This window comes from Cetorhinus maximus, chromosome 8 (assembly GCF_964194155.1).
Source record: "Cetorhinus maximus chromosome 8, sCetMax3.hap1.1, whole genome shotgun sequence".
Taxonomy (NCBI): domain Eukaryota; kingdom Metazoa; phylum Chordata; class Chondrichthyes; order Lamniformes; family Cetorhinidae; genus Cetorhinus; species Cetorhinus maximus.
In genome coordinates, this window is record NC_135886.1 from 5647950 (window position 1) to 5792128 (window position 144179).

The 144179-nt window shown below is 43.3% G+C and overlaps 3 protein-coding genes across 3 annotated transcripts; 1 reads left to right on the plus strand and 2 right to left on the minus strand.

Annotated features, from left to right (window-relative positions):
• The first annotated feature begins 9424 nt into the window (after positions 1 to 9424).
• On the plus strand, positions 9425 to 62884 carry LOC144683391 (guanine nucleotide-binding protein G(i) subunit alpha-3). Its single transcript, XM_078546351.1, has 9 exons — positions 9425 to 9862; positions 40669 to 40711; positions 42112 to 42253; positions 43203 to 43360; positions 50514 to 50642; positions 53656 to 53785; positions 61128 to 61281; positions 61765 to 61980; positions 62206 to 62884. Exons 1-8 carry the CDS (start codon positions 9745 to 9747, stop codon positions 61953 to 61955), a joined length of 1065 nt encoding a protein of 354 aa, XP_078402477.1. The 5' UTR covers positions 9425 to 9744; the 3' UTR covers positions 61956 to 61980; positions 62206 to 62884.
• Positions 62885 to 66352: 3468 nt separating this feature from the next.
• Positions 66353 to 112583, minus strand: LOC144683390 (guanine nucleotide-binding protein G(t) subunit alpha-2). The gene is made up of 9 exons (XM_078546349.1): positions 112301 to 112583; positions 89812 to 89854; positions 87843 to 87984; positions 86675 to 86832; positions 82910 to 83038; positions 80531 to 80660; positions 76325 to 76478; positions 71610 to 71825; positions 66353 to 68790 (listed from the first exon to the last, which is right to left on the minus strand). Exons 1-8 carry the CDS (start codon positions 112533 to 112535, stop codon positions 71635 to 71637), a joined length of 1182 nt encoding a protein of 393 aa, XP_078402475.1. The 5' UTR covers positions 112536 to 112583; the 3' UTR covers positions 66353 to 68790; positions 71610 to 71634.
• A 9323-nt stretch (positions 112584 to 121906) lies between these two features.
• On the minus strand, positions 121907 to 142432 carry LOC144683389 (EF-hand and coiled-coil domain-containing protein 1-like). The gene is made up of 7 exons (XM_078546348.1): positions 141396 to 142432; positions 134928 to 135124; positions 134496 to 134619; positions 129696 to 129864; positions 127212 to 127370; positions 125817 to 125886; positions 121907 to 125725 (listed from the first exon to the last, which is right to left on the minus strand). The coding sequence occupies exons 1-7, from the start codon at positions 142430 to 142432 to the stop codon at positions 125595 to 125597; spliced, it is 1887 nt and encodes a 628-aa protein (XP_078402474.1). The 3' UTR covers positions 121907 to 125594.
• Positions 142433 to 144179: the final 1747 nt, after the last annotated feature.

The window sequence follows — 144179 nt, forward strand, 5'->3', positions numbered from 1 at the left end:
GCAGGCACGGAAAATCCAGGCCAAAGTGGTGTGGGCTGAACAAGTAGGCTGGTTGAAGTGATTGCTTAAGTCATTCACAGTAACAAAAGTCAGATTAATTTCCTAGGGCAGTTCTAGTCACACATTAGCAATGGGGATTCTCTGGAAGCCAATCTAAGCTAACAGTCAGAGAAAGTGTCTAATCATAACTCATCAACACATAAATATGTATGTTTTTCTTATGATTTGAATTGTGACAGAACCCCTAATTATCACAGTGATGCTTTTATTAGATGATTCATGCCTCTGACATTACTGAAGATTTACAGGGAGTTCAACAGTTGGAAATGCTGTAATACCAGCCATATATGTGTGGAAAGCAAATTGAGAAAGGCACAAATAAAATTATTTTGAGAGTAGAAATAATTTCTAATGATATTCTAGTAGATTAAATTTTCAGATAATATTACATAAAATGGTCTGTGCTTCACTATCAATAAAGAAGGAAAGAATTATGGTATCCTTCATGATCTTGGGGCATTCAGACCATTTGACAGCCAATTAAGTAACTACGAATTGTAGTCATTACTGTAATGTTGGAAATGTGACAGTCAATTTGCACAAAACAATGTCAGCAAACAGCAACAGGTTATCTATTCTTAATGATGCTGGTTTATCCTGGGAGAGCTCCCCTACTCTCCTTCAAAGAGATCCATTGGGTCAATCACGCCCACCAGACAGGGCAGATGGGATCTTGGTTTAATGTCTCAACCATAAGATAGAATTCTCAGCATATATCAGTAAAGGACAAAAGCAGCGGACGCGTGGGAACACCACCACCCTGACTGGGAGACATATTGCCGTTCCTTCACTGTCGCTGGGTTAAAATCCTGGAACTCCCTCCCTAACAACACTGTGGGTGCACCTACACCACATGGACTGCAGCGGTTCAAGAAGGCAGCTCACCACCAAGGGCAACTGGGGATGGGCAACAAATGCTGGCCCAGCCAGTAATCTAAAGAATAGATTAAAAAAAAACTAGAGGTAGAATTTTTAGGTTGACATGAGGGCGCGTGTCCGAACTGATCGGACACGAAATCGCACATGATGACGTCGGCCGTGAGTCCCGACATCATCCTGCGCTCTCACGAATTTTCAGTAGGAAGCACGCCGCCGACAATTAAGAGGTCTATTAAGGTCTCTAAAGTTGTAATTTTCTCTGATTTTTCGTTGTCTGTCCACCCTTATGTTTGGCGGACGGGCCAATTGGCCAGGCGGATTTTGCATTTTTCATGAAACCTCATCCAAGGGCGGGATGAGGTCTCCGTTATTGAATTTAAAAAAAAAACCTGCGGACAGTATTTTTATCATGTATATGTTCAGGGGACGGATCGTGATGCGTGAACTGTTTTTTCATGAGTTTTAAAACTTTATTTATTGGTTTCAAAGTTTTCAGCTCCCTGAGGCAGCTCTCTGCATACAGGGAGCTTTCATTCAGCGCTCGCCCGTGCCCGCATTGACGTCAGTGCCCGCCCTCCTGCCCCCACCCCTGGCAGCGTTGATAACTTTGGCGCGCGCTTCACGCTGGCTGGCCGTTAATTATCCAGCCAGCGTGAAATCGCGGTCATGGGGCCGCTCACAGTTGCAGTCCCTTCTCCGGCTACTCCCGGGCCACAAATCGCGCCCGCACGCCGACTTAAAAATCCTGCCCTAGGGGACAGCAATTCTACCTCAAGCAAGGTAACTTCAAGTAAAGTTCCCTCTACACTGTCCCATTGAACATTTAAAGGAGTTGATAAATATGATACATCTGTTTAAAGCATTCTTCCAGAAGTAATAAGATACTTACTCACTGGTTCATTGGAATCTTTAAGAATTATACAAACAATTGATTTGAAATGGAAAAACTGTCTAGTAGTTTTTAAATATTACTGTAATGTCCTTCTTGCTAAATTAGAATTTTCCAGCGATAATCACACAACAGTACATAACTGTAATTCAATCCCCTTTTTGAAGTAATACATACTATCCTTTTCTAAAAAATCTATTATAAATTTTAGATGTCTACGCTTACAATGAAAACTCCCAATGTAAACTTAGCAGGCTTTTTCTCTCAACCAGCTTTCTCTCCCCTAACCACTGTCTCTTTTTCTCGCAGCCCAGGTAGGGCAGTATCTCCCTCTTTCTCTCCCACTCTTTGCTGTCTTAATACAGAGGTTCCCAAATTGGGGGTTCACTGAGATTACTGGGGAGCATGAGAAGCACTGGCTGGTCTGGAACTAGAACCACTAATGCACCCTTGCATTGCCAGAGGATCATGGGGCTTTCAAGCAAAGCGTCAAATGAAAGCGTTAAAAGACACAAACGATAATTCAATGACTAAGTTTAACCTCATTATTGTGAAACCTGTTTTTTCTTGGTTAAACCCTTGATGGAAGAACTTGAAACTTGAGTTCTTGAGAAATGGCAGGGGTAGAAAATGTGAAAACACTTTCAGAAAACATTTTGAAAGAATTGTTGGAACGCAGCAGTCATATTTCACAATCAGAGTGATAGGATTACATACGCACTTCCCATGATAAGTGCATGCTCAAAGGTTTAGAATAGAAACTGTTGACAAAAAAATATAAGCAGTCACATGATGCAGACAAGGAAGTGCACATACTGTAGAAATTAAGTTTTTATTACATATTACAGAGCGAGATTGTGTTAGAAAAATACGTCAATTGCATTGTATCTTAATTGATACGGCTCATCTGCACCCCAATCTGTTTTTAATTGGTAAAGAAATTGGTTGCCACATTTCCAACATTACAACAGTGACTGCACTCCAAAAGCACTTCATAGGCTGTAAAGCTCTTTGAGACATCCTGAGATCATGAAAAGTCTTCCATAAACATAAGCCTTTCCTTTTTATGATATTTTTTCAATGTGAGTTGCAACTACTGATCTGTGTTAATAGTAATACTATACGATTTGTAGTGGTTTGGGTTTTGAAAGTGTCTCTTTTTTAAACTTCCTAAAATAATGTTGAAGTGTGACAAAAATGGAGTTTGAAGAAGTTTGAAAAAAATATGTATGTTGCATGCACATTGGTTTTCATTTACTGTTCAATGTGGAACTGAATCATACAGACCAGAAATGTTCCCAAATACCATTCACGGCCTACGCTTTGCCTGCTGATCCTAGCTAGGCTGGTAGTATAGGGCAAAATAATTCTCCACAGCAACTCAAACCATCATTTCCTGCTCCTTATCTTGCCCATGTTGGAAAAATGCACATGTGTTGATATTGGTTGAGGTTAGGGTCGGACTGGTTTGTGATTTCCTCTACAGCTACCACTCAAATTTTAATCTGATACATGGGGGGAGGCCCAGACACCGGAGGGTGTGGTAGCACCAATGGAACTTAATCTCACCAAGGTTCACTGCCTTCATAAGAGGTTTGGCACAAGAAATAGGAGCAGGGATCACCTTACGGCCCCTCGAGTCTGCTCCACAATTCAATTACACCGTGGCTGACCTTCTGCCTCAATTCCAATTTCCCACCTGATTCCCATAACCTCGATTTCCTTACTGTCCAAAATCTAATAAGAACATCAGAAATAGGAGCAGGAGGGAATTGGGAGAGTAGCAAAGTAAGAGAAGGGGAATGAGGCTGGGATAATCTCACTCTGTTTGCTCCTCACATTTGACACTGAGGAAGTTGGTTGTCATTGAAAATATTTTGGGGTTTCATTCTTTATGGATTTAAAGAGCACACACATCCCCATGTCCCCAGTGCATAGTCTTCACACTTGACTCGTTCAATCGGTGACTTGACACACGATTGGCCTGGTGATTCACGGTCAGATCTGTCTCTCCACAAACAAACCCTCTTGCTAATCCTTGTATAATCCAGAGTTAAGGAAAACCCCAGAATATTTTCAATGACAAATAACTTCCACAGTGTCAGGTGTGAGGAGCGAACAGATTTTTTTTTCCTTTATTCTTCCATGAGATGTGGGCATTGCTGGCAAAGCCAGCATTTGTTGCCCATCCCTGATTGCTCTTGAACTGAGGGCAGTTAAGAGTCAACCACATTGCTGTGGGTCTTGAGTCACATGTAGGCCAGATCAGGTAAGGATGGCAGATTTCCTTCCCTAAAAAGTGAACCAGATGGGTTTTTACGACAACCGATGATAGTTGTCATGGTCACCATTACCGAGGTTATCTTTATATTCCGGATTTATTAATTTAATTTAAATTCCACCAGCTACCGTGGTGGGATTTGAACCCATGCCCCCAGAGCATTAGCTGGGTCGCTGGATTGCTAGTCAAATGACAATATCACGACGCCACCATCTCCCCCTGATTGAGATTGCCTCAGCCTCTTTGCCATTCTCTTATTCTCATCTCAGGCTCCCCTTTCCTTCTACCCCAAATTCATTTGGCTCTATAACTTCTCCTCTTGCCCTCACCAAGCTGTAATTTTGCATGTGTCCCACCCTATGTCATCTCAATTGCCTCCTAATCCAGCTCCTCATCACACAGAGTTCTCCACAGTCCCATTACCCAGTGTCAAAGGGCCTCTTCCATGAGCAGTAGTGTTTTCTCAGTTAATAATTTTACATTGAGATTTTTGCTAGCAAAGAATATTAAGAAATTATAGAACCAACACAAAGGAGTTAGGCTGCAGCTCAACATGATCTAATTAAATAGCAGAGCAGGTTCAAGGTGCTCACTGGCCTACTCCTGTTCTTAACTTGAATTCAACATTAAGTTCAAAATTTCTGATCATAACAACTGTTCCCGTTTTTTCCAGACAGCTGATGTTGATAATGACCATTGCCATTTACAGCTTCTCTAGACCCATCTTTTGTTGATTGACTTGTTCCATTACCACCCACTTTCACCGTCATCCTTTTTGTCATATAATCACTCACTAATATCATTTAATGATGTCATCCATCCTATCACACCATTTTCTCCTCCTCCAACCCCACCCTACTTCTGAAACGTTTCCCATCTCTGTACTTGCTTAACAACTGGTACATCTCTAACATTTTGCAATTCTGACGAGGTTATTGACCTGAAATGTCAACATAGGAAATGTAGAACATAGGAGAAGCCATTTCACCCATTGTGGCCCTGCTAGCTGAAAAGAGCTATCCAATCTGCATTCACTTCCTGGCCCTTGATTCGTAACTCTGAAAGTTACAGCATTTCAAATGCATTTTTAAAAATGAAATTAGGATTTCTGCATTAATTTTCTTTCTTTCCCTCTCTCTCTCTTCCCACAGATGCCGGCCTGACCTGCTTAGTGATCTCTCCATGGCCTCGCTCCCTCTATCTCAGTAACCTTCTCCTAACTCACAACCTTCCAAAATCTGTGCATTCCTCCAATTCTGTCCTCTCGAGCTTCCTGGGTTTCAATCAGTGCACCACTGGTGACCATACCTTCAGCTGTCTGGGCCCTAAGCTCTGAAATTCCCTCAAAAAACCTCTCAGTCTTTCTTTCTTCCCTTAAGATGCCCCTTAAAAACCTAGCTTTTTGACCAAGCTTTTGGTCATTGGCATTACATCCCTTTCAACAGTGCAAGGGCAGCAGACACATGGGAACACCATCACCTACACCCCCATCCCCTCCCTTCCAGAACCATCATAGTGTCCCCCTGGTCCTCACTTTCCACCTCACCAGCCTTCTTATTTAACAGATCATCCTCTGTCATTTCTGTCACCTCCAGCATGATTCCGCCACTAAACACATCTTTCTTTGACTAGCTTTTAGCATTCAAAGGGACCATTTCTTCCCTGACACCCTGGTCACTGCTCAGTCACTGCAACACCTCCTCCCTTTCCTACAGCACCTTTGCATACAAGTGCAAGAGATGCAACACCTGTCATTTTACTTCCTCCCTTCTCACATCCATGGCCCAACACTCCTTCTCAATGAAACAGTGATTTACTTGTGCTTCTTTCAAATTAGTACATTACGTTCGCTGCTCACGATGTACTCTCCTCTAGATTGGAAAGACCAACGCAGACTGGGTGGCCACTTTGCAGAACATCTCCATTCAGTCCATAAGCATGACCCTGAGCTTCCTGTCACTTGTCACTTCAATTTTCCACCTCACTCCCACACTGATCTTTCTGTCCTTGGCCTGCTACAATGTTCCAATGAAGCTCAATGCAAGCTCGAGAAACAGTACCTTATCTTTTGACTCTGCAACCTTCGAGACTCAATTATTTTAGAACATAACCTCTGTCTCCATTCTGTTTTGTGTTATTTTTTGATGGTTCTATCTTGTTTCTTTCTCTATTCCTATACTTTGCATTCGGAGAGCTGCTATCCAGTCATTCACATCTCATCTACACAGATGTTTTTGTTTCTTTATCCATTATCACTCCCTTTGACCTTTGTACCATCAAACCATTTTTCATTTAATCTCTCCTGTTCTCCACCCTATCACAGACCTTCCCTTTTGTGCTTCCTCCCTCTCCTCCCTTCACTTGCTCAAAACCTATTATCTTTCTACCTTTTCTCAGTTCTGACGAAGGTTCATCAACCTGAAACGTTAACTCTGTTTCTCTCCACAGATGCTGCCTGACCTGCTGAGTATTTCCAGCATTTTCTGTTTTTATTTCAGATTTCCAGCATGTGTGGTATTTTGCTTTTGTACCACCTACAAGTTCCCCCTCCAAGCCACACAGTGTCCTAATTTGGAACTATACCGCTGTTCTTTCACTTTTGCTTTGTCAAAAACCTGGAACCCCCCTCTCTAACAGCACGGTGAGTGTGCCAGCTAATGGGATCGCCACCACCTGCTCAAGAGCAATTAAAAAATGCTGGCCTTGCCAGTGACACCCACATCCCAAAAATAGAATAGAAAAGAAAGAGATGGACTGTAGCAGTTCAAAGAGGTGATGTTGTGTTATCAGTTCTCAACACAAACGTATCAAACACTAAGACAATGATTGGTATTCTAAAGAAAAGGTTCTTCATTGAAGAACAACAGAATTCCAGGAGAGCTCTTCATACACTGTAACCTGTTGATCAATACTGTTCCAAGTAATATGTCACTTGCTAGTTTGTTTCACTTCCTGTGATAATGTGTACCAAACCATTAACATATTCAGCAGTATGCACCTGTCATGAAGAGATTAATGTCTACAATGTTATTGTAAATTATTTTTAAATTCGAATTGTAGTGGGGTCTGTGTCTATGTGTGTGTCTTTGTGTGGTTTAATTAGATTAAAGCCAGCTAATCTGGGTGCTTTGATGCATAGTAGTTTGAGATGTTAATTAGATAAATGTAAGGGTAGAAGGTAAAGAGTACCTTTGCATTTGTTGAATAAACCATTCAAAAGAATGGGTAAAATCTTGCACCTAGCCGGGAGACGCCAGGCAATGTGTTTATATTACTAATAAAATTTGTGGAATGAAAGGATTATTGTTAGGAGAGGTAAAATTAAAAACCTAGTTATACAATGGAAAAATTACATTCAAAGGGAAAGCTAGGTATAAATTGAGAGGAATGTGCGTATCAGGGGCATGTAAGATCTAACCAGCCTGTAAGCCTACAACTGTCTGCAAAGGAACCAAATTGGAAGGAACCTCATTTTGGATTTGTAAGGTCCAATGTGCTTTGCCTGGTGTCTATTTAAAGTCCATGGGTTATTGTTGCCTTGGTGAAGATTTACTGAAGATTTAAAAAGATTTGGGGATTCCTTTAAAAGTTATTAGAGGAGTAATTTGTAGACATGCGTATGTGTTTAATTAATTGTTAAATTAATAAATGTTTAATTTAGTTTTATATAAAAAACCTCTTGAAGCTTGGTAGTTTTATTCCTGAATTCAGAGCTGCATCCCAATTGAAAATATAGGTTATGACAGTTGTTCAGGTTACCCTCTGGGATTTGTACAACTCAAAACAAAAAATAAAAAATACCTGGAAAAACTCAGCAGGTCTGGCAGCATCGGCGCAGAAGGGTACAGTTGATGTTTCGAGTCCTCTTGACCCTTCAACAGAACTCAACTCAACCTTTACCAACTGCTGTGTAATAACAGCATCACAAAGCAATATTACAACACCACTTTATCCAGGACAATTAGGGATGGGCAACAAATGATAGCCTTGCCAGCAACCTTCACAACTCAGGAATGAATACATGCTGAAAAAAGAGACATGTTGCTGAAGCTATTCGCCTTGCTCTCATCAGGACAAATGCAAGAATGCCAAATGCACCCTTTTCTCCACTAGTATAAATTGTTGTGACCATTTGATTGTGATCGTTTGAAATTTGGCATTTGTCCTGCTGAGTTAAGATAAAAATCTGTGCCAACATGTCTCTCTTTTCAGCAATTCTCAAGTTCTGTACCACCAAGCCAATTAATGAATAAAAGTAAAAGAAAATAGGTAGCTCGGTATAAAATTTTGCCCCTTGATGTATTTGGCTGGGGGGGATGTTAAAGTCTCCATACCAATGGAACATAGGAAATAGGAGGGGTAGGGCATTCTGCTCTTCAAACCTGCTCCACTATTCAACTAGATCATGGCTGATCTTCTACTTTAACGCCATTTTGCCACATTATCCCCATATCCCTGCCTTGATATATTTAATAACCATCACAAGTCAGGAGTGTGATGGAATACTCTCCATTGTCTGGATGGGTGCAGCTCCAACAATACTCAAGAACCTCAACACCATCCAGGACAAAGTAGCCTGCTTGGTTGGCACCCCATCCACCACCTTCAACGTTCAATCACCCCACCATCGATGTACATTGGCAGCAGGGTGTAACATCTATAAGATGCACTGCAGAAAATAACCCCAGCTCCTTTGACAGCACCTTCCAAACCCATGACCTCTGCCACCTAAAAGGACCAGGGCAGCAGGCACATGGGAACACCACCACCTGCAAGTTCCCCTCCGAGCCACACACCATCCTGACTCAGAAATATAATCACCATTCCTTCACTGTCGCTGGGTCAAAATCCTGGAACTCCCTTCCTAACAGCGCCGTGGGTGTACCTACACCACATGGACTGCAGCGGCACACGAAGGCGCCTCACCACCCCCTTTCCCAAGGTCAATTAAGGATATGAGGGCAATAAATGCTGGGGGTCAGCCAGCGAAGCCCAGATCCCGCGAACGGATGAAAAAAAAAATCTAGAAATCAATCCATCCCTGTCTTGAATATACCCGAAGACCCCCTGGGGTAGAGAATTCCAAAGGTTCACCGGCTTCTGAGTGAAGATGCAAGTGGTTCTTGTAGCGCCACCCAGCATCTCATCTCTCCTCTCCTCTCTTCCCCGCCCGCCCGCAGCTGTGCCCAGGTGTGTGTCTGCAGGTGGACTACAACTCCCACAGTGCTTTGCGCGGCGGGGGTTGACGGCTTCCGGTCGGCGTGGGAGGGTTTCCGGAGCTCGCGCCCCCCCCCCCGGAGGTTTGAATCGCTAACGGTTGGCGAGCGGCGGTTGAAAAAGAACTTCTTCCCCCGCCCCCCCCCCTCCTTTTATTTTCTTCCTCGCAAACTCTTTCGAAGCCTTTTATGTATTTTTAGGTGAATTAGCCGATAAGGAAGAAGAAGAAGAAATTTATATGTCTCTCGGTTAAACTCTCTCCTCGCACCGTTTGTGAGGGAGTTTTTTTTTTGGGTGTTTCCCCCCCCCGCCCCCCCCACCCGCCTCTCTCTCCTCAGGGCCTCGGGTCTGAGGGGATTTTCCTTCAACTCTCTCCCCGATCCCCAGCCCCGGGGCTCGGCTGTCCCCGGCTGCCGGCATGGGCTGCACCATGAGCGCCGAGGACAAGGCGGCGATGGCCCGGAGCAGAATGATCGACCGCAACCTGAAGGAAGACGGCGAGAAATCGTCCCGGGAGGTCAAACTTCTGCTACTGGGTAAAAAAAAAATAATTATAGATAATAATAGATAATAACTAAAAATAATAATAGATAACTGAACACCGAATTTTTATTTTTTTTATAAAAATCAGCAAGATCCAGAGCGGAGTTTCACTTCCCGCTGGTCAGGTTGGATAATGATGCACATCGCCTTTCACTGGGGGAGGAATTTAGCATCAACCCCCCCCCCCCCCCGGGAATAGGACCGGGGTGTTTTGGGGGGATGGGGGTGGGGGGGCAGCAGGGGCTCGGTTTAGAGATTCGGGGATGTCAGAGAGAGAGAGAGAGGAGGAGGGAAGGGAAGGGAGGGGAGATGGGGAGGGAAGGGAGGGGGGAGGAGGGGGAGGGGAGATGGGAAGGGAGGGGGGAGGAGGGGAGATGGGAAGGGAGGAGGGGGGAGGGGAGGGGAGATGGGAAGGGAGGGGAGATGGGGAGGGAGGGGAGATGGGGAGGGATGGGAGGGGAGATGGGAAGGGAGGGATGGGAGGGGAGATGGGAAGGGAGGGAGGGGAGGGGAGATGGGAAGGGAGGGAGGGGAGGGGAGATGGGAAGGGAGGGAGGGGAGGGGAGATGGGGAGGGGAGGGAGGGGAGGGGAGATGGGGAGGGGAGGGGAGATGGGAAGGGAGGGAGGGGAGGGGAGATGGGGAGGGGAGATGGGGAGGGAAGGGAGGGGGGAGGAGGGGGGAGGGGAGATGGGGAGGGAGGGGAGGGGGGAGGAGGGGGAGGGGAGATGGGAAGGGAGGGGGGAGGAGGGGGGAGGGGAGATGGGAAGGGAGGGAGGGGAGGGGAGATGGGAAGGGAGGGAGGGGAGGGGAGATGGGGAGGGGAGGGGAGATGGGAAGGGAGGGAGGGGAGGGGAGATGGGGAGGGGAGATGGGGAGGGAAGGGAGGGGGGAGGAGGGGGGAGGGGAGATGGGGAGGGAGGGGAGGGGGGAGGAGGGGGAGGGGAGATGGGAAGGGAGGGGGGAGGAGGGGGGAGGGGAGATGGGAAGGGGAGGGGGGGAGGGGAGGGGAGATGGGAAGGGAGGGGAGATGGGGAGGGAGGGGAGATGGGGAGGGATGGGAGGGGAGATGGGAAGGGAGGGATGGGAGGGGAGATGGGAAGGGAGGGAGGGGAGGGGAGATGGGAAGGGAGGGAGGGGAGGGGAGATGGGGAGGGGAGGGGAGATGGGAAGGGAGGGAGGGGAGGGGAGATGGGGAGGGGAGATGGGAAGGGAGGGGAGATGGGAAGGGAGGGAGGGGAGGGGAGATGGGAAGGGAGGGATGGGAGATGGGAAGGGGAGGGATGGGAGATGGGGAGGGGAGGGATGGGAGGGCAGATGGGAAGGGGAGGGAGGGGAGATGGGGAGGGAGGGGAGGGGAGATGGGAAGGGAGGAGGGGAGGGAGGGGAGATGGGAAGGGAGGAGGGGAGATGGGAAGGGAGGAGGGGAGGGAGGGGAGATGGGAAGGGAGGAGGGGGAGGGAGGGGAGATGGGAAGGGGTGGGAGGGGAGGAGGGGAGGGAGGAGGGAGGGGAGGGGAGATGGGAAGGGAGGAGGGAAGGGAGATGGGAAGTTGCTGGGTAGGGGGCAGATGATTGAGTGGGGGTGGCGTTCAGGGGCTTTGCCCCATCCACTGATATGGTGGAGGGGGGGTGGGGTTGCTCATCCACTGATATGGTGGGGGGGTTGCCCATCCTCTGATATGGTTGGGGGGTTGCCCATCCACTGATATGGTTGGGGGGGGTTGCCCATCCACTGATATGGTTGGGGGGGGTTGCCCATCCACTGATATGGTTGGGGGGGGCTTGCCCATCCACTGATGGGGGGGCTTTGCCCACCATATTGGTGTGTTTGATAAGGTCTACTCACCCACTGGGGTTTAAGGGGCTTCGCTCACCCACTGATGTGGGGAGTGAGGTGGTTTGGTTGCATTCTGGTGTGGGTGAGGAGGTTTGGATGCAAGGTGATGGGGAAAGTGCACATACCCAGATTTATAATTTGGAGGATGCAAACAGGCAAAGACTGTAAGTTGCCTGAGGCATAGCTGTAGCTGCCATTTGCAGTTGGAATTTCTTGTCTCATAACTGGGATGGACGTTAGCATATTTGGTCAGGTAATGTGCGCAGGAATTCCAAGATATAACTGGTCCCCGTTAGCCACCGAGCACAGTAACTTCCGCCCCAGTGTTTTGAGACAAGGTCCAGTTGTAAATCGCAACTACGTCCATGTCCCAGCCCACCTTTGTGATCTTTGCCAGTTTACCTCAATGGTGTGGATGAAACCTTAAATTGGATCTGATCAATAAATTGCAGTAATAGGGAAACTCATGGCTGAGGACACTGATTTAAGTGGAAGTCTTGCTGAGCAAATTTTAAATTAGGAGTTGGAGGTATTAAAAATACCTATTTAAAACCTTGAGGCAGTATGTCGTATTAGTTAGTTTTTTTGTGATGTGTTTGAACCAATCCTAACATATGCGTGGTGGTTAAAATAAAGTTTATCTAACCATTTATGTTTCTAGGACAATCTAGAAATAGTTCTTATTTTTGGATCTTGAAAGGGACTAGCTAGCATATTCCAATTTACAAAGTACTGACCAAACATCAAATAAAGCCTGACAGTGTGCTGTTTACTTAATTGAGACTTTGTGGCCTTCATGGGGCTTGGCTCAATATTACCAGAACTATAATGTGTCAGGCATTATATGATGTAGATTGTAATTTGAGGGGGAGGGAGGCGAAGTTGTTGAAGTTCCATTTGACCATCCAGATGGTGAGACTAGCAGATTTTAACCCCCGGCCTCATTTGAATACCTACCACAAAACTGTTTCCCGACCAAAGACATTTGCAGTGACATCATTGCCAGGGGCAGGAATTGATAATTGTTTCAGGACAAAAACAGAATTACCTGGAAAAACTCAGCAGGTCTGGCAGCATCGGCGGAGAAGAAATCAGTTAACGTTTCGAGCCTTCATGGCCCTTCGGCAGAACTGGAGCATAGTTAGAAGAAGGGAGAAATATAAATTGGTTTAAGGTGGGTGGGGGGTGGGGGGGGGTGGGTGGTGGGGAGAGACACATTGAGGGTGTGGTGTGGTGATTGTGGAGATGAGCAGATAATCAAAAGATGTCACAGACAAAAGGGTCAAAGAGGTGTTGAAGGTGGTGGTATTTGTCTGAGAAAAGTGCTAATTAAGAATGGAAGACAGGATATTCAAAGTACAGCTCTAGTGGGGGTGGGGTGGAAAGATTAAAGGTTTTAGTTTTAGATTTAAAAATAATGGAAATAGGTGGGGAAAGAAGAATCTATATAAATTATTGAAAAAGAAAAAAAAAAGCGGGGGGGGGGGGGAAAGAAACGGGGTGGGGATGGGGGGAGGGGGAGTTTAAGATCTAAAGTTGTTGAATTCAATATTCAGCCCGGAGGGCTGTAAAGTGCCTAGTCGGAAGATGAGGTGCTGTTCCTCCAGTTTGCGTTGGGCTTCACTGGAACAATGCAGCAAGCCAAGGACAGACATGTTGGCAAGAGAACAGGGTGGAGTGTTAAAATGGCAAGCGACAGGGAGGTTTGGGTCTTTCTTGCGGACAGACCGCAGGTGTTCCGCAAAACGGTCGCCCAGTTTGCGTTTGGTCTCTCCAATGTAGAGGAGACCGCATTGGGATCAACGAATGCAGTAGACTAAGTTAGGGGAAATGCAAGTGAAATGCTGCTTCACTTGAAAGGAGTGTTTGGGCCCTTGGATGGTGAGGAGAGAGGAAGTGAAGGGGCAGGTGTTGCATCTTCTGCGTGGGCATGGGGAGGTGCCATAAGTGGGGGTTGAGGAGTAGGGGGTGATGGAGGAGTGGACCAGGGTGTCCCGGAGGGAACGATCCCTATGGAATGCCGTCAAGGGGGGGGTGAAGGGAAGATGTGTTTGGTGGTGGCATCATGCTGGAGTTGGCGGAAATGGCGGAGGATGATCCTTTGAATGCGGAGGCTGGTGGGGTGATAAGTGAGGACAAGGGGGACCCTATCATGTTTCTGGGAAGGAGGAGAAGGCGTGAGGGAGGATGCGCGGGATATGGGCCGGACACGGTTGAGGGCCCTGTCAACGACCGTGGATGGAAAACCTCGGTTAAGGAAGAAGGAGGACATGTCCGAGGAGCTGTTTTTGAAGGTAGCGTCATCAGAACAGATGCGACGGAGGCGAAGGAACTGAGAGAATGGGATGGAGTCTTTACAGGAAGCGGGGTGTGAGGAGCTGTAGTCGAGGTAGCTGTGGGAGCCGGTAGGCTTGTAATGGATATTGGTGGACAGTCTATCACCAGAAATTGAGACAGAGAGGTCAAGGAAGGGAAGAGAAGTGTCAGAGATGGACCATGTGAAGATGATGGAGGGGTGGAGATTGGAAGCAAAATTAATAAATTTTTCCAGGTCCCGATGAGAGCATGAAGCAGCACCGAAGTAATCATCGATGTACCGGAGAAAGAGTTGTGGGAGGGGGCCGGAGTAGGACTGGAACAAGGAATGTTCCACATACCCCATAAAGAGACAGGCATAGCTGGGGCCCATGCGGGTACCCATAGCCACACCTTTTATTTGGAGGAAGTGAGAGGAGTTAAAGGAGAAATTGTTCAGTGTGAGAACAAGTTCAGCCGGACGGAGGAGAGTAGTGGTGGATGGGGATTGTTGGGGCCTCTGTTCAAGGAAGAAGCTAAGGGCCCTCAGACCATCCTGGTGGGGGATGGAGGTGTAGAGGGATTGGACATCCATGGTGAAGAGGAAGCGGTTGGGGCCAGGGAACTGGAAATTGTTGATGTGACGTAAGGTGTCAGAGGAATCACGGATGTAGGTGGGAAGGGACTGGACAAGGGGAGAGAGAAGGGAGTCAAGATAGTGAGAAATGAGTTCCATGGGGCAGGAACAGGCTGACACGATCGGTCTGCCAGGACAGTTCTGTTTGTGGATTTTGGGTAGGAGGTAGAAGCGGGCCGTCTGAGGTTGGGCGACTATCAAGTTGGAAGCTGTGGGAGGAAGATCTCCAGAGGAGATGAGGTCAGTGACAGTCCTGGAAACAATGGCTTGATGTTCTGTGGTGGGGTCATGGTCCAGGGAGAGGTAGGAGGAAGTGTCTGCGAGTTGACGCTCAGCCTCCGCGAGGTAGAGGTCAATGCGCCAGACAACAACAGTACCACCCTTGTCAGCGGGTTTGATGACAATGTTGGGGTTGGACCTGAGAGAACGGAGTGCAGTGAGTTCAGAGAGAGACAGATTAGAATGGGTGAGAGGAGCAGAGAAATTGAGACGGCTAATGTCACGCCGACAGTTCTCAATGAAAAGATCAAGAGAAGTTAAGAATCCAGAGGGAGGGGTCCAAGTGGAGGGAGAATATTGGAGGTGGGTAAAAGGATCCGTTGAACGGGGAGAGGACTCCTGCCCAAAGAAGTGAGCACGGAGACGAAGACGGCGGAAGAAGAGTTCAGCATCATGCCGAGCCCGAAATTCATTGAGATGAGGGCGTAAGGGTATGAAACTAAGTCCTTTGCTGAGCACTGAACGTTCAGCATCGGAGAGGGGAAGGTCAGGGGGTATAGTGAATACGCGGCTGGGGCTGGGATTGTTTCAGGAGGTCTGCTCACTCCTGGGGACCCACTGAAGCAGTATCCAGCAGAGTGAGTGAAAGTAAAATTTCATTGGCGGAGCAGGAACCAGAAGTGAAAATCCAAGTATCTTTTTAAGGCCATCAAGTGTACCGCTACTCCTCTTGGCCCACAAGTGTTCTACGTATAAGTTTATTTTCAAATTTACCATGTCGTCTTCTGGACCCTGGCAGACCTCTTGAATGCAGGAGTTAAAATGCCATTGTGGTACTGAAGACATCAGGCCTCAACTTTAAGATTTAAAATTGGGTCCCTTTCCCTTGCAGGAGTCTTTCAGCTTAAAAGTCAGTGTGGATAAATGTCACCAGATGGGAACGGTGTGGTCTCAAATTGATATATGGACTTGGACAATTTTACACCCTCTAGTGAGCTGTTCTGTTGACGGTGTGTGTGCATTAAAACTGACCCCAATCAAGCACTCCTTAGTGTTCATTGTGGGATCATGGAATATCCACATTAGACACAAGTTATATTGCTGATGTATGACATGTGGGGTTCAGTATAATTGGCAGTTAATGTGCATTAAACTAATGAGATCAAGTTTGCAACTGGTTGAACAACTCTGCAAGATTTGCTCAAAACAGACCAATTATGGATAATTGTTTATGCACTGTAATTTTCCTGAAAGTGGTGAAACAAAGAAGATATGTTATAGTAAAACCATCTTACAGGAGGAGTGGTAGGTTTTTTGGGGGAAGGTAATAAAAAATGTTAGAAATATACAGTAAACCTGCCAGCATATGAATATGTGAACAATTAACATTTTGCCTGGAGACTCTTCATAATTGATGGGTCTATGCATACCTTTGATCTATCTTTTTTTTGCTCTTTAGGTATTGACTGACTAGCTATGTGCTTTCAGTACTTATTTTTTAGTTCACATTTTGAGCACTTATTTACCCCTAACCATCTTCCATATGCTATGCAAAAATAAAAATACCTGGAAAAACTCGGCAGGTCTGGCAGCATCTGCGGAGAGGAACACAGTTAACGTTTCGAGTCCGTATGACTCTTCAACAGAACTAAGTAAAAATAGAAAAGAAGTGAAATATAAGCTGGTTTAAGGGGGGGAGGAGTAGAGCTGGATAGAGGGCCAGTGATAGGTGGAGATAGCCAAAAGATGTCATAGACAAAAGGACAAAGAGGTGTTGAAGGTGGTGATATTATCTAAGGAATCAAAATAGGCTAAAAGGTAGAGATAAAACAATGGATTTTTAAATACATTTAAAAATAATGGAAATAGTTGGGAAAAGAAAAATCTATATAAATTATTGGAAAAAAAGGGGGGGATCGGAAAGGTTGTGGGGATGGAGGAGAGAGTTCATGATCTAAAATTGTTGAACTCAATATTCAGTCCGGAAGGCTGTAAAGTGCCTAGTCGGAAGATGAGGTGCTGTTCCTCCAGTTTGCGTTGAGCTTCACTGGAGTGAAGCTTCACTAGGCACTTTACAGCCTATTTTGATCCCTTCCCTTCACCCCACCCCACCCCCACTAGGGCTATCTGTACCTTGCTTGTCCTGTTTTCTACCCTTAATTAGTACATTCCTCAGAGAATATCACCACCTTCAACACCTCTTTGTCCTTTTGTCTATGACATCTTTTGTTTATCTCCACCTATCACTGGCCCTCTATCCTGCTCCCCCCACCCCTGCCCTTAAACCAGCTTACATTTCACTTCTTTTCTATTTTTACTTAGTTCTGTTGAAGAGTCATATGGACTCGAAACATTAACTGTGTTCCTCTCCGCAGATGCTGCCAGACCTGCCGAGTTTTTCCAAGTATTTTTGTTTTGGATTTCCACCATCCGCAGTTTTTTGCTTTTATCCATATGCTATATGTTGTTTTATAAAATGGTGGGGTTACAGGGAACCGTTGGATTGTTGTGAATTTTTTTAATGGCAGAATAGGTGTGTTTGATAGCGAGGAAGAAAGTTGTATAATCCAGGAAAATATCATTGACTGGTCAGTTGGGAAGAAAAGTGGTAAATAGAATTTAATCTGGAGAAATGAGAGGTAATGCATTTGGGGAGGGAAACCAAGGCAAGGGGGATACACAGTAAATGACAAGATATTGAGAAGTTGAGGAGCAGAGGGATCAGCATATCCATGGATCTCTAGGTAGACAGGAAGATAAGGTGGTTACAAAGGCATATGTGACATTTTCCTTTATTAGCTGAGGCATAGAATATGATATCAGGGAAGTTATTCTATATAAAGCACTGCTTAGGCCAAAGCTAGGGTACTGCAGTTCTAGGTCACCCCATTACAGGAAAGATGTGATTACACTGGTGAGGACACAGAGGAAGTTTTCGATTATGTTGCCAGAAATGGAGAATTTCAGATAGGAAAAATTAGATAGGCAGGAGTTGCTCCCTTTGCAACAGAGAAGACTGAGGAGAGATTTAAATTAAGATGTATAAAACTTTGTGGACCCAAGTGGAGTGGAAAGGAAGCAGAGAGCAATAACTCGGGGACATTAGAGTGGAATTGAGAAATATTTTCTCCCAGGGAGTTCTGGAGCCGTCTGTCTGAAAGGCTGGTAGAACCATTCACTGCATTTAAAAACTGTTTGGATGTGCACTTGAAGTGCTGTAACCTGCGCAGTTATGGACTGAGCACTGGAAAGTAGGATTAGGCTAGATAGCCCTTTTTTGGCCAGCACAGATGTGATGGGCCAAATGGCTGACTTCTATACTGTAATGTTTTTTTCCTAAAGCAAGGTGCTTTAGTGTAAATGTATTTGACCCCACTGCTTAGAAATGTCCATCTCAGGACTGACTGGATTGTCACCAAGGACACACTGATGGTTACCTTAAATTTTTGTATATTGTTGAAGAGACATGTTGCTGAAGCTTTTCACCTTGCACTCATCAGGACAGATGCAAGAATGCCAAATTTCAAACGATCATAATTTATACTGCACAAGAGAAGCGTGCTGATTGGCCAAGGTGTTACATTGCACAAAGTAACAGGGAACCATGGAGTCCCCAAGTTGAAAAGCTTCAGCAGCATGTCTCTCTTTTCAGCAATACTAAAATTTTTGAGTAAAATGATTGCCTTCCCTTGGTTTTAATTATTGTAATCTGTTGACCTTTTGAATAAAATTAAACTTTGGGGGAGGTGTCATTGATGCATGAGCATGTTAATTAATGTTGCTAATGTATTCTGAAGTCTGATAATCTAATCATATTATTTTGAATAGGTGAAGGAAATTAATTATGTAGTGTTGTCATAGCAGTTATGACTATGCAAGAAAATTACTCTCAGATTCGGACTTAAGCAATACTGATTGAGGGAGTAGGATAGAATGTTGAGTGTTGGGCCAATAATTTGTAAAATGCTAATTTCATTTGCTGACATGGCCTTGCTGAAAGATTAAATTGCAGTGACTATACTATAGATAGAATCTGCTGTGGGAAGTAACTTGCACTGTTTTAATTATGTTCATTTGGCTTGCATTCTTCACATTTTCTTTTTGCTATCTGTATGATGAAACCAGCTTATAACTGGCATTTATGTAGCTTACATATCCTCTATTATATATCCTGCAAGAAAAATAGCTAATGTTTCATTGCAAAATTTCAGCCTGTTTCCTTTTTCGGGTTTTGGTAAGGTTTGCAACCATTTTAGGCTGTATCTGAGAGCCTCATTCATTCATTACAACATGTTTAGAATGTTCTCCTTTCTACTCACAAATAGGAAGTGCAGTGATGAATCACATGGCCAAATTCATGAGCTAGAGAATGAACCTCATAATGCAAACCCACAGGTGGAAATGAATAAATTATTTTTGGGCTGTCAAAGCTACAAATATGTCTCCCTTTAAATTAATCACCTGTGAGAGACTTAAAAGGGAAGGAAAGTACAGAAGTAAATTTGGTGTACAGCTCCATCTAATTCTCAAAAAAATCTTAATATGTGACACATTTGTGGAAGTGTTCATTTCCTCCCCCTTTAAGGTCAGCTATTTCAGTTCCCACTGGAACAGCATTGTTCTGGTGAGACGTATTATGATCTGGACTTAAAGCAACAATGCAAGCATTCACAGTTTGGACAGACCTAAATGCGAAATTAAATACATACAAGATGGTGTATTTTACCAAGTAAAAGCCTGGATAATACATTTTTAGTAAAACTGATGGAGCATATTTTGTGCAAATTATTGTCATCTTTTGTTTTCTACCTGCCTGCTTATTAACATGGTTTGCTGATTGAGCATAGGAATGTCTCTGTCTTCATTTGAGAGTTGGTTGTGTAGCTGCAACCTGTCTAAAAATGTCATGTTCGATTTTTCTAATGTATCGCATAATATTGTGATTAGTCGCCTGATGAAAATCACATAAGGGAAAAGCTTGCATAATAATTCTGTAGTTCAGTGAGTTTTATTGTATGTCTGTGTTGAGTTAGCTGATAGAAACAGAAACATAGAAAATAGGAGCAGGAGTAGGCGATTCGGCTCTTCGAGCCTGCTCCGCCATTCATTATGATCATGGTTGATCATCCAACTCAATAGCCTGCTCCAGTTTTCTCCCCATATCCTTTGACCCCTTTCGCCCCAAGAGCTATATCTAACTCCTTCTTGAAAACATATAATGTTTTGGCCTCAACTACTTTCTGTGGTAGCAAATTCCACAGTCTCACCACTCTCTGGGTGAAGAAATTTTTCCTCATCTCAGTCCTAAATGGTCTACCCCGTATCCTCAGACTGTGACCCCTGGTTTTGGACTCCCCCACCATCGGGAACATCCTTCCTGCATCTACCCTATCTAGCCCTGTTAGAATTTTATAGGTTTCTATGAGATCCTCCCTCATTCTTCTGAAATCCAGCGAATATGATCCTAACTGACTCAATCTCTCCTCATATGTCAGTCCCGCCAGCCCAGGAATCAGCTTGGTAAACCTTCGCTGCACTCCCTGTACAGCAAGAACATCCTTCCTCAGATAAGGAGACCAAACTTGCACACAATATTCCAGGTGTGGAATTGAAAAACGTACAGAAAACTATTAATAAGAAAATATGATAAAGAAGAGAAATGGCCATTTACCTACATAGTTCGCTGTGCCAGTACATATGAAATAGAAAGATAGTGATGTCAGCCAGGGTAGTGTTAAGCAATATTAGGGTCAGGAACTTATACATAGTCAACGTTTTCAGGAACGATGGAGAAATATTAAGAAATGGAGGGGTGTGGGGGAAGGAGGAAGTTTTTAGTTCTTTGTGTAATGTGTATTTAAACATGTAACTGAGGATCATGAGTCTTTAGGACACTCATCCTCAAAAGGCGGTGGAAGCAGAGTCTTTGAATATTATTAAGGCAGAGATAGATTCTCGCTAAGCAAGGGGTGAAAGGTTATCGGGATTGAATGGTTATTGGGGGCGTGTGGAACTAAGGTCAAATCAGCCATGATCTTATTGAATGGTGGAACAGGCTCGAGGGGGTGAGTGGCATAATCCTCCTACTTCAGATGTTTGTCTGTAACTACAGATTCCCTGCAATGAGAATTGAAAAATGTACAGAAAACTAATAATAAAATATGATAAAGAAGAGAAATGGCCATTTACCTACATAGTTCACCATGCCAGTACATATGAAATAGAAAGATAGTTGTAGAAAGCAAAATACTGCAGGTGCTGGAAATCTGAAATAAAACAGAAAATGCTGGAAATACTGAGCAGTCTAACGGCATCTGTGGAGAGGGAAAGAGTTAATGTTTCAGCTCTCTGACTTTTCTGATGACTGTAAAGCTAACTCCATTTTTCTCTCCAAAGATGCTGCCAAATGTACTGAGCATTTCTCTGGCATTTTCTGTTTTTATAAAAAGATGTGTCTTGCTGATGGTGTAGAACAATTGACTTCAATCTGCAGCAGTTGGACTGAAATTAGTGCAGTCTCTTGAGTTTAAAGGGAATACAGGGAAACCTGGTGAGGTACAGTTAAAGCTTTTCTAAAATACTAGGTAGAACCTGCAGCTTTGGCTGAGGTGAAACACAAGCAATAGCAGATCTTTTCCATTACTTCAGTGTAAAGGAAAATAAGTGGGATGTCTAACTGGTAACATCGATTGCCACCTTCTTATGTCTCTGCCAAAGTTTTTGAGTTCTGCTGAGGTTTAGATATTAAACTGGAATCAGAGACTGACTGTTTACTGAATTTAGTAAATAACTCTTGTTTTCTGCCTGATATAGAAGGTTCCTTCAAATATCTCACTGGAATTTATTTTTTTGATTTTGTCTGTTAAATCTGTTAATGACTTATTCTTGAATTGGATTTGGAAACATAGAGAAATACATCATACTTTATGGCAGACTCCTGGGGAATTGAATTTTTCAATTATCCAATATATTAAGAATTTCCCATTAATGCACAATCCACATAAGTGTCTTTTTTCCGCTGTGACACTTAACACTATTGCAATTTCCTCGACAGCTTAATTAGAAAACAGCCTAAGCCCACCCCCCGCCTTAAACCAGCTTATATTCCACCTCTTTTCTATTTTTCCTTAGTTCTGTTGAAGAGTCATTCGGACTCAAAACGTTAACTGTGTTCCTCTCCGCAGATGCTGTCAGACCTGCTGAGTTTTTCCAGGTATTTTAGTTTTTGTTAAGCACATACTTAATGTGAGCAACACAATGGGGGCTCTGCTAGTGGTAAATTAAGTATGCAGTAGTTTTCTATTCAGATTTCTCAATGTAAATCAACAATCAAAACTTATTACAGTATCCTTTTTAGTCTTTCTGTAAAATGAGAAACCAAGTTATCATTGGCCCTTTATTTATGGCTTTCAGCTTTCAATAGAAATATTTGCTCACAGGAAACAGGGAAAGGAAAGCCTAAGATTGTTTTGTATTCCAAGCATTTGCCTATTTTGTAGTGATAAACTTTTTTTTAAAAAAAGCTAAATGAACTTAAACTAACAATTGCTCAATTGTTGGGTCACACCAGCGATCACTCCAAAATCGTGAATCTCACTCCCTAATGAGCACTTTTTGGAGCACCTTCACCGCACAGACTGCAGCAGTACAAGAAGGTGATTCACCATCACCACCTTAAGGGCAATTATGGATGGGCAGTAAATGCTGGCCTTACCAGCGTTGCTCAGACTCTATGAATGAATAAAAGAAAATGCCATTACCAGGACCAATCAGAAGTGGCTTCATTACAGCAACAGGTTGGAGAGAGCATGCTACAGCTGGTGATGGAACTTTTCTCGTCCACACCGTAGCTTCTAGGTTGGTTGGAAAGCATGTGACTCAGTTGCAAAGAGAGGGGACATATAAATGTTCCTTCATAATTGCCATCACTTGGGCATCTTAGCAGAGAGAGTGACTTTCTCTGTGTCAGCAGGTACTTAGTTTTTCTTACAAAGGCAGAACTTTGAATTACAAAATCATCTTTAACCTTTCCTTCCCCTTTCTGTTGGATTAAAGCTCTTCAAAAAAAACTGTCATGGGACAGCCTCAACAATATAACTACTTTCTATATTACTGGTTTACATTTCCAGCTTCCTTGGGCACTGAAATACATTTCTGTTACATGGTATCACTGCTGGTAACTGGTATACTTCCTTTAGTTATACCCTGACCTGGATTTAACATAGAAGTATATTTATATTGAAATGTAATTCACAATAGAAATTTACACTGACCCTTTGACAAATTATTAATCCATATTGCATTTCAAATATTAATGGAACGCTCCAGAATCCGGAGCATGAAATTTTCCTTTGTCCATGTAGTTGAATAAATTCGCTCATCTGAGAGGCTCATGAGAAAGGTAACTGCATGATGTATGAAAGACTAGACATGATGAGTTTTTTTTCTGGGCTCAAGGTGCTATAATCTATGTGGTACTAGACCAAAATGTGTGTTCCAAACTTGTGAACTAAACTGCCTGTCAGGCCACAAATGAACAACTCTACAGTTCCTGAGGCCTTTATCGAGCTTTCTAGTGGCACCAGCTGCTGATGCCTGTGCCTCATTCAGCCAAGTGCAGTCTGAAAATAAATTTACCAGGAACTGCTTAAATCCCAATTTAAAATTATTTTTGCTGCCATTACAAGTTTACTTTCAAATTGCAGCTAGCTGTGCAAGACCAGTGTCAAGAGCCAGCACCAGGCCTTAGCGCAATGTAAAAAGTAGCTTCATGCAGTTGCAAGATAGCTCTTATGTATAGATTATTGAGGTTTACTGTAACTCTTAATACTAAAGAATCATAATTTATTTTGTCCCCTGCAGCTTTCACGTGGAAAAAATGGTTTGAAAGATCCTAGCAATCGAAGTTAATTTGGTGTGTGTGAGAAGACTGGGTTTCTATATTTTTTATATAAAGGGATAGTGATGAAGAAAGGACTTTGCTGTATTCATAACCAACAATGGGTCTGACAAAGTATTGAGATTTACTAAATCTCTTGGGGTTCAGTACAACTTACTTAACCAACTTCTGAAGCTTAGCACAAAGAAATTCCTTAAGTGCTGTATTTTAGTTTATATCTAAAACAAGATCTCATGTTGTGTTACTTACTATTTGTTGGAAGCAGAAGAAAAATCCTATGGATTCATGGGGTAATTGCAATCCATTAATTAAATGAGATCATTATCATGGACAAGTTACTGAAAACTACCTGGATATCAAGGCTAATTAAGATAACTTTCAAATGCACTAATATTTGCATTTTATCTATGAAAATGATCTAAAATATGAGAACTTAATCTGATAGAGAAAAACAATAAACACTTTTTTTAAAACAATATTGTGAAGAGTGACATTCTATTTTGTTTTTGGTCAAATTTAGCTTGCATCTTGAAAAGCACAGCATTACGATATGTTAGTATAGGTAGCAACATATTGTTAAACTGTGGAAACGGGCTACTCGTGGTCCTGTTACTTTTCATGTATTGATTCCTGTGCAGTGCCCAGAGTGATATGAATCCTATGCCTGCGATGTGACAACAAGAATAAACAAATAAGTAAATACATTCACGAATCAGAACATTCTGCAACTTAACTAGTATTTAATGCCGAAAGATTTGGTCCTCAGGTAACAAAAGAGAGTATGGCCGCCTATATTTATGTCGCACCCTGCTTTCTTGAATGTTAGAATATTGATTGCACTGCATATGTGAACACTGATGCAAATCACTTCCCTATACTTAGATGGCTTAAATCTTGACAAAGATATGTCCCATTATATCTTCCAGCAAAATGACTCATTATTTACCAAAATTTAGAGCTACACTAGAAGATTTTATACTAATTTCAGCCTGGTAGTACATGCACGTTCTTCAATCAGTTCATAATAGTCGTTATAGATGCAGCCTTATTATTAAAGCTTATGTGTGAACACTAATCAAAATAGCCATTTGATAGTACAGAACTTGAGTATTGCTGAAAAAAGAGACACGTCAAGCTTTTCATCTTGCACTCATCAGGACACTTTGCAAGAACACCAGTTTAATACTGTTTGAGAAGAGAGTGCTGATTGGTTGGCAGGTGGACTCTGGTAGAGGCATTACAGTGGAGAATGCACCAATTGATGATGACTGACAGTCACCATCAATTGGTGCATTTAGTCACCAGCAATTGGTGCATTCTCCATGGCAGCACCTCTACCATTCAGAGTGCACTTGCCAACCAATCAGCACTCCTCTCATACAGTATAAATTGCTGTTTTCCCCTTACATTGGTGTTATTGTGAAGTGTCCTGATGAGTGCAAGACAAAAAGCTTTGACATCTCTCTTTTTCAACAATACTAATCAAAATGTTTAAAAAAACCTCATTTCCAGGCTTTTTCTTTCTCGTAAGTTAACAGTTTGGATTTTTGTTGCATCTAAACTGATGTTTTGTCCTGCTTGGGAAAAGAAGACTTGAATGCTATCACCCGTGTTTCTGTTCTCATTAATTAAAAACAATATTCGTATGTCGGTAACAAAACTGCACTCAACTCAATATTTTAATCTGTAAGATTTTATGATACAGTTGTAATTTCTACAGTTTACCAAAGTTAAAAGAATTAAGTTTACTTTAAATTTTTTAATTTGATTTGCTGCAGACTAGAACAGAAGAGTTAGGGTAAGTAGGTGCTTTCTGGATTATGGAAAGGTTGGAAGTGGTGTACCGCGTCAGTCAGTGCTGAGTTCTACTTTTGTTCTGTGTATCTATCATGTTTTATTTTTGGACAATTATAGCTTACCTTTTTTTTAAAAAAAGCCAGGAGTTATAAAATGTCAATGTAAGTAATAGTATATTATTGAACTGTGAAACTGAGTTACTTATCCTGCTATTGATCACATAAGAACGTCAGAAATAGGACCAGGAGTAGACCATATGGTCCTTAGAGCCTGTTCTGGCATTCAACACAATTGTGGCCGACCTTCAGCCTCAACTCCACTATTCCGCTTTCTCCCTATATTCCTTCATTGCCCAAAAGTCAATCTATCTCGGGTCAGGCAGCATCTGTGGTGAGAGGAACATAGTTAACGTTTCAGATCAATGACCTTTCATTGAAAGGCCATTGATGTGAAACCTTAACACTGTTTCTCTCCCCCTAGGTGCTGCATGACTTGCTACGTATTTCCAGCATTTTCTGCTTTTAATTTCAGATTTCTGGCATCTACAGTATTTTCCTTTTGTATTTATGTCAGTCTTGAATATACTCAGCTTATTGCATACACAACCTTCTGGGTTAGGGAATTCCAAACATTCGCAATCCTGAGTGAAGAAATTTCTCCTTATCTCAGCCATGTTGCCATGTTCTAGATTCTCCAGCCAGGGTAAACAACCTTTCCATTCTAAAATTGGGGAATTTTGGAAAATCATATCAGTGCATCCATTATTTCTGCAGTTATCTCTTAAAAAACCCAAGAATGTAGACCATTAGATCCTGGGGATCCATTGGCTTTTAGCCTCTTAGGTTTCTCTGATACTTTTTCTCTGTGATATGAAATACTTTAAGTTCCTCACTTTTCAGCCCATTGGATACCCTCTAGTTATCGTATGTAACTTGTGTCTTCTATTGTGAAGACACTCAGGATAGTTGCTCAGTGTCCCTGTCACTTCCTCATTCCCCATGATAATTTCTCCAGTCTCTGCCTGTAAGGGATCAACATTTACTTTAGATACTCTCCTTTCTATATACCTGTAAAAGCTCTTGCAATCTGTTTTATAATCCTGGCTAGTTGGCTCATTTTATTTTTTCCTCTTTTTGGTTGTCCTTTGCTGGTTTCTAAAAGTCTCCCAATCCTCAGGATTACCCATATTCTTTGCAACGCTCTTAAGCCGCTTTTCATCAAATATGGTGCTCAATTTCGCTAGTAAGCCAGGGATGGATCACTCTGTGGAGCTTTTGACATTTAATAGAACAAATTTTTGTTGAACAATTTGAATCGTTTCTTTAAACATGATATTAGGTTTGCTGGGCAGTGCCCAGAGATATAATGACTATGAATCCTGCATTTATGGTTTAGCTGTAAGCATAAATAAATAATGTTATTTGCTAACATTGTGCACTGGTAAGAATGTTCTACAAATTATATGGTAAATAGTGCATCGGGCGTATAACTACATTCAGCGAAGTCAAAATTTGAAATGGTCAAATGGAAAAAAAACATAGGTTGTTGAGTTTGGGTGTGAAATTCAGTAGCGTAGAGCCATGTGTAGAGAAGTAGGTGACCTGTCCACAAAATGGCTGCAACTGGTTTAGAGGCAGCAGTACAATGTCTCTCAGTCTGCAGCATGGCAGGGAAATAGAGCAGAAGCTGCTGCAAAGAGGGCAAGCTCTGCACCACACCCTCTGCCAGCACTGAGCTAGACTTCTTAATGGTTACAGTAGGCTGATAGGCTATACAATGCACCCACCCAGTGTGCATACCCATCAGAACACTTCTGTATGCAGCCCAGTTGAAGGCCTTATCTGAGACTTCTCAAGTAGAACTCATTTACACCCCCACCCCCCTCCAATGAGCTGGAAAACAAACCATCCTTTTTTTAAAATTCATTCACGGGATGTGGGTGTCGCTGGCTAGGCTAGCGTTTATTGCCCATCCCAAATTACTCTTAAGAAGGTGGTGGTGAGCTGCTTTGAACCGCTACAGTCCATGTGGTGTAGGTACACCCACAGTGCTGTTAGGGAGGAAGTTCCATGATTTTGACCCAGTGACAGTGAAGGAACAGTGATATGTTTCCAAGTCACGATGGTGAGTGGCTTGCAGGGGAACTTACAGGTGGTGGCGTTCACATATGTCTGCAGCCCTTGTCCTTCTAGATGGTAATGGCCATCTGTTTGGAAGGTGCTGTCTAAGGAGATTTGGTGAGTTCCTGTAGTGCATCTTGTAGTTGGTACTCACTGCTGCCACTGTGCCTCAGTGGTGGAGGGAATGAATGTTTGTGGATGGGGTGTCAGTCAAGCTGACTGCTTTATCCTGGATGGTGTCAAGCTTGAGTGCTGTTGGTGCTGCACTCATTCAGGCAAGTGGAGAGTATTCTGTCACACTCCTGACTTGTGCTTTGTAGATGGTGGACAGGCTTTGGGGAGTCAGGAAGTGAGTTACTCGCCGCACGATTCCTAGCCTTTGTCCAGCTTTTGTAGCCATGGTATTTATAGATGAACATATGAACCAGGAGCAGGCGTTGGCCAGTCAGCCCTTGAACCTGCTCCACCATTCAATAAGATCATGGCTGATCTGATTGTAATCTCAACACCATATTCCTGCCTACCCCTGATAACCTTTCATCCTTTGTTAATAAAGAATCTATCTAGTTCTGCCTTAAAAATATTCAAAAGACTCTGCTTCCACTGCCTTTTGAGGAAGAGTTCCAAAGACACTCAACCCTCTGAGAGAAAAAAAATCTTCTCATCTCTGTCTTAAATGAGTGACCACTTATTTGTAAACAGTGACCCCTAGTTCTAGATTTCCCCACAAGAGGAAACATCCTCTCTGCATCCACCCTGTCAAGACACCTCAGGATCTTAAAGGTTTCGATCAAGTCGCTTCTTACTCCTCTAAACCTCAATGGATGCAAGCAGAGCCTGTCAAACCTTTCCTCATAAGGCAACCCGCCCATTCCTGGTATTAGCCTAGTAAACCTTCTCTGAACTGCTAACACATTTACATCTTTCCTTAAATAAGGAGACCAGTACTGTACACAGTAGCCCAGATGTGGTCTCATCAGTGCTCTGTACAATTGAAACATAACCTCCCTACTTTTGCGATCAATTCCCCTCACAATAAGCGATAACATTCTTTCAGCTTTTCTAACTACTTGCTGTACCTGCATCCTAGTCTTTTGTGATTCATGCACTAGGACACCCAGATCCCTATGAATCTCAGAGCTCTGCAATCTCTCACCATTTAGATAATAAGCTTTTTTATTCTTCCTACCAAAATGGTCAGTTTCATATTTCCTCACATTATAGTCCATTTGTCAGATCTTTGCCCACTCACTTAACCTATCTTTGTCCCTTTGTAGCCCTCTTATGTTCTCTTCACAATTTACTTTCCTACCTATCTTTGTATCGTCAGTGAATTTAGCAACCATACCTCCAAGTTGTTTATATAAATTGTAAAAATTTGAGGCCCCAGCACTGATCCCTGTGGCACACCACTCACCACATCCTGCCTGCTAACCAGAAAAAGACCCTTTTATGCCAGCTCTGCTTCCTGTTAGCTAGCCAATCTTCTATCCATGCCAGTATGTTATCCCCTACACCATGAGCTTCTATTTTCTACAATAACCTTTGATGTGGCACCTTATCGAATGCCTTCTAGAAATCTAAGTACAGTACATCCACCAGTTCCTTTTTATCCACAGCACATGCGACTCTTTCAAAGAACTCCAATAAATTAGTTCAACATGATTTCCCTTTCACAAAACCATGTTGCCTCTGCCTGATTGCCATGAATTTTTCTAATGGCCTTCTATAACATCTTTAGTAATAGCTTCTAACATTTTCCCTATTATAGATGTTAGGCTAACTGGCCTGTAGTTTCCTGCTTTCTGCCTCCCTCCCTTTTTGAATAAAGAAGTTTCATTTGCTATTTTCCAATCTAATGGAACTTTCCCTTAATCTAGGGAATTTTGGAAAATTAAAAGCAATGCATCAACAATCTCACTAGCCACTTCTTTCAAGACCTTAGGGTGAAGTCCATCTGGACCTGGGGATTTGTCAGCCACAGCCCCAACAATTTGTTCAATACCACTTCCCTAGTGATTGTAATTTCCCCGAGTTCCTCCTTCCCTTCCATTTCCTGATTTGTAGCTGCTTCTGGGATGTTACTTGTGTCCTCTATAGTGAAGACCAATGCGAAATATCTGTTTAATTCATCCGCCATCTCCCTACTTTCCATTATGTTATGACATGGCAGATGATGTGTGCCAGGCGGACCAAATCCACGAGGGAAACTTGGTCGTGCTATCACAACGGTTTTGCAATTTGCATTTATTACGAGATGTGTGCACTGAATTCAGAAGTAATAAGTCCACCAAGACTTTTAGAGATTTTAAAAATTAAATTAAAATATTTATTAACAAAATATAAAAGATTTTAAGCACATACATAAGACCACAAATTACTATCTAATTAACCTAAGCCCCAGTTTCACTCCCTTTAAGGCAACGGTCCCCAATAGATTTTAGATTTAAGACAAACTCAGCAAGTTAACACAATACCCTGAACAGTGGAATCCTGAAGGGCTTTTCTCCAGCTTCGGTTTCGTTAGATAGCAGACTTATGCACAAGCGCTGGAAGCTTCATTGCGGCTATTTCACACACTCCTGTTAGATTTTACATGGCCCTCTGAACATAACCTTTCATTCTCCTTTATATATGTTTCTCTTTTTAATATGTATATTTTATTGTTCCATATGTCTTTGAAACTGTATCTTCCTTGTAATATAACAACTTTCATGTTGCCAGTATGTATTGTCAGTAACCTTTAGGAAAAATAAATACACTCCTTAGCCTTGCTTATCTTGCTAGTTGTAAACAGACTAAGATCCCTTTGAAATCCAAACATTCCTTCATTTATCTAAAAATTTGAATTCCCTTTACACCTTGCGTGCTAAGCCGGCATCCATGTTTACTCATCAGCATGTCAAGCACCTAGCTGCTTTTGATGATTTCAAACTTGCAGTCTACTTGACTCCAAATGTAATTAACTCTCACAGACAGATCCAACTATACTTACTCCCATAAACCTACTTCGCAATAAACCAGAAAAATATTATGACAAAATGTTAGTTTCACAACAATTATCAATTCCCCAGAAGCACTTTCTATAGGACCAACGCTCACTTTGTTAACTCTTTTCTTATTTAAATATCTATAGAAACTCTTCCTAACTGTCTTTATATCACTAGCTAGCTTTCTCTCGTACTCTAATTTTTCCCTCCTTATTAATCTTTTTGTCATTCTTTGTTCTTTATATTCTTTCCAATCTTCTGACCTGCCACCTGCCTTTGTGCAATTATATGCTTTTCCTTTAAGTTTGATGCTGTCTTTAACTTTTCTTGTTAACCACGGATGGCTAGTCAAGTTCAATTTTTGGTCAATGGTAACCCAAAAAAATGTTGATAGTGGGGGATTCAGCAATGGTGCTGCCATTGAATGTCATGGAGTAATGGTTAGATTCTCTCTTGTTGGAGATAGTCATTGCCTGGCACTTATGTGGTGCGAATGTTGCATGCCACTTGTCAGCCGAAGCCTGGATATTGTCCAGGTCTTGCTGCATTTGGACATGGACTGCTTCAGTATTTGAGGAGTCGCGAATGGTGCTGAACATTGTGTAATCATCAGCAAACATCCCCACTTCTGACCTTATGTTGGAAGGAAGGCTATTGATGAAGCAGCTGAAGATGGTTCAGCCTAGGACGCTACCCTGAGGATCTCTATCGCTGGCCTAGCTGCAGCCCACTCGTGCCAGTGTGACTCACCAGGCGCTGATTCCAATTCTGTATTAACCTCCAAGGTATGTACTGTGCCAGTTTCTGAGCTGGTAGCTGCAGTTGCCAGATGCCAGATCAAGTAACAGGGACTCTTAAGTGCTCTGCTATGTCTCTGCTGTGAGTGGGTAGGTGGTAGTTCTTGAGTGTCTAAAGGCAAGAACTTGAGGGGAAGGTTGGTGTGAGAGAAAAAGGAAGCCAGAGGCCCATGGTCGCAGCAGCTTACCCATTCTGCCAGATAATAGGATGAGGGTGTGCTGGGAGTTGAGAAGGACATAAGGCAGGAGCATGCTGTCATCTTCAATGTTCTCAGCGCTGTTTGTCATGCACCCCGTCGCAGCTGGCCCCATGACAGTCAGCTCCTCCATAAGGCTCAGGTGTTGCAGACATCCTTGTCCCTTGGGGTTTTGCTTTTTTCCCTGCTGTTGTATGCCACCTTGTTCCTCAAGAGCAGAATGTCTTGTTTGTGTTACATCATTTCTGTAATGCGCCTTCCACTGCTGAACAGCTACTGGCATGTGGAGGCAGAGAGTTGTGGGTGTTGAAGTTGGTAGTATCAGAAGATGTGTAACGGTGAGATGAAGCATCTGGATGTTAGACGTGAGTCCTGAGTGCCAGGATCTGGTTCTGAGTGAGTGATGGAAGTATGGTGTCTTGAACAGCGTGTAGGTTGGCGATGTCATGAAGATGCGTTCACTGATCTTGACCGCCCATGTGAGTTTATTAGACCACCTTTGGCATTGCTGCTAGGTCCTCAGTTCCAGTCTCCTGGAGTTGAGCACTCTGGCCACCTGCTCCCACTTCATTCTTGAGGACCTTCTGGCACCCAATGAAACAATGGTGTCACTCCTGCTTACCTGCCCCCACCACTAGAAGTCTCCAGTGGTTTATCCATCACCCTGGAACCCCCTCTCTCCCCTGTTCACTTTGCCACCATTTAAATTGCAGCAATATTCTTTGGGGCAGCCTGCCTTTGAGGCAAAAAGGCTGACTGTACCATATGGTTCCTGAATAATGCTACTGGGCTCCAGTGCTGAGCACTGATGCAGCTGGCAGCATTAAGACAGCTGTACATTTGGCCAGATGCTACAATCGTGCATATGAGGTGGGCGCACCAAACTTGTGTGCTGCCCACCTTGATCTGAGTGAGAGTGGGCAGATCATGCATCGTGACCAATGCACTTGAAAATTGGAGTAACTCAATTTCTAGCACTTTTTGTCATTCTGAATGTTACCCCTCTATCATGTAACAAATTTGTAAAATGGCTTGGATTAATTATAAGGAATACAATCCTTTATGAAATTTATAAATAATGTAAAAGTAGATGTTTTGGAAAACAACGAGGAGGGCTGTAAAAGACTTCAGGGAGATATTATTTAGTGAAATGGATGGCTGATGCCATGCAGTCCAGTGTAACATTTTTGGAGAAGAAAAATACAATAGGCATATACTCAATGGGAAATGCTGAAAGATGTGGATGAACAGACTGAGGGGTTTAAATACCTGATTTAATGAAAGTGTAAGTGCAGGTGGATATAAAGTTGGAAAAAGGCATTTTAACATAGGAACAGGAGAAGGCCATTCAGCACGTTGAGCCTGCTCCGCTATTCAATACGATGGCTGATCGAACACTTCAATACCTTTTACCCACGCTATCCCCATAACTCTTTACGTTATTGTCAATCAGAAATCTATCAATCTCTACCTTAAACACACACAATGACTGAACTTCCACGGCCCTCTGGGGTAGAGAATTCCAAAGGTTCCTAACCCTCTAAGTAAAGAAATTTCTTCTCATCTCGGTCCTAAGTGGCTTTCCCCCTATTTTGGAATCGTGCCCCCGGTTCTAGACTCCCCAACCAGGGGAAACTTCTTACCTGCATCTACCCTGTCTATTCCTTTAAGTATTTTGTAGATTTCAATGAGATCACCTCTCATTCTTCGAAATTCTAGAGAATACAGGCCCAGCTTTCCCAATCTCTCTTCATAAGACAGTCCAGCCATCCCTGGGACAAGCCTGGTGAACCTTTGTTGCACTCCCTCTATGGCAATAATATCCTTTCTGAGGTAAGGGGACCAAAGCTGCACACACTACTCCAGGTGCGGTCTAATCAAGTTTCTATACAACTGAAGCAAGACTTCATTACTTCTGTACTCTGACCCTCTTGCGATAAAGACTAACGTTCCATTAGCCTTCCTAATTGCCTGCTGCACCTACATGTTAACTTTCAGTGACTTATGGACAAGGACACCCGGGTCCCTTTGTACATCTACACTTTCTAATCTCTTACCATTCAGGAAATACTCTGCACATCTGTTCCTTCTACCAAAGTGGATAACCTCACATTTTTACACATCATATGCCATCTGCCATGTTTTTGCCCACTCACTAAGTCTGTCCAAATCCTCCTGTAACCACTTTACATCTTCCTGACAACACACATTCCCACCTAGCTTTGTACCATCTGCGAACTTGGAAATATTACATTTGGCCCCCACATTGATATATATTGTGCACAGCTGGGGCCCCAAGTATTGATCCTTGCGGTATCCCATTAGTCACAGCCTGCCAATGTGAGAATGACCTGTTTATTCCTACTCTCTGCTTTTCTGCCCATTAGCCAATCCTTATTCCATGCCGGTGTATTGCCTCCTATCCCATGTGCTTTTATTTTGCTAATCAACCTCCTGTGGGGGACTATCAAAAGCCTTCTGGAAATATAAGAATACTACGTCCATCAACTCTCCTTTATCAATTTTGTTAGTAACATCCTCAAAAAAACTCCAAGTTCGTCAACATGATTTCCCATTCGGAAATTCATGCTGACTATGTCCAATCAGATCACGATTATCCAAGTATCCATTTATCACATCCTTTATAATAGATTCTAGCATTTTCCCTACTACTGATGTAAGGCTAACAGGCCTGCAGTTGCCTGTTTCTCTCTCCCTCCCTTCTTAAATAGTGGGGTGACATTTGCTATCTTCCAATCTTCAGGAACCATTCCAGAGTCTATAGCATTTTGGAAAATGACTGCCAATGACCCACTCTCTCTATAGCAACCTCTTTCAACACTAGGGTGCAGAATATCAGCTCCCAGAGACTTATCAACTTTCAGCCCCATTAGTTACTCCAATACAACCTTCTTTCTTGTACAAATTTCCTTCAACTGCTCATTCTCCCTAGTCCCTTGGATCTCTAAATCCAGGAGATTTCTTGTATCTTCCTCAGTGAAAACAGACACGCAGTAATCATTTAACTTCTCTGCCATTTCTCTTCCCTATTATGAATTCTCCTGACTACCTGTGATGGACCCACGTTTGTCTTAGCCAAACGCTTCTTTTTTGCACACCTATAGAAGCTTTCAAAGTACATTTTTGTTTTTTGCTAGTTTGCATTCATATTCTATTCTCCCCTTTACTAGTTTATGAATGAAAGCTTTGAGCGCACTTGTAAAGTATTTGTAAATTTATACAATACGTTGTATAGTTCACAGTCTGAATATTGTAGTTTTTGGTGCCTCGTTATAGATCATTTGACAGGATGTCTGAAATGGGTTGCTATAGTTGAAGAGAGGCTTGCGATACTATTATTTTCACTTCAGCGAAGCCTAAATGACAATTTTTAAAATTATGAATGGTTTGGATGATGAACATAGAGAGACTATTTCTTCTGTTTGTGCCCCTTCACAAGCCTAGAATACTCATAGAGGCAAATTTCCTTTCTGGACTATATGGTAGCTTCACCGGGTGGCAAACTACTGCACTATACATACACTTCCTATATTCAGATAGAGTTCATGGTCACTTTTAATAATACCAGATTTTTATTTCCAGTTTTAAAATAAAAAATCTCATCTTGCTATTTTTGGTTTGAACTCACATTCTCTGAATTATTAGTTCAGCCCTGTGAACTACTAGTTCAGTAACATAACCAGTACATTACCATACCTTGGCCTCCAATGCATTCTGCAGTTTTAAATTTCATGTAAATTTTCTCATGGTAAAAGATGCCTAAATACTGAGTGTTGAATTAAAGTTAAAATTGTTTTACACAGGATCTAAATATTAATATAATGTTTTAGATTCAGTGGCATTTTGTATGGCTGTACTTAAAAAAAAAGTGGTATTCAAAAACTGGAATAATGTCTACTAGGTTCCTGATTGTCAATGTGAATTTTTTTTTAAAAATACTCAATTAGTGAGCTAGTTTTTATTCACATTTGTCTGCTGCACAGTGACCTGAAAGTATTGTGATCTGTTCTTCACATCTTGATGTAATTTTGTATTTTTTGCCACATGCATCTTGGTATTTATGATTTTAACAAAAGAAAAATATCAAAGTCTTATGGTACCTATTACTTTGGATTTTACCGTCAATTTGGGTATAACTGAAAATCAGAGTTCCACCCTGTCATCATTGTGGACTTGTTCACATATTCTGAACTTTAAAATGGCAGCCATGTATAAAGTAAGCCAACATTTTTTTTTACATTCATAATATGGTTTTAATATGTTGAGACCGCAAACTTCAGCAGAAGGATTCAGTGAAAAGCTTAGCCAGAATATTCTCCAGCATCTAAATTTATTTTTGCAACAGGAATCACCAAATGTGGGATTTAGCTAAAGGCCTAGATGTTATTGTGAAGAATGCTTGATAGGATTATTTAGAGCTCTGATTTGAAAAGGGTGGACCCACCAATGTTAATAAAATTATAGTTTTAAAGTACTTTCTAAGCAGCTCTTTAAATATATTAAATTGTGGATTTTTAAAGTGATTTTAAACATGGAATCCTATCCATTTGGTTTATTCCAGCCTACTGAATTATTGCACAAATCTCTTTGAATTGACTTGTATCAAAAAGAAACTATTATTGATTGTGATTTCTGAATACTTCAGAAATGAGAATGTTCTGATGAGATGAAATTGGCTTTCTTTTGTAACTTATGAGGACTGGGTTTGTGTTTTAATCCACAGATATATTTATTTAGCAGTACAGGATTCATATTTAAATATAGCAGAAGGAAAGGTTTAGGAAGTCTGTACTGTAGATTAAAAATTGATTAAGTCACTGCATACATATGTAAACAAATGTCCAACTTTTAGACAAAAAAAACATTCAGCTGCTATTAAGTATTCTTAAACCAGATAGTGTCGAGATACGTTGCAGCATAAGTATGAAACGTGTTAGATAGAAGGTCAATTTTTAGAAAGTGTTCTCTACATGAAATTGGATGGGCAATTGTGTGACATGCAACAATTCTCACTGGCTGGGGAGACCCTACCCTTAAAAACCAATAGTGTTATTGCATAAGGAACTTGGTCATTTTTCTGCCAGTGCTGAGAAACTAGGTGGATTCCAGACCACCCAGAAGTCTTTCAAGTAAAATTGTTTTTCCCATCTATATGTTAAGGGGGTCATAGGTATTTTTTCCTGGAATAGAATACACTACCAATCCATTTGTAACCCTTTGGTCTTATATCAGCATTCCATATCCAAAAAGTGACATTTGGTCATAGCTGCGTGTTTATTGCTCTGATTTTTAGATTATTTGTATCATCCGAAGGAACTTTGATAGCTTTTTTCAGTTGGTGGCACTTTTTCCTCTAAGTTACATTCAAGTCTGACTACAGGTAGGAGCATACAGTCTCGACCGATATTTCAGTGCAGTGTTACATTGTTGAAGGTGCTGCCTCTCCGTTATAACATTAAACCAAGGCCCCCGTCTGCCTACTTTGGTTTATGTTAAAGATCTCAGCAATATTAGAAGAGCGAAAAACATTCTTCCCTGACCCAGCACCATTCATTAATTTGTTTGTGGTGTCCAAATTGGTTGACTGTGCTTTGGAAGTGACTTGTTTCTTATAAAGCATTTAGGAATATCCTGATGCACTATAAAAATGCAAGTTCATCTCGAAGTTGCTGATTTCCTGTTATATAAGTAGACCAGCTCCATCACAACAGTCAATAAAAGTGATAGCACAGGACGGCGGATCATAGTCTCCCATTTCCTAATCTTTGCCCTGGCATATGGTTGAGCCACAGGTTGGCTGAAGGCCATGCCGTAGGGGGATTTTCACCCAGTCCTCCTCCCCATTTGGATACACAGCTGCATAGACCCTCTTTCTCGCTACCCTCAATCACCCCTTGCTGAAGGGGGAACACAGCATAGAGGGGAAGCTTGAGGCATTACACTTTAAATTAGTCCAAATCCCTGCTGCTTAGCCGTGGCTCAGTAGTAGCATTCTTGTCTCTTGATTCAGAAGGTTGTGGGTTCATTTCCCATTCCAAGTAGTACTAGTACTGAGGGAATGCAGCACTGTTGGGGGGGTGCTGTTTTTCACGTGAGACTGTAAACTGACACCCTCTCTGCTCTCTCTGGAAAATGTCAAAGGTCCTATGGTATAATTCAAAGAACAACAAAGGTTTCCTGACCAGCATTTATCCAAAACACTTGGGCATTTGTACAATGGAGTGCAACTAATTGAGGAGACCAAGCTTTTTTCATATAGTCTGTATCTCCTGTGATAAAGTGGAAAACTAGCCTTTCATCTGGTCTCTGTCCCTTCTGCAAGCTTTGAGGATGATAAGGCCAGTTATGATGGACTTGGCTGTTGATACTAGGTCAAATTAAGGTAATGGGGTTGACATTTAGTCATAGAGCAGGCGTCAAGCTCATTATGATTGCAACATGGCTGAGAGGTTCTACAATCTTGCCTAGTATGTTGGGGATCTTCACTGTTCAGTCTAGGTTTCCTGTTCTATTTACAGTGACATTTTTGCAGTCAACAGTAACTGAAATATGCAATAAGGAGGTAATATAAATGATTCAGCATTCACTTGTAACGGTTGGTTTTGGCTTGTGCCTCACAACATGAACAAAAATTATGTAGTGCCTTTAACATAGTAACATGTTCCAAGGCGTTTCATGGGAGTGTTACAAAACAAAATTTAATACCAAATTATGTAAGGAGGTATTAAAGCAGGTGGCCAAAAGCTTTGTCAAGGTGGTATATTTTAAAGAAAAGAAAGACTTGTATTTATTTAGCACCTTTCTCAAACTCAGGAGTTCCCAAATCACTTTACAGCCAACGAAGTACTTTGAAGTGCAGTCACTGCTGTCATGTAAAAATGTGGCAGCAAATGTATACACAGCAAGGTCCCACAAACAGCATAAAAATAACCAGACATTCCTTTATAGTGATGTTTATTAGGGTTAAGTATTGACCAGAACACTGGGAAGACCTCCCCTACTCCTCTTCAAATATTGCTTTGGTATCTCTGAGAGAACAGACTGATAAAACCAGAAAATGCTGGAAATATTCAGATCTGGCAGCATCTGTGGAGAGAGAAATAATTAGTATTTCAAGTCGATGATTCTTCATTTGAAAAGCAGATCAGATGGGGGCTTGGTTTATTGACCCATCCGAAAGACAGCACCTCCAATGGTGCAGCACTCCCTGGCTACTGCATTGAGAGTAGGCTGAAATTTTTTTCTGTACTCAAGTTCCAAGTGGGACTTGAGTGGTACCCACTGAGCCATCATGGCTTAATGGAAGAGAGTAGGCTGGAGAGGTTTAGATGGGAATTCTAGAACTTGGGGCATGGGCAGGAGTGTATAATCTTGTGTCATGTTTAAAAATATTTAAGTATAATTGGTTATGTCCATTATCTAAGCAGGAATTCTAATTTGATGATTATCATCTCCATTTAAATGTTAAGAAAAACGATCAAGTCTAACAACTGGTTCCCTAATTCAACAACACTGCTATTCCCACCCATCCCCCCTCAACAGTGTGATTTGTAGTATTTCTTGTAATGGCAATTGCGTTATCAAGTTTTTCTACCTCATACTTATAAAAGATGGCAGAAAAGATATGTATTTGGAAGCAACAAATCATTTGCTAATGGTTATTCAGCTAACTTAATTTGTGCTGTAACTGGTCAGCACCCATGCAGCTCGAAACAAGTCTAAATTAAAAATTCAGTTAGAATAGACTGAAATTTGTATTTCAACAACCTGTATTGCTTCCAAGTGCGTTTGAATGCATCTGTAAAAACTGCTTGAACCAGATCTTGCGGTAGAAATAACAGTGAAGCTAATAGCAACTTCCAGGGACTGCACATGTGGAGTTAAGTGTGTATTTCAAGAAGTTACTGCCCAAAGTGCGTGGCTTGTCCAAAAGCTGTGCCAGAATGGTATCTTGCTGACAGTCGCTATTAAATACATGGAACAGTGTGAAGTTGCTGTACTTAACCTGATAAACACAATAAACATGTCAGGAAAAGGTTGGGGCTTGTCCATTTCAGTTTAAGTAAACTTTTAGCTGCATGATAAAGCCTTCATTACGGCCAAAGAACTTTTCTGGCACTCAATATGAAATCTAAAAATGTGGAGTCGCATTCCTTCAGATTATAATTTTTGGAGACTTCTTTAAAACGCTATTTATTTTTACTTTTTCTATATTTTATTCATTGCTCTTTCTTTCTCTTTCTATTTAGTTTTCTGTACCTGATTTGACATTGAATTACATACTCTAACTGGCACTTTCTGATTGAAACTTGTGCTGCTCATTAACAGTTCTTAAATCTAGTTAACAAGATTCAGTTGTGCACCCTGTTCAGGTTTCCCAAATGCCCTGCTAAGGGTGCTGCACTTTTTGATAGTTACCTGAGAAGAACTTCTAATGCATAAGCCTTTAGGAAGTTTAAGGGCAAGTGCAAGTTTAACAAATAACTTGTGCTGCTTGTTCACCATTGACTGCAAAATCTTGACCTTTTAATGCCTTATACATATCTCGGGCTGGGAGTGAACATTGCATTTACAGCTGTGAGGGAAGATATAACTTTTGAAACAGTGACAATCCCAGGATTTAACGATGTCTTTACAGTTTATATCTAAATGCATGCTAACCATGTGTTACAAAATATAATTTTGTTTCCTGAGCTTTAGGATTTTCAATAGAATTGTGTGTATCAGTGCTGTTTTGATACTTGATGTTTATTAACTCTAATTGCTTCTGCTATTATTGCCACCTTTGACAAATCCACAGCATTTTCATAGAACCATTGGACATATTCTAAAACAGACATGCATCATTATCCATAAATGTGACAGCATTGAAGGTTTTGCGGTGTCATGTTTAGCTGAAACTATGCTTATGAAGCATGCTTCTTGCAATTCAAAATTGTGTGATGGTACTGAGGTGTGACATTAGTTACAATTTTATTTTTCCTTGCAGGTGCTGGAGAATCTGGGAAAAGCACCATTGTAAAACAAATGAAGTGAGTCTGAAACAGCTTATATGTCTTTGATAGGTTTTGACCTTGGTTTCTTGCTTAGAGAATTTTGAAAGCTAATGCACGCTTCATTGTAGGCCTTTGTTGTACTGTATGTTTAGATTAAAAGTGGAACTGTGTCCACATCATCCACTTCTTGATACCTTTCTCCATATTGTGTTACGAAGCTCTGTATTCTCTGCATTTTTTCATCCTTCAATTTGGAAGGGAGTAATATTGATTGTTACACAATGTGAAAAATGAATTATTCTCTATGTATAAAACTAGCAGAATATAGTAAAAATTCAAGTTTACTATTCTAACCTATCTTTATACTACTGTCCAATCTTTCGTAGGGTAAGGGAAACTGTTGCGCCTTTTGAGGCCTGTTCGGATTCAGTCCAAGGTGACCCTTGCCAAAATTTACAGATTGCCTTTCAATGCTTCAAGACGAATATTTTTACATTTGCCATTTTAGCTACTACTGAAAGTAGAAATAATGGTCCATAAAACCTCATTTGTTTCTGTTATATCACTACAGTGGTACCTTTTGTGTATGTAACTAGGTCTGTGGACAAATTACCTGGGGCTTTTGAGTTTAAAAGACATAAGCATACAGCTAGGTTTGACTGCAAGATGCATCTTACTGATGGAATTTCATTCCCTTAACGTTGCAGTAAACAATATAAAAACTAGTTTGATACTTGAGAGAAACCTCTGGCTTTGCTACAGGGCAACAATTCGACTCTCGTACTTTGATTACAAAGCTGCTGTTCGAAACAAAAATTGCTTCGGTCTGGGTTTGGATCCTTTCAAAGTGCCAGCTCCACTTGAAATCCTCTGCAAAATGCATACGTGGTTAATGTTTTTGCATGACAGGGGAATAGCACCAATAGAATTTCAACAAACTCTCACCAGTACAGTGCAAGTTTATACATGCCATTGCTGGCAAGGCAGTGCTATTTTCCAAGATTAGACTGCAGGGCTGTAAAGGAAGTCAAATCAATGCCACGTCCATTAGAATTATTTGCTGATATTTACGGAGCTGACATGTTGAGTAAAGAGATTCAAGACGGTGAATCAGTGTGGGGAGAAAAATAACCATGTTTTCAAATTACTGACTGGAAGCAGTTCTTGATATTGAGTGCACTTTTTACTCGCCCTATATTTAACCTTAATTTAGCTTTTGTTTATGATGAGCTAATTCAGAAAGTGAGAACTGCACCACTGTAAAGTTGACCATTGCACTTGTTGTGGAGTTCATCTGATTCAGGAATTTCTTTTTAGTGTGGTGGGACATGGTTTCACATTAAATATAGTTTTTTAGCCCTCAGCTCGAGATTAGTTCAACATTGCATTCCTGAAATGCAATTTTAATAAATTATTTTTTGCCTGTGACCTTGCAGAATCATTCATGAGGATGGGTACTCGGAGGAGGAGTGCAAACAGTATAAAGCAGTGGTTTATAGCAATACAATTCAGTCCATCATTGCTATAATCAGGGCCATGGGGCGGTTGAAGGTTGATTTTGGAGACCCAACAAGAGCAGTGAGTACATGTCAATTATGTTTGAATCTACCTACGTGATCCTTTGGTTAAAGTCAATGGATGATATTTAAATTATCCAGTCAATAGTTTTCTTTTAAAGAAGAATTGTAAAAATGAAAAAAAGATTGCAGACTTTGCAAACAGATTTAGTTTAATTAAAATTGAATTGCTACACTGCAGCAAGATATGATACTTCTATTAATGAATGTAACAGAAGCTGTTAAGAGCATTGTTGAAAAGTCTATTTTGTGATTGGCTATATTTTTAAAGACTGCTAGTTAATCTATTCAAATTTTAACTTGCATTGTGATTTGAGTCTGTCCCAAGGCATTTTAAAGAAATGACAATGTTTTAGAAATATATTTGAAGAGGCTGGAGAGAGGAGGGCCTGCATCTAATCTGCATTGCTCTTGTACTGGAAATGTTTGTTCATAATGCTAGGAATGTTCTATTGCCTAACATTGACCATCACTTGCTTTGAGAATGAACATTAAAATTAATTATTTGGTTGCAGCCAGTGCCAAAGTTAAAGATAAGACCATTTCATCTTTTCCTTTTGAAGTTTTTGGTCTCATCTAAATTTGTAAACTATGCAATATTTGAGCTGAATACTGGAGCTGAAGGAAGGTTGAATATAACTGACACCAATAGGTTAAATATTAGAGCTTTGTGTGTTTGGATTTTTAAAAATGTTGGATCATGTTCATTGTTTATTACAATTTTAGTTATTAACCATTTTTGACCTCAAATTCAATTTTTAATTCTTGGCCTGCAACTACACATAATAAATTTAATTTTAATTTGGCAAAAATATTTTTCCAGACAGATATAGAATATGAAATATTGTGCTAAATAATACAAAGTAAAGTCTGTGTTCACTGGTTTAAATTTACAGTATTGTACCTTTTTTATATAATTTCCAATCTCTAAAGCACTTTTGTTTGTGTAGGATGATGCCCGCCAGCTGTTTGTCCTAGCAGGAACCACAGAGGAAGGGATCATGACAACAGAACTTGCAGGAGTTATCAAAAGATTGTGGCAGGATGGTGGTGTTCAGGCTTGTTTTGGTAGATCCAGAGAATATCAGCTGAATGATTCCGCATCATAGTGAGTATGGTTTTTTTAATGTCAATATTATCTTTGTAATGCAAGGCAAGCTTGGAAGGGACAGAGCTTAATGGTAATAGTGCATCAGTGAGTAAGGTCCGTGTAGAAAATAGTAGTAAAAGAAAAAAATTAAGCCACTTTCTCTGAATGCACAGAGCATCTACAATAAGATGGATGAACTAGTGACACAAATAGAGGTAAAAGGTTTAGATCTAATCACCATTGCAGCGACATGGTTACAAGGTGACCAAGGTTGGGAAATAAATATTTCAAGGTATGTGACATTTCAAAAGGGCAAGCAGAATGCAAAAGGAGGAGGGGGTAGCCCTTATAACATAAGGACGTTAGTGAGAAAGGATCTTGGCTCAGAAAATCAGGAAGTAGAATCATTATGGGTGGAGATTACGAATAACAAGGGTCAGAAAATGCTGGTAGGAGTAGTTTATAGCCGCTGCCGCCGCCCCCCCCCCCCCAACAGTAGTTATACCACTGGCAGAGCATTAAGCAAGAAATTATTGGAGCTTGTAACAAAGACAATGCAATAGTTCATCTTCATAGAGACTGGACCAATCAAATTGGCAAAGGTCGTCTGGAAGATGACTTTCTAGAGTGCTTTCGTGACAAATTCCTGGAGGAATATGCTGTGGAACCAACTTTGGATAAAACTATTTGAATGAGACAGGGTTAATTAGTAATGTCATAGTAAAAGATCCACTGAGAAATAGTGATCATAATACAGGGAGTCTTCACTTAAAGTTGTGGCTTTGTTCCTGAAAATCATTACTTTAAGTGAATTGACTAAGTGAATTATGGGTTCCCATTGGAATCAATGTTAAAGCCAGTGGTAGGTTCTTTCAGACATTTGTCACAACAATGTACAAGTTGAAATACTGTATTGTACTGTGAATTCCTAGCTGAAATAACTTGCAAACTAAAAATCATTAAATATAAAAAAAAATACAATACATGGTATAATTTTTAAAAATTACACTCACCTCAGTAATTTTAGATTGACTCCATCTCATGACAGAGGTTGCAGGAATTCTGCACCGACTACCCTCTACCATTAGGTGGGAGCCAGGAGCAAAGCAGCTGAAAGCAGACCCTGGTCAAAACAGAGGGTGGGAGGCCAGGGAGCAATGTTGTTGGTGGTGGGGGGGCGTAGTGGAGGCAGGCCGAAGAGCAGCATTGGGGAGCTGGAGGCGGGCCGGAGAGTGTGTGCTGGGGGGCTGAAGGCGGGCCATAGAGCAATGTAGCGGTCCTGGAGGTGCGTGCCAGCGGGCAGCGTAGGTTGCCAGCCCCGGGCACCGGAGGACAGCATCGGGGGCAAGTACAGGGTGGGGGAAGATGGACTGGGGGCGAGTGCGGAAGTGCTGTGGGAAACGTTTTGTGCAAAGGCAGGCCACAGAAGAGGAAGTCTGTAGCAAACTACTTTATAGTGAAACTGGCAACGTCAGACAGATATACTGCCACTGCTTTAATAATATTAAAGTGAAACAACGTTGGGTGAAACAACATTTAGCAAGGACTTATTGCACAATTGAATTCTACATTAAGTTTGAAAACGATGCACCCCAATCACAAGCAAGAATCTTAAAGCCAATTACATAGGGATGAGGGGAGAGCTGGCTAAGGTCGATTTGGTAAATCGATTAAAAGGTATGGCAGTAAATAAACAGTGGGAAACATTTAAAGAAACAATTCAAAATGTTCAACAAAAATACATTCCTTTAAAAAACAACAACTCTGCGAGAAAGAGCTTATGAAGGACGTTTAGGATACTAGTAGATTAAAGAAGAAGCTTTAATGTTGCAAAAATAGTAAGTCTGAGGATTGGGAGTGTTTTAGAAACCACCAAAGGGCCACCGAAAAGTTTATGAAAAGGATAAAAATAGAATATAAGAGTAAACTAGCCAGGAATATAAAAACAAACTGAGAGCTTTTACAAGTATATAAAAAGGAAAAGAGTAGCTAAAGCAAACTTAGGTCTCTTGGAAGCATAGACAGGAGAAATGATCATAGGGAACGAGGAAATGGCAAGCAAGAACAGCCAAGGCAGATCCATTTCTGTGTGAAGTGTCTTTGTATAAAACAATGAGCCTTTTTGATTTTCATGGACTGGTTGTAGTTTGACAGGAAGTTCATGCCACTACCTATTTTGCTGTATTTTACTGATTGAAATGTTGATTGTGTGAACCAGATTATCATGAACTAATGAACCTGTTTAAATTTAAAAGTGGTATTCAAAGTCATAAAGGCCTACAGCACAGAAAAAGGCCCTTTGGCCCATTGCGTCTGTACCGGTCAAACAAGCACCTAACTATTCTAATCCCATTTTCCAGCACTAGGCCCATAGCCCTGTACGCCATGACATCACAAGTGCACATCCAAACATTACTTAAATGTTAGAAGGGTATCTGCCTCTACCACCTTTTCAAGGCAGTGAGTTCCCGATTCCCACCACCCTCTAGGTGAAAAAATTCTTCCTCACATCCCCTCTAAAGCTCCTGCCCCTTACCTTAAATCTATGCCCCCTGGTTATTGATCCATCCATCAAGGGGAAAAGTTCCTTCCTGCCTACCCTATCTATGCCCCTCATAATTTTATACACCTCAATCATTTCCCCCTCAATCTCCTCTGCTTCAGGGAAAATAACCCTAGTCTATTCAATCTCTCCTCATAACTAAAACACCCCAGCCCAGGCAACACCCTGGTAAATCTCCTCTGCACTCTCTCTAGTGCAATCACATCCTTCCTATAATGCGGATTCCAGAACTGCACCCAATACCCTAGCTGTGGCCTAACCAGTGTTTTATACAGTTCCAGCATAACATCCCTGCTCTTATACTCTATGCCTCGGCTAATAAAGGCAAGTATCCCATATGCCTTCTTAACCACCTTTATCTACCTGTCCCGTTACCTTAAGGGACTGGTGGACATACACACCAAGGTCCCCCTGACCCTCGGTACTTCCCAGGACCCTACCATTCATCATGTATTCCCGTGCCTTGTTTGTCCTGCCCACACTTAACCGGTTTAAATTCCATTTGCCACTGATCAGCCCATCTGACCAGCCCGTCTATATCCTCCTTTAATCTAAGGCTATCCTCCTCACTATTTACCACCCTTCAATTTTCATGTCATCTGCGAACTTACTGATCAACCCAACTACATTCAAGTCTAAATCGCTTATATATACCACAAACAGCAAGGGACCCAACACTAATCCCTGTGGAACCCCACAGTCACAAAAACACTCCTCGACCATCAACCTCTGCTTCCTGCCACACAGCCAATTCTAGATCCAGTTTGCCAAAGTGCCTTGGATCCCATGGGCTCTTACCTTCGTTATCAGTCTCCCATGCGGGACCTTATCAAAAGCCTTGTTGAAGTCCAAGTAGACTAGGTCAAATACATTGCCCTCATCTACACACCTGGTCACCTCTTCGAAAAATTCAATCAAATTGGTCAGACATGACCTCCCCTTAACAAAACCATGCTGACTGGTCCATGATTAATCCCTGCCTCTCCAAGCGTAGATTAATTCTGTCCCTCAGAATTGCTTCCAATAGTTTTCCCACCACTGAGGTTAGACTGACTGGCCTGTAGTTCTCTGGTTTATCCCTTCCTCCCTTCAAAGCACCACATTGGCTGTCCTCCAGTCCTCTGGCCCCTCTCCTGTGGCCAGAGAGGTATAGAAAATTATTACCAGCGCCTCTGCTATCTCCTCCCTTCCCTCACTCAACAGCCTGGGATACATTTCATCTGGGCCTGGAGATTTATCTACTTTTAAGCCTGCCAGACCACTTAGAACCTCCTCCCTTTCTATGCTAATTTCTTTAATTATATCACAGTCCTTCTGCCTGATTTCCGTACCCACGTCGTCCCCCTCAATTGTGAACACCGACACAAAGTATTCAATTAGAACCCTACCTACGACTTCCGGCTCCACACACAAATTACCGCTATGGTCCTTAATGGGCCCTACTCTTTCCCTAGTTATCCTCTTACTCTTAATGTAAAATAACTTTGGATTTTCCTTTATTTTACCTACCAATGTTTTTTCATGCCCCTTTTTGTTCTCCTAATTAAGTTCCCCCCTACACATTCTATACTCCTCTAGGGCTTCCGCTGTTTTGAGCCCTCGGTATCTGCCATAAGCCTCCCTTTTTCTCTTTATCCAATTTTGTATATCCCTCGACATCCAGGGTTCCCTGGATTTGTTGGTCCCACCCTTTGTCTTCACTGGAATATGTTGGCCCTGTACTCTCCCTATTTCCTGCTTGAATGGGTCCCACTGCTCTGACGCAGATTTACCTAAATGTAGCTGCCCCCAGTCCACTCTGACCAAATCATATCTGATCTTATTAAAATTGGCCTTCCCCCAATTTAGAACTCTGATTTTTGGCCCACCCTTGTCCTTTTCCATAACAACCTTGAATCTAACGGAGTTATAATCGCTATCTGCAAAATGCTCCCCCACTGATACCTCTACCACTTGCCCGGCTTCATTCCCCAAAATTAAGTCCACGACCGCCCCCTCTCTTGTAGAATCTTCTACGTACTGGCTTAAAAAGCTCTCCTGGATGCATTTTAAAAATTCCGCTCCCTCTAAACCTATCACACTATGACTAACCCAGTTAATGTTGAGGAAGTTGAAATCCCCCACTATTTTTACCCTATTATTTTTACACTTCTCTGAAATTTGCCTACATATCTGCTCTTCTATTTCTCTCTGACTGATTGGGGGCCCATAGTACACTCCCAGCGATGTGATTGCTCCTTTTTTGTTTTTAAGTTCTACCCATATGGCTTCTAAGATGTCACCCCTCCTTACTGCTGTAATTGATTCCTTGATCAATATTGCGATACCCTCTCCTCTTTTATCTCCTTCCCTGTCTCGCCTGAAGACCCTGTATCCTGGAATATTGAGCTGCCAATCCTACCCCCCTGTCAACCATGTCTCCGTGACAGCAATGACATTATACTTCCATGTGTTAATTTGGGCTCTCAACTCGTCTGCCTTATTCGTCAGACTCCTTGCATTGAAATAAATACCATCCAACCTTGCCAAGTTCCCTTGTGCCTTAACTGGCCTATAATTTCTATGCCTTCCAGACATACTTGCTCTGTCTTCTGTTTTGGCTGTGCATCTCCCCCTGCTGAACCTCCACTCAGGATCCCATTCCTTTGCCAAGTTAGTTTAAACCCTTCCCAACAGCACTAGCAAACCTCCCCCACAAAGATGTTGGTCCCATTCCAGCTCAGGTGCAACCCGTCCACCTTGTACAGGTCCCACCGCCCCCAGAAACGGTCCCAGTGCCCCAGAAACCTAAAGCCCTCCCTCTGGCATCATCTCTCCAGCCATGCATTCATCTGGACTAACCTCCTATTTCTTTACTCACTAGCGTGTGGCACCAGAAGTAATCCAGACCTTTGAGGTCCTGTTTTTTAATCTGTTTCCTAGCTCCCTAAATTCTGCTTGCAGGACCTCATCCCTCTTTCTACCTATGTCGTTGGTACCAATATGTACTACAATCTCTGTCTGTTTGCCCTCCTCCTTTAGAATGCCCTGCAGCCATTCAGTGATACCCTTGACCCTGACACCAGGGAGGCAACATACCATCCTGGAGTCAAGTCTACAGCCGCAGAAACGCCTGCCTGTCCCTCTTACTATCGAATCTCCTACCATTATTGCTCTTTTCCCCCCCCCCAACCCCTGTGCAGCTGAGCCACTCACAGTGCCATGAGCGTGTCTGCACTCCCCAGAGGAACCATCACTCTCACCGTTTTCCAACACACAAAAATGGTTCTCGAGCGCGATGCTCCTGGGGATTTCCTGACTACCTGCCTGATACCTTTCTTCTGACTGATGGTCACCCATTCCCTCTCTGTCTGCACTTCCGTAAGCTGTGGGGTGACCACATCTAAAAACGTGCTATCCACGCAATTCTCAGCCTCGCGGATGCACCTCAGTGCCTCCAGCTGCCGCTCAAGCTCTGAAATTCGGAGCTCAAGTAGCTGCAGCTGGTGGCACAACCTGCACATGTGATCGGTCAGAGCGCATGGAGTGTCTAGGACTTCCCACGTGTTACAGGCGGTACATAACACGGGATTGAGCTGCCCTGCCATGCCTCTACTTGAAAAAGAACCCTTACTTTTAGTTAAATACAGTAAAAAAAAAAGTTAAATTATTTATGTACCTTAAATAAAAACTAGAACCCTTACCTTAGCTTAATCTATTTTAAACTGGAGAAAAGCACTTACCCACTACTCACCAATCAGCTCTCATCTTTGTACTGACGTCACTTTTTGAAGCTTCCCCGCACTCGCGCTGGTTCCGATCTCTCCGCCATTCTCTTGCGCTGTCTTGTGATGTCACTCTTGTTATTTTCAACAAGAACTGACTGCAGGACACTCTTCCCAGACTGCTTCACCGCGATGCTGACTGCAGGACACTCTTCCCAGACTGCTTCACCACGATGCTGACTGCAGGACACACTTCCCAGAGCTAGATGTTGTCTGTCTTCTCTCTCCTCCCCAAGGTATTTTCTTTCCATTTCAGTTGCATTGACTCTACTGACAAGTGAGCAGTCATACTCCAAATGGGGAGTTAATAGCATGCGGTCTTTTGTATAGAATAGCACTAATTCGCAAATATTAGAAACTCTGCCATGGCCACTGAAAAGGATAGCTGGGATAGACCTTGTCGGATATTGTACACAATCATTTTACAACCTAAATGTAAAACTACTTTTTAAAGGTTAGGTACAGTGAGCAGCCTAGAAACACATAGTGTCACAACAATACCAGATAGATATTTTGCATTCTTGTCCTCCAACAACGGTATCTTATTCCCAACCTAAGAAGTGTGTTCCTTCAGTGAATATTCCAATCCCCATAACAGCTAACACATTGACCTGAGCTGGCTAGTCAATGCAAATTATAGCCAATTTTGTGATGATTCATGTCTTACATGGTTAAACTCAGTATCTCATCTAATGCATTTACCCTTCAATCAAAACTATTTAAATTATTACAGATGTAGCGTAAGAGACGTCTAAAAGTGGTGACCATCAGACTGTCTATTAGAAAATGATTTGGATTTATTGGTGTATTGTCATCAAATTCATTGTAAATTATTTTTCTTTAGTTATTTGAATGATTTGGATAGAATATCCTTACAAGGCTACATCCCAACTCAACAAGATGTTTTGAGGACCAGAGTGAAAACTACAGGCATAGTGGAGACACACTTTACCTTCAAAGAACTGTATTTTAAGTAAGTAATAATGCTCCTTAATCACCAGTGTATTTACCATTTGTAGTTGTACATAATGTAGATAAACATCTTTCCCAGGACCATAAATTCTTGAAGATCGTGATCCTATTGGACTAAGAATCAATTTTAAAGTTTTAGTTTCTGTAATTATATCATGACTGTAAATTGCAATGGGGCACTTTGTGGTGAGTTAAATTATTGGAGTTTTTACCTCCTTGATTAGATATATTTATGCTGCAAATTACTGGAATTGTGCAGCGATTTCATTGTCTCACCTCGGACCCCATAGATGCATGCCTAATGACCTATTTCTTTAGCCAATGAAAGAAATGTGCAGAGAGAAAACTGAGTGAACAACAGAGAAGGAAATAGCATGATCTGAAGTCAAATTAGATCCAGAAATAGAGAGGGAAGGGAAGAGAGCAGGTTAAGAGAAAGCAACTAAGGAAAAGTAAAAATTATTTTTTGGAAAGAACAAGCAGAAGAGGGCATTGTAACCACATTGTCTTTGGTTGTTGTTGTATTGGTTCACAAGAAGTTAATGAGTGAATGGCAGGGATGCTGTGCAATTTGTGCACATTCTTGACTCATGAAGTGTTGAACCAACAGCCATGTCCATCATGATCAGTAGAACTATTTTCAAGGGAACATCGGAATTGAAGTAAGACCATGGCCTGTCTAGTTCACTTTTGCCATGCTACTAATTACATGACACAATGATAATGAGTTGTTGACTAACATCTTCAATTAGTCTATAACAGACCCAGAAATGGTATGAGGAAAACCCCACTGGTGAAGAGCTACAGGAACAATAAATCAGCTATTTTTTCTATTTCTTCCATTTCATGTCTCAAAATACTAAATCCCAAAATTATTTTCTGAAAGAAATCTATCTGATTTGCATTTGAGTTGAAACAGCTTTGCTATCTGAAAATTATTGCTTGCATCTGTGAAGATTGTAATATTCAGAGCAAAGGCTGCCCCCATACTTGTTTCTAGGCAGAATCAAATGTAACAAGGGCAGGACCCTCTTGGAGTGTCTTGATAGATCACCCAGATCAATTGAAGGGTCAGTGAAGAGCAGTTCAAGAGTCAGTCAAAAAGACGGGAGAAAGAGAGACACAGGAGCAGAAGAAGCTGCATGTAACTGAAGTGCTGCTATGAGCTCGGAGGAGCAGGTTTGGCAGGCTCCAGGTAGTGAGGGCTCGGGAAGCCCCGCAGAGCTGAAAAAGCAGCAGAAGGTCGGTGACTGCTGTGGATCACTGGGGCAAAGATAATCTTTCAGAGCAGTGGTGCTCTGCTCGGCATGGCTGAAGAGCTGGAGTTGCACCCGTAAGTCAGTGCTGGGGTGCACACTCGGAAATCCAGGAGAACGTAATCTCAGGAGACGAGATTGAAACCCTGGGAGGTGAGCAGTAGTTTAAGTTGGAGTAGCTTTGAAGGAATTCAGAGACTTGACCTTCGAAAGTGAAAAGTTTGGAATCCCTCATGACGCAGACAGAGTTTTAACGAGATTGTGTAACTCGCAGTGGATACTGACGCCTGGGTGTGTTGCTGAGAAATCCGTGGGATCTGTCTTTGTCAAATCTCGATTTATTGTGTAGTGTTGAGCGTTCTACCACAGTTTGCCTGTCAATTTACATGTACCTTAAGTTCATTCTGAATGTTAGAGTATGAAATAGATATTGTAATTTGCTTTACTTTTCTGACTCTGTATATTTTGTTTGTTCAAAAACTGGAATCTTATGGCTTTATTCTCTTAGTAAGTACTTGGGATCTCAAACTTTATTTCCTTTAAACAAAAAGTTACTGGTTCCTAACCAGGTTGTACCAAAAACTTGGGGGTCTGGTCCAGGATCATAACAAACACTAATAAAATTGAGCCAGCCTAGCTTTGATTGGAATTCACAATAGGGAGCAATTGAGCCAGGAGTCATTTTCATTCTTGCACCCAATTTTAAGGTTTTAAATCAATTAGAATTCAAATTACTTATATGAAACTTATCCATTTTTGGTTACTAATAATATATACATAAAAGTTTATCTAGTTGACACTTGGACGGCTCATTCTACTTGTGTATAAATTGTCAGATGAAAGATCTCTTAATTAAGGACTGGAATCTGCTGTTGAATCTTTTATGTCAGCATTTTGACTTTGTTAAATATGTAACTTAACTCTGAAGGGAACATGATGGAGGGCTGAGCCCTTCCCCAATAATATAGCTAGTTTGGAATTAATGCAGAAATAAGCACTACTATTGGTTTTGCACCAGGAATGTTCATATCTTCATTTATTCTCCAGGGCAGTTCAATGATATTTATTTTCACAGGCATGAGATGCATCGACCTGAACATTAACTCTGTTTCTTTCTCCACAGATGCTGCCAGATCTGAGTATTTCCAGCATTTTTGTTTACGTTTTGCCTGTGTATTTGAGAGTTCTCCTTTTAAAACTTCATTTATTCAACTTTTTGTGTACCAAAAATAAATCTAATATGTATACTATATATGCCAAGTATACTTTAATACTATACCTGTATAAGTACATATTATATAGAGCTACAGTATTTAATGAGTTGCAGTAAATAGATTTCAAAAGTTGATAAATGAGTTGTATCCTTAAAACATGCCCTTGGGGTTCTGCCAGGAATTGGATGCCCAGAGACCACTACATGCTTGAGGCATTTTTAAAAATACATGCAGCTGTATTCCATATGAGTGGATGTATCACATTCAAAATTGCTGTAACTTGTTGCCAGTATGTTAGAGAAATCTGATTACCTGCAGAAACTTGTGTATAGAGTTTTAAAGCTATTACACAAATTCTGTATATTATATGCATATGTTTTATTTATAAAATCATTGATTATAAAATCTGTGCAGCATGTTACTACATCAAAACTTATTGCACATGCAACTAACTTATTGTGATATTTTAGAGAAGACTGCAAATGGTTTGCAGTTTTAATTTAATTGCTTTTAAAAGTGTTAGTGCTATCTCTGTTCATTTTAGGATGTTTGATGTAGGAGGACAGAGATCAGAACGGAAGAAGTGGATTCATTGCTTTGAAGGTGTAACTGCAATAATATTCTGTGTGGCATTAAGTGACTATGATCTTGTGCTTGCTGAAGATGAGGAAATGGTGCGTATATTTTGTGTTCTAGCTCTGTGTTTGTCGAACAGCAGAGAAATAGGCCAAGATTGTGTCCTTACACGGTTTCGTTAACTGCCTGCTGCAATTGTGTACAAACTAAAATTTAGCTATTGTAATTTCACTATTTGCTTTGGGAGGATTGCCATGTTTCAAGATGAATGAAATTGATCATAAATATAAAGATTTTTACTATTTAGAACCATATTCTGTCAAAAGAAAGTCCATCAAGTTATTCTTGATGGGCAGCACAACCAACTTGGAACAACTGCCAGCTAAATTCTGAACATAAAAATGAGCAACTTATATCAGCAGCAAATGGGACTATGTGTCGTTAAAAAATATATAATCCAAAGATCAACAGTGTAGTGGCGTAAGACTTTAAAAACCTTTTTTTTGGAGTTATAAGTAATATAACTGAGGAAGCTAGACTTCAAATGGAATGCATTTCATTCAGAGGTGTCGGCACAGTGGTATGCACTTGGGAGGGAGTTGCCTTCGGAGTCCTCAACATCGACTCTGGACCCCATAAAGTCTCATGGCATCAAGCCAAACCTAGGCAGGGAAACCACCTGATTACTATGTACCACATCCCCCACCTTAGCTGATGAATCAGTACTCCACCATGTTGAACACCACTTGGCAGAAGCACTGAGGGTTGCAAAGACTTCAATGTCCATCACAAAGAGTGGCTCAGTAGCAGCACTCTGACCGAGCTGGCTGATCCTAAAGGACATAGCTGGTAGACTGGGCCAGCGGCGGGTGGTAAGGGAACTAACAAGAGGGAAAAACGTACTTGACCTCATCCACACCAACCTGCCTGCCCATCACAGTATCGGTAGGGGTGACTACTGCACAGTCGTTATGGAGACGAAATCCCGCCTTCACATTGAGGATAACCTCCATTGTGTTGTGTGGCACTACCACTCCGCTAAGTAGGATAGATTTTGAACAGATTTAGCAACTCAAGGTTGGGCAACCAAGAGGTGCTGTGAGCCATCAGCAGCAGAATTGCACTCAACCACAATCTGTAACCTCATCCTGGCATATGCCCCATTCTACCATTACCACCAAGCCAGGGGATTGACCCTGGTTCAATGAAGAGTGCAAGAAGGCATGCCAGGTGCAGCACCAGGCATACCTAAAAAAAAAAGGTGTCAACCTGGTGAAGCTATAACGCAGGACTACCAGCATGCCAAACAGCATAAGCAGCAAGTGATAGACAGAGCTAAGCAATCCCACAACCAGTGGATCAGATCTAAGATCAGAAGCCCTGCCGCATCCAGTTGTGAGTGGTGGTGGACAATCAAATAATTCACTGGAGGGCGAGGCTCCACAAATATCCCCATCCTCAATGATGGGGGAGCCCAGCACATTAGAGCAAAGGATAAGGCTTAAGCACTTGCAACAATCTTCATCCAGAAGTGCCGAGTGGATGATCCATCTCTGCTTCCTTTGGAGATCCCCAGCATCACAAATGCTGTCCTTTAGCCAATTCGATTCACTCCACGTCATGTCAAGAAACGGCTGAAGTAAAGGCTATGGGCCCTGACAATATCCTGGCAATAGTACTGAAGACTTGTGCTCCAGAACTTGCCACGCACCCAACCAAGCTGCTCCACTACAGCTACAACACTGGCATCTAACCAGCAATGTGGGAAATTGCCCAGATACATCTTTACACAAAAAGCAGGACAAGCCCAACCTGGCCAATTACCACTCCATCAGCCTACTCTCAATCAGCAGTAAAGTAATGGGAGGGGTCATCAACAGCACTAACAAGCAGCACTTGCTTAGTAATAATCTGCTCACTGATGCTCAGTTTGGGTCCTGCCAGGGCCCACTTAGCTCCTGATCTCATTACAGCCTTGGTTCAAACATGGGAAAAAGAGCTGAACTCCAGAGGTGAGGTGAGAGTGACTGCCTTCGACATCAAGGTAGCATTTGACTGAGTGTGGCATTAGGGAGCTCTAGCAAAATTGGAATCAGTAGGAATCATCAGGAGGTAAACTCTCTGCTGGTTGGAGTCATATCAAGCGCAGAGGGAAGATGGCTGTGGTTGTTGGAGGTCAATCATCTCAGTTCCAGGACATCACTGCAGGAGTTCCTCAGGATAGTGTCCTAAACCCAACCATCTTCAACTGCTTCATCAATGGCCTTCCTTCCATCATAAGGTCAGAAATGGGGATGACCGCTGATGATGATTGCACAATGTTCAGCACCATCCGCGATTCCACAGATATTGAAGCAATCGATGACCAAATGCAACAAGACCTGGACAACATCCAGGCTTGGGCTGACAAGTGACAAGTAACATTTGCACCACACAAGTGCAAGGCAATGACCATCTCCAACAAGAGAGAATTTAACCATCTCCCCATGACATTCAGTGGCATTACTACCACTGAATCTCTCCCCCCCCCCCCCCCCACCACTATCAACATCCTGGGGATTACCATTGACCAGAAATTGAACTGGACTAGCCATATCAATTCTGCGGCTACAAGAGCAATTCAGAGGCTAGGAATCATACAACGAGTAACCCACCTCCTGACTCCCCAAAGCCTGTTCAAGGCACAAGTCAGGAGTGTGGTGGAATACTCCCCACTTGCTTGGATGAATACAGCTCCAACAACACTCAAGAAGCTTGACACTATCCAGGACAAAGCAGCCAGCTTGATTGGCACCCCATCCACAAACATTCACCCATTCCACCACCACCGACAAACAGTGGCAGCAATGTGTACCATCTACTAGATGCATTGCAGGAACTCACCAAGCCTCCTGAGACAGCAGCTTCTAATCCCACAACTACTGCCATCTAGGAGGACAAGGGCAGCAGATAGATGGGAACACCACCACCTGGAAGTTCCCCTCCAAGGCACTCACCATCCTGACTTGGAAATATATTGCCATTCTTTCACTGTTGCAGGTCAAAATCCAGGAACTCCCTCCCTATCAGCACTGCAGGTGTACCTACACCATATGGACTGCAGCAGTTCAAGAAGACACACCACCACCACCACAATGACAGTTTGGGGTGGGGTGGCCTAGTCAGTGACACATTCATCCCATGAATGAATTTTTTTTAAAAAGGCAGTGTAATATATTACAGGTGTAATAAGTGTTGACAGGTAAGAAGTAAGATGTGTGCGAGTTGGCAAATGGAGAAACAACCTAGCATTTGTAGACTATAGCTAGCTTAGGTTATTGTAATGTAAATAGGCCTAATATATATAGTAGATTGAAAACCAAAAATATCTGAATACCAAAACGCAATCGGCCATAAGGGTTTCAGATAAAGGATGCTCTACTTGTATTACAATCAGGATTTGGTAGGCCTACTACAATTTTCACAAAGGAGGACTGTAGATAGAGCCTAGACATAGCTTATAAGACTGATAAAGTTAATGGTCGGAACCACAAAATGTGAAAGCATTTTCCAAAATTTATACTAGTATTTCAGTCCTAATGTTTTTATTGAAAATGTTAACATGCCTTAAAATGCTCCAGAAAAGCAAAGGTTTTGCTCTGCAGAGAATTTTTAAAGGAAATACAATTCTGCACTGCAGAGCTCATGTCTTACTGCAAAGACTACATGTAGTTTAAATGATGGGGAGTTTATCAGAACATATACAGATTTGTTTGAATTTGTAAGTGTTAAATGTGTGGCTCAAAGATTGGTGTGGGAGGAATGGGTTTCAGTTCATGGGGCACTGGCATCAGTACTGGGGTAGAAGGGAGCTGTTCCGGTGGGATGGGCTTCACTTGAACCATGCTGGGACCAGTGTCCTGGCAAATTGAATAACTAGGGCTGTAGAGATGGCTTTAAACTAACTAGAGTGGGGGAAGCTTCTGGAGAGGGGATAAGTAAGCTTTCAAAGCAAAAGGATATGGCAATATTGCAGGGCAGCTACTTAGGTAATGATACCCAGAGTGTGACAGCAAGGGATAGTGTGTGCAAGCATAAAGAAAAAGCAGCAAATAGGGTCAAAGGGGGAAAAAAGGCACAATTAATTAAGATCAAAGCTGGGAACTAAATATTCAAGGGTATATGACTTTTTGAAAGGGTGGTGGGGTAGCTTTGTTAGTACGAGATGGAATAAGTACGATAGCAAGAAATGACCTTGAATCGGAAGATGTGGAATCCATATGGGTGGAGGTAAGAAATCACAAGGGGAAGAAGACAGTGGTGGGAGTAGTCTATAGGCCCCTTGTCCGGCAGCATAGCTATTGTTAAGGAATAAATCAGGAAAAAATGAAGGCATGTAATGATGGGTGACTTTAACCTCCATGTAGATTGGGAAAATCAAATTGGTAGAGGTGGCACAAGCAAAAATTCATGGTGTATTCAGGACAGTTTCCGAGAACAATGTGTTGTGAATCCAACCAGGGATCAGGCCATTTTGGATCTGGTAATGTGTAATGAGGCAGGTTTTAATAAATGAGCTCGGAATAAAAGATCCCCTTAGGAAGCAGTGATCATAACATGGTGGAATTTAGCATTCAGTTTGAGAGTGAGAAACTTAATCCGGAAACATCTGTGCTAAACTAAAATAAGGGTAATTACGAAGAAATGAAGGCAGCCTTGGCTGGAGTGGACTGGGAAAGGAGTTTAGTAGAAAAGATGGCTGATGAACAATGGCAGCGATTTAAGAAAATAGTTCATGACCCACAACAAAGATATATCCCAGTGAAGAAGTAGGATTGTAGGAAGGGGATAAACTAACCATGGTTAACCAAGGAAGTTAAGGATAGTATCAAAGTGAAAGAAAAAACATACAATGTGACAAAATTAGCGGTAAGCTAGAGGATTGGGAAAGTTTTAAAAACCGACAGAAGATGACCAAAAAAATATAGAGGGAGAACATAAATTTTGCGGGTAAAGTAGCAAGTAATATAAAAACGGACAGTAAGAGCTTCTTTAAATATATAAAAAGGAGAGAGGCCAAAGTCAATATGGGCCCCTTAGAGAATGAGGCTGGGGAAATAATAATGGAGAACCAGGAAATGGAAGAGGAGTTGAATAAATATTTTGCATCAGTCTTCATGGTGGAAGACACTAATAGCGTACCAAAAATACTAAATAATCATGGAGCCAAAGCGGGGAGGAAATAAATACAATAATTATCACTAGAGGAAAAGTACTAGGGAAACTAATAGGGCTAAAAGCCAATAGGTCACCTGGACCTGATGGGTTGCATCCTAGGATTTAAAGGAAATAGCTGCAGAGATAGTGGATGCACTGGTAGTAATCTTCCAAGAGTCCATAGATTCTGGAAAAGTCCCGGAGGATTGGAAAACTGGCAATGTAACCCTTATTCAAAAAGGGAGGGAGAAAAAACACAGGTAACTATAGACCAGTTAGCTTAACATCTGTCATTGGGAAAATGTTGGAGTCTATTATAAAGGATGTGATAGAGCATTAAATGCATAATCTAATCAAGCAGAGTCAGCATGGCTTCATGAAGGTGAAGTTGTGCCTGAAAATTCGTTAGAATTCTTTGAGGGGGTAACAAGCAGGATAGATAAAGGGGAACCAGTGGATGTAATATATTTGGATTTCCAAAAGACGTTTAAGGTACCACACATAAGGCTACTTAAGATAAGAGCCTATGGTGTAGGGGGTAGTATATTAGCGTGGATAGAAGATTGGCTAACTAATAGAAGACAGAGTTGCGATAAGGGGGGCATTTTCAGGATGGCAACCTGTAACTAGAGGAGTGACACAGGGATCAGTGCTGAGGCCACAATAATTTACAATATATATTAGTGACTTGGATGAGGGAAATGAATGTACTATCGCCAAGTTTGCGAATGACATAAAAACAGGGAAGGCAAGTGGTGAGGATGACAGTCTACAGAGGGATATAGACAGGTTAAGTGAATGGGCAAAAACATGGCAGATGGAATATAATGTGGGAAAGCGTGAGGTTATGCTCTTTGGCAGGAAGAATAGAGGAGCTGAATATTACTTAAATGGAGAAAGACACAAGAAAGCTGCAGCACAGAGGGATTTGGGAGTCCTCGTGCATGAATCCCAAAAAGCTAGCATACAAGTTCAGGTAATTGGGAAGGCAAATAGAATGTTGGCCTTTATTTCAAAGGGAATAGAGTATAAAAGTAGGGATGTCTTGCTAAAACTATACAAGGCACTAGTTAGACCACATCTAGAATACTGTGAACAGTTTTGGTCCCCTTAACTAAGTTAAGATATACTGGCATTGGAGGCAGTCCAGAGGAGGTTCACTAGGTTGATCCCAGGAATGGAGGGATTTTCTTATGAGGAGAGGTTGAGTCGGTTGGGCCTGATCTCATTGGAGTTTATAAAGATGAGAGGCGACCTTATTGAAACATTTAGGATTCTTAGGGGGGTTTGACAAGATAGATGCTGAGTGGTTGTTTCCCCTTGTGGGAGAATTTAGGACCAGAGGGCATAATCTCAGAGTAAGGGGGCACCCAGTTAAAACAGAGATGAGGAGGAATTTCTTCTGAGGGTAGTTAATCTGTGGAATTCTTTACCACAGAGGGCTGTGGAGGGTGGGTTGTTAAGTATATTCAAAGCTGAGATATAGATTTTTAATCAGTAAGGAAACCAAGGGTTATGGGGAAAAGGCAGGAAAGTGGAGTTGAGGGTTCAGACCAACCATGACCTCATTGAATGGCAGAGCAGACTTGATGGGCCAAATGGCCTACTTCTACTTATGGTCTTATTTCATGCTATGTGAAATGTGCAAAATTAAGCTGATGTGAATGTGTTTGGAACCTTGCTTAAATCATCAGATTACTTAGTCAGTGGTAAGAGCTGGACTTGCAGTAATCATCATGACCAAGCTTTGACTATAAATCCACATATTATTTAGAGGAGAAAGAAATGCTAGCCTTTTAGGAGAACACATTTGTCGTCTCTTTTTAGGCTTAGAGAGATAGATCTCTCCATCAGCCATGAATGGCATTTTGTTGGCTGAGTAATTGAAATTAACCACCAGACCAGTGTAAAGCATTAGTTTGCAGAGTAATGGCCTGTGCTAGTTGAGAATTCACATGCTTCTTTCATAACCTGAGAAATTTATAAGGGGGACCTACCTAATCTTCATGAGCCAGAAGTCTGCAATAAAAAAGCCTCCTGAAAGTTAAGTGTTCTGGTAATACCTAAACACAAGGTGGAGGAATACTTGTTGAAGCTTTTAGTGTGACTTTTTTATGTACTAACATCGCCTGGTAATTATTCAGTTTTTCTTCGCTTGTTGGATGTTTAATTAAGAAAAGGATTAAACTGATAATCTGTGTGGTTTGTTTTATAAGTACAAGCGATGGAATTTTGTTTCCACAGAACCGAATGCATGAGAGCATGAAACTTTTTGATAGCATCTGCAACAACAAGTGGTTTACAGACACATCCATTATTCTGTTCCTGAATAAAAAGGATCTGTTTGAAGAAAAGATTAAGAGAAGTCCTTTGACAATTTGTTACCCAGAATATACAGGCAAGTGCATTGTTACAGATCTTAGAAAGATGGCTTTCAGTCTGATATGAAATTGTTTTAATCAAAATTTAGATTTAGTGGTCTACTTTGTTACATTTCTTTTAGTATCAAATAGCAGGGGATATAATACAATTACATAAACTGTAACAAAGTATCCCACCCAAACTGCATGGAATGGTGGATGGCTAGAGATACGTTGCAAGCTTCATAACACCCTTGGCGCTAATATTATAAACATTAACATGCTAGACCTCCAAGAATTTTTGAATTCTGAAATGCATTGTACCCAGTAATACCATTGCTCATATATTCTGTAGAAATACTTACCACCTTGTCAAATCATTTTCAAACTAAGTTCCATTACTGGTATTTGCAAATATTACCATAGGTCTGAAATAATACAGGATTCTGTTTGCAGTATTGTTTTTTTTTCCCTTCTTCCCTTCTAATGCAAAATAAACCACTAAATTTGCTTTTGACCAGGATGCAACACGTACGAGGAAGCCGCAGCATATATTCAGTGTCACTTTGAAGATCTGAACAGGCGAAAAGAAACCAAGGAGATCTACACCCATTTCACATGTGCCACAGATACCAAGAATGTGCAGTTTGTGTTTGATGCTGTGACAGATGTCATCATCAAAAATAACTTGAAAGAATGTGGATTGTACTGAGACATGTTATTGAGAGTGCATCCAGGTGAGGGAATCTGAACTAACAGCACACAAAATGTTTGTAGTATTTTCTGAGGGGTGGGTGGGTGAGTAAAGGAGCTGAAAGTGACTGGACATTTAAACAAATTTTCGTGAACAAAGACTATGTAACATTGCTGCATCCTGCTGAATGTAAAACTTACATTTTTTTATAAACTGTATTTTACTTATAGCAATTTTTGAATACATCTGAAATTACTTTTCTTTTTAGGTGCTTCTTTTGTTAATAAAAAGGAGCCTGCAGGTGAACCATTTTATTTCCTGGTTATGCTGCCTGCCAAAGGGAACAGGTTAGAAGAGAAATGACTGCGTCATGAGGGAGGCTGCATGCAAGATATTGATTCAATTACTAAATATGTATTATGAACACCTTTAAGATTGCATTTTAGTCTGAAATGAGTAGGTACCTCATGTGCTTACACTGATTCAGCATTATGTTCAAGAAAACTTTGTTCATTCTTTTGTTTCTGGTTATTCTTCCTGTCTTCTGTATGTTAATATGCAATTGTGTTGATTGACCAAAATATGGTGAAATCCATGACCATTAGATTACTTTTTTAAGAAGGCATTTCGTCAAGTATTCTTGCTCTGCATTTGTTGCCAAACATAGCTAAATTTTGTAACACCATGAATTGTTGAAACTTTTGTCATAACTGATCATCACTCCTTTTACTAGCTCTAAATGACACCTGGACCAATATGAAATTCAAGGATTGTATTAAGTTGTGTTTCTTGTTAACATGCAAGACATTACATCCTGTGACATTAATGGTAGTTCTGATTAGCCCACCAAAAGGAAAACCTAACTCCACAGTACAAACTTCTGTAGGCCGACACCAATGTAAATTATTTCAAATATATTTGCCCAGTTAAAAAGCTGTATCAAGATCCACAAAATATAGTGACTTACGAACGTCCGATGGTTTAGTATTATTATGTAGTTGTGGTTAAAACTATGCACTGCCATTGGAATTTAAAGTGCCATCTATTGTTCAAGGTTTGCCAAATATACAAACATTGCATGGCTTAAAATCTAGCCAGTTAAAATCAAGCCAAACTTTTCTAATGAATTACCCATTATATTGTTGTATCATGCCTACTTTTATTTCAGAATTGGTGCCTGTTGACCTTTTCTTAAAATGCAGGGATTTTAATCTGGAACTCCATTAAACGTAGAAACAACCAGGACCTAAAAAGAGTTTGAATATCATGGTTATGATCTGTGAAGTAGTATGGTACTACTGTCACTTGGTTATTTTTATTATATAATACAGTACTGCCATATGGACCATGAGAGTAAAATAAAATCATGAAAAACCTTAACCAATTTTATATATATATATATTATATATTATAAAAAATACATATATATAATATATGTATGAAAAGTAAGTTCTGTAGGAGCTTCCTTTTTTCCCCAGTGAAAAGGCCATCCGTTCTAAGCATTCAACCAGCCTTTGCCATAGTTTGTAATAACTTGTACCATAGTTGGTTCACATGCCTTAGAATTGTTAAACATTGCTACATCTGGTGGTTACATTTCACTATGATTTATAACTAAACATCCTTGGGGACTATCTATTTAATAATCTTTCCCCCAACCCCCTCTTCCCCACTGCTCCAAATAAACAGTTGTCACACACAAGTTATGTTGAAATTTAATGTCTGCAAGTTGTTATATGGTTTTCTTTTAAGATGGCTCTGAAATTTCATCAAGCAGACATTTTTGGTGTCAGTCAGAAAAGCCAATCCATTTTCTGGTGTTCATTGAAATCTTTGAGTATTAATCTATGTTTAGTCAGAATTGGAATGTTTGTTACAGATTTTTTTTTACTTGAATTGCTCGTGTTATTGCTTGCTTTTATGCCTGGAAAACTCACCTCTAGCAAATACAATTTTTAAGAGAAAAATTAAAATTAATGTCAAACCACATTTGGCACAACAGGTTGTTGTGAATGACTGAGTCAGTGGTGATTTTGGTTTAGTATTTTTAAGTGACTCAATCAAAATAAAGTTGGAGACTTGCTATGTTGAGGCCAGGCTTTGGATCCCATAATGATTGTGTTTCCAAATGCTATAGCGCACATTGTTTATCACACATATATGTTCTATCCTGCTCGGTCCTCTAGGTTTTTCCATGTGCTGGCTGTTCTGAATGAACAATTTTTGTTCTTTCAGTTCCTATTACTCCTATATTTGGGGTAAAAAGTCAAGTTTATGACAATTCCATGAAGTACAGGTTGGAATTTCTTCTATGGTCTGCCACTGCTGGGATAGGCCTCATAGAAGGTTAGAAGAATTTTCTTTCCATACAAATTATTATATCAAATGTGATGCCACAAGTTATTGCTTATAAGGGAGTTGGTACATATTTGGAGTCATTTTTTAAGGGTATAAGTCAGATGGACGATGGGATTAAAAGAGACCAGTGTAGATATGTGTGCCAAACAGTGGCTTCTTGTGCCCAATTTCAATGATTCATGCATCTCAGCAGCAGTACCTTTGGTGGGAAATAATATGCAGCTCATAGAGCATTTTGGGTGGGGTGGCGCTTTTCAAAAGAATCAGTGGCCAATTTGGTGAGCTGCATGTTGCCCAAGATATGTTAAACAAGAACTTGGTGACCTTCATTATTTCACTGTAGTAAAACTCAATCTTTGGTTTTCTGTAACTGCAGACTTATGTCAAAATCTGAGACACCTGTGGGGAAAAATGACACTGTATATCGATATTCATATGTTTAAATGTAGAATATCACAATTCAGTGGGAAAAGTAACTGATGCATACTCTAAGATAGTTTCAATTCTATAGGTATGCTGTGCATTTTAAGAATAAAGGCAGTTGCCAACTCTACTTTTATGATTATAGGCTGTGGCTTATGAAGTGTTTTACATCTCACAGCAGCTGGTGTGGTTTGGTTTTCTTCAACCTTTAATGTGTGCAATTTTTCCTCAAATTCCAAACAGTTTACAGCCTGCTGCTCAGTTGCTGATTTCATGCAGCCAGAAAGTTCATCTAATTTCCAGCAGGGAATATCTAGTAGAAATCTCATGTAGGGTGATGTGTGAGACCTCAGGTTTCACCTGAACATTGAACATGTGGGAATTAGTGATGAGCTGTCAGAAGGAATAAATTAAAGCACTGATATGGAGGTGGGAGTCTGAAGAGAGTGTTTCAGCATTAAAGGAGAACATAATCTGTCCGCATCAGGGAATGTGTGCATGTTTGGAAGTGACTTCGGGCTCATTGTTGAGAGTCAGTTTGCTGCTCCATGGCTGCATCTATTGGACCTGGGTGGTTTTTTTTATGATGAGTAATGGTAAAACATTCTGGAGGCTATAAAAAAATAGGGACTTGCACATAGGGCCAGTCACACTTGCATTGCATATGAACATCTAATATCCCAAGAGGAGATTGTGAGATTTACCTGAAAACTTGCTGATATCTGGAGGCTTGTATGTGAATAAAATGCTTCTGATGCAGTTGAGCCAAGTTTTCTGTCATGGTGCACATAGAGAACTGCCACTAAATGAGTTGAGTCTTAAGTCCATGGCCTTTCGCCAGAAGAATGTATTTGTCTAGTACTTATATATAGCCTTACATTTTTCATGCATTGAAGAACATTAAAACATTTGTTTATAGAAGTGGCATTCAGTAAAATTCTAGTATGTTAATGCACTTAAGAACATGAGTTTATTTTGGATTAAGTTGCTACATAGCAAGTTCCTAATCTCCAATCAGCAGTTAGGAAGAGTAACAAGCAAATCAAATGGAAAGGAAGATAGTTATTACAAGACAAGCATAGGCAGTTTATGCATAACCTTTCACAGAGGCTATTGGCAGAGATTTCGATAGGATTAGCTGCCTGCTTCGGGGATTTAGAGGGAAGAGCTTTGTTTAGCTTGGTTTGCACATGATCACTCATCTGTTCACATTTGAGTCAATTTGATGTTCTTGATAATACCGCAGTATGTTTCAACATTGACTCTTGCTAAGTTGTAGTTATTTGGATAACTTAAATTTTGACAATGAACTGTGATATTTTCTAATAGCTCTTCTAATCATCCAATGTATTGATTGTCTTTTTTTTAAAAAAACTATAAATACCTAGTATGTATTTTGTAAATTTGTGCCAAACTGCTATCCTGTCATTTTCATTTCATTTAGTAAACTAGTTGTTTTGACATATAGTGCTTTATGGGTTAGACTGAGTCTTGTTTGTGCAGACTATCTTTGTTACTGCAATGGCAGTTCTAAATGGGAAAATATAAATAACATGGAGCTTGGGATTGTCACTGGACTCAGTTCTTGCTTTGACTCTCAGTACTGCACTGAATATTTGCTAATTTTTTGTAAAAGTGACAAAGTCTCTTTGTAATGAACTGGGAACAGAAATCACCAACATTACAACTTTGAATATGTCGTCGTACAGTCATAACCCATAATCCTCAGGTAAAGTATGCAGTTGTAAATTTCACATTACCTGGCGGCCAGGTTTTCCAAACAAGAGCCTTACCTTTTAAATTATTTCCTTTTATGGTGCTGCTGCAATGTTAATGTTGGGTTACCATATGAACCATATTTGGAGCCTTCTGATTTGGGCTCCCAATACTTCATGCTCATGAGGAGAAAAGACAAATCCCACATGCAAACCAAGGCTTTTATAATCCAAAGCTTGAGCTACAAAAAATCTTGTGGTGAATCTGTGCAATTATTATCTGTAACCCAGGTGGAAGTTTGGAGAGGAATACCTCTGTGATTGTTAGAAACAACTTTGGTTGTTTTAAGAAAATCTGTTTCATCATCTGAAATTTAGAACCTTGGCTGTTGCTGCCCCTGTTTTTCTGTACATGCTGATCCCTTTATACATGTACAATTCAGTTAGAACTTTGGACAAAATACCTGTGACCTGACTAATTAGGAAACAGACTGGTCTGATCCCAAAGATTACTCATCGCTCAACCTTAATTTTCTAAGAAAAGACCAGATCTATTTTAATTCTAGGTACTGCAAAGTTAGAAAATTTATGCAAAATTGCTTTTATAACAGTTACCAAAACTGAAATAAAACTGCTATATGATGTGCTTTTGATATAACCTGCCATTTGGAGAAAATACAGAGCACACTCATGCTGCTGTCTGTAAAGGGAAGTGATGTTTATTTGCTATGTTAGACCACTAACTATAGCTTGAACATATGGATCCAAAATTACCCCAATATTATCTCTAAATGTATCCCCAAACTCAATCCAGTATCACCTGAGGCTATAAATGCTTGCTCATTTGCTCATGTTTATAGATGACCTTGTGGTTAAAATAATTCACTTAATCAAAGTTATTGACAAGCTCTTGCAAGCTTAGAATAAATACTAAACTTTTATAATGGTGTCAATATTGGGGGAAGGTTCTATAATACTTTTCATGATTGTTTAAATAGCTATTCATGCCAGGCACTTGCCTATTGTCTGACTATTCTAAGTACTGCAGTGCTGCCAGTGAATATGAAACCATATGACAAAGGTCAGTGCTTTAAAAAGAGCAGAAAGAACTTGTTAGACAATGCAAGACAACCAAGAAACTATCCTCTAACATTTTGAAAACAAAAATATTTGATTTTATGTAATAGTATGTATTAGATACATTTGATGATCAATTTGATAACTTCAGTGTTAACTAATTGCTTAATCCCCACCTTGGGCAATACATCTTAAACCTGTGCAGTGCTATTTTTGTACTTTAAGTGGCTGTCTTTTTTTAAAAAGCTGAAGGGATCAATAGGGATCAAAGTGACTAATCTGTTAGCCCACCAAAGAATAATTTTGCTTGTATATCCATTGGGAAATAGTAAGCTTTGATGCTTTACATCATTTCATATACCTGTTTGGTTCACATGCTGTTAAACTCTTATTGCAGCAAAACAGGAAATAAAGGTGGTTGAAATTCAAATTAAAGATGCAATTGGAATTTTAATCCCTAAAATTCTTAATGCATTTTTAATATCCACTGTAATATGTCTCTATTTACAAATTTTGTTCTTCAACTTTTTAAAAGAAATTGCTAATAAACAAACCTTAATGCAAATAAAGTTGTTTTGCCTGTATATGATCTTCAAACGTTGGGTTCTGACCAGCATGGTGGTAGCACGCAGTTCAGCTGAACACACATTCGTGGCAACATTTGGTAACGTTATCAATTTTAAGATATAAAGATGTGTACATGGAAAATAGGGTGATAAGGAATAATGTTTTTAGAAGTATGGATAGTTTCCAACAATTGTGAACCCTATCTATAGGAGTGAAACCAGTGATTTCCCTGTTCAAATAAGTTCAAATCCATGAAAAGTAAAAGCTGATTAAAATATAAATATACTAAAGTTATCTAATACATACTATTACATAAAATCAAATATTTTTGTTTTCAAAATGTTAGAGGGTAGTTTCTTGGTTGTCTTGCATTGTCTAACAAAACTTTAACTGCTTTATTTAAAAAATACACAATGGGCTGACTTGTTTTTTGTGGTAAAAGCAATACCAGATTTCCACAAAATCCTGGAACCATTGAAAGATTAGTCACTGATTTAGACACATTTCTCCTCTCTCTTTGGTGCTGTTTTTATTAATGAAGTATTTGAGACCTGAAAAGCAATACAGTATACATGACAAATTATACCATGTCTTATTTTGCTGCTTATCTTGCTTGTGTTCAAGATTGGCTGGGGGAAGTGGGTCATGCAGATTCGACCAAGGTAATGGTGTACACCTCAGGAGAAAACTGGAAAGACTATGGCCAGATGGTCCTGATGGAGGAAGAAAGTACATTAAAGTTTAAAGACAAAATGAACAGCCATTGTAACAGCAAAATAGAAATATTCAGGGCATGTGGCATCTGTAAAAAGTCAAGTTATGATATTTTTGTTGTATAACACTTCAAAACTGAAGACTAAACAGGAATTATAGTGAAGTGGAAAACATTCTTGGGGAATGTCACCATTGTTTACAAGCCTAATTGAACCAGCCATTTGAACACTGGCTTATAAGAACAGGACCAAAATTGGATACTCATAACTGGCTCAAATTCATACCCAGATGGGCCTAACCACAATAACATTAAAGCTAGATATCTTCAGCTCAAAGCAATTGATCTCTACTCTAGTTAAGTGCCAGGCAATGACCATCTCCAGCAAAAGAGAATCTAACCATCGCCCCATGATATTCAATGGCATCACCATCACTGAATCTCCCACTGTCAACATTTTGGGGGTTACCATTGACCAGAAACTGAACTGGACTAGCCATATGAATGCTGTGGCTGGGAAACGTGTGGTGAGTAACTCTCCTGACTCCAAAGCCTGTCCACCATCTACAAGGCACAAATCAGGAATGTGATGGCATACTCTCCACTTGCCTGTATGAGTGCAGCTCCAAAAACACAAGAAATTTGACACTATCCAGGACAAAGCAACCCATATGATTGGCACCCTTTCCACAAACATTCTATCCCTCCGCCAATGACGAACAGTAGCAGCAGTGTACCACCACCAAGATACCTTAGGCAGCACTTTCCAAACCCGCGACCACTACATCTAGAAGGACAAGGGCAGCAGATACAGGGGAATACCACCACTTGGAAGTTCCCCTCCAAGTCACTCACTATCCTGACTTAGAAATATATCGCTGTTCCTTTTCTGTTGCTGGATCAAAATTCTGGAACTCTGTTCCTAACAGCACTGTATGTGTACTTGCACCACAGGAACTGCAACAGTTCAAGGCCGTAGCTCACCGCCACCTTCTCAAGGGCAATTAGGAATGGGCAATAAATGCTGACCTAGCCAGAGACACCCACATCCTGTAAATGCATTTTTAAAAAACTACCTAAAACATGCACTTCATAGACAGCATCTCCCAACTCTGATATCTACCATCAAGATTACAAGAATATCATCACCCTACAAGGTGCCAACATTCTAACTTTGATAAATGCTGCCATTTCTCCATTAGTGCTGGATGAAGCTCCTGGAATTTCCCACCTTACACCATCATAGGAAAGAACTGCAGCAGCTCAAGATGGTGAAGGGCTGAGCAATACGATAATGGGATCAAACACATACCAAGGAGGGAGAAATCTTATATTTTGAAGTAGGTTATGTTCCTGAAACATCATACCTTATAGATGCTGACTGACCTGTGTATTTACTGTCTTCTGTTTTACTATCTCAATACTAGGATGACTCCCAAACAACAAATGTAGACTTGAATTAGGATAACACAGAAAACCTTCGCATACCACATCTAATGATTTAAAGTGGTATCTGAAATATTCAAGCTGCAAGTAGATGGAGGGTAATTATAAACAGGAACACAACTCCTCCCTTTACTGCTGCACCTACCCTGTGACCATTTGATGTTTTTACAATAACAGCTAAAGTATATGATGATAAATCAAGCGCAAAATTGTCTAAACCTGCTGCTCTATTCCAGTAGTTCATAAATTTTAAACTTAGATTTTATGCCACAAAATGTCGAAGAACCAAATAATTTTCTATACTAATATGGAAGACTACTAGAAGCCATGCCATTTATTTCTGGGAGTGATTGCTATAAAGATTACAACTATGGTGAATAAACTCCACTTATTTGGATTGAGGTGTATATTATGAATAGTACATCTGTATTTCACATGCATTAAATCAAGGCCCCATCTGCTGTCTGAATGGGTGTAAGAGATCCCATAGTGCTCTTTGAAGCAGAGCAAGGGAGTTTCCCCTGATGTCCTGGACAATATTTATCCCACAATCAATGTCACTAAAACAAACTATCTGGTCATTATCCCGTTGCTTCTTTTGGGGCTTTGCTGTGGGGAGATGTTTTGGGACATCCTGGATTCGTGAAAGGTTCCAAAATAAATGTAAGTTCTTATTCATACAGTCGGGTTGATTTCAATTCTCTTGCATTTCATCAGCTGTTTTGTTTGGAGAAATATTACTTATTTATGCACAACTAAATTGTTATCTTACAGTATTGGATTTTTCCCTTGGCAACTAGATGTTTAGCAATATATTTTGCTACTAGGTGGTGCCTTTCTGGATTGTTAAATTGTTTTAATTATATTTGTGTTAAACGATACCTGTGTTTCTGTGACCATCTGCAGGCTTCTGGGAACTTGCATTCAGATTGGGACCCCCCTACTGAAGATCTGTCGAAGTGGCTATATACAATCATAGGTTTACACGTGGTTAATAGTGCATTATAGTTACTTTGAGTGCTTCAGCTGGGAGACAAAGACGACATTCAAGCACTGGAGTCAATGCAGATGGAATGTGAGGAAGAACTTTTTTATGCTGCGAGTGGTAATGACCTGGAAGTAGCTACTCACAAGGGTGGTGGAATTGGAGACTGTAAACAACTTCAGAAGGAAATTGAATGGGCACTTGAGAGAAAGAAACTTACAGGGATAGAGTGGGAAAACGGACATGATTGGACTGGCCAACAGACGGCCAACATGGTCTTGACGGGCTGAATGATGACCTTCTGTGCTGTAATAACTGATTCTACTGAGATGAAAATTTATAATAAAGGTGATTGAAAATAATCACTTTTACAAAACTTCCTTACGTACCTGATACAGTCTGAAGCCCAAATGTTCAGAAAAGGCCACAGTCTTTAAGATTTTCTTTAATGATGATGTCTTTCACAGCATCGAACACAAATTTGACGTTTTGTGTGTCAGTAGCGCACGTCATGTGTGCATAGATTTCCTTAATATCTTTTCGAATGTTGAGGTCTAGGAATTGGTCCTTGATGTAATTGCCAGCATCATCATATGTGTTGGGGCCTTACAATAGAGCACAAAGATTTTACTCCATGTTGCACTGAAGAACGTTGGTTTATGGTCATCCAATGGAACATTTGACATCACACGATCCAAGCAATGCTCTGTTTGTATTTTTTTAAAAAGCTCTGAATGTTGAAATATTTGTTAGTTATTGCAGGTGTAAGCCCAGTTTGAACGAAAGTTTCTAGTCAGTTATGAATATTTCAAGGGCCAGAATTTTTCGCTCGTCTGGCGGACTTGGCGAGGGTGGGCAGGGGCTGTTGAGAACCTGACCACCGCCCGCGATTGGCTCCACACCGTGATTTTATGCGGGCGGGCCAATTAAGGCCTGCCCAGCGTAAGATACGGAAGGGGCAGGCGGGGTCAGGAGCTCAGTGTCCGCTGGGTCCAATGGCAACCCAGCGGCTGATTAAAAAGCGGCCCGGGCAGCCCCTGGTAGGTTGCCATGGAGGAAGCGAAGTGGTCATGATGGATCTGGTTGCTGGTGGACACAGCAGGTCGGTGGCGCAGTCAGCCCTGCATTTCTCTGACAAGTGCCTTGCTGCCCTCCTGGATGGGAGGAGGAGGAGGAGGCCCCCCCCACCTCACCAAAAGGGCCTAGGAGGAGGTGACATCCAGGGCCAGCAACCTTAATGTGGTGAGTTGCACATGGATCCAGTGCCGGAAGCACTTCAACAATCTCCTGTTATCAGGAAGGGTGAACGCCGTGTTGGCGTGGATCACTTTACACATCAGTTAAGAGCTGTCCATCCCCCCCCCACCAACCCTGCCCCACTCCTTGGACCTCACAGGTCTTACAATGTGAGTGGCAAATGTTCAAAGAGGAAGCATCTGGCCAAGTGGGTGAGCCCTGGCTGCTTGGACTGAGTGTCTTGCGGCTCCAGGGACACGAATCGGCTGAGCCCTGCGAGGTGTTCCTCAGGTGGGGTTGGCCAGGCTGCATTGGCGCTGCAGGTAGAGAGTGGACTAATCAATGCTCCTCTCTCCTTTCAGGAGAAAACATCCCATAACAATGCAGAGAGGTTGCAGACTGATGGGGAACTGCCCCACCTACTCATCTTGACCTGATATGAGCAGGAGGCCCTGGAGCTGGACGAACGCCATGCGCCCAGGTCAACCGGCCATGGTGAGGTTGGGGTGTCACAGGGAGGTAAGAGTGCAGGGCACTGAGGTCAGAATGTCTGTAATTGCAACCATTCCACTGTTGTCTCTATATTGATGTGAACCTCGAACCTGTAATCCCCGTTGATAATGGAAAGATGAGGACACCCTGACCCGGGTGCCAGGCATGCACAGTAACAGTGTAATGACTTCAACTAATGACATGTCCATTTTCTTCTTTTCAGGTTCACCAGCAGCCCATCGGGGTGAGGAGCCTGAAGGTCCACCACTGACCCCAGAGGACAGCACCCATCACAACGCACCTGCGATACACCCTCTCTGCCAAGCATGCACCAGCGCAGATGCCAGCACCTCGGTGGGCATTAGATCAGAGGTTAGTGTCTCAGAGCACATTGGTGAGGGCACTTCACACATGCTTGAGGTGCAGGTGGAGGCAGAGAGTGCCCAGGGTGCCAGCAGTTGGAGGAGCGCTGGGGACCAGGACAATGCTCAGTCAGTGGCTGATGATGAGCCTTTGGAGTCGTCCATGAGGGAGCAGATGCTGGACATCTAGCAGGGTGTGTGGGAGGATCTGGCAGAGATACATTAGGGAGTGCGTGCCATGGTCTCTGTTGTGGAGGAGTCCGTGTGGAGCATGAGTAATGCAATGACCCTCATGGCTAAGCGCAATGCCTCCTTCATTGAGAGAGTAGTGACTCTCATGGAGAGGCTCCTCCAGGAGCTGAATCGGGGGTTCCTGGGGACGCACTCAGACCTACAAGCCCTCACACCGGCAATGACTTCAGGTGGTCACTGTCAGCGTGGGAGATGGATTGGGGCACCCAGTATCCCAGCTAGGCGCCCATCCATCAATGGTGAGCAGGGAGGTCCGGAGCGACTTCACGTTGGGGCACGAGCTGCCTGTCATCTCTGCAGGCTCCTCTCAGGGGACTCCAGCTGAGGGGAGCAGCTCCTCCACTGTGCGCCCGCCAAGCGAAATATTGCGATGGTGCGCGGTGACACCGTCACGCTCGGCCGACGGCAACGCGATTTATTTCACGCTCGGGCGCGTCCCCGCGTGTCCACCTAAACATTCTGCCCAAGGTGATGAAGGGTGATTATGCTATTAAAACTCAGAGCGATAACTGGGGCGTTTCTTCGTTGAGATGACCACTGCCTGGCAGTTGGCGGGAATTTTGTTTGCTACAAGTCACCCTGAACATGGGCGTAAAGACAATTCCTGTCACAGGCTGACATGGGCTGTTTCATTACCAGAAGGTTTGTGAATGGAATTGTTGGCAATCCATCTCACTCCTGACATGATGTGTCATTGAAGATGGACAATTCCCTGCCCTCCGAAAATCCTGATCATCTTCCTGTAGCAGATACCCAATGGTCTGTTCATAGGCTTTTTTCCTTCATTCAGCAGATGCAGTTGTTGCACTGAAATGGTTGCTTCCCTGCTTGAGGGCTATATCTCTGCAGTTGGTTTTATTTTGCCCTATAATATATTACAGCTTTACTGTGGGGCTGGATTTTATGGCCTCCTGCTGGGTGCCTTTTTGGCGTGAGGCGGAGTGGGGGAAGAGTACCTAAAATATGACAGGTGGGTAGCCCACAGCATTCCCGCCCACAGCATTCCCGCCCACCCCCAACCCAGTCCCCATTATACGGAGCGGTGGATCGGGTGCCCACTATCCCTCCCACCCTTAGGCCAATTGAGGCCCTTAAGTGGCTCCCACTGCCAATAGTGGGAGTGGAAGGTGGCGAGAGTGGGAAGGCTATTTTTTCACCAAAGTTTGTGAAAAGATGGGAAGGCAGGGAATACATCCTTTGGGGGTGGGAGGGGAGGGTTGCCTGTGTGTATCAAGGGCAACTCGCACTTAAGATTGTACCACCCGCCCTCAACTTTGTGCCTCTCTGTCTGGCCTCCAAAACCCGCCCTGGGCCCCCTCACCACCATCCCCGGGGATCCCTCCCCACCCGAAAAGCCTTATTTATCTCCAATGTCCATGACACTTGTCGTGGGCCTCCTTGCAGTCCCAACAGCACTCACTACTCTCTTCTGGTGTGGCTAGGACTGCAAGAGCCACCGGCCAATCAGACTGCCCGGGCAGCTCTCGAGGACGGAACTCGACTTATCTACCATGTAGGGGTGGGGTGGAGTGGGGGGGAAGCAATCTGCCACCCTCTGTAAAATTCAGCCTGTGATTTTATCTTTGGCCCAACACATGTGGACCTCCAAGCAGCCTTCATATTAGATTGCTTGAAATGTCAGTTCTCCAAATTTGTCTTGCTTATTAGAACCATAGAACACTACAGCACAGAAAACAGGCCATTCGGCCCTTCTAGTCTGTGCCGAAATATTATTCCGCTAATCCCATTGACCTGCACCTAGTCCATAACCCTCCAGACCTCTCCCATCCATGTATCTATCTAATTTATTCTTAAAACTTAAGAGTGAGCCCGCATTTACCACGTCAGATGGTAGCTCGTTCCACACTCTCACCACTCTCTGAGTGAAGAAGTTCCCCCTAATGTTCCCCCTAAACCTTTCCCCTTTCACCCTAAAGCCATGTCCTCTTGTGTTTATTTCTCCTAATCTAAGTGGAAAGAGCCTACTCGCATTTACTTTGTCTATACCCCTCATAATTTTGTAAACTTCTATCATATCTCCCCTCATTCTTCTACGCTCCAAGGGATAAAGTCCTAACCTGTTTAATCTTTCCCTGTAACTCAACTCCTTAAGACCCGGCAACATCCTAGTAAATCTTCTCTGCACTCTCTCAATCTTACTGATATCCTTATTATTAAATTGCATTTAGCAGAACTGTCTGATGATGCGGGAGGTGACTCTCCAGGGCATGGAACAACTGATCTGTGGTCACGGGAGTGTGCAATTATACAATTGGCCAACAGTAATATGCAAGGCTGGCACTGGATCTAGCAATGGTTGGTTTGGCATTCCCTTGCTGTGTTTCAACCCTTACCATCACAGAATCTAGAGGAAACGCAGCCGTGATTTGTGATGAACACAATTCACCTCTATCGTAAATCTGGAATATTAGTCTAAATTAAATTGAAAAAGGGGCCATAGGTTCAAAGTATAATTCTTCCCAATGCACAATGATCTTGTGAACTGTTGGCACAGGGAGATTGAAGGCAACAACTGATGTTGCTGTGATTGATATTCCTTATGAATTTGGAATCACAGTAACAAATTTGATCAGGTCTCAGCTACAACTGGAGAATTTAAAAAAAACACAAACCGTGGAGGACACTTAAAGGTCAAATATTAAATCATCTGAACTGAGTAAGAAATGGTTTGTCCATGTTACCTATTTGAGCTTACTAATCATATTTCCCTCTAAGAAATTGGAAAGAAAAATGGGAAATACCTTCATAATCCGGGAAGCAGATGCTTAGATGAACTTTTTTGATTTTTTCCTCGAAAAGATCCTTTTTATTCAGAAAGAGCACGATGGAAGTGGCTGCAAAGTACCTGTGGTTGCAAATACTGTTGAAGAGATGGAGACTCTCATGCATACGGTTCTGGTGGGAATAAATAGACAGACCGAGATGCTGAAACTGTTTTGTTGTGGAATGGGGGGGAGGGGGAAGAAAGCATATAAATGGGACAAATACGAAATTCAGGAGAAACTTCTCAGAGTGGTTGGAATACAACAAAGGACTAGTTGAGGCAAATAGAATAGGTGCATTTAAGACATGCCAAATAAACACATGGGGGGAGAATTCCCCCCCCTGTCAGGGGGGTTGTGCAGGGGTGGGCGCGGCCCCGATTGGGCTCGTGCCACCATTTTACATGGGCGGACCAATTAAGGCCCACCCAGCATGACGTGCATCCAGAGGCACTGAGCGCTCCCTGTGCAGGCTGTGAGGGGTGGGGGGGGGGAGAGAGAGAGGAGAGAGAGAGACAGAGAGAGAGGGGTGGGGGGGGAGAGAGAGAGAGGGGTGGGGGGGGAGAGAGAGAGGAGAGAGAGAGAGAGGGGGGGGGGGGGAGAGAGAGAGGAGAGAGAGAGAGAGAGGGGGCGGGGGAGAGAGAGAGGAGAGAGAGAGAGAGAGGGGGTGGGGGGGAGAGAGAGGAGAGAGAGAGAGAGGGGGGGGGGAGAGAGAGAGAGAGGGGGGGGGGGAGAGAGAGAGGAGAGAGAGAGAGAGAGAGAGGGGGTGGGGTGGGCGGAAGAGGGGCAGTCCCAGAGTCGAGGCCTCTGCTAAAGAGCGCAGAAATCTCCCTGAGGCACACAGAGAAGTTTAAGTTTTTAAAATCTAAATACAGAAAAGAAAACATTTTAAGACATGTCCCCTTATGTGACAGTGTCACATGAGCTGGAATATTTCAATGAATTTTCATAAAAATTTTTATTCCATTTATAAACAATGCAGGAAACCTCATCCCGCCCGTGGATGAGGTTCCATGAAAAATGCGAAGGCCGCCTGGGCTCTTCGCCTGCCCCCCACCCCCATCCACCCACCCCCGCCAGCCTTAAGGTCGGACGGGCAGCCCAGTTGATTTGTTTAATTAGCCTTTAAATGGCTTTAATAGGCCTTTGACAGTTCGGTGGGTGGGCAGCCGACTCAGCTGCGCACCCGCCGAACTGAAAATCTAAATGACGCGCGACGATGTCGGGACGCACGCCCAACGTCATTGCGCATCATTTTAACCCTCGGTGGGCCGAGAATTCTGGCCATGGAGGAGAGCATGCTGGGAGAGTTAAATGGAGAGGGGAGGGAGGAGGCTCATATGGAGCATACACACTGGTGTGGAGGGTTCCTGTGCTGCACATTCTGCAAAAATGTCTTCCTCTTTTGTCTTCCTGCTATTGCATCCCAACGTCATTTTTTAACTGTTTGGGAGATTTTGGCTGATACCACACATTTACCACAATTCTGGTTCCCAGCACTTTCTGGTCTGATATTGGAATATGTATCGGCAATAATACAGACGAAGACTGGAGTCCTTGACTATAGGATCATGCAGTGCGATGGAAAGCCAACTGGCAATGAAGTCTATACCAGCTTTTTAAAAAAGTGGTCGATTAGTCTCTACTTCATTGTTTCTTCCCATAGCCCAAAATATTTTCCTTTTCCAGGATATATTCAGCTCTCTTTCGAAAGTTACTCATGGATTTGCTTCCATCATCTGTTCAAGCAGTGAGTGCGTTCCAGAGAATGACATGTTGAGTTCAAAAGAAATTCCTCATCTCTTCCCCTGGCTGTTTTGCCTATTATTTTAAATCTACGTGCTTGTGTCAATGGAAATAATTTCCCCCTATTTACTCTATCAAAGCCATTCAGTTCTATTAGATCTCCTCTTTTCTGCTGTAGGTAGAACAATCCCAGTTTCTCTCATCTCTCAACATATCTATCCATCACCCCGGTACCATTCTAATAAATCTGCACCCTCTCCAATGCTTTACATTCTTCCTAAAGTGTGCCCCGAATTGGACACAATCTCCTAGTTGAGGCCTACCCATTGATTTATAAAGGTTTAGCATGCTTCCTTGTTTATAAAGCCAAGGGTTCCTTAAGGCTTTACACCAGAAATAAGGACTCAGGGTGCAGAAGTCAAACACTTGGGGGGTCTATTGAGAATTAAATGAATAGGCAGGGTTGCTGTCATTGAGGGAGTTTGTGGAATGGGGCAGATATCATCAAGACTAACTGTTGCTCAGGCTACTGAAGAAAGACAGCTCCTTCCTCAGTGTGAAATACTGATTATTATCTACTCTGCAGGAACCAGGGAAGTTAGGGACTGAGCAACAACAAAAGGTTTGCAGTTACCCATTGATTTCCTCCAATTCTGCATCTGGCTTTCTCAGGTGCTAATTCTCACGGATTAAATGCTAATTGTCAAAGTTACTTGAAATAAACCTGACCTAAGGATGGCTTCTACCTGTGACTTGCCTTTGTCGAACAGCTCAACTGGGACCCGATTTAATCTCAATGAGATCAAACCTCTGTGTGACACAGTGCTGCTGCAACAACAACCTGCATTTCTAAGGTCCCAAGGCAAAATTTGGCATGAGTCGCAGGGGGTTTTAAGGCAGGTGAGAAAAAGCTCCATCAAAGATGTAAGTTTAAAGCAGTGTCTTAAAGGAGGAGAGGTAGAGAGGTTTGTCGGGGGAGGTGGCAACGTTTGGAATTTCTGAGTTTAGGGCCTAGGCAGCTAAAGGCACAGTTACAATAACAGGAACAATAAAAATTGAGGATGTGCAAGAAGCCAGAGTGAGAGGGGAGCAGGGACCTGGGAAGGTTTTGTAAGGCTGGAAGAGATTACGGAGACAGGGAGAGGTGAGGCCACGAAGGGATTTGGAAACAAGGATGGGAATTTTGAAATTCTGGAGTTTTTAAATTTTGCACTTTGAGACAACAATCAGGTGCAGGTTGGAGCAGCAGAATACAGGTTAGTAACCACCACTGCCCATCTGTTTCTCTACTCAGGTTATTGGGAAATTGAGATCCAAGTTGAGAGCTTCAGCGTTGTGAGTGAAGGAAATTCTGAGCATGTCTCAGCCAGCTCACATGACATGAGCTTCACTATCCACTAGAAAATTAATTATGCTCATCACTCCTCATTACCGTAGGATGCAAGCTGAGATGAAATCTTCCACTGATGTTTAATCAAAATTTAAATAATACATGTAAGGCCAGCTTTTAATAGAATGTTAATTTGCAATTTAATATGCAATCAATGTCTAGCACAATCACAGATTACTGCCAAGGTAAAACACTGCAGATGCTGAAAACCTGAATGCATATTACTGCCAGTGAAAATTCCCCAAGCTTAGTTTTATGTTGAATTTAATTGTAGTAAGTTTTCATCATAAACTCGCAGCAATCACCAGGGCCCATTTAATGAGATATTTGCCCTTTGTACATGTGTCCTTAAACTGACATTCATCCCACACTTAAGAAATTTAGAACAGTAACAGAATGACATTTCATTAGTGGAACTCTGGTGCAGCAAAGCTCTGAATCAATCCTGGAACATTCTGGTCACAGTAGCAACGTTCTTCCAAATGAAGCCCGAATACAGTGACACAGCTCCTGCACTGGTTGTACCTGAGACATAGTTACTTAATGACATTGCATTGAAATGAACGTGTGACATATCCATTTATTGACATTGCACGAAATTAAAACTAGTCCCATTTCAGTCATAGGCAGAAATGTGTTAATGTAACAAGCTCAGGCCCTGAACTGGATTGACGTCGATGAATTAACATCCAGTGATGACGTCCTTTGGTCTCACTGAACTTTATCTCACTCAAATACGTCCTTTAGAAAATGCATGTCTTTCCAAAAATACCCTCTTCTAGTACTTTTATATACCGTCATCAGTTCATAGGATCAGAATTTTAGAATCTTATAGTAGAGGAGGAGGTCATTGGGCCCATCATACCTGTGCCAGCCCTTTTATCCCATTAGTCCACCTAAAACTTTTAGTTTTTTTTTTCTATCCAGTGAGGATTTGAAACTATTGGAATCGCTGCTGGCACTACACGAGAGATTTTAAATCCTTCAAAAATAATGTATTCCAATCACACAAGATTGATTTTTGTGAAGGCACGTTTAGAGTTACATACCACTTCATCATCTTCAACCAGCACCATGTCATAGGCACTGAGGGCACCACAGAAAATAATGCAGGTAACTCCTTCAAAACAGTGGATCCACTTCTTCCGTTCTGACCTCTGTCCACCAACGTCAAACATTCTGAGGTTAGAGCAAAAATGAGAATATTAGCTGCATTAGTATTTTACCAATCTAATAAAGAGTGACACTATTAAATTGTGCTGTACCTATAAGGTACAGACGCCATTCATATGTGTCATTTTGAAACTATCCAGTAAAAAGTTTTATTTCAGGTAAAGTAGCTGCTTATTTACTTTAATTGAATGGTTCATATAAAAGGAAGCCTTTGGCCCATTTGATAGCATCCTCCTTGAACCTTGAACCTCCTTGGCCCTGGGTACAATAGTAGGTCAGATGCTGGCCATTCACCTTTGGAGCCTGGACCTCAACTCAGCCCAAATTGACGACTCTTTTATTTAAAACCAATTACACTAAATTAACAAAACGAGGGACAAAGTAAAAAGCAGCCCCTAAAAGAGATCCTGCAAAAAAGGATACTAAAACCTTAAAGGAGACTTAAAAACATCAAGTTAAAACTTGATTAAAGGGGTCGATAAAACACCCCCCGTCCCCGCGGTGCCCACCGAGCACACGGGAGGTCTCGATGGTGCCGGCGGACACCTGGCTACGAACGTAGCCGCGTAAGAGGGATAGACAATCGGGTCGGACGACCCCCTCAAATGCCCGCTGCCTGGACCTGTTGGTGGCTGACTTGGCCACACCCAAGAGCAGGCTCACGAGGAGGTCCTCCTCCCTCCCCACCCCCCACCTCCCCCTCCCCACCCCCCACCTCCCCCTCCCCACCCCCCACCTCCCCCTCCCCTCCCCCCACCTCCCCCTCCCCTCCCCACCCCACCCCCCACCTCCCCTCCCCACCCCACCCCCCACCTCCCCCTCCCCTCCCCACCCCACCCCCCACCTCCCCCTCCCCACCCCCCACCTCCCCCTCCCTTCCCTCTGCACCGGGTGAAGCCCGAGTTGATGCCAAAAATATATTTTACGCTGGTCATAAGGGTCCTATTTGAAATTATATTGCCAATCTTTATCCTAATGAGTATGCACAGCTTGTCCTTAATACAATCCTAATTGACAATCACACTCAAGAGGGTCCATAGAATAGTCAGTACAAAAAGGAGTGCATGGAGTGCTTTTCTCATTTGGAGAACAACGGCAAAGGGTTGGGGGAGCTTTATTCTGGCTCTGGTTGTGATACAACTGACACGGGAATGCTTGCTGTCGGCACTGGTTTCCCATAATGGATAAAGTTCAAAAGCTCAGCGCTAACATCCTTCATCTTGGTGAGAATAATTTGTTTTTAAAGTGTACATCCCATACAGCTACACATTCACATCATAAATGCCACAGACCTTAAGGTTAATACCATCCAAGGGATATTTTATAAAGTATACCTGCAATTTCTTTGCAGTCAAAGTTTCAGAGGAAATCACAGAAGTCTATTTAACTTGGATTCGAATAATGGAAGTGAATTTAATTTCTGAGTGTGTTACTAAACTCTGCATTTTTTTTAATTCTCTCATGGGATTGTGGGTGTCATTGGCTAGGCCAGTATTTTTAGTGCCCATTCCTAATTGCCCTTGAGAAGGTGGTGGTGTGCCACCATCTTGAACCGCTGCAGCCCATGCGGCATAGGTACAGCCACAGTTAGCTATTAAGGAGGGAGATCAGGATTTTGACCCAGCAACAGTGAAGGAACGGCGATATAGTTCCAAGTCAGGATGGTGTGTGACCTGGAGGGGAACTTGCAGGGGGTGGTGTTCCCATGCATCTGCTGCCCTTGTCCTTCTAGGTGGTAGAGGTTGTGGGCTTGGAAGGTGCTGTTGAAGGAGCCTTGGTAAGTTGCTGCAGTGCATCTTGTAGATGGTACACACTGCTGCTACTGTGCTTCGGGGGTAAAGAGAGTAAAAATTGAAGGTAGTGAATGGAGTGCCAATAAAGCAGGCTGCTTTGTTCTGGATGGGGTCGAGCTTCTTGAGTGTTGTTGGAGCTGCACTCATCCAGGCAAGTGGGGAGTATTCCATCACACTCCTGACCTGTGCCTTGTAAGAAGCAGTAAGACTTGAAGGAGTGGACACTGTAGAACTCGTACTCCACAAGGATCTCAGTTTACTCGTTAAGTCTTGGGATTCATCCAAACTCTGACAACAATGTTAGGTGGCCCTGGAACTACAACTCACTCTGCATGCACAATGCAGGAGCTTTAGACTAAGTTCTAAAACCATGCTGAGCTTTTCCAGCAATTTTTGTTTTTGTTTCAGATTTCCAGCTCCCGCAGTATTTTGCTTTTATTCTAAAACCATGCCGCTGTTTACCTGAAGTGCAGATCCTGGCAAGAGAATTGCTCTTCAACGATACCTGTGGTCTTAATCCTTGACCTCAGGACATCTTGCTCATTTGGAATGTAGCCAGAAGCTGTGATCCTGTCCAGGTTATCCAAGTAGCTGATGGAGAGAAAAAAAATCACATTTCTATACATCCTTGATTAATATCTAATCATTCTTTAGTTAAAACCAAACATTAAAATAATACCACTCCTAAGTCTGAAACCCAAAAACTGATGCACAATCTGTCCAGAAAAGCTCTTCATCTTCAAATGTGATGGGGTCTCAGTGTTACAGATGTCTGCCCTTTTTCCCAACACATTATTCCCTGTGAACTGACAGACACAGGGCGTAACGAACAGAAGAATTGGTCATATTGTCTTGCACCTCTACCGCTCATGCCTCTGCGTCACTTTGTGTAGGTACTACCTTGATGCTTAGATGTCAGCTACAGCTCAGTGGCAGCGTTCTTACTCCTGAATCAGAAAGTTGTAGGTTTAACTGCGCTCCAATGGCTTGAGCACCTAATGGAGGCTGACACGCCAGTATTGTACTGAGGGAGTGCTGCATTGTCAGAAGTGCCATCTTTTCAATGAGAAGTTAAATTGAGTGCGTGTCTATCCTTTCAGGTGGATGTAAAATATCCCCTGATACTATTTTAATAAAAGAATGGGTGTTTTACTGGTGTCCTGGCCGATATTTATTCTTCAATGAGCAACAGCAAAAAAGATTATTTGGTCACTTATTTTACACTGCTGTTTCTGGAACCTTGCTGTGCGCAGATTGGCTGCAACATTTCCCTGTATCACAACAGTGACTATGTTTCCATAAGTACTTAGTTGACTATAATGCACTTTGGGGCTTCTTTTCTCTTTATTCTTTCATGGGATGTGTGACAATGTTAGAAATGCAGGTCCCTTTAAGAGTAAACCAGGACAAACTTCAGAGTGAACTGAGAGCAGGTGAAGCTCATTGAAGCCTGTACTAAGAGTTGGGGTTGGGTTCCCCCCACTCCCCAGTAAGGGGGTTTTTTGCTTCTGGATAGGGAAAGGATCCAGAAGCAAAGAAGTGGAAACTGTTGAAGAGTCATACGGACTCGAAACGTTAACTGTGTTCCTCTCCGCAGATGCTGTCAGACCTGCTGAGTTTTTCCAGGTATTTTTATTTTTGAAGTGGAAACTGGTATTTGGTATTTAAACTATAGTTTAATAAGACAGTTGTGGATACCTGTGTATATATAAATGGATATCTCCTATTAAATAATGTGGATGTTGCTGGCAAGGTTAGCATTTGTTGCCCATCCCTAATTGTCCTTGAATGGCTTGCTAGGTAATTTCAGAAGTCAGTTAAAAGTCAATGACATTGCTGTGGGTCAGGAGTCACGTGTAGGCCAGGCTAGGTAAGGATGGCAGGTTTCCTTCCCTACAGGACATTAGGTGAACCAGGGATATATTAAGGTTATGAAAGGTACAATAGAAATGCGAGTTATTTCTTAATGTAGAATAGTCTAGTTTAAGTTTCTGACAGAATGGATTTTCCCACAGCACGGAAATGCAAAGAAACCATTGCATTGGGAATTGATAGCTAAATATCTTTCCAAAGTTTAACAAGATTACTTTTGGCATTTGAATGAACTGTTAAGATGAGTTCTTGAAAATTAAGGAAGTAGTTTAAAATAAGGATTTCATGTGAAGTGCATCATTGCAATAAGATGATTCCAGATATAAGGAACATAAGTATTGGGGAATAGTACGATTAGTTGAGCTCCAGGGAGGATGTTTCAAAGTAAAAATTGAACATTTTCAAAATTATGAAGTGAATTAACAAAATTAACTTAAATTGTTGACTATGGTGAAAGCTTCCACTACCAGAGGACTTAAGTTAAAATAAGGAAGTCAAACAGAATGTTTTCAGAGTGCAAGATAGTTGTGAAATTAGTTACCGAGGCAGGCAATTATAGGAGCCATTTTAACCATGTCCAAGAATAACCAGATATATTTAGGGAGAGAGGAGGGATTGAGGAATACGCGGAGGAGGTGGATAATGGGTCTGTTTGACAAAAAACGGTCAGGTGTGCTTGTGCATAAAGCCCTTTTCTAGTTCATAAAAGGTCATATCCTTCAAACTTCTGAGGTCATGGTTAAACTTGGCAACAGGCCTTAGAAACAGAAGACATCAGTTTCTACCGTTTGAATTTACTGGGAATCATTCCACTTAAACAAGGAGTTTTCCAACATAAAGGCATTATTTTGTTAGAAAGTGATAAGTTTACAAGGAAAAAAAAACATATTGAGCAAAATAGTGTCAACTTGCAGTCTACTTCCTAGACTGATATGTCAACATCCTCAGCACTGTCAAGAGTATAAAAAGGAAACCACATAGATTCCACTGTGAAACCATGTTTATACAATCCACGCTCAACTAAGCATTATATATTCACAGCATCATCCTTTGGGTGCTGTGCATTTGGGTTCACTGGTTTAAATAAATGATGCCTGAGTGCACATGTAAGCACATCGCTAAACTGCGATGAGGTGAGGCGTTGCTATACACGCGTCCAACTCAACTAACATTAAAAAGTCATTGCAATCAGTGACCTATTCAATGACTTCCTGCCATTAAGGGAAAAAGCTCAGTCTGGAAAGAATTTCCAAAACAGTCCCAATCATTTATTAAGTGATGAATGGCAATTACTTCTCATTTATCTGTCACACCTCTGGAGTGATTTTTGTTGCTCACACTTTGAATGTAAATGTAGAGATGGTGTGTGGGTAGATGGTTCATCAAAATGACCCAATGAGGATGAAATTCAATCTATCCCACACCACCCTGTCATTCCAATCTACTTGCCATAGGTAGGACAAGCTTTGTTTTCCCAACCAATTGCGTTGGTTTAAAAGAGAGGACTCTTTACCTTGCAATAGAGCACAATTGACACATCTCAGAGGGGACACAGTGGCATAATGGTATTGTTACTGAACTGGTAATATAGATGCCCTGGGGTCTTGGGGTTCAAGTCCCACTATGGCAGGTGGTGGAGTTGTAAGCTAGTCTCAGTAATGATGACTAAGAAACTGTCATCAGTTGTTGAAATAAACCCACCTGGTTCACTCAGAAAATCTGCTGTCCTTACCTGGTCTGGCCCACGTGTGACTCAAGACCCACAGCAATGTGGTTGACTCTGAAATGGCCTAGTAAGCTATTTAGTTCATGGGCAGTTAGGGACAATTGCCCACAAATACTGACCTTGTCAAGAATTAAATTTTAAAAATCTTACTGTGTTAAAGTATTGGCTGTTCATAGAATGGGAAAGCAACACTGATTTTGTATGTGTATGGGTGGGGTACGTGCTATTGACCATTCCAGTAACAGCAGTAGAATAATGCATCATCAACTTCTCCCTGATGAGAACACAGCTCTCAGTCTGTTTGTAATAAACTGTTACAAAAAAAGTAATGGTCTCGTATGGCACAAAACAACACTATAATGGGGAAAAGAAGATAGGAATTCTTCATGAAAGGTGACTTTTCATTCAATTTTCATTCCACGACAACAGATTAGACATCACAGGTGAGATTCATGGGTGCAAACAATATGTTAGGTAGATATTTCTCTGTCCACTATTTTAATAGTGGCATTAATCATTTTAAACCATACAGGTTAATCCCTTCACTAAAGTAACAGATACAGAAGCGCATCCATCCATATTGCCAGCAATATTTTCTCGCCTATAGTTGTTTGCAAGACTGAACATACTAGGAGGCCGAGTCATTGAGCTGATACTCCGCTGCCCTTTCAAAGCAGGCCTGAATTCCTGAGTCAGTCCACAGCTTCTTCACAATGTCCCCCAGCTCCTTGGGCATGGTCCCCTCTTCAATGGAATCCGCAAGATTAAACAGCTGTCTCCCAGCATCCTAGTAACATAAATGAGAGGAAAACAGGAGTTAGGAAATTTGCAGAGTATAGTCCATCATTATATCATTCCCAACTCTGACCAAATGAGTAAGGGCCATTTGCTGTATGAAAATGTTTTCTAACCGGAAGTCATTAACTATGTATGAATGAATGTATTGTCTTTCAGTTAAGCAAACATGAACTGTCCAACAGTCTAAAGGGGCCCAGATCTTATGGTCAGCGTCATAGTGTAGGCATTTGTCGCTGACCGCATGAAAAGGTATAACACTACCTTTTCCATAGGCTGCAGTGGGAACTTGGTCTCTCAGCTGCAGTGTAGGTCCAACAGTGAAGCAAGTGGAGAGGCCTAGCGGCATGGCACACTGGCGACGAAACAATGTCCTCACATGACATCATGAGCTGAAAATACGGCCCTCAAGGTCTTTGTACAGCTTAATGACAGGTAAATAGTTCTCGACTCTTTGTAATTGCTTATAGGTAGGACCAGTTAATGTGAATGTAAAATATGTCTCAACATGTTAAGAATGTTGTGACATGAATTATCACTATTGGTTTATTGGGATCACTTGTACTTTGACCCCATTCTGCTTTAGAAAGTCGGATATTGATTTAAAGTACCATTGTCATCTAGGAATCCTAGCATCCATGGAAACTGAAACTCTTTGTGTAGAATACTAAGATTTTCAGATAAGATTCCTTATTGGGAAGGTACAGTAAGAACTTGTGTTTTCTTTCATACGATATCATAAGGAGTGACTGAGGGAAAATGACTGTGGGAGTTTAGGCAAGAGCGCAAAATGTTCAACTGCGTTTCTTCATGCCCTATTTCCACAACAACAGCAACAACCTGCATTTATATAGCATCTTTAAATACTTCTATACTTTTGCCAAATGCTATGTGCTGTTAAAAATAATGGGCTATTCTTGCCCACTTTCATCAAGACATAGAGCATTTGTAGCCTTAAGGGATCTCCCTCTATAAAATATTTTAACCAGGATATGTTCTCACCACATTTGCTGAATCTCCGTAATCGATTCCAATAGTGGACATGGCTCGAACAACAGCCAGGATAGACTGAAGAATGTTGCCATTGATGATGGCTATAAAGGCTAAACATTCTTCCCTTGAATAACCATTTTGATGGATGATTCTACAAGAAAAGTCAACATGCTCTGTGAATTACTGAATAAAGATTTGGTTGTTTTATAACTTCATGTTTTATACTCTCCACTCTCTAAATTTCTGTTCTGATGAGCTCTGATTGGTCAGAGGGTTCTGTACATTGGCGTTCTCAGCAATACTATCATTGCTGTTCCACGGGCAATATGTAACAAGGTGTGTTTGAGCAATGATGGAGATAATAGTGCCTGTTGTGGGGGGGGCTTCCATTGGAACGTTGTGTTGGCCTGCACAAGGAGTGTCCTTGCTGCCAGCCTGCTTCTTTTGTCCCCTCTAGGCTTATAAGATCATAGAATGAAGAGCAGGGGTAGGCCTTTGAGCCTGCTCTACTATCCAATGAGATCATGGCTGACCTTCCACCTCAGCTCCACTTTCTTGCCCTATCCCCATCTCCCTCGGCAGGGCTTTTAATTCAGCGTGTTGAAAACTGGCTCAAAAGAAACTTGATTTTTATTTAAACGCAATTTCCACTCAAAACTCCATGATCCTTTTCTCTGATTGTATCAATATCGAGCAAATTGCACCAAAAAAATAACAATGCGACCCAAGCAGAAACTCCACGCTTATGTTTATAAATACAGTGAACTTTATTCTTCCCATCAACAAGTAGTACTGAGTTCTCTACAGGTAAGCTGAACCTGACTGGACACCCTGGCAGACTTCTTAGTGTTGGGGAGAGAGAGAGAAAATATTCTCAAACGAGAAATTTGTTTTTTTCTATATTGACTACAGCTTTATTTTTTTTTGTACCAGTTCTTTATTTCTTTTGTAAAGATACCCTTTAAAGGTTATCTTATTGGAAAGGTACAGTCAGAATTTGTGCTTTCTTTCATACAATATCAAAAGGAGTGACTGAGGATAACTTTCTGACTGTGGGAGTTCAAGCAAGAACACAACATGTTCAACGGCCTTTCCTACGTTGAGACTGGGAATCTGCTCGAAGAGGTGGCGGTGCAGTGGTATTGTCGCTGGACTAGTAGTCTAGAGACCCAGGTTCGAATCCCACTGCAGCAGATGATGAAATTTAAATTCAATAAAAACCTGGACCACGAAACCGGTCAGGTTCGCTAATGTCCTTTAGTTTAGGGAAGGAAATCCCCTGGTCTGATCTACATGTGACTGCAGACCCACAGCAATGACACTCAAATGTCAAATGGCTTTAGCCAGTGGTGCCCACATCCAATGAATGGAAAAAAAAATACCTAGCCCAGGAAATGAAGAAGATATGCAAATCAGCATAGTTTCAAATATAACATTTCAAACTAATTTAACACCGATCACAATTCGTCTGGAAGCAGCAGCTTTCCCATAACTTATTTTCACCTCAAGGAAACTATTAAATGTATGTTCATTCTACCACTGCCAGGTTATTGTATGTATGTACTAAGATATATCTTGGGATGAAAATGTTTCTGTTTACAGCGATGTTTCATGTATAACGTGGTTAACTGAAGGTGGGTCTGTTCTGCTTTATCTATAGTTAATGGTTAAATCTCAGTGAGACCGAGCTGCATGGGACAGTCTGTAAGTGTGAACTGATGATCCGAGTTTTGTACATGTGGGAGGAAACGTGCAATTACAGCTCGATCTGAAAATGCCAATGTGTTGGTAGTGTAGTTGGGATGTTGTGACTGCAGCAAGTGGCAATGAATGGCACATGTGTATGTGTGCCTGGAATACCAGAGTTATTTTAACACTGAAATTCCATTGTATGATTAATGGGATCACATCAGTGAAGTGATTAAACTTTTGCATCTCCTTTAAATAAAAGGAAAATGCAGGAGAAATCAAAACTTACTTCATTTGTTTGACGATGGTGCTTTTTCCTGATTCACCAGCACCTGAAACATTGAAAAAACAACAGTTACCACAAAAAGAGGACGTACAGTGTACCGTAGGGAGGGTGTATAGACTCCACATAGAGTATATGAGCATAAAGAGAAGTCAGAGATGGGGACCTGGTTGGTGCAGTGGGTTTTGCGCTGACCATTCGCCTCTGGACCCAGCCCTCAAAAACGTGGTGAAGCTCATTTGCTACAATCGTCCAGCAGGAGATGAAGTGAAATGAATAGACTGACCGTATTCTGTAAAACATGGAGTGGACTATAGGGAATTGACAGAAACAAGCACCTGATGTCCTCCAGCATTGACAAAACTCAAGGTAGCCATCCACACAAATTACCAAGACAGTGCATCAACCATCTTTCTTCCCACAGTGGAACGAGCTGCCAAAGGAAATAGTCACAGCCCCATCACTGGAAACCTTCAAGACCCATCTTTAGACTATTTCTATTTGTAAGTTTTCATTATCCAGGACTACCGTCTCAGCAAGTCATGCCTGGTTTAGCTAGCGCTACCCAAAAAAAATGTTGGTGGATATTACTCTGTGATGCCGACACAACTATATCAGAAACAGAAGCGGAGTTTAATTAGTGTTAGTTCAGATCTTGCTGGACCTACTCCTGCAGCATGAAACTATAGGTTTAATTTTCTCTTTAATTGGCAAGCTGACTCAGGTACCAGGGTGGCTGGTGGCCTAACTCCAGCCTCAGGATGGATGAAGTGGGGAACGTGAAAGAGGGCAGTCACACTGATGCAGATAAAGACGCTCACCTGGTACAAAAGCAAAACACTGGAAACACCAGGAAGTAGCACCAACGCTGCTATCAATGTGCCAGAGAAAGACATGAGGGAGGGGACCCGAGTATGACTGGAACAAAGAATGTTCCTCACACTACTTTGAGGTTAGGGCTGAGGCACATTGTCGAGGGACAGTGGAGGGAATTTTACTCTAGGTCTGGCTATGCTGTATCTGAATTGCTTGATATTGACCCTGGGTGCTTTGATTAGAGGGAATTCCAATCGCTATCACTACCACTGTTCATTTGCCTCTCCCAGGAGATTGCTTGGCTGCACGGGGGTGGACACGGATATGGTGGCAGGGGCAAGAGGATGATGCTGTGCGGAAGCTACACCATGACAAGGTGAAATTAATGGGCCAGTTGCTCTCTGGTTACCCTTTCTTTTATGTATGCACATATGACCCCAAGTACTCGTTCCAACCAGTGTTTTAAAAGTTCAGCAATGAAAGCTGGATTGGTTTGAAGGGCTTAGGTCTGATCACAATAGCATCATTTGTTGCTCAAAGGGAGAAGTAGCTAATGCTCTATACAAACTGATCTAGCTACATGGATTACTGAGATGTCCTTTTAACCTTGACAAACAATGAAACGATTCAGAATTTAAAGAAAAAAACATTAAATATGAAAACTGTTTCCCTGTGATGGAAGAAAATAAGAATAACACATGTTAAAAATGGAAGAGAAAGAACTGAAGGAATTTCTGCACCCCTATTTAGCAAAGCTAGAGACAAAGAGCCTGCCTTTGCACATCCTTGTTATCATATCCCTCCTTGGTCTTGTCTCTCCTTATCTCTGTAATCGTCTCCTGTCCTACAGCCCTCGGAGATCTCTGCACTCCTCCAATCAGGGCATTGTTTGCATCGCTCCAACGTTGGTGGTCGTGCCTTCAGCTGTCTAGGCCCCAAGTTCTGGAACTCCCCCCCCACCTACATTTCATCACCTCGCTACATCTCTCCCCTCCTTTAAGATTCTCCTTAAAACCTACATCTTCTCCCGCCTTGACCTCCTGTGGTTCAGTGTCAAATTCCACTTCTGTGAAGCATTTTGGGATGTTTTACTAGTAAAAAAACTCCTATAAATATAGACTGTTGTTGGTCCTTGGGATATAAAAATATTAAATGCTGCAGAAAAAAAGACTGGAATTCATATCGAGCCTTTGACAAATTCAGGACATCATTGGCTGTAAGGCATTTCGGGAAGTACTTTTTTGAAGCGTGGTCACTGCTGTAATATAGAAAATGCAGCAGCCAAGTGGTGCACAGCAAGATCCCACAAGTAGCAATTAAATAAATGGCTGGACCATCCACGTAAATGATACCGGTATAAATAAAGCCAGAAAATTACTTAAAACTAAACTAGGTAAGGAGCAGCAGAGGGTATAAGTTTTGAATTAGCAAAAAAAATCTAAAATTGTTATTAAAAACCTCTTTACTCAGAGTGTGTAGTGGGGGAGGTGAGTGGGCCCTCAGTGTCCCGATTTCGGATTGGGGCCAGATGCTGGGCCCCGCCGACTGTGGGGCATTCCCTGCAGGGCACTAGATCTCTGCCAGTGGAGGTCCGTCGGCCTGGGAGGATGCCAGGCAAGGGATTAGGTGGGCCCTGGGGTCTCCCCTGAGGACAAGAGGCAAAGCTGGGGGTGGAGCCTGAGCCCAGAGTGCAGGCTGAAGAAGGGGGAGGTGGAGTCTGGAGCTCGGGGTGTGGGCTGAAGAAGGAAGGACCAGGCGCCTCGCGAAGATAGAGAGAGAAGGGCAGCAGCAGAAGTTCGAGAGTGGGGAGTCATAGTGTTGAGGAGCCAAGGCCATGAATAGAGCAGGCCAAGGCCTCTGATGATGGTGACAGAGCCAGGAAGCAGCAGCAGAGTGAGCAAGCAACCACTAGAGAGCTGGGCACACAACTCGGACAGTACCCCTGAGCTCGAGAGGGCACAAAAAGAGGAAGACCCCCTTCGTGTCTGTGAGACATGGTAACTTGAGTTCACATGGTCACAGGAAATTAGCAACGGGAGCTGCACCAATTGAACTCTGCTATCTGGCTGATTAGAGATCAAGAGTTAAGCTCTCAACAGTATCCTGGAATCCGGAGCATTGGCCGTGAATATCCATTATAAATAGTTTGTTCCTCTAAGTTAAGCTTTTCCATTAATGTTCAAGAAGATTTGATGCGATTGGAATAAAAAACCCCTTCGGGCCAGTCTGTGTGTTGGAATCACAGGTTAAAAATGTTTGGATTATCTGTGCCACTACCCCAAGTAGAGTTCATAGGAATTAGCAAGCCACCCCCCCAGTGCTTTCATTGTTGAAAGCCTGTTAAAGGCCGATTATGAGGAACCCATGGAAAATTAGAAGGTGGAGATGGCAAGGGGAGGGGAAAGGGGACAGAGAACGAAGATTGGCTCCAATTCAGATGTGGTATTGCTCAATTTCACGAATGGGAAAACGCTGAAGAAGAATAGGGGTTTTCAGGGAGCCTGGTTAAAAAGATTATAAATTGTGACAATTTAACAAAAGTTGACACATGAGGAAACAAATATTTTACTTGCCGTAGATGTTCCGAAGAATATCTATTCTGGCCACATAGTCCCATTCACAGATTAGATACTACCAAAGGAAAAATAATCTTGTGGTGTTTCTCCTGACCTTTAGGATCATGTTGCTCATTTGAAAAAAAATGCTAAAAACGCTTTTGTTTCCATGGTTTCCATATGTCATCAGCGTGGCCATCCATTTCTTTGCAGAATAATGCAGATGAAACCATTTCTGAGATGGAAAACCGGATGGAACCGCGAGTCCGATGTTGACATTGCCAAAGCTCCTTTGGTTAAAATCCAACCTGGATGAATAAGTGGAGAGTGTCCTTCTATCTGCCAGCAGTAAGTGTTCTTTGAAACATGAGCTTGGACAGTCTAAGTCCATGGGTTTACCGCACAAAAATCGTTCCTAACTCTCAGCCTGCACAAAAACCCTATCTTGGCATATTTTAAATCTCTCATGATTAACTAGCTGCTGTCATGAAGTTAAAGGCAAAATACTGCAGATGCTGGAAATCTGAAACAAAAACAAAAATAGCTGGAAAAACTCAGCAGGTCCGACAACATCTGCGGAGAGGGATCCAGTTAGCGTCATGAGGTGGCTGGTTGATGGGAGGCGGCTGCTACCTGGAACCACAGCACGCCTGCTTGTATTTACATAGTAAATGTTAATGTAGTAAAATGCTCCAAGGTGCTTCACTGGAGCATTATAAAGCAAAACTTGCCACCAAGCCACAGAAGGAGATAAACATCACAAGTGCTGGAGATACTCAACAGGTCTAACAGAGAGAAACAGAGTTAATGTTTCCAGCCGAATATGACTCTTCTTCAGACTTTCCAGCACTTTCTGTCGTATTTTACTTTTGTTGGCGATCTTAGGACACATAGGGGTAGGTTCTAATGGAACATCTTAAAGGAGCAAAGCAAAGTAGAGAGGTAGAGAGCTTTAGTAAGGAAATTCCAGAGCCCAGGGTCTTGGCAGCGATTGAGTGATTTAAAATCGGGATGTTCAAGTGGCCAGAATTGGATATGCGCAGATATTCCAGAGGGTTGTTGGGCTGGAGGAGATAACAGAAATATGGAGGGGTGAGGTCATGGAGGGATTGAAAACAAGGATGAGAGTAAACTTTAGCTTACTTTTCAGTGGTAAAGTGGAGTGGCAGAAAACCTAATGATTATTGAACTATATCATCATTAGGGCTGCATTAAGGTGCTGTTTGATGAGAGCTGTTTCTAACTTGCTGTTTTTCTGTAAATATTCATTGAGAGTTTTGTGCTTTTCAGTCAATAAATGAATGTTTTCTAGTTTTTGTGCATTAAAGGCTGATTTATCTTTCAGCTCTGCCTCGACCACATGGTTTGAAACCTTGGCCAGAATTTTCCTGTCAGCGATTTGGGGGCGGGGCCTGCTCACCGAGGGGAAAATGACGCGGGATGATGTTGGGAGGAACCCCTGATGTCATCCCAGTCCATTTAAATCATTAGGAAAGTGGGTGGACAGCGAAATCAGCTGTCTGCCCACCAACCTGTCAATGGCCAAAAAACAGGTTAATTAAGATCATTAAAGACCCTGCCCGTCCAACCTTAAGGTTGGCGGACAGGCCAGGAGCTCCACTGGCGGGATGAGGTTTCATGTCCGTTTTAAAAAAGTTTAATAAAGTTTATGTCCTTTTTATTAACATGTCCCATCTCGCGTGACATTGTCATATGAGGGGGACGTGTTAATAATTTTTATATTTTTCTATTTTTAATGTTTTTTACACTGTCAGTGATCTACCTGAGACAGCAATTAGTCTCAGGGAGCAGTGTGCATGCGCGAAAGAGCGCACTTTGACAGTTGGGGATTCCCTCTACCCACCCCCCCCCCACCCCCACCCCACCCACCCTCGCACAGGAGGCGCATAATGCTTCCCGTTGGGAAGGCCGCTGGGCAGGGCCTTAATTGGCCCGCCCACTCAAAATGGAGGCGGGCCCCGTTTCGGAGGCGGAGTTCGGCTGCCTGCCCTCCGCCGAGCCGGTGGGGCCCGCCTGCCCATCGAGGTAAGAATTCTGGCCCTTGAGTTCTCTTGGTGAGGGTGGAAAGAACCCCTGGAATTTTTGTAACTTTGGGCTCTTTTATATTTCTGTGTTGCAGAGAATTACACAGAGTGTAAAGCATTCAAACAGACCACTTGGTCCATACTGGTGTTTTGGCTCTTTGTAAATCACCTCCCACCCCAATAAGTGAGTGTTACATTATTAATTTGTTCCCCTATTTATCCCATTTTTACAATACCACTATCTGAGGCACATCCGCATCTAAATAACTAGATCGATAAATAATGGCATGGTTTAATGAATGGGATTTGATGAGAGGTTTGCTGTGCCAATGGCCTGAATTTTTAGGGTGGCGGGGACTCCTGCTCTGACTGCCCCGCTGCCAGTTTACGCTCTAATGACCGTCGATTGGCATTAGGCAGGAATTCTGCCCCTCACTCGGGAGGAAGTCCCGCCTTAGAGAGTTGCCGGCCAATCAGAGTGGCTGGCAGCTCCCCAGTCCCCGCAGCAATGGCGCTGCAGTGGCTGAGAGAGGAACTGCACCCACCAAGAGGCCTGAGACCAAATCCAGGAACCAGAGGAAAAGGTAAGTGCCAGGGGCCCCAGGGTGGAGAGGGTAGGGAAGGCCTGGGGGGTTGTCTGGAGGGGGTAATTGGGGTTCCGGGGGGGCAGAGAGGTCCGGATGTCACTGGGCCTTTGGGGGGGCGGGGAAGGGGGGAGGGGGCGCTCCCAGCCAGGGCAAGGCTTCTGATGGAGGCATCTCCCCCCACCCACCACGCCAACCTCCCATCCCAGATCTAACAGACTATTTTCGGCCTTCCCCATGGTGCTTCAATCTGCCCGCCACCTAGAAATTGAGGCTGGGTGGGAAACGGCCCTTGAGTGGCCTCAGTTGCGGCAAAGGGCAGGCATCCCATCCGAGGCATTGCCAGCCCCAGCATAAAATTGCAGCAAGCTCAGGGTGGGCAGGAACCTGGAGGGAATCCCACCCCTGCAATTTCACTCTCCCCTAAACCCCCCTACCTAAAAAATACGCCAAGGGGAGCGTAAAATTCAGGCCAATGTCTTATGAACTACATTGACAATGCAATTGCCGTTAAACCTTAACAAACAGGTGATGGGTATTTGTACACCTATAAATGGGGATAAATCAAAGCAGCATATAAACGGGGATAGCTGGGACACTGAGGGTTTGGAGTAGTGTTGACTGTTGAACTAAGCCAATAAACTCTGAGTAGCAAAGAAAGCTGCTGTGTCTTAGTTTTAACTTCACCAACCGGTGTGGATCCAGTAAACACATTGCACGATTATTCTGCTTGATCAGGAATCCTGAACGAGGTTTGTAAACTATGCTGTGTAGGCCCTTTGTTTTTTTGGTGCCCGTGCTTTCATTTAAAATCCTTGCCCTTCAAATTAATTGATCCTCTTTGATGTTAAGGAGGAATTTGCTTACATCTGAACTCTTGCCCTTAGCCAAAGATTTTCATTGCTCCTCGTGCCAATGTCAGTGCACTTTTTCTTAACATATGATGTGACAAGTTCTGATTAATGTGCATTGTGTTTGGGTTCTGTTACTACTTAAGCTGTTCACTAGGACATGTATAGTGAGCAATCTGGCATTTGGGAGGAGGTGGTGGCACAGTGGTATTGTCACTGGGCTAGTAATCCAGAGACCCAGAGTAATACTCTGGGGATTGGGTGTGAATCTCACCATGGCAGATGGTGAAATTTGAATTCAATAAAAATCTGGAATTAAAAGTCTGATGCTGACCCATGAAACCATTGCCGATTGTCATAAAAACCCATCTGGTTCACTAAGCCCCTTTAGGGAAGGAAATCTGCCGTCCTTACCTGGTCTGGCCTACATGTGGCTCCAGACCCAACCAGCAATCTGGTTGACTCCTTTAATGCCCTCTGAACAAGGGCAATTAGGGATGGGCAATAAATACTGGCCTAGCCAGCGATGCCCACATCATGAACAAATAAACTAAAAATCCTCCTGTGCTGAAATTTCTATGGTTTTAAAAGCTATGTCTATTTTAAACAAGAAATTATTCTTAATAAGAAATTACTTGGTGATTTTAATATTTTTAAAACGTTTTTTTCTTGGGATCTGCATGTCGCTGGTAAGGCCAGCATTTATTGCCCATCCTTAATTGCCCTTGAGAAGGAAATGCGTCACCTTCATGAATGCTGCAGCTTGTGTAGTGTTGTTTCATTACTTTGTGGAAGCCTTAATCCATTTGCAATAAAATAAGAGGAATATCATCCAAACAGCCCCTAATGCCTAAAGTAGTTTCTAAGCTTTAATACACTGCGATCCCTACCAATCTAACGATGGCATTTTGGTTGGGATTGTGGGCTACCTAGTTAGTTATATATGTTTCCATTTGAAATTAGACTGGAGTGATAGCGACAGGGGTGAATACAAATCGGTTGGGAAATGGGGAGGGAACAGCCCAAGGGTGGTCGAGTTGGTGAGTTGATTAGTTGCAGGAGGGATTCTGTTCCTAATTCCTGGTGGTCCCAATCAGGAAGTGTCTGCTTTCTTTAACAACGTAACAGCGGGAGAAGTGGATTTGAGGGAAAGACAAATTACAAACGGAACATGCAAAATCCCCCCTTGCTGCAGCTTATGTAGATTCCTGCCGCATTTGCTGATTAAATGTTTGCTCTGACTCTGAGCTGCCAGGTTAAGCTCTTCGTTCTGAGCAGTAATCCTCTTGGTAGATAAGATGCTAATCCGGTAAAGTCGTGATGCCACCACCGGATCTCCCGGTATAGCTCCTGTTATTCCTAAATTCCCTTGGATGAAGCTTCCTGCTTGCTGCATAGTCGGCTTCAGCTGAGATCAACCTTAATAAAGTGGAACAGTTGTGCATCACTAGCTGGGCAGGATGACTTGTGAGGTCATGTCAAGTGAGCTTATTACGCATGTCGATAATACCGTGGTCTTATTGGCTTCTCAAGATAGTCAAACAACAGGGATGCTTCCTCCCTGCTACACACAAAACAAATAAGTCCTAAATAGCGTACAGTCATCTTTATGGAACAGTCTGCTGTTGCTTTTAGCCTTTAGTGCTGTGCCGAGGCTCACAACAACAACTTATTTATATTGTGCTTTTTAACGTAATAAAATGTCTTAGGATACTTCACAGGAGCATCCTATAACAAGCTATGACATTGAGACACATAGGGAGTTATTAGGTCAGATGATCGAACAATTTGACAAAGAGCTTGGTTTTAAGGAGTGTCGTAAAGGAGGAAAGTGATGTAGATTTATAATCTAGATTTAGCTGAGATTTATAGGGAAGGTATTCCAGAGTTTAGGTCTTAAAATGTGGAAGGCACAGCCACCATTGGTGGAGTGATTAAAATTGGTGATGCACAAGAGGCCAGAAACAGATGAGCACAGATATCACAGAGGATTGTGGAACTGGAGGAGTTTACAGAGATACGGTGGTAGGTGGTGGGCGGGGCTGGGGCCATGGAGGGATTTGAAATCAAGGATGAGAATTTTTAAATCAAAATTTTGCTTGACTGGGCACCAATGTACGTCATCGAGAATGGGGAACAGGACTTGGTGCAAGTAAATACATGCACAGCAGAGATTTGGATTACCTTAAGTTTATGGAGAGTAGAATGTGGGCGTCCAGGCAGGAGTGCATTAGAATGGTCAAGTCCAGGGAGAGATGGTGGTGTCGTGGTAATGTTGCTGGACTAGTAACCCAGAGGCTCAGGTGAATGCTCTGGGGGCATGTGTTCAAATCCCACCATGGCAGCTGGTAGATTTTGAATTTAATTAATAAATCTGGAATATAAAGCTCGTCTCAGTAATGGTGACCATGAAACTATCATCAATTGTTATAAAAACCCATCTGGTTCACTAATGTCCTCTAGGGAAGGAAATCTGCTGTCCTTATCTGGTCTGGCCTACATGTTAATTCAGACCCACAGCAGTGTGGATGACTCTTAACTACCCTCTAAAATGGCCTAGCATGGCGAGTTCAAGGGCAATTAGGGATGGGCAACAAATGTTGGCCTTGCCAGCAATGCCCACGTCTCAAGAAAGAATAAAAAGGAAAAAAAAAATCAAGTGGCAGGTGAGCAGAGACAATTAAAGATAAAATAAATGTTTTTCACCCTTTAGGGGCTTCTTGTACAAATATTGTTTTTGAGAAGCTGAGAAGATGTCATATCTGATACATTTCCCATCTCCTTTGTTTACTAGAACAGCTGCAGCCCAACAGAATCCCGAGTGGTCATATGAAGCCCTTTTGTCAATGCAGGTCCCGCAAAAATACAATGGTCATTCGTTGGTTGCTCCGAAAACTTTCATATCAAACTTCACCACATGACAATGATAGATGCATGATGGGATGTTCAAAATGGCTGCTGATGCCCTCTTTCTCCTTAACACCCACTGTGATAGAGTTCCATTGGGATTAGAGTAAATAATGAGGCCAAGAATGTCAATAGGTTAAGGATGGAGTCATCATTGTAAATTTGGTAGCCCTTAGTTTCTTCAACTGTCTGATATATTTAGCTATCTACTTCAAGCTTTCAGTTCATCCATTAGAGAGGATTGTGCTGATCCAACAATTCAACTATTGCTGTTAACTATTAGATCCGGATGGAATTGAATTGTTATATTTGTTTATTCTTCCAATTTTGGTGTTAATGTTTGTTGCAAAGTCAGGGCAACACCAATAAGACTGGGCGAAAGGGGGAGAAGTAGTACTAAAGACTGCAATGATTAGGATTGTCGGACTGCTAGTGTATTGAAGGTGGCAGAGATAGTTCAGGAGAAGCCCTCTTTGATGAGCTGCTCTCTGGGAGCTCTGGCAGCTAAGAGCACTAGTGGGCAATTCTACTTCTGTTGCCCCAAGTGGTGATAAGACCTGGCATGTGACAAGAACTCTCCAAAGTTATGGACTATGCAGCAGATGACCACAAATCCAAATACCCACTCAGGACTGTGCTGCACAGTTCATTCGGAACAAATTTGGCAGCAGAAATATTACTTGAGCATGCCCTTTGTGTGCCTGCCGATGCTTTTGGTGGTAGCAGGGCTCTCATCGTAGACCTGGGGCTCTGCCAGGTTCCTGACAGAAGTTATGAGTCTGAAGTCTTCATCACCCAGTGGCCAGCCCATAACCTGACGGCCTTGTTGGCATAAAGGCAAAGAGGATTGGCACTGGATAAATGAATTGTGATTGCTGCTGGGAAACCAGGCACAGAGCTACATGTTGTGTTGTGTATGACTGCAAACAAGCTGGGTGTTGAGGGAGTCAACTCACTTTCTATTGACAAATATGCCAGGGTGGTGATGGGGAGCCGTCAATGGCATCTTACGCCCGGGGACGACCCCAAGCCTAGAGCTCTCTTCTACCATTTCACTCTGTCCAGTATGAAAGAGATATAGCTGTTCCTCCTGGCATAGAGAGCCTCAGTAACCTTCCTTATATAGCGATGGTCTGCAAAGTGTAAGGTGCCATTGGTGTCACAAGCTGCCTGGAAGGAGCCTGTGGCATGAAAAGTAAGGGTCATGGTGACTGTGACAGCTCTGGGCAGGTCTGTCAATGTCCTGACCTGATGCTCGGGTTGTGGCAGCAGGTGTCATAGCTCATGGAATGGCCTCTTATGGTGAAGCTAAGGGGACTCAGACATAGATGTGCAGATGGGAGGTGTGCTGACTGAATACCCACTGTGCGCATGGCCTCCTGCTTAATTGCCCTCTTCTCCATCATCAGGACAAAAGCAAGAATGCCAAATTTCAAATGATCACAACAATTTATACAATAATGCGCCTCTCTTCCTTTAAATCTTTCAGTATGCTCCCTCAAACTTCATTCTTTAGTCTGAAACGGGCCCAGGAGGGAATTGTCCCAGATTTGCACAAAGTGCGGTAGTGGGTGGGAGAGGATATCTAACTGGCTGACCACAATGGCGGGTTTTCATGGTTAATCGCCCTAATCCCACCTCATTAGTCATGCATTCCCAGGAAAAACACTGTTTCGCAGGTGGGAGGTCTCCGATTCTCCTGCCACTCCATCACCTCGCCGCTTCTTCACACTGGGTGGCATATTTAAAGTGCAGCCGGGCGCACATCTCTCAGTGCCTCCAGCAGGACTGCTGCACAGAAGACACGGCCCCGAAAGGCTTGAAGATGGCAGCTCTCCCGATGCATCCCTGGAACGCCTTTTGGATGCCATGGAGGCCCGCTGTGATGTCCTCTATGCCCCCGCTCTGGCCAGAGAAGGGGCAGCATCGTCACCAAGCTGGCTTGGGAGGCAGTGGCAGTGGTGGTCAGTGCCATTGCTGCCCACAAGAGGTTGGCCATCCAGTGCAGAAAGAGGATGAATGATCTCATCCGTGCCGCCGGGGTAAGGTGGCCATCTCATCACTCTAAACTCACACACTCACAAGCCCATCACACATCCACAAGGATCTCACACCTCAAGGGTCAACACCACAAGCTCTAAACACACCCTCACATCTCCATCAGGCTCATATCCTCTGGAGCTCGCGTCCTCATCCCATCCATGGCTCTGCTCACCACACGAACACTCCACGCACTGCCATGTGTCCTGCTTACACCCTCTCCATCCGTTTTCATGCAGGAGAAGCTGGCTCACAACAGCAGGGAGAGGTCCCAAACCGGGGGTGGAGTGGCCCACATTAGGCCCCTCACTCACTTTGAGGAGTGTGCCATTGTGCTCGCTGGCGAGGCCGTGGACCGTGCCTGTGGACCATGATGGTGAAATTGGCAGCGAAGAGTCATGTGAGGATCCTGCACCCCATCATCCCTCTCTCAATGCAACTGTGAGTGTCTCTCTCCTGCTTTTGACTCCTCTGCCACGCACTCATTATCTCTACTTTGGTTCACAGGGAGCTCTGCCAAGTGACCGACACCCTCAGCCAGCCAGTCCCTCAACTCCATCCAGGTCCGCACCTCCAGCCAAGAGGACACCAACTCCTTTGAAGTGCTGGAAATAAGCAGCCTGGAAGACCTGTCACAGCGCTTACCCACACCCTCCACCAGCGCAGAGACACACACCTCAATGGGACTGAGAACTAGAACAGGCTTGGAATCAGGTGGTCACTGCACGGACACGTGTCCGCAGCAGGAGGAGGCAGGTTCAACCGAGCTCCCCGGCACTCAGAGGGCTGCTCAGCAAGGGGCATCCGTGAGGTCCGAGTCAGATGACGAGCCTCTGGATTTGACCTTCTCCTGCTTCTAATTCAAATGTTTGTAATAATTTCTGGTCACAGGTGGCTGCACGGGTGAACATATTTTGCCACTTTATAATTGGAAAATATATTCACTTTCACTGAAAAATGTGTAATGGTGTCTTTCAGCTTCACTTACAGGTTTTGTGAGACCTCCCCCTGCCTCTGCCCACCAGCAGCTCAGCTGCACAGAGCCGGCCCACAAGTGATTCTGGAGGGAGAAGTGTGTGTCTGGCAGGGCCTTTCAGAGCCTTGTGCGAGCTCTCTCCCACGCAGGCGGAGCCCTCCTCCATCACACTCATCTCAATATCCCGAGGATTTTCAATGCTGTCTGCTGGGGTTCGCTTTCAGTTGTCCATCTGAGCTGATCCGCACCTCCACCCGCCCACAGACCATACTCCCATGCAGCACCTACACAAGGCTCCTTTCGCTTTCAATTTTGCAAGATGGTTGTAGTGAAGTATGTCATCAGTGCCCCCATCCTTTCCCCTCCCTCAGCCACCCATGTCCTGTTCCCCATCACTGTTGACCCCCCGGCATCACCGTCCACTTTCCCACCATCACCTACCAGCCAGAACCCTTCTCTTTCCAGGATGTCCAGGCAGATGTGCACGTTCCCTACCTTCCCGAAAATCCCACCCCCAACCACATTGACCTCCCAACCTCCTCCTTCCCACCCCCAGGGTGTGTGTCTGCCTCTGAGTCCCCACCAACCACCCTCACTGTCCCTTCTACAGCTACCGTCACACCCTCACCCTCCCACTCTACCGGCTCACTCTGCCCTCTCTCATTCTCACTGTTCCCTCCTACCATGCCCACCCTCATTTCGGTCCCCAGGAAGCAGTCATCGACTCCACAAACTCCTCTCTTGTATGTTCACCTGGATATCCTCCCCCCTTACTTGTTCCTCCCCCCTTACCTGTTCCTCCACCCTTATGCCTTTCTCCCCTGGACTCCTTCCCTCCCCCAAACTCCTTCCTCTGCCGAACTCTTTCTGCCCTCCGAACTCCTTCCCCTCTCCGAGCTCCTTCCCTTACACTTTCATCCCCCTTACACCTAGTTGCCACATTCTCCCCCATTACACCCTCCTCCCCGTACCTCCTTCCCGACTCTCAACCTCAACCCCTCAACACCCTCATCCCCCCCACCAATCTCACCCCACCCGACACCATCGTTCGACCCCCCCTCCTAACCTCATCCCCCCCGGTACACATTCCTCCCCCACACCGACGATCATCTGGAACAGCCCATGGCCGAGACACTGATGTTCCGAAGGAGGCTCTCAATGGTGACCTTCCACCTTCTGTGAGCTGCTTTGCAGTGGAGCCAAGTTGATTATAAATCCACCGAGCATGCGATGCACGTGTTCCTGCAGGTAGCTGTAGGGCTCCGGCATCTTCTGCTCCTCAGGTGTCCGCTATGTGAGCAAGGCCCTGGCGGTAAGTCCCAACTTCCGCACGTCACACACTTGTCAAGATGTGTTGTGGGCCGGCCTGATTTCCTGCTGACGCGAGCGGTAAACTTGACTTGGGGGGTGATTCCGACCAGCAGGGCTTATAATGATATGCAGATGTATTAAAATTACATTCTCGACATATGTAGTGTGATGGCGGGAAAGACACCCCGCCATTGATGGGCAGAGCGGACAATCGCAAACTGGTTTCATGATGGCGTGAAGCTGATATTTGGCCTTCCCACTATGTTGTCCGCTCACACCGGCCATGACGTCCACTGCCAATGGGCAGGAAACATTCCCCCCCCCCGGTTTCTGAGTAATCAGTAAACATTTCTTCCTTCCTTATTTTTGTGAAACAAAGTAACTCCTCTTTTGTGTAATGCTTTCAGTTTTTTTTAACACGTATTTTCCTGCATTTAAAGCACAGAAAGAATTTAAACTTTAAATATCTAACAGCACTGTGGGTGTACCTACACCACATGGACTGCAGCGGTTCAAGAAGGCAGCTCACCACCCACCTTCTCAAGGGCAATTAGGGATGGGCAATAAATACAGACCTTGCCAGCAACACTCACATCCCAAGAACATATAAAAAATGTTTCCCTTTCTAGTCTCTATTTGTACTATAATATGTGTACGCTTACACTTGCAACACTTGTAATTTATTAATATTGAGGCACAAAAAGTTCAATGACTATAATAATTTCCTGTGGAGGTACTTGAACTGAAGTGCATCCACTTGGCTGTATTTAGGAAATGCTGGCTAACTCCTTGAACCTCCCCCCTCTACCATTTGAGGCTTTCTCTTGTTCAGGGCTAAGGCTCCAGGAAATTATTGGCTTAGATCTGGACACTGGTACTTCATTTACCACAATAGGACATCAATATTAAAAATTTGTGCGTGCAGCTAGACATCATCCACTCAGCTCTGGATTCATTCTGCCATCCAAGAGCTGAGAAGGGACCCCAACAGAACCAAGCATTCGTCAATCATAATTTCAGCGGTATAGGCATGGCAGCCTAAGTTGCACATACCTTTAAATACACTTAACGTTTGGAAGACTGTTTGTGTTGTATACCTCGAGGGAGATGTGAATATCAATTGCAATGTCCCTTACGGAGACAGAATAGTCTTGTTAAAACTATGGGGTGGGATTTCCTGTCTATTTGTGACCAGAGGCGCACACAATTGAGAGATAAGATCACACGGAGTTAGGGGTAATATATTAGCTTGGATAGAGGATTGGCTCACCAACAGAGAATCGGGATAAATGGGTCTTTTTCTGAATGGCAAGCTGTAACTAGTGGGGTGTCACAGGATTCGGTCTTTGTGCCCCAACTAATTACAATCCATATTAATGACTTGGATTCAGGGATAGGAGGTACTATAGCTAAATTTGCAGATGACGCCAAAATAGGTGGGAATAAGTAAGTTGCAAGGAAGAAATAAAACATTTACAAATGGATATGGACAGGTTAGGTGAATGGGCCAAAAACAAACTCTGACACAAGTGTGTTACCCATGTAATGATGCCACACCTGTCCACCGATCTCTGCACCAGAATACATCTCTGCTCAGTATAATGCCTCCACCCCCTTGCTTTCTTTGAGACCCACTGGGAGAGCAGTGTTGGTAAACCATTGTTTAGGAGGTTATGTGGTTAAAATGTCACAGTGCCCAATTGGAGAAACTGGGTTGGATTTTTACGGGGTGGGATGGGCTGAGAGGGGTGTTGAGGGGGGAGGAACACACTGTTCCCCATCCCCCCCACCCCCCCCCACACCCCCCACCTAGAAGAAAACTTGTCCAGAAACCAACAGCGATATTATGCAGCGGGCGGCCTTAAGTACCTGAGAGTGGAACTTCTGTCCCTCAGTGGAATGAAGTCCCGCTCTCGAGAGCTGCTGGCCAATCTGATTGGCCGGGAGCTCTAGCAGTGCCAACAGTGCCAGAGCTCAGCAGTGGGCGCTGCTGGGACTGCAAGAAGACCCACAGAAATCAGGCATGGACACCAGACCCAGGCAAGTGCCAGGGTTTTTGGGCAAGGAAGGATGGGGCACTCACAGGAGGGAGGGTTAAGTTGGGGTGCGATTGGGTTTTGGAGGCCAGCTGGAGAGGCACAAAGGGGAGGTATGATCTTAGGTAGGGGTGCCCCCGATGCACACAGTGAACCCTCCAAAAGATGTACCCTACCTCCTTCTCACCTTTCACCAATTTGGGTGAAAAAACAGCCTTCCTACTCATGCCCGCCTTCCACTGACCAGAATATTATGGCATTGGAGGTGGATTGAGGACCTGAAGTGGGGAATAGCTGGCCTAGTGGGTGCCTTAGCCACCCCTGTATTATGTGGTACAGGTTGGGGGTGGGCAAGAGGGCAGTGGGCTAGCTACCCAACATATTTTACCTGTCCTCCTGTTGAAAACAGGCCCACCGGGTGGGGGGAGGGGGCATAAAATCCAGCCCACTGCAGACAGGATAACACTGTAATCATTGTAAGATATCGTATGTGGACGCTATTGTACCTGCTCAACAGCCTTCAGCACATTATCTAGGCTGTGCAGTACTTAGCAAGTGTTGCATTGTTGGAGGTCTTTCAGGTGAGACGTTAAATTGAGGCTCCTATGCCCGCTCAGGTAGATATTAAAGATCCCATAGCACTATTCTAAAAAGGTGCAGGTGAGTTCTCCCATTGTTCTGTCCAATATTATCCTTCAACCAGCATAACATCTAGTAACTTGTCTCAATTCTATTTGTGGATCTTTGTTGTGCACAAGTTAACTACAGCATTGCCTTACATTTCAACAATGACTACACTTCAAAAAAGAGGAGCTCCTTTGGCTGTGAACACCCTGAGATGATGAAAGGAGATTTAAGGGGAAGTACTGTATGCGGATGTCACTTTAACTTCTGAGAGATATTGTGTACATCTGATATGGCACCAATTGGAAGGATGATGTACAGGATAATATTATACCCATTTTGAGATAATATAGGCTGGTAACATTACAATGACGGAGAGATATTACTTTTGGCAACGTAGAGCATTCAATAGCAGGCACCATCATGTGTGTATGTTTCAATAGCACCATATCGTGGAACCTTTTTCCGTCCATCTGATCAAGGCCTTAACATCTCAGCTGAAGGATAATACTTCCTACAATGCAGTGCTCCCTTGGTATTGCACTAGTCAGCCAATTATGCTCCCATGAGCTCACAACCTCCTGACTCATCAGAGAGCCTGCCAACTCTACACTTTATAAGATAGTACTAGCTCATACTGTACTATTTAGAGACATTACATTCTAGATAGCACTAACCAAATAGCTACAGTTTTAAGTAACACATAGTCAGTACTCCACACATTTGGAGACACTGCAATCCAGCCAATACTTGACACGAGAATGACTAATAATACAGTATGAATAGTCATTCCCATTTCAAGTTCATACATTTAAGGTAGTAGCAAACTCAGAGGCTGTGGCAATCTAGCAGCACTGAGGGTGTACCTGTACCACGTGGACTGCAGTGGTTCAAGAAGGCGGCTCATCACTATCTTCTCAAGGGCAATTAGGGATGGGCAATAAATGTTGGCCTAGCCAGCGGCGCCCACATCCCATGAACTAAAAAGTACAAGAATACAGGATATCTCTGCACTGAACGTTCTATGTAAGACACTAAAGATAGCCATTATCATGCTTTAAAAAAATTCATTCTTGGATGTGGGAATCGCTGATAAGGCCAGTATTTACTGCCCATCGCTAGTTGCCCTAAACAATTGAACGATTTGCCAGACCACTTCTAAGGACAGTTAAGAGTCAACCACATTGGTGGAAGACAGAAGTCACTTATTGGTCAGACTTGGTAAGGACAGTTAGTTTCCTCCCTTTAAGGGCATTAGTAAACCAGTGGGGTTTTTTACATTACAGGTACAGTGGGTCTTCAAACCAGAAACCTCAGGACCAAGTCTATGCTGGATTTCGGATTTTGCCAGTTTTCGGGTCGGGTGAAGTCGCAGGTTGCCCCGGGCCACCTGGAATGTGGGAAACACAGGTGCGCAAAGTCAATCAGTAGTCAGTGTGCTGCTGTGCCAATGCTGCACCTAGCTGAACAAACCAATAAGTTATTTTACTCATCGAATAATAATTCAAATTCATGCATGCCAGATTTAAAACATGTTCGGTTTTAGGACGTCGCTGGTTTTCAGATAGCTGAATTTGAAACACGAGCTGTATGACAATCGGATAAATCCATGATCGCTTTTACTGATCCCAGTTCTTTACTCCCAGATTTTATTTCTGAACTGAATTCAGTTTTTCAACACGCCACGCTGGGAGTTGAGCTCTCGTCCTCTGGAGATGCCACATCTTTATCTGAGTGGAAGTCACTGTTTTTTTCTAGTTGAATAACACGCTTACTGTGCCTCACTCTTAATCTCTGGGAATGGATTTAGCATCAACATCTGATCATGTTACTTTGCCCGGTCCTTAGAGTATTTACAATCTCAGTGTAGGATGATTTATCAATCACTGCGCGATTAAATAGTACTTAGCTAGCGGTCTGTGTCTTCTTGGTGCATAATGGCTGTGGATGTGTGAAAGAATGAGGAAATGTGAAGCAATATCAATACTTCGGCCCGAACATAATGGTCAAAATTGTAATCAGCATAAGATAATGTTTAAATTATAGATTATAAGATGATAGAAAATTTAGTTGAAATATTTGTTTTCCAAAATGGTCTTTTCTTCCATTTTTCTTGGAGGCATTTGCTTTCAAATGTACCAATTCAGTATACGTATATTTCAATCTCTGCTCTGAAGACTGGAATGCTCATTCTAACCCTGCAGAATGGCGCAGTACTGAGGGAGTGCTGCATTGTTAGAGGTGCTGTTTCCCAGATGAAGCATTAAATCCAGGCCCAGTCTGTTTGCTTAAGTGAAAGTTAAAGATCCCATGGCACAGTTTGAATAAGAACAAGGTGCCCACACCAAAATTCTTCTTTCAACCACCACCAAAAAACAGACTAACTACCGTTGTTCTGTTACTGTCTGTGGAATCATGCTATGCACAAAATAGCTGTCACACTTATGAATATTAAAACAGTCACTTCACTTCAGAAGTAATTAATTATACATGAAATGCTTAGAGATGTTTTAGAAAGGCACAATATAAATGCTCGTCTTACTATGTACGTTATACAGCACTGTGGGTGTACCTACACCACATGGACTGCAACGGTTCAAGAAGGTGGCTCACCACCACCTTCTCAAGGGCAATTCAAGATGGGCAATAAATACTGGTCCAGCCAGTGATGCCCACATCCAATGAAAGAATTTAAAAAAAACATATATCTCATGAGGTAACGAGTAGGTTAGACAAAGGAGAGCCAATGGATGTTATCTACTTGGACTTCCAGAAGGCCTTTGACAAGGTGCCGCACAGGAGGCTGCTCAGTGAGATAAGAGTCCATGGTGTTAGAGGCAAGGTACTAGCATGGATAGAAGATTGGCTGTCTGGCAGGAGGCAGACAGGGGGGATAAGGGGGTCCTTCTCAGGATGGCGGCCGGTGACTAGTGGAGTTCTGCAGGGGTCAGTGTTGGGACCACAACTTTTCACTTTATACATTAATGATCTAGATGAAGGAACTGAGGACATACTGGTTAAGTTTGCAGATGATACAAAGATAGGTGGAGGGACAGGTAGTATTCAGGAGGCGGGGAGGCTGCAGAAGGATTTGGACAGGTTAGGAGAATGGGCAAAGAAGTGGCAGATGGAATACAACGTGGGGAAGTGTGAGGTCATGCACTTTGGTAGGAAGAATAGAGGCATAGACTATTTTCTAAATGGGGAGAGAATTCAGAAATCTGGAGTGCAAAGGGACTTGGGAGTCCTAGTCCAGGATTCTCTTAAGGTTAACTTGCAGGTTGAGTCGGTAGTTAAGAAGGCAAATGCAATGTTGGCATTTATTTTGAGAGGACTAGAATATAAAAGCAGGGATGTGCTTCTGAGGCTTTATAAGGCTCTGGTCAGACCACATTTAGAATATTGTGAGCAATTTTGGGCCCCTCTCAGGAAGGATGCACTGGCCCTGGAGAGGGTCCAGAGGAGGTTCACGAGAATGATCCCAGGAATGAAAGGCTTAACATATGAGGAACGTTTGAGGACTCTGGGTCTATACTCGATGGAGTTTAGAAGGATGAGGGGGGATCTGATTGAGACTTACAGAATACTGAAAGGCCTGGATAGAGTAGATGTGAGGAAGGTGTTTCCAAAGTAGGAGAGACTAGGACCCGAGGGCTCAGCCTCAGAGTAAAGGGAAGACCTTTTAGAACAGAGATGAGGAGAAACTTCTTTAGCCAGAGAGTGGTGAATCTATGGAATTCATTGCCACAGAAGGCTGTGGAGGCCAGGTCATTGGGTGTATTTAAGGCTGAGATAGATAGGTTCTTGATTGGTAAGGGGATCAAAGGTTACGGGGAGAAGGCGGGAGAATGGGGCTGAGAAACAAGTCATGATTTGATGGCGGAGCAGACTCGATGGGCCGAATGGCCTAATTTCTGCTCCTATGTCGTATGGTCTTATGGTCTCATTGAATGGCAGAGCAGATACGAAAGGCTAAATGGCCTGCTATTATTCCTCTATCCTGCGTCTCTTTTTATGTATCCTTATGTAACTGTACAAAATTATAAATTATACATCATCATAAGTGCTACTATGTTTCTACCTCTATGGAATGATATCCAAATAAATGCAGCGCTCTTGGTTGACTCAAATCCAATTTACTGATTTAATAAGTTTTTAAATTAGTTCAAAATGCGATACAAATCATGAAATGCTTGCAGTTATTGACAATGAATTTTATTTACCGTCCCTCAGCTACCACACTCACCACATGTCATGTCTCACACACCGTATCTCAAAATGTTAGTTTCTGATAGTGATCGCTCAAATCTACCCTTGAAAGAATGGGTTCTGCTAGTCATAGTCAAGCTTATTAACAAGACGACAATATCAACATGCCATGTGCTGCCTTTGTTTCAAGGTTACCCTGCCCTGTTCTTCCAGAGTATAAGCAAATGCATCATGGAAGGAAAGCAGGCATCTCAATAGTATAAGACCCCACAAGCTAAACACAATGGAGGTTGTTGGCCATGGAGACTACAGAACAGAAACTGACTGCAATTAGATAGATAGAACAGCATATCAGTCTTGGAGATAACAGAATGGAGCTTATCAGTCATGGGAGAAATAAAACACTTAGCTGCCAACTAAGGTTGCTAGTTACTAGTAGTAACTCACACTAAATAGAAGTCCTTCATACCTTCAGATGAATACAGTAAACCGGTCGATAGCAATGTTAAAATGGCACAGAAAGAATATATTGCAAACATATTCACTGCTGTGCTAAAAGTAGTGACTGGAAAGACTTTGTCTTTATATCGTGTCTGATCCTCATGGTACCCACAGGGCAATTGAAGGCACAGTGTTTTGATGCAAGGGTCAGCCATGGCTGAGTGATACCAATCTCACCTGAATCAACAGGTTGTGGCTTCAAGTCCCACTAGAGCCTTGAGAACAAAATCTAAGCTAACACTCCAATGTAGTTCTGAGGAAGTGCTGTCTTTCAGAGAGATATTAAACCAAGGCTCAATCGCCTCCTTGGGTGGATGAAAAATATCCCATGGCACTATTTCAAAGAAGATCAGAGGAGTTCGCTCCATGCCAATATTTGTCACTCAACGAGCTGAGTACATTAAAACAGAATATCTGGTTTTTATCACCCTGCTGTTTGTGGGATCTTGCTGTGTGCAAAAAAGCACTGCATTTCCAACCTTGCAACAAATACTACACTTCAACAATACTTCATTGTCTGTAGAGCACTTTGGAACATGCTGAAGTCATGAAAGGTGCTTTATAATTACAAATCTTCCTTAATCCAAGTTTTTTATATAAATACATTTTTTTTGAGTCTCATTCTTACCTTTTTTCCATTAGTTGAGTGGTTCTGCAATACATTTTACTGAATCACCTGCTCCCAATATTGTGGTATACTGAAGTGCAGTCATTATATGTTAAAGAATAGGCTTTTGTAACATTAAACAGCATAGCCAGTTGGTTAAAGGTATAAACAAAATAGCTCCTGAACATTGAAACAAATAACAATTTCAATGGTAAGGTAATTTACTTCATTGGATAGTTGTTCAACTTTCTTTAACATTTTGATTTAGATATTTATCCTGTGGCATCATAATTTCATATTCATTAAAAGAAAAATCAGAAAACTAATTTACTTTTGCATAATTAAAGTCAAACATTGTTAGAAATGGAAAGCTTTCATCTTTGTATTTCTACAACATGGTTTCCCTTTTAAATCTGTTTCCGATGTGAATTACCTAAAAGCAAAAGCTTTACAGTTCTGGCTTCCTTCTCTGCCTCTTCCTGTAGTTCCTTTTCCAGTTCTTTTGACCTCTTGGCTAATTCCTTGTCCTCTGCACTCGCTCCACTCCCCATTTGTGAATCTTCTCCTGATTCTAGTGCAGTAGTAGATGAAAAAGGAAAACTACTTTGCCTGTGAGTGGTTGCGCTTGACTTGGCCTCCGGCGCAAGGGAGTCTGGAGTGTCCTGCATTAGTCATTTACATGTCCCAAAACACACTCGCACACAGGCAAACTGCTATTGGAGCTTTCCTCTATGCTCTTCTGGCTTAAATACCCTTCCTCTCAGCTAATCTCTTAGTTGGAGTTTGATCAACCATCTGAATGGAGAAATCCAATTACAGCCAAAGACACGGTAAGGTCATAAGTTGGACTTCAGATGTGGTCAAACTTTCAAATGCACTGAAAAAAAAAACATTTGCAAGATAATTATGGATGGGGAAAGTCACTTAGCCCAACTTAATTCAGAATGATTCTAAATTATCCCCAGGTGCAGGATTTAAGTGATTCCAGGAATTTGCCTTCCACTAAGTCTATCTGAGAGTCTGTTCATATATTGGCCACTCCTTGTGTGAAGGACCACCCCAATATCAGTTCTGAAATGATTTTGGGCTGGTTTGAATCTGTGGTCCCTTCTGCAGTTCAATTTAAATTAGTTGTGCTAGACACATCCTTGCATAGTCCTCAAGTGTCTCATCTAAGCTGAAAAGCCAGAGTTTGGGTAGTGCTTCTTGATACCTCTGGACTCTTGACAAGAACCGGGCTCATGGATCATCTCCTCATTGTCTCCTGTGCTTCAATTCTCCTGTGTTTCTTGGCAGTCAGCATTGGAAGCAGGATTCAAGGTGAAATCTGGCCACACTCGCTATAAAATTTGATCAATGTCTCCTCAGACTTATACTCACTTTCCGTACAATAGTTACCCAGAAGTTAGAAGTGGTTTTAATTCTTCTAATTTTTTCTGGGTAACTATTGATGTCAAAACCAACTGAAGTTTGCGATCTAAATCACATTTTCGTACAGTTCCCAGTGCTGGGCAATGGCCCAAAGCAAGTTTGCACTTCCAGGGCAATTGCCGTGCAATCCTTACCTGGGAACGTCCGGAGGGGGTGACCGAGCATACCTTTGGGGTACTCACTGTTTAAGATATATCATTCAACATCCAATGGGCTTTGGATTTGTTTACTGCTCTGCATTGACTGGATTTGATTTGTGGTCTCTCTCTGCCTCATTCCTGGCGATTTAAAAAAAAATCATCATGGGACGTGGGCATCGCTGGCTGGGCCAGCACGTATTGCCCATCCCTAATTGCCCTTGAGAAGGTGGTGGTGAGCTGCCTTCTTGAACCGTTGCAGTCCATGTGGTGTAGGTACACCCGCAATGCTGTTAGGGAGGGAGTTCCAGGATTTTGACTCCGACCCAAGGATTAAGCATACATCCCAAATTTCCACATGAGGGGAAACGTGTTACAATTTTCAGTGTTAAGTTTCTTCTGCTACTCTGTCCATTTACATTATTTTGTTTGATTCATTCTGTAATTTCTGAGCCACCTCCTCCCAATTCCATTACTCTCTGGTGTCATTGGTCAATTTGAGTTAGGTTTCAGAATCTCGATCATTTCTGTAAATTAGAAATCACAGTGAACCCAGCACAAAGCCCTTGGTCTCCCCCTACTCATGACCCTCCATAACCCTTAGATAGCTCTGAGCAAAGACTCATAGCCTTCAACCAGTCTGGTTCACCTTAAACCCCACAGCTTTAGAGTTTAACTAACTTAAACTAAAAGATTTACTTTGACACCAGGAAATTAATATTCTGGTGCAACCTTATACATAGAAAATGCTGGAAATGGAATCCCTGCAACATGACATGCATAAACACACTGAAATTGCTTACTCACCAGAGAAGGTCGTACTGAACTGATGCTTTTGCTGAATTGGGAATGACCAGTTTGACTACGGAAATGGTTAATGATATATTACAGGATTCCAAAAATGTGAAGTTATCATTCAATGTTCTGTAAAACAATAGAGTTATATTCCTTCAGCAGACCGAGGATTATACCTCACAACACATTACCGTCCGTAACTTCTGAGCTCCAGGTAACTATAACTGGGGGGGGGGTACCCCAAATCTAGGCTGGTGAGCCCCCTCTGGAGGTTCCCAGGTAAGGATTGCAGGGCAATTGCCTGAGAAGTGCAAACTTTCTTTGGGCAATTGCCCTGCGCTGGGAACTGTACGAAAATGCAATTTAAATCGCAAACTTCGGATGGTTCCAACCGGGTTATGTCAATAGTCACGCAGAAAATGTTGGAAGAATTAAAACCACTTCTAATTTCTAGGTAACAATTATACATCCCACTCCAACCCGACACGGGACTCCGCCCACATTCCTGAATCCCAACGGGCTCCCTCCCAACTACACTCCCTCCACAGGACTAACCCCGCCTCATGGGACTTCCCCACACTCCGGCTACCCACTGCGAGGGGAATCTCCCCACCACCACCACCCCCCCGATTTCCACACCGTCAACCCCCGACTAACACCATCATGGGACTCCCCCACTCCCCAACTACACCGCACAAGGGGAATCCAATCCCCATGGGAATTCAACCCCACCCCCCCCCTGCTGCCATGGGTCTCCCACCCAAACATCCCACAGGATTCCCCCCACCCCCAAACTCTCAGGGGACTCCTCCCAACTCTCGACTACCCTCCTCAGGTCCTCCTCCCCTTGCCCCCCCACCCCCGACCAAATGCCTGACCCCCCCCACAACTGAGTGCCCGACCCACCCCCCCACCCCCAACTGAGTGCCCGACCTGAACCCCCACCCCTGACAAATTCTAAGCACTTACCTGACAAACCCACCTCCTCCCTGGCTTGAAAGTGGCTGGCCCTTTAAACTCACCTGATTTACAGCAGCCAGTGCTGTAAAAAGAGGGGGTGTGGACTCCTTGCATCTGACTCTGAAGCCCTGGACAGAAGGCCCCAGGAGAGCAGCTGCCCTGCACAGTTCTCACCCGCCTGAGACAGGGTCAGAAAAGGGTAACAAAGTCAGACTCTGATTGGCATTCCAGGCTGTACATATCACTCCTATCCTAAAATATTGGTCTTTTTCTACCTAAAGCATTGAATTTTGAAATCAGGGGCCCGACATAAGGTGTAAGATTGAATCATATTCACCCTGTCAGTGTGCTGATGTTCTAACGCAATGGCCCATTACAATGACTAACCCATTCCAATCTGCTTATTAACAGGGACTTCGTCTATTTATTGATCCCGTTTTGCATTGAAAGGAGGCCCAAAGTTCTTTGAGTTTTTGGGGTAAACAGGCATTGGCCAGGCATGTCGCCCAATCTCGGACGGCCTGCTTCTACCTCCTACCCAAAGTCCACAAACAGGACTGTCCCAGCAGACCGATCGTGTCAGCCTGTTTCTGCCCCATGGAACTCATTTCTCGCTATCTTGACTCCCTTCTCTCTCCCCTTGTCCAGTCCCTTCCCACCTACATCTATGATTCCTCTGACACCTTACGTCACATCAACAATTTCCAGTTCCCTGGCCCCAACCGCTTCCTCTTCACCACGGACGTCCAATCCCTCTACACCTCCATCCCCCACCAGGATGGTCTGAGGGCTCTCAGCTTCTTCCTCGAGCAGAGGCCCGAACAATCCCCATCCACCACTACTCTCCTCCGTCTGGCTGAACTTGTTCTCACACTGAACAATTTCTCCTTTAACTCCTCTCACTTCCTCCAAATAAAAGGTGTGGCTATGGGTACCCGCATGGGCCCCAGCTATGCCTGTCTCTTTATGGGGTATGTGGAACATTCCTTGTTCCAGTCCTACTCCGGCCCCCTCCCACAACTCTTTCTCCGGTACATCGATGATTACTTCGGTGCTGCTTCATGATCTCGTCTGGACCTGGAAAAATTTATTAATTTTGCTTCCAATCTCCACCCCTCCATCATTTTCACATGGTCCATCTCTGACACTTCCCTTCCCTTCCTTGACCTCTCTGTCTCAATTTCTGGTGATAGACCCACCAATATCCATTACAAGCCTACCGACTCCCACAGCTACCTCGACTACAGCTCCTCACACCCCGCTTCATGTGGGACTCCATCCCATTCTCTCAGTTCCTTCGCCTCCGTCGCATTTGTTCTGATGATGCTACCTTCAAAAACAGTTCCTCTGACATGTCCTCCTTCTTCCTTAACCGAGGTTTTCCACCCACAGTCGTTGACAGGGCCCTCAACCGTGTCCGGCCCATATCCCGCGCATCCTCCCTCACGCCTTCTCCTCCTTCCCAGAAACATGATAGGGTCCCCCTTGTCCTCACTTATCACCCCACCAGCTTCCGCATTCAAAGGATCATCCTCCCATTTCCGCCAACTCCAGCATGATGCCACCACCAAACACATCTTCCCTTCACCCCCCCGGCGGCATTCCGTAGGGATTGTTCCCTCTGTAACACCCTGGTCCACTCCTCCATCACCCCCTACTCCTCAACCCCCACCTACGGCACCTCCCCATGCAAACACAAAATATGCAACACCTGCCCCTTCACTTCCTCTCTCCTCACCGTCCAAGGGCCCAAACACTCCTTTCAAGTGAAGCAGCATTTCACTTGCATTCCCCCAACTTAGTCTACTGCATTTGTTGCTCCCAATGCGGTTTCCTCTACATTGGAGAGACCAAACGCAGACTGGGTGACCACTTTGCAGAACACCTTCCGTCTGTCCGCAAGCATTACCCAGACCTCCCTGTCGCTTGCCATTTTAACACTCCACCCTGCTCTCTTGCCCACATGTCTGTCCTTGGCTTGCTGCATTGTTCCAGTGAAGCTCAACGCAAACTGGAGGAACAGCACCTCATCTTCCGACTAGGCACTTTACAGCCTTCCGGACTGAATATTGAGTTCAACAACTTTAGATCTTGAACTCCCTCCTCCATCCCCACCCCTTTTCCGTTTCTTCCCCCTCCCTTTTGTTTTTTCCAATAATTTATATAGATTTTTCTTTTCCCACCTATTTCCATTATTTTTAAATGTATTCCACCCATGGTTTATTTCACCCCACCCCCACTAGAGCTATCTGTACCTTGCTCGTCCTGCTTCCCAATCTTAATTAGCACATTCTTTTAGATAATATCACCACCTTCAACACCTTTGTTCTTTTGTCTATGACATCTTTTGGTTATCTCCTCCTATCACTGGCTGCTTGTCCCAACAAACCCCCCCCCTCTTAAACCAGCTTATATTTCACCCCTTTCCTATTTCTACTTAGTTCTGTTGAAGGGTCATGAGGACTCGAAACGTCAACTTTGCTCTTCTCCACCGATGCTGCCAGACCTGCTGAGTTTTTCCAGGTATTTCTGTTTTTGTTTTGGATTTCCAGCATCCGCAGTTTTTTGTTTTTATCTTAGGCACTGGCCAGATCTTGGAGAGAATCAGAGATGTTGGTATTCAAGAAGTGAAGTCATTTTTCAAATGCCATTTACCAACTCCTATCAGGTGTCCTCCCAATTGCCTTCACATTTACAGTTCACCCCAGAGGCTGCAGCACAAGCCTGTCCCATAGCGACAGGGTTTGGGTCAAGTTTCACAGTAGGATTGTTCTGTGCAACTGAATGTGACATCAGAACATGGACTGGAATCATTGCCCTTGAGATCTGCAGACTGATTTTATTGCTCTGGAGGTCCTTTTCCAAGGAGAAGCAGATAGAAACTTTAAACAATCATGATGGCCTTCCAAACCCACTCCACTCTCATTTATTCGCCACTGAGATATAATGACTGTTTGTACAACATGGACTAATGCTGGTCAATTAGTCTGGCAATATAGTCATGCATAGCTCAGTAGTGCGACTCTCCTCTCTGAGTCAGCGGCTTGTGGGTTCAAGCCCCACCCCACGTTTTCCATAAAGCAGACTGATAGTTCAGCTCAGTATGGAGGGAGCTCTGCATTTCTGGAGGTGCTGTTTTTTGGATGAGACATTAAACCTCTGCTGGTTCACGTGGACTTAAATGCTATTGGAAAGAGAGCAGCGGAGTCCTCCTCCCCCCAGGTCACAGCTGACACCCACCCCTCAACCAGAACCACCAAAATAATTGGCCAATTTTCTCATTGCAGTTCCTGCAATGTGATTAAGAAATTAATTGTCTTTTGGGTTATCTTGAAAGATGTTAAATACATGCAAAGAGGTGGCGGTGTAATGGTATTGTTGTTAGATGAATAATCCTGAGATCCAGAATAATGCTCTGGGGACTTGGTTCCAATCCCACCATAGCAGATGGTAAAATTTGAGAAACTCTTGTAGCTTGGTGCTGTGGCTTAGTGAGTAAAAGCTTCTTGCCTAGTAAACAGAAGATCCTGAGTTTATAATCACATGGGTGTTTTGCTCCTATTGCTTCAATTCAATGGGTCTGTTCTTTCTGACCCAACCCCCAATGGTGGGTGGGGGAGGGGAGAAGTGCGACATCTTTTATTACTTGTGTCTCCTCTAATTTCTTATGGTAAATAGAAACATGCAATGAGCAGCATAACTTCATTGCAACCTAGATCACGCACGCTAGTGACTCCACCTGAGCAGCAAGAATTAGTATCTGGGAGCCACAGCACGATGCCTCCAAGAAATCCCTTTGAACAAGCTCCCAAAATTGACTAGGACTCCCAATTCTGAATCTGCTGCCTCCACACATAACAAGAATGCAATATTCCTGCTGGAGCTAACATACTCGGACCCCTTGCACCAAGCCCCGAGCATAATTTCTATATGAGCAACTGCCCGAGCGCCTCAATGTAATCTTGTCAAGAGCTCAGCATGGAGCAGCTTAATGTGCATGGAAAAGCAAGGTCTAGTCACTAAAACTTAATGAGCTTTAATAAGGTGATGAAGGGGACCTAATTACTGAGGCAAATGCAGAGCCTGATTATTCTCTTACAAGCTTATGGGGATTTTGAGCGCTTGGTAACTGTCAAATGTGATCATTGGTATCTTCAGCATTGGCTGGCAGCTGTCAAAACTTTTCCAGGTTAAAGAATTTTATTTCCACAGCCCGCATCCCCAAAGTCAATCCTCCTTAAAACTTGTCCCCAGGTGAACGTTGATATTGAGGCAAGGCACTGTGGAAGAGGGAGTGGTTTATTATGGAAGCATTCTCAATTACTGACTAAACTCCATAAGACCATAAGACATAGGAGCAGAAATTAGGCCATTCGGCCCATCGAGTCTGCTCCGCCATTCAATCATGGCTGATAAGTTTCTCAACCCCGTTCTCCCGCCTTTTCCCCATAACCTTGTAACAATCGCATTCAAATTGGGGTTGTTCAAGAGGCCAGGAAGGCTGGTATCTCAGAGGGCGAGGCCACGGAGGGTTTTGAAAACATGGGGAATTTTAAATTTGAGGCATTGCTTAACTGGGAACCAATTCAGATCAGAGCACAGGGGTGGTGGTAAAATCCAGCCCTGTGTATATGGCTCTCATTTCAGACCTAAAAGTGGACCTAAAGGAACCCAACCCCACCCCCACTTGCTTTTTTAAGATATCTGTTCTGTATCGTTCTTTCACTTTCCGGTCAGGGGAAATGACAGAATCACAACCACTGAAACCACTGGTGCTTCCCATCACTCTTGTTCAATCACCATGAAGTCATAGAATCGAGTTTAGTTCCAAATCCCTGAGTGGCGGGTTCGAACCCCAATCCTGACAGTTCTGGCAAGTGAAGACTGCAGCTCAACTTTGGAATTCTGCGTTGCGGTGTTGGCGGGGGGGCGGGGAGAATCTTACATCTTGTGGGTGTGCGTGGCTCCCTCCTTCATCACTTGGGGTTTAAGACCCTCCCCTTTGGCTTGTATAATGATGGGCACAGCCATTGTAGGAGAGTTGATGCCTCAGCCTGTCAGCCTGTGAATCCTTCCATGATTTTCCAAGGGAAGAACATTCTATAGACAGCCGTTACAACATGAAAGCAGGCCATTCGGCCCAGACTTTCTGAGTTGGCGTTTATCCCCGCACATCAGGAAATAGTTTTAATCACATTTCCCACCCTGTTCCGATATACCTGCTACCCCTTTTCCTTCATCCACCCGTCCAATCTACTCTTGAATGTGGGTAAGGTTTCAGTTTCAACCACTAACCCTGGAAGTGAATTCTACAGCCTCACGACTCTGTGAAAAAATGTTTCTCCTGCCCTCTGTTCTAAATGACTAAGGCTATACACTGGGCTGGGTGTCAGTGAAATAGCCCTGCTACCTAAGCAAACTACAGAACAAGACAAAAATATTGGGCTGCAATTGCTTCTCCAATATGAACTTTCCAACTTTGAAATTTAATCAATCTAATTATGTACAATAACGAAATATAATCACTATTCAAAATGATTAAGTGGCAATTGAAAACAAGGAGATTCGCATACTTTTCCCATCAATTTTTAATCTTTGCTGTTTAATCCTATTCACAGAAGTCCTATTATCAAAGGAATCTGCAGACATCTCACTCCAGAATAGAAACTATAATAAATAACTTGATCACCCACGAGGGGGCGATAGATCCTTTAAAAGAATAATTTGTACAATATCATAGTACCATGAATAAGGAAGACAGTGAATCAGTAAGTACCACAGACATGTATAGATAAACACAGGCTGAGAATCGGGATACAATTGCAGAAACTAAAATAATATTTTTTTAAAATACATGACCAGTACTGCTTCATATATACCAGTGGGTAATTTAAAGGGCATATGAATTCATAGGCTGACATAGAATACACGCCATAGATGCAGGATAGAACAGACCACATGTACCAAGCAGTCCATGCCAGCATTTAACACTCCTCATCGAACTCTATCAGCATAGCCCTCAATCCCTTCTCCCTCATATGTTTTTCTAGCCACCCCTTAAATGCATTCATATTATTCACCTCAACCACTCTCTATGGTAGCGAGTCCCACATTCTCACCATCTGTCCGGGAAGGTGGGGGGGCGTAGTGGTATTTTCACTGGGTTAGCATTCTAGAGACCCAGGGTAATGCCCTGCGGGCTCAGGTTCAAATGGTGAAATTTGAACTCAATTAAAAATCTGGAATTAAAAGTCTGATGATGACCATGAAACCATTGCTGATTGCCAAAATATAAAAAAAACCCCATCTGGTTCACTTAATGTCCTTTAGGGAAGGAAATCTGCTGTCCTTACCTGGTCTGGCCTGCATGTGACTCCAGACCCATAGTAATGTGGTTGACTCGTAAATGCCCTCTGAACAAGGGCAATTAGGGATGGGCAATAAATGCTGGCCTAGCCAATGATGCCCACATGAACAGATTACTTGGCGACTATCTGACATTGACGGCCTCTAGTTATGGTGTTCTCCCAACGAGAGCAAACATTCTCTCTGTGTCTGAACTATCAAAACCTTTCATAGTTTTAAATACCTTGATTAGGTCATCCTAATCTTTTCAAGAGATGAGAGCCCCAGCCTGTCAATCCTTTCCTGATATGTATACCCACACATTTCTGGGATCTGCCTTGCATATCTTTTTTGCTCCATTTCCATTTCCTCTATATCTTTTTTTTATAATATGGTGACCAAAATTGTATGCAGCACTCCAGGTGTGGTCTATCCAAGGTTCAATAACTTCTTCACTACTTTTCAATTCTGTCCCTCTAGATAGAAATAAATCCTAGTGCTTGGTTTCTGGTTTTTTTACGGCCTTGTTAAGTTGCATCGCTTCTTTTAGCGATGAATGTATTTGTACTCACAGATGGCATTGCTCCTCTACCCCATTTCAATTCTTATTCTCTAAGTGATGTGCGACCTCATTTTTCACACACTTATCTATGTTGAAATTCAGTAAATTCAGTGTAAATACACCTAGCCATTTATTAAATTCCCTCCAATGAGCAGTTTATTCCTGATAATTCCAAGTCATGGTCCGTGCTAAAGAAATTTGAATCATTCAATCATTTTAATTAAGCAATTGCTTTTTTATTAAAACTTCAGCATAGTGAAGTTTTACTTCTTAAAATAATTTGGAATATTCAGAATTTTATATTTTAATATCATTTTGAATTAAGGAGCTGAGTCAATTCAGAACATCCTAATGAACTTGAAGGCAAGTTCGAAAGCCATGGGCTGGAACTGTACTGTGCAGTGTTAACACCCTTTGCCTATTATTTTTGTTGAAATGACAGTGACCAGAGGACACAAATTTAAAATAATTGGCACAAGAACCAGAAATAAATGTAAAAGGTATCTGGCACGCGCTTGAACAGAAAACTTTTTCAGGGCTCCGGGGAAAGAACAGGAAATGGGGCTGATTGGATAGTTCTTTCAGCACAGACAAACTGGCCAAATGGACACCTCCTGTGCTGTTTTATTCAGAGGTGTTCATATAAAATTCTGCGTTTTTTTTCATTCATTTCATGGGATGTGAGCAAAATTGGCAAGGGCGGCATTTATTGCCCACCCCTAATTGCCCTTGAGAAGGTGGTGGGGAGCCCCCTTCTTGAACCGCTGCAGTCCATATGGTGTAGGTTCACCCACGGTGCTGCTCAGGAGAAAGTTCCAGGATTTGGACCCAGCGAAAGTCAGATGTAACCCGCCCTTGCCATCACTTCCAACAACACAAAGATATTGGGCCTTTGTCCGTTCATAAATGCAAAAGAATGTTAGTTTTGAGGAGGAAGTAAAGAGGCTTCAAGGGAATTTAGACAGGCTAAGTGAGCAGACAAGGACATGGCAGATGGAACATAATGTGGCAAAATGTGAAGTTATTCACTTTAGTAGGAAAAACAGAAATGCAGAGTATTTGTTAAATGGGGATAGATTGGATAACGTTGATGTCCAAAGGGACCTGGGCGTCACTAAAAGCTAACTTGCAGGTGCAACAAACAATCAAGAAGATAAATGGTATGTTGGACCTTATTGCAAGAGATGAGTATATGATTAAAGAAGTCTTGCTGCAATTGTATAGAAACTTGGTAAGACCGCACCTGGAGTAATGTGTATAGTTTTGCTCTCCTTACCTAAGGAAGGATATACCTGCCATTGGGAGTGCAATAAAGGTTCACCAGACTGATTCCTGATGGCAGGATTGTTCTATGAGGAGATACTGAGACTGACTGACCTATATTCTCCAGAGTTTAGAAGAATGAGAGGCGATCTCATTCAAAAATATAAAATTCTTACAGGGCTCAACAGGGTAGGCGCAGGGAGGATATTTCCACTGGCTGGGAGTCTAGAATCAAGGAGACACAATCTCAGAATAAAGGACAGACCATTTAGGAGGAGCATTTTCTTCACTCAGAAGGTGGTGAATCTTTGGAATTTTCTACCCAGAGAGCTGTGAAGGCTCAGTCATTGAGTATATTCAAGAAAGGGATCGATAGATTTCTAGATATTAAAGATTTCAAAGGTTGCGGGGATGGTGTAAAGAAATGGTATTGAGGTAGAAGATCAGCAAGGATCTAGCTGAGCGGCAGAGCAGGCCCGAGGGGGCAGACTGCATACTCCTATTTCCTACGTTCCTAAAATAAACCGATGTTAAGCCAATGGTAAAGATGTTAGGAGGGGTGACCAAAAGTGTTATCAATGATGGGGGTTTCAAGGAGGTTCTTGAAGGAAGGGAGGGAGTTGAAGAGCCAGAGGGATATTGGGAGGGAATTCCAGAGTGTGGGCCTTCACAGCTCAAGGCATGGCTTCCAAGTGTAGGACGAAGAGGGGGCAATGAAGGGACAATGCACAAGTAGATCTAGAGATTAAATTAATTTTTCCCCTATCAGATATATACTATTCTACTCAATAATAGATATGGGGAATAGGCCACTGACTAAACATTTATGTTCTATTAACTAAAGAGCTGAATGACAGTTTGGCCAGCTAGATTGACGGCAATCTATGGATAAACATAGACAAAGATGACTGAAAGTTATGTCAGTTCCTTGGGCCTGAATTTTCCTGTCGACGATTTGGGAGCGGGGCCCGCTCGCCAATAGGAGAATGACGCGGAATGACGTTGGGAGGAACCCCCGACATCATCCCGGTCCCTTTAAATTTTTAGGAAGGTGGGCGGACAGTGAAATCAGCTGGTCAATGGCCAATTAAATCCGTTTTTAAAAACTTTAATACATTTTATGTGATATTTATTAACATGTCCCATGTGTGACATTTTCTATTTTTAAAGTTTTTTGGACTGTCAGTAACCTCCCTGAGACACCACTTAGTCTCAGGGAGCAATGCTCTCTTTCGTACGCATGTGTGAAAGAGTGCACTTTGACAGTTGGGGAATCCCTCCCCTCCTCCCGCACAGGAAACGCATAGCGCTTCCTGTCGGGCAGGCCGCTGGGTGGGCCTTAATTGGCCCGCCCACTCAAAATGGCGGCAGGCCCCGTTTCGGTGGCGGGGGTCAGCTGTCCGCCCGCCGCTGAGCCGGTGGGGCCCGCACGCCCACCGAGGGCAAAATTCTGCCCTTAGTGACTGGACCCATGAGAATGCCCTAATAAGAAGTCATGTAGAACATGATTAGCTGAGGCCCATTTCGAGACTTGAGCACATAATCCCAAGTCTGATAAAAGTTCCGTCCAATTCAAAGGGCGTGCAGAATTGTAAGAGTGTTGAATTGGGGTAGAAGAGCAAAGGGATCTGGAGGTGTCACCTTTAGAAGGAGACAAGAAACCAGTGCATTATCTGTCTGTTCAGGTGGACATGCTAGATCCATCTCACACTTTCCGAAGAAGGTGAGCAGGGAGTTTTCCCAAAGTCCTGGCAAACGATCATCTTGCAGCCACTACCACCGAAACAGCTTAACTGGCGATGCGCCATTCTGCTCTTTGTGGGATTTCTTTGTGCACAATGTAGTTACCATATGCGTCCGTTAAGCAACAGGCTTCATTAGCTGTGGATTGCTGTAGAATGTCCCAAGAGCCCCTAAGTCCTTTCTGAATTTGATTGCCGTTCTTAATTTGCCTTTTTGGGGACTGGGAGCAAATTTACAGAATCTTTGCCCAGGAGGGAAAATGTGTTGGTCAGAGTCCATGGGTAACACATAACTTATAGTTTCAGGCATCTATACACGGTGTCCTGTGATTGACCAGCACTAAAGAACAAAGCAGTTTTGAGTGATGAATTTTCAATGGCTTCTGTCTATTAATGTTGGGCATATCCCAGCCAATCACTTAAGACGGAAGGTTGAAGATCGCTGCTTCAGATCATTTATTCCATTCAATGGCATCTGTCCACTTCCATCCATTAACATGATATCACAAGGGAGTTTTTCATGCCCTGTTGATTCTCCGTTTGCGATGAACCTTTGGTGAGTAAGTCACAAGACAGCAGCTCTTTATGGAGAACACTCAACATGTCCAAGGAGCCCATTGTTCCTGTAAAACAGGGAGCAGAAGTTGTTGGTGACAAGTTAAATCAGCTGATTGTCCCTCCTTTTGAAAATAATTCACGGTTGTGGTCCCTTACCATGTCCAGCGCTGTAACAGGAGTCCAGAGTGGTCATTAAGATTTTCCCCAACAATCGTCTGGGAATGTTCTGTGCACAAGCAGAATAAAAACTGAGCATGAATTGGAGTGCAAGAAAGTGGAAAGTGGTTGGAATTGGAAAGACAGCAAAGCATGTAGCAGCGGCTTCAAATGGTGACAATTTAAACTAATCCACTCAACTACCCTGGAGTGTGTTGTCCACTTGAACAGGTGCACTCCCATATCCTGCCAGTCAGTCTGGGTGCCTGCCTGATATCCAGAGCTGCTGGTGGCACCAAAATAATGTAACTGTATGTTTGATTGGGCCTCTGGATGTGCAAAAGAGTCATAAGATCCACAGACTAAAAGGCCAATTCAACATCATTGCCAAAAGTTCCATCCCTCTTTGACAGAGAAAGGTTAGAGAGGCTATAGGCAACAGCATAACCTGCGCGTGTTCTGGACATACATCAGATTCAACCATTGCTGTTCTCAAAACTGTCCTTCCATCCTTTCTGGGTTGTCTTACCAAAGGCCAAGCCTCTGGTGGCATGTAGACCAATAAAATTGTCACTGCTGGTAACAAGTGGGCACAATCCCATACCATGACATAGTGCAGCCACTCCCACAACACACGTGTGAATGAAACACCTGTGAAAATGGATGTCAATCCATGACGGTATTTTGAGGTACATGAGCCCAATTGAAAATACCTGAAATCAGGGCTCCTGTTTCTCAATACCTGCTCGAGATGATCAGATCTGAAAATGCCACATCTATGTCCCATAACCCATCCACCCCCGCCTAGTGAAAGAGGGCGAGTCACACAGGCTGAGCAATGGAACAGATCAGCCTTCACCTGTGAATGCCAGGATGGGATTGAGGAAACCTTGAATGTCCACATACCCACCCATTCGCTCACTCCACCTCAGTACCACGGTCAGCGATTAACTCAAATAGGGATGACCAGCCTAAAGTCCTACCGGCCTATTTAATGCACCTGAATGAGGTATCACTGCTACACGAGGTGCTGTCTGAACACAAGGTCAATCCCAAAATCTTGTACAGCGCTCACATGCCATGCATGTTCGTTAGTGGCTCTACATCTATTTCCTGTGATCCATTCCTTATGGGCGCAGCTCCTTGGAGTGTGTGCCATCAGACGTAATGTAAACTGGTTTGAATTTTACCAGGCATCAGGTTCAAACAGAATCACTGACCGAGATATGAGCATCATTGCTCTCTTATACGTGTTCAGACAGAACCTGTCAGATGGGTCAGCTGTGATGATAGTCCTTCAAAAACACCCATAGGTTTGAATCTAATCCAACAGCCATGCATTCAATCCTATAACAATAAAATAGGTATTCATCTGAGAAGGTTAGAAATAATTACCAGCACTCGCAGCTGCTGTAGAAGCTGTAGTACATCGGTCAGCTTCTCCTCAATCAGCGAAAGCCGCACACGATCCGTTTCAACCATCTGCAGTTCCATCCTCAGCATTTCCACCTCTTCCCCTTTCAGCTGAAGCTCCTTTGTCATTGAACATGTCAACTGGAAAACAAGGTAGAGTTCACACTGAGACTTTAGCAGCCTGAGGAAAGAATTACATTTTTATAGCACCTATTATTATGACCTCGGGATGTCCCAAAGCGCTTTACAGCCACAGAAATACTTTTTTGGAAGTGTAGTCACTGTTATAATGTAGGAAATGTGGCAACCAATTGGTACACAGCAAGCTCCCACAAATAGCAATGAGATAGTAGCCGGGTCATCTGTTTTTAAGGATGAGGATTGAGGGATAAATATTGATTTAAACTTTGTGGAGATCTCCCCTGCTCTTCTTTGAAACAGTCCCTCTGATTTGAAAGGGCAGAAGTTTTACATTTTATCTGAAAGACAAAAAAACCATTACAAGCACCAACTGCCTCCGAAATGTCCTTTATCTAATTCCTTGCTTCCCTGTGGCAGGGTTATTCAACTTATTTCTCATTTTCTCCCCTCCACCTTTAAGGAGTTCCCATGTTATGCAATATATCCATCCACAGCTTTGACAAACAACTTGCTCCTCTACCCAGCCTCTGGGAGGTTGCTGGGGTACCTGTCTGGAACTAAAATTCACCGCAAAGTGAGTTCCAGCTCTCCGCTAATAAAGATTTGTCAAATCAGCTGGGAGAAAATATCAGAGGCCACAATAAGTCCAGACCGCTCTGGTGTATCTCCTCATGGAAGGTTACAAGATTCATAATAGCTGAAGTCTAGAAATAGGCTTCTCCTCCTCCTCCTCCTCCTCCTCTGTCCAAGAAGCAGGATGAGCGAGCAGACAAATCGGAAGCTGGAATGTTGTGGGGAGACGGGAAAGGGAATCCAAGCACTGAGCAGGTGGCGAGCGGAAAGCTGAGTCAACAGCCTCTCCCATTAATACGGAGATTCCTATTCCTCCTTGGAACTACGCCCCTGCAAAACACAGCTGCCTGGGTTTGAATCTGACGCCTAGAGCTCCCGGGAAGGGAGCAGAATACATTCCCAGAAACCAGACACAACCTAAGGCAGCTGTGCTCTGCGGGGCTGGGTTATGTAATGTGATGGAAGCCATTCTGAACATCGGTTTGTTTTGTGTTTTGAAGTAAATCCCAATAGTTCACGGTGTTGACTTAAGTTAACCAAATAAGGCAGGGATTTGGGTGCGTAAAACTTGTTTGGCACGTGCTGAGTCCTGTCTAAACGAGAGCTGCCTGAACAACAATAACAACTTGCATTTAAGATAAAAACATCCGAACATTTTTCACTGAGGCTTAATCAAATTTTGAACGTGAGCCGAGAGGAGAGGCGGCCAAAAGAGATAGGTTTCGAGAAACGTTTCACAGCAGGGTGAAGAGTTGGAGGGGGTGAAGAGACAGATTTCCCTCCCGTGGGACCTGGTTTGGCTGAACGTACAGTGGGGTGAAGGGATGTAAGTGGGGGCTGCGCTTCTGAATTTTAAAGGGAGACTCCTTCCCCTCCCTTTAGGCCATTACCTCTGCTTTTGAGGTCCTTTGGCTTGTGATGCGGCTTTTACGAAATTTAGGAACCTCTGCCCCTTTAACTTTGGTGCCCTCGCCTTCTGTACCCGCCATTGCTTCCTCCCTGGCAGCAACGGACTCTGCCCAACCCAAAAATAAAAATACCGGGAAAAACTCAGCAGGTCTGACAGCATCTGCGGAGAGGAACACAGTTGACGTTTCGAGTTCAACAGAACCTGGACCCAGCTTGGGTTAGGACCACGGCAACAGACGGAAGTCCGTGTCTCAACTGTCTGCCAGTGGGAAGAGCAGCCCGAGAGTAATATTTAGCCTTGTGGCTTTACCGTCTTTTTCCTGTCACTCATTCACTTTGAGTTTGGATTATTCTCACTGCTCTTCTCTACACCTCCAGTATTTGTATGTTTTTTTTGTTGTGATGATCAGAATTGGATACAACACGATGAACACAAGTAAGTCTTTCCTCAGCATCCCTGCCCTGACGACACACTTGGTCTGCAGCCCATCACACTCTGCCTGAAAACCTTCTTATTGTGACCTCCATACCCTATAATCTACACACAGTTTGAGAGCTACGAAATCACTTTCAAATGCCTGTAAGCTACATAAAAAAATAGTTGACTAAATTGAAAATGCTTATTCTCTAGAGCCATGGAAAAAGCCACGTTTTTATTTCTGAAAGTTTCCCACAGTATGAAAACTGTCCTAATGATTCAGGGGTCTGGAAGTGATTCTAAACTTTAAGTCTTGTGGGGGGGGCGGGCAAGACGACCAAGTTTTACTAACCAGCAGCGTATAGTACAAGGCTGTAATTTTTGATTTGCACCCTGTGGTCGACTTTCCTGATTATCATTCCTACCTTCTCTGTCTCAGTCTGGAGCTCTGTCACTTGTTTCTGTGTGTTCTTTAGCTGTACTGTGAGTTTCTGTTCTCTCTCCATCCATATTGAGGGGACGATGGAACCACTCTCCTTGTTAGCACAGCTGCAGTTGTGAGACAGCAGTCGCTGTAATGTACTACTACGGCACCTATAGGATCTGAAAAGAATTTAAAACAAGTCCTAAATAAAAGGTACCAACCCCCAAAAATCTGCTAAATTGCAAGTATCCCCACTCATCTGTTGCTTGGTAAAGGGAGTTAATATAATGTGAGTGATTAATGTGGATATTGAACAAATACTAGAAACAATGCAAAGAGTTAAGTGGACTCAATGGTTTTAAAGACAAAACTTCTTTCACAACCTCAGGATGTCTCAGTGTTTTAGAGCCAATAAAGTGCTGTTTAGAGTGTCGACACTGTTGAAATGTATGATACATGGAAGCCAAATTGCAAACAGCAATGTTCCACAAGCAGCAATGAGATAAATTACCAGATAATCTGGCTTTACAGATGTTAGTTGAGGCAGTAATATTGGAAAGAACGGTAAGGTTTCTTTGAAAGAGAGTGCTGTGGGGAACTTTTATGACCATCGAAGGTGGGGGCAAATAGTCTTTAAGCTGTTCCTGAACTGCTGCCAGCTATTGGTTAGGATTGTTAAACATGGACAGTGATGAATAAGGCAATTTAGCTTCCATCAAGTGTGCAATTTATAATTTTCTGGTAAGTAAGAGCTATTTATCTTCTGTGGTGAGAATGATTCTTGAGATTTATTGTAATTGTGGTGTCAGGGTGGGAGAAGAAGAAAATGCCTGAGGAGGTGTAACGTGATAGACTGTTTATGAAGCAATGTCGTAACTTACAGCAGAAACCGCAGATTAGCGTTTAAAGTAAAGTGGGCTGCTTCTGAAACCTGTGTGGATGGCAGCGGTTTCAAGAAAGCAGCTCACCACCTTCTCAAGGTCAACTAGGGATGGGCAATAAATGCTGACTTAGCCAGCGACGCCCACATCCCGTGAATGAAATAAAAAAAAACGTACTCTGCCGTCCGGCCCGGGTCTTAGGCTCTGTCATGTTGAAGCACTCCCTCTTCTGTCCACTGCAGCTCCTGTCACTGCAGGGACTAGAGAGCTGCCAGCCAGCAGGACTTTACAGAAAAGCTTTGACTTTGTACTTACCTCTGCAACTGCAGAGTAATGTACAGTGATTTCACTCAGCATTGATACTGCAGAGTAATGTACAGTGATTTCACTCAGCATTGATACTGCAGAGTAATGTACAGTGATTTCACTCAGCATTGATACTGCAGAGTAATGTACAGTGATTTCACTCAGCATTGATACTGCAGAGTAATGTACAGCGATTTCACTCAGCATTGATACTGCAGAGTAATGTACAGCGATTTCACTCAGCATTGATACTGCAGAGTAATGTACAGCGATTTCACTCAGCATTGATACTGCAGAGTAATGTACAGCGATTTCACTCAGCATTGATACTGCAGAGTAATGTACAGCGATTTCACTCAGCATTGATACTGCAGAGTAATGTACAGCGATTTCACTCAGCATTGATACTGCAGAGTAATGTACAGCGATTTCACTCAGCATTGATACTGCGGAGTAATGTACAGCGATTTCACTCAGCATTGATACTGCAGAGTAATGTACAGCGATTTCACTCAGCATTGATACTGCGGAGTAATGTACAGCGATTTCACTCAGCATTGATACTGCGGAGTAATGTACAGCGATTTCACTCAGCATTGATACTGCGGAGTAATGTACAGCGATTTCACTCAGCATTGATACTGCGGAGTAATGTACAGCGATGTCACTCAGCATTGATACTGCGGAGTAATGTACAGCGATTTCACTCAGCATTGATACTGCGGAGTAATGTACAGCGATTTCACTCAGCATTGATACTGCGGAGTAATGTACAGCGATTTCACTCAGCATTGATACTGCGGAGTAATGTACAGCGATTTCACTCAGCATTGATACTGCGGAGTAATGTACAGCGATTTCACTCAGCATTGATACTGCAGAGTAATGTACAGCGATTTCACTCAGCATTGATACTGCGGAGTAATGTACAGCGATTTCACTCAGCATTGATACTGCAGAGTAATGTACAGCGATTTCACTCAGCATTGATACTGCAGAGTAATGTACAGCGATTTCACTCAGCATTGATACTGCAGAGTAATGTACAGCGATTTCACTCAGCATTGATACTGCAGAGTAATGTACAGCGATTTCACTCAGCATTGATACTGCAGAGTAATGTACAGCGATTTCACTCAGCATTGATACTGCAGAGTAATGTACAGCGATTTCACTCAGCATTGATACTGCAGAGTAATGTACAGCGATTTCACTCAGCATTGATACTGCAGAGTAATGTACAGCGATTTCACTCAGCATTGATACTGCAGAGTAATGTACAGCGATTTCACTCAGCATTGATACTGCAGAGTAATGTACAGCGATTTCACTCAGCATTGATACTGCAGAGTAATGTACAGCGATTTCACTCAGCATTGATACTGCAGAGTAATGTACAGCGATTTCACTCAGCATTGATACTGCAGAGTAATGTACAGCGATTTCACTCAGCATTGATACTGCAGAGTAATGTACAGCGATTTCACTCAGCATTGATACTGCAGAGTAATGTACAGCGATTTCACTCAGCATTGATACTGCAGAGTAATGTACAGCGATTTCACTCAGCATTGATACTGCAGAGTAATGTACAGCGATTTCACTCAGCATTGATACTGCAGAGTAATGTACAGCGATTTCACTCAGCATTGATACTGCAGAGTAATGTACAGCGATTTCACTCAGCATTGATACTGCAGAGTAATGTACAGCGATTTCACTCAGCATTGATACTGCAGAGTAATGTACAATGATTTCACTCAGCATTGATACTGCAGAGTAATGTACAGCGATTTCACTCAGCATTGATACTGCAGAGTAATGTACAGCGATTTCACTCAGCATTGATACTGCAGAGTAATGTTCTTTGTGCACAGGGGCCATTACTCCAGCCTAACAAAATTCTGTTCAGCCCGATATGCACTGGGGGACATGCACGGTGTCCTCTGTTGCCACATTGTACTCAGGGAGACTATTCTGGTTTAAAATATTACCTGAAACGTGGGCCGACACCAGGAGAAGCGGGATGAGAATTTCCAGAGAAAGGCCGGGTCATTTCGGATGGCGGGGTTTCCATCCCGCCATCCAAAGAGTCAGCAGGGAACGCATCCCCACTGACTCCGAGTGCCCCACAGCCAATTCACGCTCAAATGAGCATCCTCTGGCTGCAGCTGGGACTTCCACACCTCCCTCAGGAGGAAGTGCTGCCTTAGGAAGCTGTCAGCCGGCAGCTCTCTAGTTCCTGCAGGAACAGGAGCTGCAGTGGACAGAAGAGGGAGTGCTTCAACATGACGGAGCCTAAGTCCAGGAACCGGGCGGCAAAGTAAGTTTTGGGTTTTTCTTTTATTTGTTCACAGGATGTGGACATCGCTGTCTGGGCCAATATTTATTGCCCATTCCTAATTGCCCTTGAGAAGGTGGTAGTGAGCTGTCTTCTTGAACTGCTACAGTCCATGTGGTGTAGGTACACCCACAGTGCTGTTAGGGAGGGAGTTCCAGGATTTTGACCCAGCGATAGTGAAGGAACAGCGATATATTTCCAAGTCAGGGTGGCATGTGGCTTGGAGGGGAACTTCCAGGTGGTGGTGTTCCCATGTGTCTGCTGCCCTTGTCCTTCTAGATGGTGGTGGTTGTGAGTTTGGAGGATCCTGTCTAAGGAGCCTTGGTGAATTCCTGGAGTGCATCTTGTAGATGGTACACACTGCTGCCACAGTGCGTTGGTGGTGGAGGGAGTGAATGTTTGTGGATGGTGTGCCAATCAAGTGGGCTGCTTTGTCCTGGATGGTGTCAAGCTTCTTGAGTGCTGTGGGAGCTGCACTCATCCAGGCAAGTGGGGAGTATTCCATCACACTCCTGGCCTGTGCCTTGTAGATGGTGGACAGGCTTTGGGGAGTCAGGAGATGGGTTCCTCACCGCAGGATTCCTAACCTCTGACCGGGGTGGGGAAGGTAGCGAAGGCCTGGTGGGGGTTTGGAAAGTGGGCAATTGGAGTATCAGGGGAGAAGCTCGGGCTGTGGGGAGGGAGGTTCAACAGCCACTGGACCTTAAGAGTGGGGGCGCCCAAAATCAGAAGGGGGCTTCTGATTTCTGTTGGAGGCCCCCTCACCACCACCACCCACCTTACTGCCAAGGCCTAAGCCTGTTCATGTTCAGGCTTCCCCCATGCCAGGGTAACTCCTCCTGCCAGCCTAAACATTGAGGCTGGGTGGGAAACAGCCCTTAAGTGGCCTATAATTGGCTTAAGGGCCTCAACTGGAGCAAGGGTGGGCAGCCTGTCCCAGCGTGAAATTGCTGCGAGGTCAGTTCGGGCGTCGATCAGAGGGAATCCCGTTCTGTCAATTTCACCCCCACCCCACCAAAAGAAACACCAGTGCAGTAACATGAAATTCAGGCCAAGGGAGTGGCACTCCCCTCCACCCATAGTCAGGTACAGCCTTACTGCCCAATGCGAACTACACAAGGTTAATGTTGGTGCAACGTGAATGCAAGAACACAAGACGTGTGGGCTCTGGCTGTCCCCATGGGTGGAAAATCATGGATTGCAAGGAACAGAGGAGGATGACTGTCAAGGTCAGAGAGTTGCCCCTTGATGTATCTGTCCGAACCTTACTCACCCTTCCCCACGGCCGCTATCCTTGTTCAGTTCCATCATCTGACATTGTCGGTCCTGCGTACATCTCTCTTCCTCCTCATCAGAAGCAGCTCGTCCCTCGACTGCTCTGAGCAAACGCCCCTCATCTGTGGAAAAACAGGTTAGGGCAGGCGCTCGCTGGAGGCTAACAGACTCGCTCATAGTAAAGTTTCAGAAAGTACTGGATTTAATGCTGTTACGGTCCACGGAAAAAATGATTTGAAACAGTGATCAGTGACAGCAGCAACCATGCTTTGCTGCATCAGCTGCTTGTATAGAGATGTCATCAAAGACTTTATGCACCCGGTGTCTATTAGAGCGGAAGAGTCTGGTGGTGGGAGTTTACATAGATATCTTTTTAACAATTTTACCTGATGCAGGTTTCTTTCCCCACCCCCCCCAAAATTGAAATTACCTTCATTACAGGAAGGATCTCCATTGTGCCAGTTGCATTCCCTGCTTTCAGAGACGGAATCAGCTTTCCCGGTTGGTGGGCTCCGTGTTTGTTGGCAGGAGGGATTCCAGTCACTCAGGCTAGAGCGGCAATATTTCTGGAAGTGCTGAGAACGGTTCAGTAAAGCTGGGGCCTTCTTGCCTTGGCCTTCTCGTGATCTTGATTAAAAACAAGTTAAGGCGCTTGTTAGTATTGGCAGGTCAATGCTGGCGGACGGGTGGAGGAGTGAGGAGAGGTGTTACTTCACATTGAATCCAAATATCACGTCATCTCTGCCAACTTTGAAGCTGGCTACACTGAGTTCACTTGCCAAAATCGGTTGTGGCAATTTTATTTACATTTTCTTGGGATATGGGCAATATGGACAAGGCCATATTTACTGGCCGTTCCTAGCTGTCCTGGGGTGGTGGTGGTGAGCCGTCTTCTTGAACTCCTGCATTCTTAGCAATTTTTTTCAACAACGGAATGATTATGTAGAGGGGATTTTGGAGTTATCACATAAGAGTGAAATTGGTGTGGTGTGTAGCTTCAGATCAAGTAAGCTCCCCTCTCCTCGTAGGACACTGGTGAACCAGTTGGGTTTTTCTCACCAACCTAGTTTTTTTTCTCACTGTAGCTCACAAATGATCAAATGGAATGAATTCAATTCCATGTTTTGTTACGGTTAGATTTGAACTCTTCACAGTGAGAACAATCAGCCAACTGTATGAAAGACCATTTCTGGACTATTATTTCTTTATAAGCTATTCCCATCTAGATTCCATGAAACATTGTATGATTGCTTTGTTTTCTTTGAACTGCGGTTCCCATTGGCAGCACCGGTGAATTTCCCAGAAGGAATCCCCACGTGTGTGAGCTCTTTAGAGAAAAAGAGTGAACCGGAAAAAAAAGTGGTCAGGGAGGCCAGGCTCGATCGGAGATATTCTGTGCCTATCTGGCAGTACACAACTGTATCTATGAGCAGTGGCGCACAGTCCATTGAAGCTTAATACGTGCAGAGACTCTAACCCGTAGTTTGTAACTTAACACCTCATATAACATCAATGTGATGTGTCAAATGTCATCCTGACACTTCTTTGGAAGCACTCCAACCACACTTTCAATGATGCTATATCTCAGAACATGTGCCAGCTTGGCTCATTGGGCTACACCCATCAATCATGGAAGCAGACGTTGTCTCACCGAGCTAGCACCAGCCGGAGTTGGGGGTGGGTGGGGAGAATAGTGTCGGGAGGGGTGGGGGTGGGGTAGATTGGTCTTTACAGACACTGAGTTGGCACAATCCAAGATCGACCATCTATTGCAATGAAATCTGCAGCTAAGCCTAGGATAGCCCATGATGGCCATATCCTCGGACCTGCTTCTACCTCTTCCCAGACAAGCTGCAATGCTGACCTTTGAGACAACGCTCTTTGCTGCCACCTCATGTAGTACCATTTCCACTTCAGCAGCCCCCAAACAGGAATCAGGTGCTGACCATCACTTGCTTTCAGACCCCACCCGCATATAATGTTTCCTTCCCCTCCATTTTTGCCAGTCCTTTTCCACTCTCTCCTCTTTCAGCATCAGGAAAGGCTACCCCAATGGTTTGCGAGGCCTCTTATCCCCTCTTACTTTGCAACTTTCTTTTATTATCCATTTACCCTTTAAAAAAAAATTGCATCCACCACAATTTTCTGTTCCCTGAACAGGTCCAAATCTGCACCCAGGGCTGTGAAGAATTATGCACATGAACTGTCCCAGGAAAGTTGCAAATTCTTTGCACATTACCATTACCATCTTAATCATTACCAAGGTGCACACATCAGGCAACTTGTGTTCAGTTTACAACATATTAAGATAGTTTAGGACAAAGAAGGCTCTTTGCTCCTTTGGACTCATCCTTTCAAATACAAAGTTTCCTGCTATAGTATCTAGCTGCTTTTTAAATGAGTCCTGTATCCTGCTCTTAACCCTTCTTCTAGCAACTTGTTCCACCTGTAGACCATATTCTGCGTTAAGAAATTTGGTGCTTCAGAGAACTACTTTCATTTGTGTGTACAGAACAGAACAGAGTAACATTCTCTCCGTGTGAGAATTCTTTCACTTACAAAATGTCACACGTATGGACAAAGGTGTGAATAAGCAATAATTGTGTTGCAAAACACAACAATGACTCTGATTTCTGCTGCTATGTCTCTGCTCCCTTGTGCGGGCACAGGAGGATATTTCATTTTCACTCGATTGCTTTGTCCTATGAAGTGAGCAGTATATTTGCTCAGTTCTCTATTGTGTATCTCAGCTGTCTGGTTGTGCTGACATGAGCAGATGATCTATGCCCCCTAATAAGCGTGTGTTACAAGTTGCTGTGGTTTCAACTCTAACCAGCAGTTTAGAGATGGCTGATGGCAGCAAAAACCTATTGCAAAACACTCAGCAAGTCCAGACCACTTCACTCATCTTACTAAATACATGAGCTCACTGTGGGTACAGTAATTGTTCATGGGGTTATGAAGAAATTGTGACCATTTTATCAGCTGTCTTGTCCAAAGACGGATCACAATGTAGACTGATTGCTAATTAGTCCCTTTCTGTCAGGAGCAGACTCTCTACACCCACCTATTGCGTCATTTCAGTTCTATTCTGCACTTCACATTTTTCCATTCAGTTTGGTCCATTCTGTTACGCTCTTCTCCATTACACATTATCCTACAACCTAACATCACTACAACATGTATTTGATCATTAATACATCGCCGTTTGTGAGACCTTGCTGACTGCAATTTAGCCGCTGCGTTTCTTCTATTATATCAGTGGCGACAGTTAAAGTATTCAACTGGGTGAAAAATAGTTTGGGAGGTTGTAAAAGGAGCTATTATATAAATTCAGGTTTTTTTCCCCCCTCTTTTATCCACTTTACTTCACTCCACTGGACTGAAATGCCTCCACTCCATTCCACACCACAGGAGTGAGTTTCTGTGGGGGTTTCTCTTGTTTGGCCACCATAACTTCAGAAGAGCCTGCGTGAAGGACTGTAAATATCGCACAATCCCTCGGATCTGTGGTCCCCAACGATCAACAGCATCACTGGTTCAGTGGCCGCTGGCAAATCCTGAAAACCACAGGAACACACCGGAAGCAACAAATCATTGCTTTGCTGCACTCTGTACCTTACCACCTCCAGAGCTGCAATCTGTGTTTTTAGGGAGGTGGGGGCATCAGTTGCTGTTTCCCGGCTGTTCCTCTTGGGTTCTGCTGATGATGCCATTGAAAATGCCACTGGCTTCATTGGTGCTCCAATGTTTGTTGCTCAAAAGACTCAGGCCACACCTGTCAGTTGCCACATATCCCCAAAGAGTGGTCTCAGCTTGCACGTTGGTATAATGTTCCTCAAACATCCTTCATTTTCAGAGAGAGCTTTTGTTTTAAAGGTAATTTTATTTCTTTATAATTTAAGGTGAAATGAGGAGTGATCTTTTTGTTGGAACGAGCAGCATTAATTAGCGCCTTTCGGATGGCATTATACAGAATCGGAGTCAGATGGAGTCGGAAGATATGTGTGAGAGGAGACTTATTTCCTTTGAAAGCATTTTGTTCAAATATTACCAAACCCTAAGTGCATTCAAGTCCGATTCCTTTGTTCATTATTTTTAAGAGAGATGTTGGCCCATTTAGCACAAACCACATTATGTATTACTCCTGTAATCTCCCTTCCCTGTTATTTTCAGAATAGGACAGCTCTTGTAAGGGTAATAAAATTTCAAGGTGTTTTGTTATTCCCTTCCACCCTTTAAATAAACCAGAAGCATACGTAGTAAACGTTTTTTTTAGGGCACTATTGGGTTAATAATAAGAAAACATGTCTTCAGAGCAAAAAAGGATCAAATGCTTCTTGATCCTGAGCACGACAAATAACATGAATCTTAGGTCAGTAAAAACATTCAGGCAAAGACTGCTTAGTACAGTTTGTACAAGTTGCAACACTAGGCTGCCCCCAGTACATTTATAAGTACATTGAGCTGTGATGTGCAAATACTAGAAAGTAATTTCAGAACTGTTTCCATTTTTAAGGTACAAAATTTGACAATGTCTGGTCTTGCCAACAGTAAGATCCAAGAGAGTGAGGCTCCAAATTGTATTAGCCCTGATAAGGATGCTCTAGATGCACTGCATACACAGCTGACACAGAAATCTCTATGTTTTAATGTGTGTAGGTTGGGGGCTGGCGGTGGTGGGTGGGGGGAGTCATTTGGATCAGTGACTGAGAGAAGTTAGTCTGTCAAATGAGCTTTCCCTTGAGGATCAGAAGTTGATGGAGTTAAGAAGGGCAAGTCACTGCCTTGGAGGTCTAAGTTCACAAAAAGATTGTAAAGTCTTGGCGGGGATTAGTTAAGATGGGGTAGCAATAGTGCCCATCAATCCTGGCAGAATCTGCCTTCACAAGGAAAATATGCAGATTAGATTCATAGTAAATGATTAACTTTTTAATTTAAATAGGCAATGGGGATGCAAAACAGACTTAAAAAACATTAAACATTACCTTCTATTAGGCAGAGTAATGACACAGCTGGTATTCAGAAAGATGGCACAGTTGGCATTTCATATGGCATTATGCCATATTCATTGAATGAGGGGATTGTATTTGCAACTTCCCACATGGATTAAGATTTCCTCTGCTCAAAAAAAGAGCAGAATGATTTAAATATCCTCTCCCAACTGAGTACTCTGGCTACAATGTCTAAAGGATGAACTTCAGTAGCACTTCCCAAACCTGCAACATTCACCACCAAAATGAACAAAAGCAGCAGGTGCATGGTAACAACATCAGCTTCAAATCACACACCAACCCAACTTTGACACACATCACAAGTCCTTAGCAATAGTTGAGTAAAATTCCTGGAATTCACTACCTAATGCACTGGGGAAGTATATTCCCCACAGTGGATACAGCACAGCGTGTATTCCCCACAGTGGATACAGCACAGCGTGTATTCCCCACAGTGGATACAGCACAGCGTGTATTCCCCACAGTGGATACAGCACAGCGTGTATTCCCCACAGTGGATACAGCACAGCGTGTATTCCCCACAGTGGATACAGCACAGCGTGTATTCCCCACAGTGGATACAGCACAGCGTGTATTCCCCACAGTGGATACAGCACAGCGTGTATTCCCCACAGTGGATACAGCACAGCGTGTATTCCCCACAGTGGATACAGCACAGCGTGTATTCCCCACAGTGGATACAGCACAGCGTGTATTCCCCACAGTGGATACAGCACAGCGTGTATTCCCCACAGTGGATACAGCACAGCGTGTATTCCCCACAGTGGATACAGCACAGCGTGTATTCCCCACAGTGGATACAGCACAGCGTGTATTCCCCACAGTGGATACAGCACAGCGTGTATTCCCCACAGTGGATACAGCACAGCGTGTATTCCCCACAGTGGATACAGCACAGCGTGTATTCCCCACAGTGGATACAGCACAGCGTGTATTCCCCACAGTGGATACAGCACAGCGTGTATTCCCCACAGTGGATACAGCACAGCGTGTATTCCCCACAGTGGATACAGCACAGCGTGTATTCACTCAGACACTTCCTCATGGTAATTTCTTTAAGTGAAATCATAAACTCATTACACTTTAGAACACTTACACAATTATTAGAAATAAGAAACGTTCCCTCTCGTGTCTGCAATGACACAGTGCCAAGTTGGGATCACTCCTCTGCCCTGGCTGTTGTCTGTCATTACGCCTTGGTGCAGATGGTGCTGCATGGAGATGATTCAAACTAAATACCGGTCTGAAATCTTTACCGCCAAAATAAATCACTTTCATCCCCAGTATCTGGGCTGGATTTCAAGCAAAACCTCTATCAGGTTAAAGTCAATGTTATCTACCATACTTTATCATCAATTACTTGCTCCTAACTACACGAGACCCTGATGTCATTTGAAAACTAGACCAGCAAAAGATTTGAGAATGGATATGACTTAGCTTGCTATATATCAATTGGGACATGCTTCTTGATGCATAATAAATGATTTGAATTATTTAAATGAATGATCTAATGGGAGAGACGGTGGTGGAGTGATAATGTCACTGGGCTCGGTGGCCCAGGCTAATGCCCTGGTGACACAGCAACTGATGAAATTTAAAATTCAATTCATTAATCTGGAATTGAAGACTAGCCTCAGTGACTGTGATCATGAAACTATCATCGATTGTGATAAAATCCACATCTGTCCTTGAGGGAAGGAAATCTGCCGTCCTTACCAGGTCTGACCTGCATGTGACTCCAGACCCACAGCAATGTGGTTGGCTCTTAGCTGCCCTCTGAAATGGCCCAGCAAGCTGCACAAGGGCAATTAATTGGTAATGGACAACAAATGCTGGTCTTGCCAGTGACGCCCGCATCCCATATAAATAAAAACGCCACTGACCTGCATCGCTCCAGCTCCTGTTCCAGCTCCTGGATTCTGCTTTGCAGTTCAGGGATCTGCTTCGCTCGGCTTTCCAGCTCCTTCACCTTCTCCATGCCCCCCAGGATGGCTGCACTCGCCCGCTCTGCTTTCCTCCTGATCAGGGCATTCCCCGCTTTGAGAGCCGAGGCGGAGTGTTCCCACTGCACCAGCAAACCCTGAGCTGCCCGCAGTTCCCCCTCCAGCTCCTGGTTAAATCGCATGGCCTCGTCGATCTGCCCATCTCGGGAGGACCTGACCAGCTCCAGCTCCCGGACCAGGCTCTGGAACCCTCTCCAGCCCCGCCTGGCCGAGCAGCTGCCCTCCCGGGGCTCGGCTCTCCTCCTCCTGGGCCAGCTGCGGCCACTCGGGCCGCGGACCTTCTGCAAGCCCACCTGCAGAGCCAGGCAGCGGGCGTCGCTGCTCTGGAGGGCGCCGCGGAGATCCTCCACCAGCTCCCGCAGGCTGGCGTTCTCCAGCTCCAGCTCCAGCGGGGCGGCGGCGCCTCCACGACCCTGCGGCGCGCCGGCGGTGGGTCTCGGCCGCCAGCCCTGGGAGGAGGCGAGGTCGAAGGAGACGCATTTCTTCCTCCTCCTCCAGCGGGGGCACCGGAGGCGGATCTGCCTCTCGATGTGCTCGGTCTCCTTCCCCACCGGCAGCCGGCCCGGCCTCTCCTCTCCCCGCCGTTGGAAATGCTCGCAGAGCCGGGCGTGGAACTGGCGGAAGGTCAGCTCGGCGGGAAGCCCGCCCAGCAAGTCGCCGGCGGCGGCCTCTCCGCCCTCCGGCAGCCCCAGCACCGAGCAGAGCAGGAGGAAGTCCTCCCCGGAGATCAGCCCGTCCCCTTCGCTGTCCAGGTGGTGGAAGGTCTCCTGCAGGTACTGGTCCACCCCTGTGGCCAGGACAACCACCTCATTGTCCACCTGGCCGCCGCCCTCCGGACCCAGGTGGTGGGACAGGGCGCTGACCAGCCAGGCGGTCCTCCGGACAGGGCGAGCGGCCAGTTCAGAACAGCCCAACATAACCAGAGAGAGAAAGAACTTTCAATGAAAATAAAAAAGGTGCAATTCCAAAAAAAAAAACCCAAAAAAAAGGGATAAATTCCGATTTTTAAAATTCTCAGGAACTTTTCAGAGTTTTCAGCCCTCGATCCTCCCCAGAATAAATTCGAATTGTACAAAATATTGTCCCCAGCTAATGCAGGTTGATGGTTAAAATTGGAATTTGATCAATTGTCACAGCCAAGTTCTTTTTTTTCCCCTTAAATCCCCACCCCCTCCAATTACAATTCAAAATAAAAATGTAAAGTTCACTTTAACATTTGCGTCTCTGCAATATAACAGTGCAGGTTCTCCGAGCTGCTCTTCCAGTGGAAATACTATCCTGGAAGTTTTTAATTAAAAACCCAATTTCCCTGCAAGGAGGTGCTGGTGGCTGAGCTGAAGGGGTGTTAATAACGAGATGGAGAAGCAGCAGCTTCGCCTGGGGTCCTAGCGCTGGATCTGTCTTCACTTCCCTGGCACGGAACCAACAACACGCCGTGTGGATGACTCGTTTTGCAGTGCAGGGCACAACAGGTCTTTTTTCAGGCTCCAGCTTCTGCGGAGTTTCCAACTTTACCCCCAATGGCAGCAATTAACTCTACACATCGACTGGGATGAACTTGGGAGGTTTATCTGTGTGTGTGTGTGTGTGTGCACACACAAGAACAAAGGGTTACCTTATAACTACAATTGTGAACCTTTAGCCCCACAGAATAAAATTCTACCAATACATGTATCACCAGTTTGTGTAAAAATAAGACCTGCATTTATATAGCACCTTTCACGGCCACCAGACATCCCAAAGCACTTTTCAGCCAACGAAGCCGACTTTTGAAGTGTTGTATTGTCAGAAATGCAGCAGCCCATTTGCACACAGCAAGCTCCCACAAGCAGCAATGCAATAATGACCAGATAGTCCGTTCTTGTGATGTTGATTGAGGGATCAATTTTGGCCAGGATACCAGGGATAACTCCCTGCTCTTCTTACAAATGGTGTCACAGGGTTTTTTATGTTGCCTGAGAGGGTGGACAGGGTCTCAGTTTATTTACTTTTTTTATTCATTCGCGGGATGTGGGCTTCGCTGGCTGGGCCAGCATTTATTGCCCATCCCTAGTTGCCCTTGAGAAGGTGGTGGTGAGCTGCCTTCTTGAACCACTGCAGTCCCTGTGGTGTAGGTACACCCACAGTGCTGTTAGGGAGAGAGGTTCCAGGATTTTGACCCAGCGACAGTGACCCAGCGATATATTTCCAAGTCAGGGTGGTGAGTGGCTTGGAGGGGAACTTCCAGGTGGTGGTATTCCCATGTATCTGCTGCCCTTGTCATTCTAGATTGGAGTGGTCGTGGTTTGGAAGGTGCTGTCGAAGGAGCCTTGGTGAATTCCTGCAGTGTATCTTGTAGATGGTACACACTGCTGCTACTGTGTGTCGGTGGTGGAGGGAGTGAATGTTTGTGGATGTGGTGCCAATCATGTCGACTGCTTTGTCCTGGATGGTGACAAGATTCTTGAGTGTTGTGGGAGCTGCACTCATCCAGGCAAGTGGGGAGTATTCCATCACACTCCTGACTTGCACCATGTAGATGGTGGACAGGCTTTGGGGAGTCAGAAGTTGAGTTAACTTTAGCACTATTCCTAGCCCCTGACCTGCTCTTGTAGCCACAGTATTTATATATCTAGTCCAGTTCAGTATCTGGTCAATGGTAGCCCCCAGAATGTTGATAGTGGG

What these genes read in the sequence shown, in the direction of transcription:
- LOC144683391 (XM_078546351.1), top strand. Translation starts at nt 9,745, where the DNA reads ATGGGCTGCACCATGAGCGCCGAGGACAAGGCGGCGATGGCCCGGAGC. An exon ending in GGTCAAACTTCTGCTACTGG is followed by an intron (nt 9,863 to 40,668) that starts GTAAAAAAAAAA and finishes TTTTCCTTGCAG; the next exon opens with GTGCTGGAGAATCTGGGAAA. An exon ending in TTGGAGACCCAACAAGAGCA is followed by an intron (nt 42,254 to 43,202) that starts GTGAGTACATGT and finishes TTGTTTGTGTAG; the next exon opens with GATGATGCCCGCCAGCTGTT.
- LOC144683389 (XM_078546348.1), bottom strand. Translation starts at nt 142,432, where the DNA reads ATGTTGGGCTGTTCTGAACTGGCCGCTCGCCCTGTCCGGAGGACCGCC. An exon ending in CAGGAGCTGGAGCGATGCAG is followed by an intron (nt 135,125 to 141,395) that starts GTCAGTGGCGTT and finishes TTTTTAATCAAG; the next exon opens with ATCACGAGAAGGCCAAGGCA. An exon ending in AGATCCTTCCTGTAATGAAG is followed by an intron (nt 134,620 to 134,927) that starts GTAATTTCAATT and finishes GTTTTTCCACAG; the next exon opens with ATGAGGGGCGTTTGCTCAGA.
- LOC144683390 (XM_078546349.1), bottom strand. Translation starts at nt 112,535, where the DNA reads ATGCAGGACACTCCAGACTCCCTTGCGCCGGAGGCCAAGTCAAGCGCA. An exon ending in ACGGAGATTCAGCAAATGTG is followed by an intron (nt 86,833 to 87,842) that starts GTGAGAACATAT and finishes TTATGTTACTAG; the next exon opens with GATGCTGGGAGACAGCTGTT. An exon ending in CTCAATGACTCGGCCTCCTA is followed by an intron (nt 83,039 to 86,674) that starts GTATGTTCAGTC and finishes TCTCTCCATCAG; the next exon opens with CTACTTGGATAACCTGGACA.